Raw genomic sequence first — 144,179 nt, 5'->3', positions numbered from 1 at the left:
TGGAGTTTCATAAAGTCACTACTTTCAAGATCAGAGGACACAGCTAACTTTCTTAACACATAGATACCGACACAGAGAGTCAGACAAAATTGGGAAATAGAAAAATTTATCTAAAATGAAAGAAAAGGACAAGGCCATGGCCAGAGATCTAAGTGAAAGAGGTATAAGTGACATGGTTGATTGAGAATTTAAAGCAATGATCACAAGGATACTCACTGGACTTGAGAAAAGAGTGGAAGGCATGAATGAGACCCTTAGGACAGAGATAAGGAATAACATAGCAGAGATAAATGGAGATAAAGGGCTTAATAAATGAAATGAGCAATCTGCTTGAAGGCATGAATAACAGAATAGAAGAATCAGAGAAACAAACTAGTGACCTAAAAACAGAGAATGAAAAGAAATCTGCTGAAAAGAGAACAAAGAATTACACAAAAATGAGAATAGACATAGAGAACTCAGTGATTCCATCAAACATAAAAACTCATATTATGGGAGTCCCAGAAGAATAAGAGAGAGACAAGGGGGCAAAAGTCTTATTTGAAGAAATAATAGCTGAATACTTTCCTACTCTGGAGAAGGAAACAGATACCCAGATCCAGGAGGCACAGAGAACTAGGATCAAAATCAACATAAGCAGACACACACTAAGATATTTTCTTTTTCAAAAAATTTTAATGTTTTATTTATTTCTGAGACACACACACACACAGACAGTGTGAGCAGGGAGGGTCTGAGAGAGAGGGAGACACAGAATCTGAAGCAGGCTCCAGGCTCTGAGCAAGCCATCAGCACAGATTCCGATGCGAGGCTTGAACCCACGAACTGTGACATCATGACCTGAGCCGAAGTTGGACCCTTAACTAACAGAACCACCCAGGTGCCCCTATTTCTTAATTAACTTGGCAAAATATAGTGATAAAGAAAAAAACTTTAAAAGCAGAAAGACAAAAGAAGAGAGTAACTTAACAAAGGAAAATCCCAAGGTTAGAGAGAAGATTTTTTAACAGATACTTAGCAAGCCAGAAGGGAATGATAGCCAAAGTGCTAAATGGGAAAAATCTGTAGCTAAGAATGAACTCTATCCAGAAAGATGTCATTCAGAATAGAAGGAGAGATAAAGAGTTTCCCAGACTACTTAATCAGCCCTGCAAGTAACATTAAAGAGGACTCTTTCAGTGGAAAATAGAGATCAAAAGTGATAGTATAAAGTTGGGAAAAATAAAAGCAATAAAAATAAATATTTCTGTAAAATGTTAGTCAAGGAACTCACAGGAAAGTGGATGTAAAATATGACACCATGTACCTATAATATGGTCAAGAGCAAAAAGAAAAAATGGGTTCAAAGTTAAACAATCATCAACTTAATATAGACTGCTATATGCAGAAGAGCTTACACACAAACCTAATAGTAATCATATATAAAAAACACTAATAAACACATAAATAATAAAGAGAAAAATGTAAATATAGCACTAAACAAAATCAGCAAACCATGAAAGAAAGAAATACAAGAAAGGATCAGAGAAAATCTTCAGAAATAACAAGAAAACAAGTAATAAAATGGCACTAAATATGTATTTATCAACAATTTTGAACAAAAATGGATTAAATGCTCCAATCAAAAGACAAAGTTTGAAAGAATGGATTTTAAAAAAACAAGACTCATCTATATACTGCCTACAAGACACTCAGTTTAGCCTAAAGATATCTGAAGATCGAAAGGGAGGGTTTGGAGAAAAAATTATCATGCAAATAAATGGATGTCAAAAAGAGTAGCAATACTTATATCAGACAAAATACACATTAAAACAAGGACTGTAACAAGAGACAAAGAAGGACACTATATAATAATAAAGGGGGCAATTCAACATGGAGATATAATAATTGTAAATATGTATGCACGCAACATAGGAGCACTTAAATACATAACATAATAACAAACAAAAGTAACCAATCAATAGCAGTAAAATAATTGTAAGGGACTTTAACATCACACTTACATCAATGAACAGATTATCCAAACAGAAAATCAACAAAGAAAGAGAGGCTTTGAATGACACACTGGAACAGATGGATTTTACAGCTATATTCAGAACATTCCATCCTAAAGCAGCAGAATATGATTATTTTCAACATTCTCCAGAATAGATCACATATTAGGCAACAAAATAAGCCTCAAAAAATACAAAAAGATGGAAGTCATGGCATACATCTCTTCTGACCAAAATATTATTAAACTAAAAGTCAACCAACAACAACAAAAAATATCTGGAAAGAGCTCAAATAAACGGAGGCTAAATAACATGCTACGAAACAATGAATGGGTCAACAGGAAATAAAAGAAGAAATTAAAAAGCACATGGAAACAAATAAAAATAAAACACAATGATTCAAAACATCTGGAACACAGAAGAAGCCTTTCTAAGGAAATTTATAGCGATACAGGTCTCCTTCTAGAAGCAAGAAAAATCTCAAATTGAAAAATAAACCTTACAATGAGAAGAGCTAAAAAGAACAACAAAACAAACACAAGAGCAGAAGAATGAAGGAAATCATAAAGATTAGAGCAGAAATAAATGATATAGAAACTAAAATAATAATAGAACAGCTCAATGAAACCAGGAGCTGTTTCTTTGAAAAAATCAATAAAATTGATAAGCCCCTAGCCAGAAAAAAAGAGAAGAGAATCAAATAAATAAAGTCACAAATGAGACAGGAGAAATAACAACCAACACTACAGAAATACAAACAATAAGAAATACAATACATTACAAACAATACAAACAATAAAAAAATATTAAAAAACTATGTGTCAACAAATTGGGTAATGTAGAAGAAACAGATAAATTCGTAGAAACATAAACTGACAAAACTGAAACAGAAAATTTGAATAGTCCAATAACCAGCATTGAAATTGAATCAGTAATTCAAAAACTCTCAACAAACAGAAGTCCAGGACCAGATGGCCTCACAGACAAATTCTGCCAAACATTTAAAGAATAGTTAATACCTATTCTTCTCAAACTATTCCAATAAATATAAAAGGAAAGAAAACCTCCAAATTCAGTCTATGAGGTCAGCATTACCCTGATAGCAAATTCAGGTAAAGACATTACCAAAGAAAAGAACTACAGGCCATCCCTTATGAATATAGATGCAAATATCCTCAACAAAATACTAGCGAACTGAATCCAGCAATACATTTTTAAAAATCCCACAATCAAGCGGGATTTATTCCAAGCTTCCAAGTGTGGTTCAATATTTGCAAATCAGTCAATGTGATACATCACATCAGTAAGAGAAATGATAAGAACCATATGATCATTTCAATAGACACAGAAAAGCATTTGACAAAGTACATCTATTCATGATCAAAACCCTCAACAAAATAGGTTTAGAGGGAAAATAACATAATAATATGTTAAGTCCATAGCAGATATCATCCTCAATGGTGAAAATCTGAGAGCTTTTCGTCTATGGTCAGGAACAAGAAAAGGATGTTTACTCTCACCACAGCTATTCAACATAGTCCTGGAAGTCCTAGCCATAGCAATTGGACAACAAAAAGAAACAAAAAGGCATCCAAATCAGTAATATGTCAAACTATAACTATTTGCAGATGACATGATACTGTATATAGAAAGATGAACAGTCCACCAAAAAACTGCTAGAACTGATTAACCAATTCAGGAAATTCATAAGATATAAAATCACTGTACGGGAATCTGTTGTATTTCTACACACTAATAATGAAGCAGCAGAAAGAGACAAAAAAAAAAAAAAGGAAACAATCCCATTTACACTGGCACCCTAAATAATAGGATAGCTAAGAATAAACCTAACCAAAGTGGTGAAAAACCTGTACTCTGAAATGTATAGAATACTGATGAAAGAAATTGAGTATGACACAAAGAAATAGGAAGACCTTCCATGTTCATGGATTGGAAGAACAAATGTTGTTTAAAGGTGTATATTGCTTAAAGCAATATATAGACTGAATGTAATCCCTATCAAAATACCAATTCTTCACAGAACTAGAACAAACAATCCTAAAATTTTTATGGAACTACAAAAGACCTTGAACAGCCAAAGCAATTTTGAAAAAGAAAAACCAAAACTGGAGGCATCTCAGTTCTAGACTTCAAGTTATATTACCTCCAGACTTCAAGTTATATTACCAAGTTGCAATAATTAAATCAGTATGTTACTGGCACAAAAATAGACACATAAGTCAATAGAACAGACCAGAAAACCCAGAAATGAACCCACAACTATAGGGTCAATTAAACTTTAACAAAGCAGGAAAGAATGTGCAATGGGAAAAAGACAGTGTCTTTAATAAATGATGTTGGGAAAACAGGACAGCAACATGCAAAAGAATGAAACTGGACCACTTTCTTACACCATACACACAAATAAATTCAAAATAGATTAAAGATCTAAGTGTGAGACCTGAAACCCTAAAAATCTTAGAAGAGAACACAGGCAGTAATTTCTTTGACATAAACAGTAACATTTGTTTTTCGAGATATGTCTCCTGAGGCAAGGAAAACAAAAACAAAAGTGAACTACATCAAAATAAAAAGCTTTTGCAGAATGAAGGGAACAGTCATCAAAATAAAAGGCAACTTACAGAATAGGAAAAGATATTTGCAAATGATGTATCTGATAAAGGGTTAGTATCCAAAATACATAAAGAAATTTTACACCTCAACATCCAAAAAACAAATAATCCAATTAAAAAATGGACAGGAAACATGAACAGACATTTCTCCAAGGAAGACAAATTGCCACCAGACACGTGAAAAGATGCTTAACTTCCCTTATCATCAAGGAAATACAAATCAACTACAGTGAGCTCTCACCTCACACATGTCAGAATGGCTTAATTCACCATGATAAGAAACAACAGGTGTTGGGAAGAATGTGAGGAAAAAGGAACCCTCGTGTACTGTTGGTGGGAATGAAAACTCATGCAGACACCAGTTGTTTTCTACCAGTTTCCATATTGTGAAAAACAATATAGAGTTTCCTCAAAAAGTTAAAAATATAACTACCTATGGTTCAGCAAATGCACTCTGGGTATTTACCCAAAGAATACAAAAACATTACATCAAAGGGATATAGGCACTCCTATGTTTATAGCTGCATTATTTACAATAGCTGAGATATGGAAGCATCCCAAGTATCCATCAATAGATTAATAGATAAAGAAGCGGCACATATATACAATGGAATATTATTCACGCATAAGAAAAGAATGAAATCTTGTCATTTGCAACAACAAAGATGGAACTACAGAGTATATGCTGAGGAATAAGTTAGTCAACAAAAGACAAATACACCATATAATTTCACTCATATGTAGAAGTTAAGAAACAAAACAAACAAGCAAAAGTAAAAAAAAAAAAAATTCAGAAGAGAGAGAGGGAGGATGAGAGCAACAAATCAAGAAACAAACACTTAATTATAGAGAATGAACTGATAGTTACCAGAAGGGAAATAGTTGGTGGATGGGTGAAATAAGGTGATGGGGATTAAGGAGTGCACTTGTGATGAGCACAGAGTTAAGTATGTAAGAGTTGAATCACTAAATTTTATACCCAAAACTAATATAACACTGTATATTAACTAATTGGAATTAAAATTAAAATAAAAATTAAATAAAAAAAATAAAAGGGTTTAGAATTGCAGCTACCCTATACTGAATTGGAAAGTGATCTCCAATCAGAATCAAAAGATTACTACTAACTCCTAGATAATTCATTAGATAGAATTTTCATTCCATGGCTGAGAACAACCTCTAATAAAATGTTGGTTTGTATGCAAAATAGAAACATAGTTATTGGGTTTTTTTGACTTGATGTTTTTCTATCTTAAATTGGCATTGTGGGTTAATAAGAAACAAACTTTATCTGTGTGCTGTCTGCTGTCAGGCCATCGACAGTGAGAGAACTGTCATATGTTTGGGCACAAGATGGATTGGACACATGAGAGCAATTCTATAATGTGACAGCAGAAGAATCCAGATGATCAGTGTTCCTCACAGAGGGTCCATTTTGGGTCTTCTCTTTGGTTGTTAAGTGACTGTGGCTTTTGGTAATTAGACAACACTCAGACTACAAAAAAAAAAATCATAAATAAATGGAGTACACTATTGATGACCAGTGGTCTAAATTCACAAATATATTTCATAACTTTGAATACTAAAACAAGTTATTAGTTATGAAAGTCACTAAATAATACAAGATAAAATGGGTCTGTGAACATGAATGGTGACCTGAATTTGATAACAATGTCTTCACATTTATGGTTTGCCTTATATCTGTCAAAGGGCTTACATGCACAACATGTGGTCATCTAGGAACTTCTGTAGAACAAGTATGTCTTTAATAGAAAGAATGCCTTAGTATATATTATTGATATATATTGAATGCCTTCATATTTAATGTGTTAATACAGAGAAATTAAGTGATATGTTTAAGATTTTGAGGTAAATTACAGGGAAAAGTCCACACTAAAACTTAGGTTTTTCTTTGCAAATCAAGTGATTTTTTTAGTGCTTCATTTTAAAGGACTTCTTTAGACTGGGTATAATAGAAATACTACCTTAATTAGTTTATTATTCAACATTCTGAATTCACAAAATATGCTTTTTATTTCTAGGCCCTTCATATAAGCCACGAAAAATAAATATTATACATTTTATATAATTAAATGAAGATTGTCAAAAATTCTGTATTTCCCCCAGCATATCTAGGTGATATCAGAGGTGAGTCCAATTCAGCACTGAGCAAATATTTATAAATTTTTATCAGATTAATTAAAAGGTCACCCCCAATCCATAGGCATGTATGTAGACTTTTAACTTTATTTTTTTGATGAGCCAGTTTGTCTTAAGGATTAAACAATAAACTTAGAGGTCACCAGATGTATTTTCACTATGTACAATAGAAAAAAAGTTTCCCTTTTTCTTTTTTTAATAAAAATTTTTAACATTTATTTATTAATTTTGAAAGAGAGACAGAGCATGAGCAGGGGAGGGGCAGAAAGAGAGGGCGGACACAGAATCTGAAGGAGGCTCCAGGCTCTGAGCAGTCAGAACAGGGCTTGATGCAGGGCTCGAACCCACGAGCTGTGAGATCATGACCTGAGCCAAAGTCAGGTGCTTAATCGACTGAGCCACCCAGGCGCCCCTCCTTTTCATTTTTCTATAGCATAGAATCACAAATGTAGTCCCTGCACGTGAAATTGCAGACTTCCCTGGCCTTTCAAGGCAATTCTGATAATGGATTATTTTAGTTTCCCACACATATCACACTCATATGGGGAATTTTCAAATTTGGCATTCTGCCAAAAACTCTTTTATAGTCAAAATTTAAACTTCAAGTGTTAAGAGAAAAAGTTAGAATTTATCTAGTGTCTAAATCAGACATAAATGCATTTCATCCTTTCAATCACCTTATGATAAAATATTATTAATTCAATTTAACAAAGTGAGTAAAAAAAATCTGAAGGGGGTAAGGCCACTTTGCCCCAAGGCTCATATCTTGCCACTGGCCTTGGAGTCCTTCCTTCTCGTGCTTCACTCTAGTCCATGCTCCTGTGTGAACAGACTCACAGTCCCTATGGCAGATTTAGGCTCTGAAAGAAGTGTGCTGGTTTTAGATCATAAATTGGAGACATTGGGGAAACAGAAGGAAACAGCAACCTATCAGGTCAGAGTAGATGCTGACTTAAAATCAGGCCAGTACACATATCCAAGAGCAATCACTGCCTGGCTGGATGCTGATACTCCCAAAACGACTTCTTGAGCCAAAATTTTAGCAAGCCTATTCTCCACCACTTTTCTTTTTATGTCTTCATATTTATCTGATTTTTAATATGTAATTGAAAAATCCAATGAGGAATTCAGCAGGAAAGCTAACTTCCAATAACAACCTCTACAATGTCATGGGCTTGTACTGAAGAGAATCACACCAGAGTAGGCCTTTATAAATGTGCATAAATATCCTTCTGAATCTCAAATGTGGAAGTCTAATATTTTTAAATATTCAAATAGGTTTATAATCATAAGAGAGAAAAGTGCATAAATCATAAGCATATAGGATGATAATATCACTAAATTAAAAAAAAAACCTATAACCACCATCTAGACAGATAAGGAATGAACATTCCACAAAGTCCTCATCTGCCTTTCCCAATCACTAAACCTTCTACCTCTCCAAAGGAAACTACTGTGGATGACTTCTAAAATTATGTATTATATTTCCATGTTTTTGAACTTTATATAAATGAGATAACACAATAAATATTGTTTTGTGCCTGACATGTGTTTAGAAGAATTTTGCATGCTGTTACATGGAGCTGTTATTTATTGATATATGGTATTTGATCCCATGAATATACCATAATTATTTACTCAGCCCATTATAGATGGATATTTGTTTCAAGATTTGTCTATTATAAGTAATGCTGCTAGGAAATTTTTGTACCTGACATTTGGGGCACAGGTGTACCTCTTTATACTAATTATTGAAAGTATTGGGTCACAAAGGGATACAGAAATGCCTATGCATAGGAGCACATGTACCCCAATGTTCATAGCAGCACTCTCAACAATAGCTAAAACATGGAAAGAGCCTTTGTGTCCATCAACGGATGAATGGATCAAGAAGATGTGGTTTATCTATACCATGGAATACTACATGGCAATGAGAAACAATGAAATCTGGCCATGTGTAGCAACATGGATGGACCTTAAGGGTGTTATGCTGAGCGAAATAAGTCAGGCAGAGAAGGACAAATATCACATGTTTGCACATATAGGAGGATTAGGAGGAACTTAACTGAGGACCATGGAGGAGAAGAAGGGGGGAAATGGTGAGGGAAAGGGAGAGAGGCAAACCATGAGAGACTCTTGAATGCTGAGAAACAAACTGAGGACTGATGGATGTGGGGGGGAGGGAGGAGATGGGCATGGAGGAGGGCACTTGTGGGGATGAGCACTGGGTGTTATATGGAAACCAATTTGACAATAAACTATTTGTAAAAAAAAAAAAAAAGACTTAGGTTATACAGATTTAAAAAGATACTCTCAAGACCAAATACTACACATTTTATCAAACCCTTAATAATGCTGCTTAACTGTCTAGAATGTATAGGTTTTGTTGTTTTTCTTAAAAATGCAAATTGTCTAATGGAATCTAATAATATTAAGTTGGAAATAAAAATAGGAAGGATTACAGAATGCCAAATAAAGACTTATGAATTCTTTGTTCTGATGTAGTAAGAATGTTTTAAGAATTTGAGAGCAAAGGTATTCAAAGATAGGAAATAGAAAGTATGAACTGATCGTCATATCTTAAAATGAAAAGAATGGAGAAATATTAAAAGCAGGACTAATTTTAGTATGATTGCAATATGTTTAAACATTTCATAAAGCAATCACTGATATACTTAAAAAAAAAAAGAAAGTATTGGGTCACAGAATATATGGATATTCAATTTTAGTAAATAATGCCAAGTAGTTTCCCAAAGTAATTATAGGAATTTACATTTCAATTAGTATATAAGAGTTTCAACTGAGCTACATCTTTGTTGATGCTTAAGATTACCAGTGTTTCTAATTTAAGTCATTCTATGGCTATAGAATGGTCTCTCACTGTCATTTTATGTGTATTTTCCTGGTGACTATGTTGCAAAGCATCTTATCAGATCTTTACTGACCATTCGGATTCCATCTGTGGTAAATAAAAAAATGTTAAAACAGTTAACTGATTTTTTCTAGTAATTTTAGGAATCTTTAATATATTTTTCACATAATGTCTTTGATAGATAAAACTGTTTCAAATGTTTTCCCACTCCTTGACTTTTCATAAACAAGAGTTTTAAATTTTAATATAGTCCAGTTTATTGGTATTTTGTGCCTTTGATGTACAACTTACTTGGAGTTGATTTTTGTGAGTAGTATGAAGTTGGGAGCAAGTTTCTTTCAATGTGTATGTAAAATTGAACCAGCAACATTTATTGAAAAAGACCATCTTTTCTATACTGCACTACAGTGCCCCTTTGTTCTATACCAGGTGATTGTATATCCCTGTTCCCATTTTTCTGTTTCTCTGTTCTTGTGTCAATACCTAATGTATAAATCACTATACTCTTAGGGGTTCTGGTTCAAGATGGTGAGGTAGGAAGATTCTGAATTTACCACCCAGAACACATAAAATCTACAGCTATATAAAGAACAATTTCCTCTGGAAACAAACAAACAACAACCAAAACCCAAAAACTAAAATCTGGCAGAACAACCTCCTTACATCAGGTAAAAAGAGAAGGAAACCACACTAAAGTGGGTAGGAAAGGCTGAGACACGATCTTGCCAAACAACCCCACCCCATAACATGGTGACCCACAGTCTGGATGGAACTCACAAAACCAGAGCTTTTGTGTGAGGAGTTAAAGGTTCATACACCACATCAGCCAACACAGCTTTTAAGACCAGTATCTGAAAAATGAGCCCATAAAACATCTGTCTTTAAAGACCAATGGAGTGGGGCGCCTGGGTGGCTCAGTTGGTTACACATCTGGCTTCAGCTCAGGTATGATCTCGTAGTTAGTGGGTTCGAGCCCCGCGTCGGGCTCTGTGCTGACAGCTAGTTCAGAGCCTGGAGCCAGTTTCCGATTCTGTGTCTCCCTCTCTCTCTGACCCTCCCTTGCACACGCTGTCTCTCTCTCTCTCAGAAATAAATAAAACATTAAAAACATCAAAGACCAATGGAGCTATCATTGAAGGCTGTGGGGTTGTGCTGAACTGAGCAAAGGCTCTTAAAGAACCCATCTGTAGACTCACCTGCCCAAGCCATAGTGCAGAAGCAGCCCTTTGGAAAGTACCCAGACTCCTTGTAAAAGAGAGTCATTTGCTAATTTTAAAGTATTGGCCTAATGGGCAGGGGCCTGCTGGGATATTCTCTGGGATCTGGGGAAATGTGCACCATTTTCTTGCTCTCCTTATGACTTGCTAAAATTAGTGGGCATCCTTGATTTTCTTCCTGTTCTTTCTTTTTAACTTCTCCCTTTCCTTTTTTTTTCTTTTTTTCCTCCTTTCTTTGGCAGTTGCCATCTTTGTACTTTTCCTCTGGCTCACTCTAGCCACTGAGCATCACCTTTGCACTTTCCCTCTGTTGCACTCCAGAGCTGAAGTATCTCCCAGAGGGGAGCTTCAACACATGCCTGCACCCCTGGTTTTTATGTCTGGTGATCCAGTTCATGTGTCTGCCACCAAAGGGACACCTCTTGATTGTCTGGCTCTGGTGGCCAGGGTGTCTTCCAGTCCTGGTCCCAGGACTATAAGAATCAAAGAGATAGTTCTTGGTAAACTCCCACTTCCAGGGCACTGAACAGACAGCAGACTGAAATACACACCAGTCTTTCATAAAAAAAAAAAGAAAGAAAGAAAAAGAAAAAAAAAAAGAGAGCCTAATTATCTGTATAGGAGATTTGACATGAGGGGTAAGTTTGGCAAACTTATAGGAGTCTATGAAGGGGCTCTAACAGAATGGAGACCAGGGGACACAGTCTTTGCCCTGTCCTTCTGCTTCATTTCAGTTCAGACAACTTCCAGGAAGGAGCTTATTTCCTTGACGGGTGACATGATTTTTGTGGTTATTGTCAAGGTACATCTCCACATCGTCTAGCTCTTGTGGTCAGTGGGGTTTATGTTTGTGGGTCCATAAGACTATAACTGACAGAAAAAGAGTTCTATAAATGGCTACTAAGCCAGGGAGTAGTAGCTCCCATAGTAAGTAGCTCAATCTTTCTGTGAAAGAGGCCTATTTGCTTACCATCATACCTGCAGCCTGAGGGGCAGGTTTCTAATTAAACACTCATCTAAGGGTTGCCTATAATGGTGGGCATTATCTTCACTATCTCCTTCTGCATGCTCCAAAGTACTACTATCTCCTGAGGAAGAGCTCTTATATATTAAGCTTGGTACTCCAGCTTTTATATGTGGTGCCCTGGTTTTTATGGCTATTGCCCAGGGAATAACCCTTTGATCACCTGACTCTGGTGGCCAGGACAGCTGGCACTCCTGGGTCCCATAAGACTGTAACAATTAGAGAGAGGTTCTTGGCAGGCTACCACAGAGAATTGCACAGACTGCAGACTAAAACACACCTCTAGCATTTCTGTGAAAGAGGCCCACTCACTGGACCTAGAGTTTTGGGATTAAGAGCAGGCTTCAGTTTTGGCACAAATCTAGAGGTTATATGGATCCTCGCAGGAAATGTAGGCTGGGGATGCCATCTTTGTATTCTCCCTCCACCTCACCACACCTCACTGGTATCTGTTAAAAAAGGGGGGGCTGGTATACTCATCTGGATGCCCAAATTTTATGACTGTCACACAGAGGACACATCCAGATTGCCTGGTCTGGAGTCTAGTGGGATTTACGCCCGTGGTCCCAAAGGTCTGTATATATTTTTGCCTTCTTTAAAAACTATTGCCTGAGGGTTGAGGTTCAAGTCAGCTTGTATATAGGCGCTGACTGAGATCTTTCCCTTTTAGACGCTGACTGGCCTGGGCACACTTCAACCACTGGGAGATATTAAAAATAAAATAGGTTACTTGGACAAGCACAAAAATTTGAAAGACAATCAAGAGCTAGGGCAGGGTTGAACCCAAAGTTTCATCTCCTACACAAGAGTAATGCTTCAAGAGGGTTGGTTGTTTCATCTAATGCATAAAAACCAATACAGGGAGCTATGTAAAATGAAGAAATAGAGGAATCTGCTACAAATGAAAGAACAAGATAAAACCTCAGGAAAAAACAAGAAATGGAGATAAGCAATTTTTCTAATAAAGAGTTCAATGTAATGATCACACAGATGCTCACTGAACTCAGGAGAGGAATAGATGAACACTGAGAATTTCAACGAAGAGATAGAAAATATAAGAAAGTTCCAAATAGAAACCACAGAATGAAGGAGTACAGTAACTGAAATTATACATATACGTGTGTGTGTGTGTGTGTGTGTGTGTGTGTGTATTACAGGGATTCTACAGCAGACTAAACAAAGCATAGAAAAGAATCACTGAACCAAATACAGAGACTCACCCAATCATAGTAGCAAAGAAAAAAAATGGAAAAAGTAAGGACATTAATTAGCAAGAAGAAAACATATGAAAGTATAAAGCGTACTGTTAAAGGTAAATATAGTAAAGGTAGTGGAATGTTATAAAGCTAAGTGTGAATGTTAAAAGACAAAAGTAGCAAAAGTTAACTGTAACTATAATAATTAGTTAAGGGATACTCACAAGATAAAAATAAGTAAAATGTGACATCAAAAATGCAAAATATGGAGCAGAAAGAGTGAAATGTAGGGCTTTGGAATGTATTCAAATTTAAGTTGTTATCAATTTAAAACAGACTGTTGTATATTCAAGTTGTTATATGTAAGCTTCATTGTAGCCATCAAGCAAAAACTTAGAGATGACACACACAAAAAGTAATGAGGAAGAAATCTAAACATATCACTAAAAGAAGTCATTTAGCCAGAGAGAGATCAAGAGAAGAAAGGAACAGAGGAACTGTAAAACAGCCTAAAAATAGCCTTAACAAAGTGGCTCTAAGTATATACCTACCAATAATTATCTTAAATGTAAATGGACTAGATTTTCCAGTCAAAAGACACAGGTAGCTGGTATATTAAAACAAACACACAAACATCAAAATCTATCTTTATGCTCCCTGCAAGAGACACATTTGAGACATATGGACATACACAGACTGAAATGGAAGGGATAGTAAGAGATGTTAGAAAGCTGGGATAGCTATACTTATATCAGACACAATTGACCTGAAAACCTGACACAAAGGAAGGCATCACATAATGATAAAGGGTTTATTCAATAGAAGATATAACATTTGTAAATATTTATGTATGCAAAAAGGGAGCATCTAAATTTATAAACTAAATACAAACATATGTAAAGGGAAAAAATGCCAGCAATGCAACAATAGCAGGGGAACATTAACATCTCACTTCAAGGGACAAATACTCAGACAGAAAGTCATTAAGGAAACCCTGGCTTTAAATAACAGGTTAGACCAAATGGAGTACATTCTATTCAAGTACACATCAAATACTCACCAGGACAGATTATATGTTGGACAAAAAAAAAGCGTTAAGAAATTTAAGGCTGAAATCATAAAGAATTTTTTCCAACCACAACAGTATAAAACTAGCAACCAATTACAAGAAGAAAATTGGAATATCCATAAATATGAGGAGGTAAACAATATGCTACTGAACAACAAATGGGTCAGTGAAGAAATCAAAAAAAGAAATAAAATATTACCTTGAGACAAATGAAAATGGAAATACAACATGCCGAAACTTCTGGGATATAGCAAAAGCAGTTTTTTAAGAGGGAAGATCATAACCATAAATACCTACACTAAGAAACAAGAAGAATCTCAAATAAGCAATCCAACCACACCTAAAGGAACAACAATAACAAGAACAACAAAGAAAAATAAATTGCCAAGTTAGTAGAAGAAAGGAAATAATAAAGATGAGACCAGAAATTAATGAAATACAGACTAAGAAGGCAATAGACTAAGACGATCAATAAAACCAGAGTTTGTTCTTTAAGAAGATAAACCACATTAACAAAACTTTAGCCAAAGTCACTGAGAGAGAGAGAAAGAGAGATAGACAGAGACAGAGAGACACAGAAAGGGAGAGACAGAGACAGAGATTAAGACAGAGACAGAGAGAGGCTCAAATAAATAAAATCAGAAATGAAAGCAGAGACTTTACAACTTATAGCACAGGAATGCAAAGAATATAAGAGACTACTATGAACAATTATACACCAACACATTGGAAAACCTAGGAGAAACTGTTAAATACCAAGAAACATATAACTTTCCAAAACTGAATCATGAAGAAATAAAATACCTGATCAGACCCATTACTAATAAGGATATTGGATCAGTGTCCAATTTAAATTTAAGTTTTTTAATTTAAAACCTTTAATAATAGAAGTTCAGGACCAAACACTTCATTTGATTTCTCCTAAACATTGAAAGAAGAGTTAGTACCAATCCTTCTTAAACTCTTCTGAAAAATAAAAAAAAAGAGAGAATATATCCCAACTTATTTTTTAGGCCAGCATTACCCCGAAAACCAAAACCAGATGAGGACACATAAAAAAGGAAAATTACCGATCAATATCCCTAATGAACATCAGTGGAAAAATCATCAACAAAATATTAAAACATCAAATTTAACAATACATTAAAAGGATCATACACATTGATCAAGTGAGATTTATTTCAGGTTTGCAAGAATGGTTGAAAATCTGCAAATCAGGGTGCCTGGGTGGCCCAGTTGGTTAAGCCCTCTACTTTGGCTCAGGTCATGAACTCGCAATTCATGATTTCGAGCTCTGCATCAGACTGTGCTGACAGCTCGGAGCCTGCAGCCTGCTTCAGATTCTGTGTCTTGCTCTTTCTCTATGTCTTTCCCACTCACACTCTGTCTCTCTCAAAAATAAAGATTAAAAAAATTTTTTAAAAATCTGCAAATCAGTCAAGGTGATATACCACATTAACAAAATGAGAAGTAAAAACATACATATCTCAATAGATGCATAAATAACATTTGAAAAAATTCAAAATTCATTTATGATACAAACTCTCAACAGAGTGGATATAAGGAGAACATGCCTAACATAATAAAAATCATGTGTCAAGACCACAGCTAACATAATACTCAACAATGAAAAACTAAAATCTTTTACTCTATGATCAGGAAAAAGACACAGATGCCCACCCTTACCAATTTTATTCAACATAGTATTGGAAGTCCTAGCCACAGCCAATATGGCAGAAAAATAAATAAAAGGCCTCCAAATTAGAAAAGAAGTAAAACTGTCACTAACTGCACATAACATAATATTATAGATAGAAAACCCTGAAGACTTAATAAATAACACTGTTAGAGTTAATAAATAAATTTAGCAGTTACAGGATGCAAAATCAATATACAGAGATCAGTTGCATTTCTATACACTAATAATGAGCTATCAGAGACTGAAATATTTCTCTTGTTTTGTTTTGTTTTGTTTATTTTTGAGAGAGAGATAGAGACAGTGTGATCAGGGGAGGATCAGAGAGAGAGGGAGATACAGAATCTGAAGACAGCCTCCAGGTTCTGAGTTAGCTGTCAGCACAGAGCCTGACGCGGGGCTCAAACCAACGAACCGTGAGATCATGACCTGAGCCAAAGTCGGAAACCTAACCGACTGAGCTACCCAGGCGCCCCAGAAAAGGAAATAATTCTAAGTCCCACCTACTATCACATCAAAAAGTATAAAACATCTGGGTATAAATTTAACCAAAGAGATTAAAAACCTGTTCATTGAAAACTGTAAGACACTAATGAAGGTAATTGAAGACACGAATAAATGAAAAGATATTCTATGCTTATGGATTGGAAGAATTAATATTTTTAAAATTTCCAACCTACCCAAAGTAATCTTGAGTATAGATTCGATGCAATCCCTATCAAAATTCCAATGGCATTTTTCACAGAACTAAAGGAAACAATTCTACAATTTGTGTGGAACCACAAAATACTTAAAGTATCCAAAGCAATCTTGAAAAAGAAAAAACCTGGAGGTATCAAACACCCTGACTTCAAACTACATTACAGAACTATGCATTCAAAATAGTATGGTGCTAGAATAAAAACAGACATATAGATGAGTGGAACAGAATAGAAAACTCAGAAATAAGCCATATGTCTATGATCAACTAATTTATGACTAAGTATCATAGGAATCCAAGAAGACGAAGAGAGAGGGAAAGGTGCGGAAGGAGTCCTGGAACAAATTATAGCAGAGAACTTCCCCGACCTGGGGAAGGAAGTAAATGTGGAAATACAAGAGGCTCAGAGGACTCCACTCAGACGTAACTTGAATCGATCTTCTGCACGACATATCATAGTAAAAATGGCAAAATACAAGGACAAAGAGAGAATTTTGAAAGCAGCTAGGGAGAAAAGGGCCCTAACATATAAAGGGAAACCTACCAGAGTGGTGACAGACCTATCTACTGAAACGTGGCAGGCCAGAAAAGAATGGCAGGAGATCTTCAGTGTGATGAACAGTAAAAATATGCAGCCAAGAATCCTCTATCCAGCAAGCCTGTCATTCAAAATAGAAGGAGAGATAAAAACCTTTCCAAATAAACAGAAATTGAAAGAATTTGTCACCACGAAGCCAGCCCTACAAGAAATCCTGAGGGGGATGCTCTGAAGGAAAGGTTGCAAGGAACAAAGATACCAGAGACACCACCACAAACATGAACCCTACAAAAGATACAAAGACTCTAAACCCACATATTTCAATAATAACACTGAATGTAAATGGGCTGAATGCTCCAATCAAAAGACATAGGGTAGCAGAATGGATTAAAAAACAAAATCCATCAATATGCTGTCTACAAGAAACTCATTTTAGACGGGAAGATACCTTCAGATTAAAAGTAAGGGGATGGAGAAATATATATCATGCTACAGGAAATCAAAAGAAAGCCGGAGTAGCGATACTTATATCAGACAAACTGGACTTTAAATTAAAGACAATCACAAGAGATGAAGAAGGGCACTACATAATAATTACAGGGTCCATCCATCAGGAAGAACTAACAATCATAAATGTCTACGCACCGAATATGGGAGCACCTAAATATCTAAAACAATTAATCACAAACAGAAACAAGCTTATAGATAAGAATGTGCTAATAGCAGGGGACTTTAATACTCCGCTTACAGCAATGGATAGGTCAACCAGACAGAAAATCACTAAAGAAATAATGGACTTGAAAGACACATTGGACCAGATGGATCTGACGGATATATTTAGAACTTTACATCCTGAGGCCAGGGAATTTACTTTCTTCTCAAGTGCGCATGGCACATTCTCCAAGATAGATCACATACTGGGACATAAAGCAGCCCTCAATAAATATAAAAGAATAGAGATCATACCATGCACACTGTCAGATCACAATGCTTTGAAACTTGAAATCAATTACAGGAAGAAGTCTGGAAAACCGCCAAAAACATGGAGGTTAAAGAACACCCTTCTAAAGAATGAATGGGCCAATCAGGCAATTAGAGAGGAAATTAAAAAATATATGGAAACAAATGAAAATGAAAACACAACAATTCAAAATCTATGGGATGCGGCCAAGGCAGTCCTAAGAGGAAAGTACATTGCTCTCCAGGCCTATTTCAAGAGATTAGAAAAAGCACAAGTCCAAAATCTAACAGCTCACCTAAAGGAGCTAGAGGCAGAGCAACAAGAACGCCCTAAACCCAGTAGAAGAAGAGAAATAGTAAAAATTAGAGCAGAAATAAACAACATAGAGACCAAAGAAACAATTGAACAGATCAATGAAACCAAGAGTTGGTTTTTTGAAAAAGTAAACAAAATTGACAAACCTCTAGCCAGGCTTATCAAAAAGAAAAGAGAGAGCACCCAAATAGACAAAATTATGAATGAAAATGGACTTATTACAACCAACCCCTCAGAAATACAAGCAATTATCAGGGAATACTATGAAAAATTATATGCCAACAAATTGGACAACTTAGAAGAAATGGACAAATTCCTAAACACACACTCACTACCAAAATTCACACGGGAAGAAATAGAAAACCTGAACAGACCCATAACGAGTGAAGAAATCGAATCAGTGATCAAAAATCTCCCAACAAATAAGAGCCCTGGACCTGATGGTTTCCCTGGGGAATTCTACCAGACATTTAAAACAGAATTAATCCCAATTCTTCTCAAGCTATTCCAAAAAATAGAAGTCGAAGGAAAACTCCCGGACTCATTTTATGAAGCCAGCATCACTCTGATTCCCAAGCCAGACAGAGATCCAGCAAAAAAAGAGAACTATAGGCCAATATCCTTGATGAATACGGATGCAAAAATTCTCAACAAGATCCTTGCAAATCGAATCCAGCAGCATATCAAAAGAATCATCCACCAAGATCAAGTGGGATTCATTCCTGGGTTACAGGGCTGGTTCAACATTCGCAAATCAATCAATGTGATCCATCATATCAATAAAAGAAAAGATAAAAACCATATGATCCTGTCAATAGATGCAGAAAAAGCATTTGACAAAATACAGCATCCCTTCTTAATAAAGACTCTCGAGAAAGTTGGGATAGAAGGAACCTACTTAAACATCATCAAAGCCATCTATGAGAAGCCTTCAGCTAACATCATCCTCAACGGGGAAAAACTGAGAGCTTTCCCCCTGAGATCAGGAACACGACAGGGATGTCCACTCTCACCACTGTTGTTTAACATAGTGCTGGAAGTCCTAGCATCAGCCATCAGACAACAAAAGGAAATCAAAGGCATCAGAATTGGCAAAGAGGAAGTCAAACTTTCACTCTTCGCAGATGACATGATACTCTACATAGAAAACCCGACAGACTCCACCAGAAGCCTACTAGAACTGATCCAAGAATTCAGCCAAGTTGCAGGGTACAAAATCAACGTACAGAAATCGGTTGCATTTTTATACACCAATAATGAAGCAACAGAAAGAGAAATCAAGAAACTGATCCCATTCACAATTGCACAAAAAACCATAAAATACCTCGGAATAAACCTAACCAAGGATACAAGAGATCTGTATGATGAAAACTATAGAAAACTTATGAAGGAAATTGAAGAAGACACAAAGAAATGGAAAAACATTCCATGCTCATGGATAGGAAGAATAAATATAGTTAAGATGTCATTACTACCTAAAGCACTCTACACATTCAATGCAATTCCAATCAAAATTGCACCAGCATACTTCTCAAAACTAGAACAAACTATCCAAAAATTTGTATGGAACCACAAAAGACCCCGAATAGCCAAAGTAATACTGAAAAATAAAACCAAAACGGGAGGTATCACCATCCCAGACTTCAGCCTCTACTACAAAGCTGTCATCCTCAAGACAGTATGGTATTGGCACAAAAACAGACACATAGACCAATGGAACAGAATTGAGAACTCAGAAGTGGACCCAAAAGTATACAGCCAACTGATCTTTGACAAAGCAGGAAAGAATATCCAATGGAAAAAAGACAGCCTTTTTAACAGATGGTGTTGGGAGAACTGGACAGCAACATGCAGAAGAATGAAACTAGATCATTTTCTCACACCATGCACAAAAATCAACTCAAAATGGATAAAGGACCTGAACGTGAGACAGGAAACTATCAACACCCTAGAGGAGAAAGCAGGAAACAACCTCCTTGACCTCCACCGCAGCAACTTCTTACTTGACACATCCCCAAAAGCAAGGGAATCAAGAGCAAAAATAAACTGTTGGGACCTCATCAAGATTAAAAGCTTCTGCACAGCCAAGGAAACAACCCAGAAAATTAATAGGCAACCAACGGAATGGGAAAAGATAGTTGCAAATGACATATCAGATAAAGGGTTAATATCCAGAATCTATAAGGAACTCACCAAACTACACGCCCGAAAAACAAACAACCCAGTGAAGAAATGGGCAGAAGACATGAACAGACACTTCTCCAAAGAGGACATCCAGATGGCCAACAGACACATGAAACGATGCTCAGCATCCCTCCTCATCAGGGAAATACAAATCAAAACCACACTGAGATACCACCTCACGCCAGTCAGAGTGGCTAAAATGAGCAAATCAGAGAACTCTAGATGCTGGCGAGGATGTGGAGAAACGGGCACCCTCCTACACTGTTGGTGGGAATGTAAACTGGTACAGCCCCTCTGGAAAACAGTGTGGAGGTTCCTAAGGAAACTAACAATAGAACTCCCCTATGACCCAGCAATAGCACTGCTAGGAATTTACCCAAGGGATACAGAAGTGCTGATGCATAAGAGCACATGTACCCCAATGTTCATAGCAGCACTCTCCACAATAGCTAAAACATGGAAAGAGCCTAAGTGTCCACCAACAGATGAATGGATCAAGAAGATGTGGTTTATCTATACCATGGACTACTACATGGCAATGAGAAACAATGAAATCTGGCCATGTGTAGTAACATGGATGGACCTTGAGGGTGTTATGCTGAGCGAAATAAGTCAGGCAGAGAAGGACAAATATCATATGTTTGCACGTATAGGAGGATTAGGAGGAACTTGACGGAGGAACAAGGGGGAGAAGAAGGGCGGAAATGGTGGGGGAAAGGGAGAGAAGCAAACCATGAGAGACTCTTGAATGCTGACAGAAACTGAAGACTGATGGATGTGTGGGGGGAGAGGAATGGGCATGGAGGAGGACACTTGTGGGGATGAGCACTGAGTGTTATGTGGAAACTAACTTGACAATAAACTATTTGTAAAAATAAATAAATAAATAAAATAAAATAAAATAAAATAAAATAAAAATAAATAAAACAGTGCTGGCTAATTATAACATGACCATAGTCTACTTGTAGCCTTCAGATCACTAATATGAGAGTTCTAACTTAAATAAGGTGAAAACAAAATTAATACATTGATTAATTGATCAATGTAATCAATGTAATTAATACATTGATTGAAAACACAGAATATGTTTTTTGTGATTTATTACTCAGTGCATCCTATACCTTCTACCCTTGTTCCTACTCTTGTTTTTTTCTATATTTTCTGTCCAAATTCTTTTTCTGAGTTCAAATCAATTGTCATCTTTTCCTAGGAATTTTCCTTCTTCTCATCAGACTTGACCTTTCTGTTTCCTTAACTATCAAGACTCTTGTTTCTGTTTGGGTATAGAACTTAAAAATGTGCTTTGAATACCCGAGAATCAAATGAGTTTATCATTCCATTAATGAAGTAACTCAGGTATTTATTACATTCCCACCATGGGCTGGCATTGTGATATTCTTATCTGTTTTAGCCTGGTTTTGTCTCCTCCCAACAGTTTCCCCCCCCCTTTAATCTCTTCTAGAATTCTGTCCTTCGGCTGACCAACAAAACTATTCAGTAGTTCCTTCTTGTTTAAAAGAGGAAGTTAACTCCTTAGCTCCACATTTTCTGTCTTCTTTTACCTGGCTTCTGCATATCTGCTTCATCTTACCTCTTGCTTTCTTTACCCTCATTTTTCATAAATACAAAATTACATGCAGTTCCACAAAAATGCCTTATTCTATTAAATAGGATCTTGGCTTATAACATCCTCCACTAAACTTCTTGTCAAGCTCTGCTTCTTCATGGTGACATTGCTTCTCATGTGTTAGCCATCTGTGCTACATCTACTCACACAAAGCCTCTCTTCCCTGTCTCTGATTTGGATGGCATCGAGTGGATGTTATTGGGGCAAGTGCTCCACCCGTTGCCCAGCATCCCCAAGTTCAGCTATTTTAGGCTATCACATTCGAAACCAAATTTTTATTGAGACTGGTTAACCCTAAGGTTATGTGAAACTGGGGTGCCCTCTACTGCTTTGCAGAAGCGTAACTATTTTGCTTTATGTCGTTCAATAAAAGGGAAAATACTAATAGAACAAATGAGAATTCAACTGATAGACCCTCATTCCTCAGGGCAAACATTGAATTGTATATTACAATAAACATTACTAAAATGGTAATAAATACACTCCTAAATGTTGATATGTGACTATTTCAGTATCCCCTCAGGTCCATCTGACCTAAGGCTCTGTTATATATTCATAAATATTAAGATGAGAGACTGGATTATATTTTATCACAGGGAGGAGGTAAGTATCCAAGCCCCAGGCTTAAATACAATTTTTAAAGATTAGGTTTTTCTTAATATAATTTCCATATATTCAATAATATGTACTGAAATTAAAACTGACAAAAAATTTACCCAAAACATGGAAATTTTTAAAATAATTATCAAAAGAACAAATTCACTTATAATTGAGATTTAAGTATTTGCCTATGATACCTCGAAAAGATATTGTGAAGAATTAATGCCTATAACTCCTACTAATCCAAAAGTAATCCCTGGCATATCCATAATTTTTTGCATAAATTTCTGAATGACTTTGTTTCAAAATCTGTAAATCTTTGAATTCACTAGTTATTTGAACTCTTTCATTTGCCTAATGCTGTTTAAATCTGAAAGAAGAGCAGTTATCACTGGTATCTCTAAACCTAGAAGTCTAATGCCTAATAGGTGAAAATTATATTGTCGATTCTGATTGTTTTTAATTTAATTATTTTGACTATCAACAAACTTATCTCAGTGATATGTCTTTTAAAAAATTAGAAAATGGAGAAATGTATGTGTTCAAGTTAACCGGTTTAGAACCAGAATTTCAAATGAGCCTTTCATCTAATTTGTATTTCATGCAGAATAACTAGAATCAGAATTATTTAATACTGTGCCTAAATGCATATTCAGAGTAACACCGCCTGTATATTTGCAGTATTCATACCTTGTTATGTTCTGTTCAGGAATATAGTTACAATTACTCATTTTTGGAGAAACTCAGAATTTTTGAAATGTGTAAAAGTAGCAGGTAGCTTAGATTTGGAATACATAGTATTAGGCATAACTGAAAAATAGAGTGATTTCACACACTGAAAGGTTAGAAATTTGCATTTTCTCACAATTATTCTCTTAAAAGTGACTGTAAACAATGCAGTGCCACAAGAGATACAGAACAATAGTATAAATACCATCATGTTTTTGGCGGTTTGACTTATTTATTTATTTAAATGTTTATTTTTGAGACAGAGACAGAGAGTGAGTGGGCCTAAGGGCCAGAGAGAGAGAGAGAGAGGAAGACAGAGAATCCAAAGACAGCCGTTGCACAGAGCCTGTCGCAGGGCTCAGACTCACACACTGTGAGATCATGACCTGAGTCAAAGTCGGAGGCTTAACCGACTGAGCCACCCAGGCGCCCCAATTTAACTTTAAGTCTTGAACATTTTCTCCTGTAGGTTTTCATAGTCCAGAGGCATCCATCTCCTGGGTGAACAAGATGCTTCAATCCTAAATTTAAGGAATGCTCTTCCTTTTGCATCCATCTTGTTAGTGCTGCTTGATGGAGACCCTATTTCCTTCCAGTTGTCATTAGTGTCACTGTCTGCTCTGCACCACTGAGACAAAGACAAACATACTCTCACAAACCCCAGTATTGAAACCCATGTGTGCATGGGTGCAGTGCGCTGGTGTCTGGGTCCTAGGAGTGCGCCTTGGCGAGCTTCCGCAGCTCGAACTCCAGGCCTGCTCCAGGGCTTCAGACCCACAGCCGCTTGCTATTGATAAGCGGCTTCTAGTCAAGAAATAGCACTTTAGGAAAAAAACCAAATGTGTGCAGCAAGTAGGTAAGGGCTTAATTCTAATTTAATCCAGTTTTACTCTGGCTTTCTCTCCCGTACCAATGAATTTCAGATAAAAACGAAAAAAAGAAAAAAGAAAGAAGCCTCATAAAGGACTTTCTTTCTGAAGAGAAGATGAGGACACGGAGGAGTGTATTGAAGACTGAGGAAGGACCCCAGGTTGTGAAGGTGCTCAGCGTTGGACCTGAAGAGAAGAACTCACAGCCTTGCTTACACTCCCCTCCCAGCTCTTCTGTAAAAACGGGAAAACAGTGGTTATTACAGAAGATACCCAGTATGTTCCTGAAAGCCATCAAGAAACTTCAGAAATACGGCCTATCCCAAACCAGGCCAAGCCGCTGGCGCTGACCCTCCCCCTTCCGCTGAGCCGGCCCGAGGGCGCATTTGGTGAGAGTCTGGCGGCCTCTACCGGAGCGCCTCTGCAGAGGAACGTTCTTCAAACCCGGAGACGACATGTGGCGCTCGGGAGAGGTGAGAGCTAGCGCGAGCGCGCTGGGGGCGCGGGGCGATCTGCGGCAGGGCAGCGCGGCCTCGGGCGCGGCGCAGAGCCGAGCCGCAGGGCGGCGGCGGGAGTGCGGGGCGGCGTGTCTGCTCGGCCGGGGAGAACTGGGCAAGTTCGCGCTGGCAGCATGGGGCGGTGACGCCGCACCGGCCTTCCGCTCCTGCCAGCCGGGCGAGAGCAGGCGGAGGAGGAGGCGGAGGAGGAGGACGATGCACCCTCGCCGACGGCTTGCCTTCCTGGCAGTGGGGTAAGAAGATGCGGTCGAGGGTGAGAGGAAGGGCGGCCCCGGCCCGGCACGCATCCCTCTCCTCCGGGCTCTCGAGCCTCGAACTGCACGGCCCGAGAGGGGAGGTGGAGAGCAGGCGGGGCACCTGGGGCAGCCTGGAGCGCAAACTTTCCCCCGGCGACTGCGGGGGCAAAACCAGCGCGGGAGGGCAGTGGCGGCCTGAGCGGTGCGGCTTGGCCGGACGGGGCACCAGACCGCAGCTACCGCGGGCCCGCTGGTAGGACTTGGGGTGTGGGGACACCCGCAGCCGTTCCTGGAGCCGAAGGGGAGAAATTGCCCACCTGGTGGGCCCCGCCAGCCTCGGAGCTCTAAGGCGCGCGGTGTCCCGGCGCTGCTGGCGGGGTGGGCGCGGACTCCTCGGGGGTGTCGCGGGTGGGTCGCGCGAGCTGCTTGAGGCCGGGGGTCTCAGAGCCGCCGCTGCAGCACACGCTCCTCGCCGAGGAGGCTTAGACCTGAGGCTGGAGCAGGGGAGTGCGCGAGGGACAGCAACGAGCCGGGAACGGTCCGCGAGACCGAGGCGCCCAGCGCGCTACTGCGGACAGGGCGGGAGGCCGACGCTGCCTGGCCGCCGGCGCCAGGGTGGCCAGGCTGCGGCTCCGCAATGCTGCCCCTGCGCCCACCTGAGCCTGCAAGCCCCGCCGTGGTCAGGGGACCGTGGGAGCAGAGCCTCTCTTTGGGGGTCCTGGATCAGAGCTGAGGGCATTAGGAGGCGCCGCCCGGGCTTTCCGCATGCAGCGCCGAGTGCTCGCCGCCCAGACTCTGGCCCGGGTCCGGCGACAAGCCTCAGGATGCGCCCAGGCGACCACCGCATGGCACCCTGCCCTTCTTGACACGAGGGCCCTCGTTTCTGAGGTGGAAGTACCTGTTGTGTGTTTCCCAGTTCCAGAGTCTGCCTGGGGTCTCCTTGGGAAAATGTTCCTTCTGAACACGCTGTGTTCCTCTATCGTGTGCACCTATTTGCGTTATGCGCATATTGAGAAATATGTGTTTCGCTAAGGTTAGTTGCAAAGCCCAGGGACTGTGCTTGCCTGGACTTCAGATGCATTAATTAGGGCCCTGCACAGAGCCGAAAGACTTCTCCAAATGCAGGGATTATTAAGTTATTTAGTTATGGGGACAGAATGCTGAGAATGTGGCAATCCTCTTTTAAAAGCAGTTCTTATATTATCATGATCCTGTAGAAGCTTTGTTTCTTAAATGTGCCTTTTTTCCCCTCTTTCCATATACTTTCTCTCAGCACCTTGCAGAACAAGGAGTAGCTTGCTGGCTTTGAACGCGTGGCAAATATTTCAGAAAGGTAAAATGATTCCACTTGTGGATTTGACAGATGCAAAATACAGTTGATCAGATAACTTCAAATATTTATTCTAATAATAGGACTAATGGGTCATTTGATAATATGCTGAAAAGTAAAACAAAGTAAAACCTGGAAAAAATAAATTAGGAGAATGAGTCTGCACTCTGAGTAAAAGTGGAAATTAAGACATACTCCTTTCCATGTCCCAACTTATTGCCCAGTGGACATAGGTAACAACCTGCTGTGGAGCTGTGCTGGGGAAGGACAGTCTGGTTCCTTTCTTTGTATATTGTGCGTGCTAGCAGTAGGATATGATTTCAGGAGCTGACACAAAAACATTCTTATTATATGCTTTTCCCCTTTGTATACCTTTCAGCTTCAAGATCAAGTTGAAGAAAGGAACCACCATTCTTCCAAATTCATCTGCTTCAACTATTATTCTCATTGGGAATGGACAATGGAATGTTTTCTAGCTTTATCATGATCAAAAACCTTCTTCTCTTTTGTATTTCCATGAACTTAGCCAGTCACTTTGGGTAAGTTATCATCTATGCTTTTATTTTATGGGTTTCAGTGCCTTTCAGAAACTTTGCTGAGTAGTACATCAACAAACCCTCACTTGCCATCTTTGCAGTCCCCTGCCCTTCAGTTTGTTGTAAATAAATAGAGTCCTTGTACTACACCACGCTCTCATTGTGAGTAAGGCTGTGCCACGTTTGGGGTCTCTGAAGTGAGTCGAAGAAAAGAGGCAGATTATGTTAACAGAAATGGAAGCAGCGGTGGTTTCAGATTCAGCTGTGTTTTTTCCTACTCAGGTTAAAACAAACTCATAAGCTCACAGGCATAAAGGACACTTACTGCTTGTATGTTCAATGTTTTGATTGCCCGCCTTCGTTCCATTATGCAAAAGAATTGTCTTTAAAGCCAAGCCCATGCTATGTGGCATTGACAGAACTTGCAGTGGTTCTGGCCTGAGCCAAAAGTCTTGAACTGTAGCCACCTGAATGCAGGTGCAGATACTAGAAACTACACGGGTCTGAAGGTCTGCAAGACACTCCTGCAAGACACTTAATTCCTTTAAGCTCTTTCATTTCGGCCTTTAGTATCAGGGTACTGTTTCTAATTTTTTTTTTTTTTGCATCCAACTAGCGATAACCAATATTCCAGGTAAATGTTCATATACGTGCTGATATTCCTCCACTCCTCTCTCCTCCCCAAAATTGTTCCAGCTAATCAAAAGGATTGTAACTTGAAGTTGATGGACTATAATTAATAAATTTAATTTAATGACACAAGTTGCCAAGCACTTGTTCTGTAAAAATCAGTTCCAAAAATTCCACAGTGTACTCTGCACTCATGTAAACCAGGGAGGGATCTTGAGCACACAGTGGCCCTGCTACCACCCGGAGACCTTTCTGGGCCAGACCTCTCTGGCCATAAGGAAAACCCTCTTATGGTACATGACATTCTCTGTCTTCTGGACATTTTCTGCTCTTCTGACCTTTCCAGGTCTCTACGGAGAAGTGAGGCTTGTGACCATTCCTAGTTGCCATGTCTGGTAAATGACCACATGGGGACTGTAATCCAGGCCAGTCAGGGGCTTGCCTGTCCCTCAGCATGAGACATGCCTGCGTTGCAGACCTTTCAGCCATTCAGAATATTCCCTTGGAACAGAACATTCATTGTTATTCATGCTTTGCTGCTCCTTTTGAGAGGACACCTTGCCTACCCTGCCTTCAGTTTCCTTATCTTTTCAATGAAAATTTTCCTTTCCAAAGTCTTTCCCAGCTGTTAAATCCTATAAAGTATGTTGTCCCTAATGTTCTCCTGAATGAAAGCTGTGTAAGTAAAATCATACACAGTGTTTACATTTCCAAGTTAATTCATTTGGGTAGTTAGTATGTTTACTGACATATTGCATATATTTAGCAATATTTCAGAGGTAAGGAATATGCCAGGATTGGAAACATATTTTCTTTTTAAGATTTTGGTCAAATGTATTATTGTGCATTGCATAGTCATGAAGTTTCTACACTTCCTGGTGGATGCAGACCTGAAATATGAAGTAATATGCTTATGGAAGTTAGCCATTAGACACAGCTATATTTTATTTCTTATTTAATTTGCTGGTTTTCTGAAGTCAACTTCAAAATAGAGAGCTAATTGTTAGTTTCTGGAAGGTAACACCGAACAAGTGGTATAAGACCCTTCAACTACCCTAGAGAATTCGCTACAGGAGAAGTTTTGAATTTTTAAGACATATGTTCAGTAGTCCATCCTAAAACAATGCTTGCTAACTGCAGGAAATACATGAGATACAAAATATCAGTTTTAAAAATCCTTAATTCCACCACACAGAAACAATCATCCTTTATATTTTGGTGCCTTCTTCCCCTTGTTTCTATGCATATTTTTATACAGTTGGGATCATATTGCATCTTCAATTTTGTATTGTTCTTTTTTTATGCCTTTTTGTTATTACAGACTCTTTAAAATATATGATTTAAAAATGGATGAGTATTATTACAGTGCATGAATCTATGCATGCATCATCTAATATTTTGCTAATTTGGGATGCTTACATTCTTTCTGACAATGGTGTTATAAATTGTCCTATAGAGAACATACTTGGCTTATAACTATTTTAAGTATTTGAGACCATTAGAAGATATTACTGTAAGTGGAATTATTCATCAAGTTTCCTGAGTGCTTCTAACTCTTGACCCTGTGGGTTTAGTTGCATTTAGTGAAGTAGGGTCTGTAACAAAGTGGGAACAGGGTTTCAAAAGCCTGGCTAGCAGGGTGTGACTTTCAACAACCAGCCACAAAAGATATTTTAACATCTGGAAGCACAGGTTTCTTTTTCTTTTTTTTTTTTTTAATAGATTATTGTCAAGTTGGTTTCCATGTAACACCCAGTGCTCATCCCCACAGGTGCCTTCCTCCATGAAGTACAGGTTTCTATTGATTTCCTTTCTTATACAAGGCTCCTCTTACTTGCTTATTACTTTAAATGTACTTAAGAATGATCTTGTTAAATTGCAAAGAAAGTTTCTTAACACTCATTTGACTTAAAATCTTGACAAAACAATAGCTATCACAATATGGAACACCTATTACTATGTTATCTAATCTATATTATGTTAGGTAAATCCTAGGAGGAATCTTATGAGCTAAGCATCCTTAGCCCAGTCTTAGAGTTAGGGAAAGGAAGGGCTAACTCTGTCAGCGATTGCTAGGATTTGTTACTTAGCATTCTTCAGTGATTCAACTCTAGTGGTCCTTGGATACACAGAGCTTGCTGGGTAGGTCTGAGTCAAATAAATCTATAAAGGAAGACAGTGTAATTCTGAAAGCTATTCTCTGCATTGGGGTAGAGAGCTTTTTCTTTTCGGAGGTTAGGAGGGGAAAGGAGTGGTGGTAAGCTCTGTCTTTCCTCTCTAAAGAGTTTGTGTGATTGGGTTCCAAATAAAGATGAAAGGGGAAGCATGCAAAGCCCTAATTTGAACATTTTGGGACAAGAAAAATACTGACTCCTGCAATTACATTAAAGAAACCAGACAACTGGTGGAGGGTAAAGAGGGTTACACGTGACTGGTCAGTGAGCCGAAGGGAAGGAAAGAGACAAGGGTGCACTTTTATGCATATGCAAAGTTATACTCAGTGTTTGTGACAGATATGTGGATTTGGCAATCAGAAAATTTATAAATGTGATAAGTAAAATATATTTAGTAATTATATGATAATTAATGTGAAATTGCTTGGAAGTATAAGAGTATTGTTTCTTTTGCTTCTATTTGATTAGTCATCAGCAGCTCATTTTTTTCAATAGCCTTTATAATTCTTTTATTAGTTTTAAGTTATATAACAGAGCATGAGTCAAACATATAATGGAACAGAGGCCTTGTTTGACTGTCAGCCTTATGCTATGTCACATTTGGAGACATGGTATTATTTGAATCATTATAATTATTTTAATAAGATCAGTAATCAGAAGTATGTGCTATAGAAAAACTAGCACAGAAATAAAATTTGAATCAATGTAATATCAAAATATATAATATTAAATTTAAACTGGAATTAATGTATCATCATTTGAAAAATCACACTTTATCAGACTCAGTTGACCAATGATAATTATAAGATAAATTTGAGTATTATCAATCTAATAATAAAAAAATCTGTTTCCATTCATTTATTTGTATTAAATGTATTTTAGGGGTTTATCTATTGAAAAAAAAGTGCATTAGAATTTCATTACAAGGGAGCTACCATTCAAATATACTTGAGGAAACATTTTATAATTAGCAATTAAAAGCGGACTTTTGTAGAAGTAACTTATGAACATGAATAGATAAAGTTATTCTTTATTTGTCTACATGTATGTGCTAACCTATACCTTTGGTTTCATGAAGAGAGCTTTTTGATACACATTCTCAAGGACAGTTCTTTTCTTTTAACTAGAGCAGAAAGTACGTTCGTTCTTTCTGAATCATTCAGCTACTCACAATGCCTTTTTAAATGGCAAGTTCTCTCTTGTGAATCCCCAGATGGCAAGTTCTTCCTGCACTGTGGCTGCAGGTTCACTAGGCCCAGGACAAATGGTCACTGTAACAATTATAAAAAAGCACACAGAAGCACCGCCTAAGCAGTTAGGATACTGGCAGGTGGTGGGACATGTTAAGTGGAGGCTGCAGGGAGGGCCAGAGATCAGAAAGGTAGATGTCGCATATAGCAAAAATTTTAGGTGACTAAGACCTTGCTACAGAGTAATGCCGAAAAATTTTTTAAGGTATCAAAAGAAAATACTTCCAATTACATGCTTTATAGAGGAAACTTTTAGCATGTTCCTCATGCCAACAGGCAGTGAGCTAAGCAAAGCTTAGAAGGACAGTCGGCCTAGCCGACCCGGTCTGGCGATCAGCCCCGAGATGAATCACTGGCTTAGTTCAAGGGGAGAAGGAGAATGTGGGCTTTTGGATTTTTACAAAGGTGCGATTGCATAACATGTATATTTTAATTGGTGTGAAATTTGAGAGGAAAATATTAGAATCAAAAATAAAAAGAAATTTTATCATAGAACTCTGTTGGTAGCAGCAATAATTATCAGTGCTTATATGGATTTATATTTCCTTCATTTCTAGAAAGCATTTTCAAAAATTTACTATTTAATTTCTTTTCCACTTCAAAAACACTCCTTTTGTAAGTGAAGACTTCAGGCTGTAGAACATAGGGAAATGTGTCTAAGTTTCAGAATCAGGATCCATATCAGGGCTCAGGGCTTGGACCAGTTCTCTCCATTGTAAGACCTTTTCCAGAATGTCTTAATATTTAAGGTGCAGTCAAAAGGTAAAGAATGAGGGTGGAAATCTATAGATTGGGAACAAAAGAATATCCTAATCTAGAATTCAAATAACACTGTTCTAAAGATAGTGTGTCTGCCACAGCTCAAATAAAATCAAACACAAAATATGTCCTATGAAATAAAATATTATAGAGAAGGGATCATATGTTAGTAAAAGTAAGATATGCTAGGAAACAGACTTTAGAAATTCATTGAAAACTCTCTTTCATTTGTGTGAAATAACAAGTTATTTCAAAATCAAAAAGCAAACTTAAAAATAAATGAAATCCAGGACCACATCATTTTCAATTTTAACAAATAAAAAAATTGGGCCATCATTCTATAATCAAATCAGTTCCTGTGTCAGGACCCCTGTCAAGTGTATAGGGATAGCATTAGATATCACTTTGACAGAGAGCAGTCAGGCCACTCTGATCTCTCTTGCTGCACACTCGCTGTGTGGCTGCAGAAGAATTTCTAAAAGTGCCTGGATTTCAGTTTCCTAATCTCAAAGTGGAGTTAATAATGGATCCTACGTCACAGGGCTGATGTGAAGGATACGTTGCTGAATGTATGTTAAATGCTGAAACAAGGCCAGATAGGGAGGGGTTGCTAAGTATAGGCTAGCTATCTTTCTGGATATTGTGACCAGAAGACACCCAAGGTTTGCTAGATCTACAGTATGAGCATGGTGCTGGGCCAGAGCCTGAACACAGCAAAGTCGATAACCTTAATTATGTCTGCATAATGTAAAGTAGCACATCCATAGTCACAAACCGGTGTTACAATGTGAGCATCATGGGGTACATCGCCCTGTTGCTGCATCAATGTGTATTGAGTCCTCACTATGTGCCAGGCACTGTTCTACATGCAGAGATTCTCCAGTGGGCAGAGTAGAGCCTGCCGTCAAGGATGGTGCATTCTGGTTTTTACATGTCAGTTGGGTCATAATTGCTATAAAGAATTGTTTAGAGTAGGAGATACTGAGTGTGCTAAAGACAGATGCATGAACAAACATCTGAGGGATGTGACGACAAAAGCAGTGCTGTACATGGAGAAGGACAAACAAGTGAGAGAAGGAGCAAATGCATTGGCATGCTTGAATGGTAGGGACAGTGAGGAGGCCAGGGCACAGATGGGAAAGATTGATAGGAGGCATAATCAGAGGGGCTGTGGGGAGGGGGAAGGGGCCATATGGTGAAACACTTTGTAGGCCATGCTAGGTAGTACCATTCTTCATACTAATAAGAGCAGTTGGCTCTTATTTTGTAGGTTAAAGAGAGTCTTTGATTGGTTTTAAGTAAGAGTGAAGTATGATCCAATTGAGGTGTGACAGTAATGTGACTTAAACTTTAAAGCTTGCTCTGGCTGCTGAGTGGAGGATACAACAGAATCTGGGGCAGGGGTGGTTAGTAAAGGAAGGAGCAGTGAGGGCAGTTAAGGGGTGAATGCAGTGATCCAGGGGAGGGAGGATTTTTAGGTACTGGAGTTTGTTAGTGGATTGATATGGGCATAAAAGAAAGAAGTCCAGGGTGAACCCTCAACCCCCACTGGTATTTGACCTGAAAACATGACAAATTCAATTGCTTATTACTGAGCTGGAGAAGACAGTAGGAGAAAAGGTTTTAGTGAAAACCCTCAGTGCAGTTACAGATATGTAAAGCCCTCTTGGATATCCAAATGGCCAGAGAGCCATTGGATACAGAGGTCGAGAGGCCAAAACAAGATTGGGGCTAGAGACATGAACTTCAAGTTTTTCATCTACGGGAGATATTTAAAGCCATTAGATTGGATGAGATCATTTAAAGATTGAGTATATACCAAAAAAATAGGTCCCTGGACTGTGTCCTGTGTAAGTTTAGGAAGGCAAGGGAGTGGGGGCCAGTGAGAGGAGGAGGCCAGTGAAGATAGGAAGAACAAAGAGGGAAGCATCCTGAGGCAAGTGGAGGAAGTGTTGTAAGAGGAGAGATGTGGTCAGACAAGGACTGAGAGCTGTTGGATTTGGCATTGTGCAGTAGCATCCAGAAGAAAGGCTTCACTGGGATGCAGGAAGTGAAAGCCATACTGGAGTGGGTCCAAGGGAAAGAAGGAGAAGCAGTAGAGATTTCTAGTGTAGACAACTCTTCAGTGAGTTTTGAGAAGAGGGGCAAAGAATGAAACAATACTGGAAGGGAATAGAAGGTGAATGAAAGACATGTTAAAGACCTACTATGTTACAGCAAATGTAATTGCTGATAGGAATGATTAAGGATGGAAGGAAAACCATGTGTGATAAACACCAGGATGGTTCACGTGCAGCATAATCACACACAGGGGGCATCCTGTGTGGTTGGGGAGAGTCTAGGGAAGTGGGTAGATTTAGGTGAAGGGGGTGTGGCCTATGAGATGGGAGACCCACCTTTTACTTTGTAGGCAGTAAGATTCTGAGCTGGACTGCAGTGATACTAACAAGAGTAAAGAGGCTACATGAAGGGTACTAGCACGGGTAAGCCCGAGCACTATTTAGTGAGCTGACAGGCAGAGCTGGGGACACTTTTGATGTGAGTCCCATAGAAGTGAAAACAATCTAAGAGTTCTGGTATAATGTTTCACGTCCACATGAGACACGTTTTAAGTCCATGTTTCCACCATAAGAGGGGACAACTCTTATTTGGAAACTTAGGATTGACTTTCATTGTCTTGCTAGTGTCCACCATGTTTGTTATGTTCTTTTATATAGTTTTTTAAATGGTTAGTTAAAGTGGTGTGCAGTGGATTTCAGGGAAATATCACAAAATGGTGCCACTTAGAGGTACTCATTTAATGAGCTTAAAGTGACAAGCAAATAAACCTAAGATATATTTCTTAGAAATAATTAAATACTGGGGAAAGAATGCAGAAATAAATGCAATTTAAGAAGACAGAGAAGCTGCCACCTAAAAGCAACTTAGTTCAGTTCCCAAAGTAAGTTCATTGCCATTATGGATCCCATTTTATATAAATCACAAATGGCTGTCAATACAAGCAGAGATAATATCACAAAGAAATGTGTCACACCTAGCCTTCAATAGCACCATTTGTGGTATATTACTCAACAGATTTTTCTAAACCCCAGAAAGGATGACACAACTCTTGAACTTGTACCCTTTTAAATGCCAAAATAAGACATCATCAGGCATCATTTGGTAAAATGAAATACCTTTAAAGATGGAACCTGCAACATATTGTTGTCATTATTATTATTATCATTAGAAATTATAATACTGAGATAAAGTTATATTGGAGTAAGGCCCTTCACAGTTCCTCAAAAACAAAATTACTCTGAGATTGAATTAATAACACAACTCCCATTTCAGAACAATGCATAGATTCTACTACAGGGTTAACTCTGTGTGGTAACTGGCTGATTTGGGGGATAGCTTGCTTGGGATTCCCTATCCTGCTGTACTCAGACTCCTCCCTACATCCTCCCTAAGAAACCTTGCCGGTGGCCCCATCCACCTCATCTCTATCACCATTGCAATTGCCTGAATTACTGGCCTCCATGCCTCTAGCCTTGCCCCTGCCATGTCCATCATCTGCTAAGAGTCACAGTGAAAGAAAGTGCCCCCTGTTTAAATGCTTTGAAGCTCCCACTACCTTCAAGACTGACCCTAGGAGTGCAACATGGCATGTGAAGTCCTTTATCATTTGAAATGTGCTGTATTTTACTCACCAAAGTCCTTTCTTACCCTCTGCAAACATCATTTCCTTACCTGAGGCCATTGCTCACAACATTTCCTTCTTTAAGCTTGAGACGAGATCCTCAAGTTTAAAAGCTCAGCCAGTTCTCCTCTCCTCCTCTAGCTCTATACAGACTGCCTTCTCTTTCCTTTGTTTTCCTAGAATGTATTATGTATCCCATAAATTCATACATCTACCATGTTCTATTTAAATCCTCTATGAACAAGACTGATTCCCTTAGAACACAGCTCTGTCTGGAAGGTTGGGGATACCATCTTTGTCATTTTCCAATCCTTAGTACTCACTACAATACCAGGTACATGCAATGGTTAATATCCAAAATACATTTGTTGGCCTGAGCTATTGGAATAAGCACTGAGCCCATCATATAGCCTCTTGAAGATGTAATGGAGGAGAGAAGCTCTCTGAGGTCATTTAAAGTCACTCTGACACTCAGCTTACAAACCATCCTTTCCATTTCCAATCTAGTTAGGCCTAGAGCAGTCACTCTCCACCATGGTTGCACATGAGAATTACTTGGGAATATTAAAAAAAAAATTACTAGTACCTATTTCTCAGGGACCATATAAAGCCAAATCTCTAGGGCCTAGAAATCAGAATGAAGCTAATGCAGGAGTCCAGAATCACATGTCTTGAAGAAGTCAGATGTAAGACAACCAGGAAAAGTGGGAAATTTGCACAATTCCAAGAGTTTACCCTTTCTGAAGACATTCATGTTTATTTTTCTTAAACACTGTGTTAAATTCATTAGTGGACCAAATTTATTGAGGTTCCCATTCTCCATTTCACCTAAGTCTCTGAATGGCCCAGAACTTCATCTGATGGGATGCCATTGCGTAGCTTTTTGAGAAGATCTTCCACACTTCTGAGCTTCACTCTGCTGTCCTACTGTGCCCACCCATGTCCCTACCCATTTAAAATCACCATATCCCTTTCTCAGGCTAGAACATGGGGCTCAGTGACCCAATTTCCTTATTTTTCAGGCTAAAATCATTGGAAAAGAGTTAAAGTTTAGAGATCAAGTCCTTGTGTCTTTTGTATGAACCAATATTTGAGCAAGGAAATGGGATGTTGTTTTCTTAAATAGTTTATTGTCAAATGGTATCCATATAACACCCAGTGCTCATCCCAACAAGTTCCCTTCCCCATGCCCGTCACTCCCCTTCCCCACTCCCTTTCCCCCATCAGCCCTCAGTTTTTTCTCAGCATTCAAGAGTCTCTCATGGTTTGCCTCCCTCCCTCTCCCCAACTATTTTTCCCCTTCTTCTCCTGCATGGTCCTCCGTTAGCTTCCTCCTAATCCACCTATATTTGCAAACATATGGTATTTGTCCTTCTTTACCTGACTTATTTCACTCAGCATAACATGCTCAAGTTCCATCCATGTTGCTACAAATGGCCAGATTTCATTCTTTCTCATTGCTGTGTATTCTTCCATTGTATAGATAAACCACATCTTCTTGATCCATTCATCAGTTGATGGACACTTAGGCTCTTTCCATGATTTAGCTATTGTTGAGAGTGCTGCTGTGAACATTGGGGTACATGTGCCCCTATGCATCAGCATTTCTGTATCCCTTGGGTAAATTCCTAGCAGTGCTACTGCTGGGTCATCGAGGAGTACTATTTGTTTTTTGAGGGATCTCCAAACTGTTTTCCAGAGGGGCTGCACCTGTTTACATTCCCACCAACAGTGTAGGAGGGTGCCTGGAAATGGGGTGTTTTAATAAGGATGGTTGGTTCTCTATTTCCTTTATGATCCCCTTTCTGGAACATCAATAATTTGGCAGTGTAGGAACTATTCATATGGACTAAATGTGACATGTTTTTATAGACAATATGCACTAAATATAAGGAAATAATTCATATTTTAAGAAAACCTAAGTATCATAACAGCAAAGGGTCAGCATCCAAAATTTTCAAGTATTTCTATTATGTCCAAGGCTATTGTCAGTAATAATGGTTTTGGTTTCTGCTTACAAAAATCCATTCCCCCAGAGAGCTGAGCTTATCTTTGAAGCAACTGTGTATTTACAGTTGACATAAGGATCAGCAGAGCTCCTTGGTTATACTCAATACAGTTCTGAAATGGAATGTCAGCAAGCTCAAGCCTGCCTTCTGAACCTAAATAGAGTGAGTGTTCAAAGATATGAAGGCATCTTGTGTTTTTACCTGGAGACCTCATAGATATAACTGTGCATCATTGCTCATTGAAGGTATAGCCCAGTGTTTTTGTATTATTTTGGTTTCAAATTGGTTTAAACTAATCAAAATGGAACAAAGCAAGCTAATGTTACTCTGTACCTTAGAAGCAGCCATGGAAGATTATCCACCTTGAGAGAGGCACAGGTAAGTTTGCCAGACATTTGTGAGATTCTCCTGTGATACAGGAAAGGGCCTTGGTCTACATGGTTGTGGAGAGAACCACATGCTGCAAATTAGTCATTTTTGAGGATGACCTATGACCCGAGAAGGGCTTCCCAGTTGGTTCTGAGAGAAAACCTTGACTTCTGCCCTGACAAGCACTTTCAGACAGTCTTTTAGAATTTGTTTCTTACTTCCTAGGTCCTATCTTCAATATATACAGAGAAGTCACAGCAAATCCCCAGCCATGGCTTCTATCATAAATAGGCCCACAAATAAGTACAAGAAGCAGTCATGTCTGAATAGGGCACATATTGAAGGTTTTAAAAAAAAAAAAGTGTAATGATATATGAAGGGGTATAAATATATCACCTTCCACCATTAAAAAATCATGGCCAATAAGTAGAAGGTGATATGAGGATTCTTAAGCATTGCATCCTATTGGATTGATATTGGCCATGATTTGGGTATTTGTGAAGTAGGATTCAGAGCCAAATGGGATGGTGTTTCTTTGAAACTGTGGTGAAGCGGTGCATCAGAGGGCCAAGGGAAGCAGTGGTCATGGAGATGACCCCTACAAGTGCACGGTGTTGGGAACATCTCAAATGGTCAGTGATGTAGTTAAGTGTTTGTCTCCTAATACTGCTCAGACTGTTCAGATCAAATGTAACTTAAGAACATTGTACAACAGATAATAAATAGCTTACAAAATATATTTGAGGGGCGCCTGGGTGGCTTAGTCGGTTAGGCGTCCGACTTTCGCTTAGGTCATGATCTCGCGGTTTGTGGGTTCGAGCCCCGCGTCGGGCTCTGTGCTGACTGCCAGCTCAGAGCCTGGAGCCTGTTTCAGTCTGTGACTCCCTCTCTCTCTGACCCTCCCCTGCTCACGCTGTCTCTCTCTCTCTCTCCTAGAAATAAATAAAAACATTTAAAAAAAAAAACAAAAAAAAAACAAAATATATTTGAAACATTGATATGCTTCTTTTCTTTTTTTCTGATAGTTTTATTTTTTAATCAAAAATTTTGAGATGTAAGTGATTGTATAATGTGTTGATTTAATACATTTATGTATTGCAGTAAGTAGCCTTAGTTTATACCTCCATCATGTCACATAATTATCATTTCTTTTTTGTGGTGAGAACATTTAAGATCTAATCTTTTAGAAATTTTGAAGCTTTAATACAGTATTGTTGACTATAATCACTGTGCTGTACATTAGATCTCCAGAATGTATTCATCTTCTAGTTGCAAGTTTGTACCATTTGAACAACATCTCATTTCCCCCACCCTTAGTGGTTTAAACACCTGGTAACACCTGGTAAACTACAAGTTTGTCTTTTGTAGATTGCACATGGAAGTGATATGCTTTTTCAGCTAGTGTGTGTGCTCTCTCCTCTATTCTAAGTTAGAGAGCCAGCAAAGACTGCCCCTCCCCAAGACCAGACATTTAGACCTAGCTTAGAGTTGAATAACCAAACTTATTGATAAAAGTTATGAAAGTCATAAGAGATGGGCAGTGAGGCTAGATGTAGTTTGAGCAGTTTTCACAACTGGACAAATACAAAAATCACTGTTTCTCTCTCACACAAACATGGAGGACAGTGTTAAGGCATTTTGTCTGGGTATTAGATCTGTGAGACTGAATGCTTCATCATTCTAAAGTATGAAACTACAGTGGATAGTGGGTGTCAGAGAAAAGGGAATTTAATATTTTCAAATGCTAAGTCCCAGAGCATTTGTCTGTGTGCTACATACAAATGGGACTGAATTTTAGCTTGTTAGATATTCAACTATATGCAGTTTAATGATGATGTGAAAATTAGATCAGTAAAGAATTGATCTGTTTAGATGCAATCGATAAAAATGACTCAAGTTTCAAGAACTGGGAGGGGCAAGCAAACATTGATTCTAGTCTCAGCAGCCAACCGCTGATGGTCAGTCTCACTCTCATTTCAGACAATTTGTGGAAAAGAAATTGCCATATGGAGAGCTGGGGCACCACAGCAGGCACTTCAGGGAAGTTCCAGGGGTCGTCGTCGTCGTCGTCTTCTTCTTCTTCATCTTCTTCTTCTTCGTCTTCTTCTTCTTCGTCGTCGTCTTCTTCTTCTTCTTCTTCTTCTTCTTCTTCTTCTTCTTCTTCTTCTTCTTCTTCTTCTTCTCCTCCCAAGTGCCAAGGATGCTAACTTCTTGGCTTTCAGCTGCATAAGTTCCCCCTTGAATCCTAGCCAAATGTATAGATTGAGTTCTTGATAATTCCAAACATCTCACTTTTTGCAATATTTGAAAGCAGCTTTAGAATCCTGTGGTGTGATTCATGTTCTTGAGGTGTATTACCATCTTCTAGACCTGTGACTTTCTTTCCCTCCCAAGTAACTTCTTCATTTTACCCATATCTTCACAGAACAGTTTCTCATTTCCATTTGGCTCATCTACGTAAACTTTTGGAGCCTGGATAACTTCACTGAATTGGACAAACCAGGATTGTTCTTGGTTTTTCTTTGAAGGTTCAGCCTGCTTTTCTTGGGGTTTTACTGTAATTCTGACATACTGGGTCATTCAGAATACTGTGCTTCTCAAGTCCCTTATCTGAAGTGATACTGAGTAAACTCTAATAAAGGCTTTCAGACTGGTCTTTACAATTAATGACTTCTGGGTCATGTGCTTTGCTTTGGCTAGACCTGAATGTGCCAGCAACAGTCAGTGTTGATGGCTAGGAAAGCCCAGAGAGATTTCACAAACTTGATTGCTTCTATCACCATATGATTGTTTCTGTCACCATATTCTGGCATATTTCTCACAGCACAAATGCTCCCAATTATCAATGCTGTGAAATTTGGGCCCACCAATCTTATCTTTCAGATTGCATAGATTTTGAATATCCTCTCCACACCCTACTGCTCACCACAGGTGATTCACTAACAATATGAAGACTCAGTTTTTCAGTATTTAAACCAAACTTCTGAAATCCCCTAAGAGTCTATGGTTAGTAGCTAATGTTTTAAAAATGGCTGCAATCTTAATATAAACTGTGCCTCGGAATCAGGGAAGGACAGATTTTTGAACATTGTGTCAGGATGAACAGCCCAGAGCCAGCACACTCTCTGGAAATTCAAGAATTAAGGCTTATTTATGAAAAACAATATCCTGGATTAGTAGAAGAGATTGTTTTCATGTGCCCTGCCTCCAAAACAAGTCACTGTATTACTTTTTTATTTCTATATTTTGAGAAGAATTTTTAAGTACTTAATGCAAGTTTGAACTCTTGTTTCTCTGTTAAAAAGCTTTTCACAAATGCCAACCAGTTCAGTAAAAGATGAGACCAATGACAACATCACAATATTTACCAGGATCTTGGATGGGCTCTTGGATGGCTATGACAATAGACTGCGGCCTGGCCTTGGAGGTGAGTGGGTTCTCTTCAACTGCAGCCTCCTAGACCCCAGGAAAAGCTTAAACTCAGTCTCAAGCTCACATCTGCTGTGATTCAACCAATTCATTAAGGAGCTTCCTTGCCATAGTTTGAACTGATGGTTGCCAAGGCTCTTGCATCCTTTATTGTCATTACCTAGGTACGAGAAGCTGGGAGATGTGATCTCCATGCAAACTCCCTTTTCCTCAGATAGTCCTATCATCCATTCTGCTTCACTTAGGGAGGAATCAGTTCCTAGGTGTTACTAAAGCCAAGACTACCTAAATTAAGAAATAATTTATAATCAACTTCCTACTCTTGTACTTATGCAAGTCCTTTTCACATCTACTGTTTAATGCAAGTATTCTTTACATCTTTATATATTATGTTTATTTATTTTACTAATCATTGTATTTACTTTAACCCCATGGAAGTGATAAAAATAAGTGGATAGCAAAATATGATTTCTGGGTTCAATTTAGCACAGTTTAATTTTGTGCTGAGAATTGTGTTTCCAGGCATTTGCAATGCCGTTGGCTCTAGTCCATTTAGATGTGGTGCATTTGAACTTGCTCCATTAGGTAAGTTTGAGACTCTCTAACAACTATATTCTTAGGAGAAAAAGTAGTTCTTTTCCATTATTATATTTTTAACAGGGGGATTCACTTAAAGCATGAATTGCTGTTCTCTACCTCTTTGGCAAAGAAAAGTCCACAAAGCCTCCTTGACACCACCTTACTCCACCCTCTGAGTGATGTCCCTGGGTCTCCTATGTCCAGGAACCTCTGTACCTTTGAACACATCCACAAGGATCAAAACATGTAGAGAATCAATGAGTTGTTGCTATACAATATTCTCTCATTGACCCAGTATGTGTCACACTCCTGTGCGGCAGGATCCTGAGGATACCACACAGAGCCAAAGGGGCTGCCTGCTGGGACTGGCATCTCAGTGGGAAGACAGGCACTAAAGCACACAGCATCATACTAACACCTGCACACATATAAATACACACCATGTACGTATATGATTACCATGCAATGAGATGCAAGGAGAAAAAGCCCTGCCCCCTGAAGCTCTGAGTTAGTGGTGATATGATCTAGTGGTTTGGGGTTATTTATGTTGGACTGTAGTATAGTCTATTGCCCTCATTTATGACCATGGGGGTTACAGGGTGCCCAGGGAACACACACAAACACACACACACACACACACACACACACACACACACACACACTTTCCCCCAATATTATTAGCTACTTTTATTGCTATATATATTTTAATTGTTATATAGTCTCATGATAGAAATTTCTAACAATTCAAAATGACATATAAGGTGAAGTGGATCTTACTTTTCAAGTGGTCCTGTCCCAAGTCACACATCCTTTCCCCAGAACACACCCAATGCTGCAGTTTTGATTAGAGATTCTTTTAAATCTTATCCCCTCATCAAATTGCCTAACCTTTTGAAGAACAACTGTTTGTGGGAGAGTGGGGTTAGGCACTGTGAGGTTGGAATTACTGTTCCAGGTTTACCGGGGAGGAAACTAAAAACCAACCACGGCCAAACAAGCAAGACCCCTCTGCTCTGTTCATGACTACCCCCCAAGGGGCAAGAAATGGAATGAGAGCCAAGATCCTTTCCTTACACGATGGGTGTTTTAGTTCCTGTTATAATTTGGAGCAGCTTGGTTTCATTTGGTATTTGTCAAGTCCTCCAAATTTAACGAACACAGTATAAAAGCCCTCTGAGTGCCAACAGTGGAATTGGTTACTGGACTAAAGACATTCATACACTATGCCGGTGGTTCCATGTGAGCTTGGAGCCTAGGCAGGAACCTGTGTCTGTGTTTCAGAGCGAATCACTCAGGTGCGGACGGACATCTACGTCACCAGCTTTGGCCCAGTATCCGACACGGAAATGGTAGGTCTCAGGGCCTGGCCCCGCCCTATTTATAGGCACCCAACCAACTCCCCTAAGGGCCTTCTCTACTGAGGCATCACCTGGTTGCCTTCTTTTGCATTAGGAATATACCATAGATGTGTTTTTCCGACAAAGCTGGAAAGATGAAAGGCTTCGGTTTAAAGGGCCCATGCAACGCCTCCCTCTCAACAATCTTCTCGCCAGCAAAATCTGGACCCCAGACACATTCTTTCACAACGGAAAGAAGTCCATCGCCCACAACATGACCACACCCAACAAGCTGCTGAGGCTGGAGGACGACGGCACGCTGCTCTACACCATGCGGTGAGCTGGCACAGGATGGGGAGAGGGCACAGCACTGGGGCGGTGGCGCAGCCCAGAAGCAGGCACAGCGCTTGAGGTGGGGAGTGACAGTTTGTCTGGTCAGAGGCGCAGTGCAGGGCAGACGAAGCCTCCAGTTGGGCGCCAAGGGTCCTGAAGCCTATCTAGTTCAAAGATTGCTTTGTGTGTGCGCTCGCGTATGCGTGCTTTGGGTCGATGTTACCTTTTGACCTGCCCATACTGATGTTCATGTAGATTATTTCCCTGAACTCCTATAGGTCCATGTGTTTGCAATAGGTCCACTTGTTTCTTTGGTTCACGATCGAAAACATCTTTGAGAGAGTGAAATTTTTATTTAAAAAATTCTAAGGGGGTTGCATTTTTATTGCAGTTGTGCACCCTTGTAAGTTTTAAAAGCCCATTTCTCATATGCTTTGATACCATTCCAATGCTGAGGTTAAATTTTAGTATTTCTAGTTTAAAATTATCAGTAGTTATTTTTTTAAAATTCTGAATTATTTATTGCATGTTAGTAAATCAATAAATTGGCTGTTGAGAAAGGCTGCTTTATAGCTTTTCGGTTTCCATGGTGGGCCTAAGTATTTTTCAAAAAAGATTATTTTAAGTTAGAAGAATTAAAAAGCACTAAAGCTAAGTAAAATTTAAAAAACAACATGTATTTATATGTTCCAAATTATTGGAATTTCTTACTTAGAATTCTTCACAATAAAGTTCATATTTAAAAGAAGTCATCATAGTGGAAATAACATTGAGGCTGTCATCTTCTGAGGCTGCATGTCCTAACATATGTCCTGAGGAATGTTTGATACATTGTGTCCCAAACCAATTGATAGCAGGGCGCAAATTTTTTTTTTTTAGAACAACCCAATAGGGATTTTGATAAATGAGCTTGTAATACATATTATAGCATTTTGTTCCATTTTTCATTCTTTCCTTTTCCCTACATTGATCTTGAACATGTTTGCACATGGATGGAAACATGAGTTGTGAGCATCAGTGCCCCAGGACAGTGCCTTCTCCATGCAGAGAAGTATGTTGAAAAGCTACAAAATATCTCAAGTGGTGAAAATTAGTCCTTGGTTATCATTCTTGTAAAAGGGAGTCTGTGCACTGAATCCAAGGGTACTTGTTTAAACTTGTGAACAGAGGGCAGGTGTGAAGAGTCCCAGGTCTTGGAAGATGCTGGTTGGGATGAATGATTAGATGCCATTAATGTGGGGGTACCATGTTAGGCTTCTGTGTGCCTTCACTCTGTTCATAGAATAGAAATATCCCTAGTCCCCACAGGTTATTGTCCTTGATTCACATCTGGTTTGTATCACTAAAAGATTGTATTTGGGCCCAAGACAACGGGAAGCTTTAAACTTGGTGCATAATTGCTCAAACAAGGTGGTGAGGTGGGCCCTTGTTTAGAGGGAGAAGAGGTAGCAGAGGGGCCTCTTCCTGAGTGTCTGTGTACCTGGCAAATTCACACATCCTTCAGTCCTCAGACAGCATGGCCACTAGGTGACACTATTTCCATTAACCAAAAAAGAGAACAAGGTTCAGAGAGGTTTGGTAGTCAGCCCAAGGTCACATAGCTAGGGAGAAAGGCAGTAGGAATTTGAATCCAGGTCTTAACAATTTCCTTGTTTAATCCACCACATCTGAAAATTGGAGGGATGAAGCATTACTAAACATAAAATAGCCTGTTTCTTACTCTTGTCAAATGTCATCCCCAGAAGGAGGGCAGTGAGAATCAGAGCACCTTGTCAGCAGTAAAATTTTCCCGTTATATAGAGGAAGTCTGATAATGATTTGCAAGGTTATTAATGCATTTTCTCTTCCTGTCATACACATGTGGAGTGTGTAAATAGTTCCACTTGAAGATGTTATGAAGTTTATTTTATTTTATTTTTTTTGGTATGAATTTTTTTTTTACAAATAGTTTACTGTCAAATTAGTTTCCACATAACACTCAGTGCTCATCCCCACAAGTGTCCTCCTCCATGCCCATCCCCCCTCCCCCCGCATCAAAGATGTTATGAATTTTAATGTGATAGAACTATTATTAGCTATAATTTGATAGTATTTTACATATTGATTTGGCAAAGATGGTGTGATGTGACTAATCAAACGGCCAGTGGCATCTCAGAGCCCCTACCCCTTCATTGTTACAGCTTTTCTGGTTAACACTTGGGTCACACCTGTCAAGCCTTGTAAAACCAAAGATATTCTTAGATCCAGGATTCCCATGTAATGTCCATCTTAAGGAAATAATTAGAAATATAGAATAAGCTGGGGAGCCTGGGTGGCTCAGTCGGTTAGCATCCGACTTCGGCTCAGGTCATGATCTCACGGTTCGTGGGTTTGAGACCCATGTCGAGCTCTGTGCTGACAGCTAACTCAGAGCCTGGAGCCTGTTTCAGATTCTGTATCTCCGTCTCTCTCTGACCCTCCCCTGCTCATGCTGTCTCTCTCCCAGAAATAAATAAGAACATTAAAAAAATTTTTTAAAAAGAAATATAGAATAAGCTTTATGGGCAAAGATTTCTATTTATTATGTTATTTAGGATACCAAACACTGAAGGAATACAAAAAAATTAGCATATTTTCTGGCTAAAACTGTTTTTACATTTTTATTCAGACTTGGGACCTAATGGAAAAGATGAAATATGAAAGTGTAGAACAAACTAGGGTTCATGTGATGCACTGAGACAAATGTCTGCTAAAGTACTGTTACCAACTTCTAAAAATAACTCCATACAGATTATGTTTTTTTTTTTTTTTTTTTTTGGTAAAATCCCCTCAATGGTCCAGATATCATTCAAATCATAAAGCAGTGCTTAGAGATACACACTCCCCAAATGTCTGCCAGAAAGCCTTAGATGTTTGTCTGGAAGTCATTGTCAATTTTGGTTCTGAAGAACTTTCTACCACCAATGAGTCATCTGTTTATAGGATATAAAGGTAAAAATCATCAGCTGCTCAGGATAATTCCATAGAGTACAAAGAAACATTTCCTGTTGGACCCTCAAGGAAAAGACACTTAATAGAGTACTAAACAATTTGTTTGAGGACAGTCTTTTGGCAAACAGAGTGATACATTTCATAGAACCATCCCTAGAGCTGTACTTCAGACATTAGACAAGTGGCCAGGAAACCTCAAACGGAACCTCAATCCAGCAATTTCCCGGGGCCTTCCCTTGCAGGGCTAGAGAAAGAGGTGCAGAGCCCAGAGCTTGACGTCAGTCCATCGAGGGACTGAATGGCTTGTCATTCTGGCCAGTCTTGCTAATTGTTCTTTTTCCTGGGTAGAACTTGTGGTTGTCTTCACATTGCGGCAAGTTCTAATTCCATGCCTCAGCAAGCCCATGCGGTATAGATCGACCCCATCTCTCAGGGATCATGCCAAATCTGATGACCCATTATCTTTTATTAGTACGTGAATTGGAAGACAGTGACCTCTTCTTATCTTCCTGTCCCCCACATATTTTTTTATTAATTTAATGTTTTTTTTTTACATTTGAGAGAGGGAGAGAGAGAAAGAGAGAGTGAGAGAGAGAGAGAGAATATGAACAGGGGAGAGGCAGAGAGATGGAGGCAGAAACTGAAGCAGGTGCCAGGCTCTGAGCTGTGAGCATAGAGCCGGAGGCAAGGCTCGAACCCACTAACCCTGAGATCCTGACAAGCTGAGGTCGGACACTCAGCCCCAGTTGAGCCACCCAGACACCTCTCCCCCACATCTTCTAATAGTTCAACTCTTTTGAGAGGCACAGGGAGGACCACTTTAGGGCATATTCTCCTAGTCTTTGGGCTCTGGCAGAAGAGCAAGTATCTCTTAGTTTCTTACGTAAGAAACCATAAGCAAGGAAGAACATACTAGAAGGCAGAATCTGCTAGTACCACAAACTTCTGCCTGTCTCTGAAAACCTGGCTGCCATTCCACCCAAGATCACCTTGCCTCTGCCTGTAATAAGAGATATCAGGGCAGACATTTTTACAGTGCTGACTATTGTGCCATTGGGAGGTCATAGAATGCAGTGACATGGTGAAAGCACTGGACATAGTCATGCATTACATGCCACTCCACATGTTCTCTTTTACACAATACGTATTTGCCTTTGCTATTTTTATTTTGAGAAAATCATATTTTTTACCACTTTTATAAGAATATTTATTACACGTGTTTTAAAACACTACCCTAAATGCATTTAAAAATGGCAAACACATGTCTTCACTTAAAAAACAAAACACACACACTAGGGCACCTGGGTGGCTCAGTTGGTTGACCATCCAACTTTGGCTCAGGTCATGGTTTCTCAGTGTCTGTGGGTTCTACCCCTATGTCTGGCTCTCTGCTGGCAGCTCAGAGCCTGGAGCTTGCTTTAGATTCTGTTTCCATCTGTCTCTGCTCCTCCCCAGCTCATGCACTGTCTCTCTCTCTCAAAAATAAACATAAATTTTTTTAAAAAAGCACACTGATCTTTTCCTACCATGTGAGTGCAGAACTTTTAAATTTAGTTGTTACAATCATTTTAAAACACTTCTTACATGCATCATGGAAGATTATCATCCATTCCCTGAAATAATAAACTCTTCTCAAAGTTTCTTGCACATACAGATCTCATAAGCATTTTTATTACATGTGCTTTTAAACACTTCTCTTAATAGAAAGGCATATTTTTATGAATGCTTACACTCCATTCAGATTTTAATCAGTAGAAAACATTGCTTTGAATTGAGGGACTATCATGTAGTGAAAAGAGCATGCATCTTAGGGTTAGACTGACTTAAGTCCTGACTATCACTTAGTAGTCATGAATCCAATATCTCTTAGAGCGATTTTTGTTGTCGTTTTTTCATTTCTTTTCTTTCCTAAGTTGTGTAGCTGTGAGGTCTGAGAATGTTTGAAAATTGATAGTATATACACTTATTCCTTGAATGGCCACTGGGAGGCAGCATAGCCATATTTTTGCATAGTAATTGGCAGCATTCATTGATAGTATAACTTGAACAAGTTATATGTATATAACTATGTATGTTATACATGTTTGACTTATGGAAAATGTATTTAAAGGAAATTATACCTTTATATGTATAGGTTTATAACAAGGCACTGATAATGTATATGTGCATCTGTATACACATACAAGCATCTATACATTTTATACATACACAGAAACACACACAGCAGTGCCTAGCTAAAAATGTCTTTCATGATACTAACAGATGTATTGGCTAAATCATGCTATTCTTAAATTAATATTTATTTTAGTGACAAAGATAAATATGAATTACAAATGTGTGAAACAGAAAATCACCAGGTATGGAATACAGTTCTGATAACATTCAGACCAAAGAGAATCAATGGTAATGGTTTGATGAGTATCATGTACATGTGTTTATGTATGTGAGCACACAGGTACACCTCTGTATATCTGCGTGCATCTGGACAAACTTATAGTTTTTGTGTGTCTCATTCTCTGAAAACTGTTTTGTAAGTAGCTTTTATAATTTGAAATATATTGAAAACTTCTCCCCTGCCCTGTCATTAAACATCATTCTCAAACTTCATGGTCCATCACGTTCCATCATGTGGATATCCTGTCATTACAGTTATTTTCCTATAATAAACAACATTGTCATGCACGCTCATAATTATATCTTTGGGATAAATTCCAAGAATTTGCCAACAGATAAGGCTTTTGATACCCACTTGCAAGCTGTTCTCTAGAAAACCTGCAGCAATTTCCCTTTCACCAGCAGTGGGAGTGGAGATCATCTCTATCCCTATTACTTCCTCCCTGACATTTTAAGAAAATGGAGTACTTCCCCTCTTTGCTACAGGAGATGTAATTAAAAACCAGTGTCTAAAAGTTGACTCATCCTGAGGTTTCTAGTCACATTGAGTTTCTTCTTTCCCTTTGGGAAATTATTCTCATGCAGCAGCTCCTGCACTGACTTGGCCGAGAATAATCTTTGTTTCTGAATTTGGGGATGTGCAACCTGACCTGCACACCACCACTCTGATTTCCATCACCCACCAGGAACACACCCATACCCTTACTCAGTATCTTCAGTCATAGAAACCTGAGACTTCTCCAAAACTTGTTCCTGAAGCCTCCTGTTCTTCATCAGCCTGTTGTCACCCTGACTCACCTTGCAGATCTTCTGTGATTTACGGCACCCTGAGTGATCTTCGTCCCTGCAGCTGGCACCTGGGCTGGCTCTTGGAGGAGCTTCCTGCATGTTTATGCAAGAACAATGATAATGGGATGCATGAGATTGCCTTCTCTCAATTTGGCCATCTCACTTCTCAGAACTGACTTTGAGAGATTGAAAAGGGAGACCTACAGAATTTCTCTTTCACAAACATGCTCAGTGCTTAGGTTTCTGCCAGTTTGTAAGGCTCAAGTTTATGTTTGGCTAACAATTTGTACTTGTGGGATTCAAATGAGGACATAATACATATTTCCTGCATGTTTGGTTTGAAAACATGACTGGAATTATCCTGGATGAATTCAATCTAGTCAGTCCAGACTTTTGGACTGATAGGCACACATTTCATGAAGGACCACCTCATCCTTTGCAAATGGGCCAACTCCAGCACATTTTTGTCTTCTAAGGTCCTGATCTCACAAAGACTGTCAGACACTCTCTCCTAGTGAGAGAGAAGCTAGGCTTCTGGTGCAGCTTTTGGCTTCCTTATCTAGGCAGGGATCTTCTTTGAAATGAGCCATCTGCAAGCTAAGGGCCACATCTTTACAAGATTTCCAGGAATCTCTAGCAACAACTCTTTGGAGTTGGTATTTGGTAAACTCTGGGTAGAAAGCCCCAGGCAGCTGCTGAGTAGGGTCTTGGCTCCAAGCCCCCACCTCCAAGCTCCCAGCCTCACAAAGGTAATGTTCAGTCTTCAGTAATGTCTGAAAAGAAAAAAAAACTACTTACACTTGTCTGCTAATTACTTTTCAGAAACATATGTGGCCTTTATTATGTGCTAGGTGCTTCAGAAATGTAAATTCATGGTGCCCTACAAACTTAATACCATCATTTTACCTGTTGATAGATGAGGAATTAGACTATCACCAGAGATCAAATGCCAAATCCACCTGCCTATACCTATTTTAATATACAACTTAAGAAGTACATTGCTTCTATGCACTCCTTTTGGCCAACATGTGTGAAAATAATGTCTACCAGATGGTGCCATGCCAATGTAGGATAGAGTTCCTGAGTACCCTGCTACTTTATCAGATTCGAATAAAGCACTGATTTTACTGAAACATTTATAGGGAAAATTGACTGTTGCATTTCTTGAATGTGTTCCCATGGAAATGCAGCTGGCACATCTGCAACAGACCTGAGGTTGCTCAGGGCCAAAAAATTCATCCTTAGCCCCACTCTTTCTCTAGAGTTTAATCAGCTTGCATCTACCACCAAGTCACTGGGTCACTTGGTGATGATAAGTCAGCACTCTGACTTATCATCAAGGGGATGCTAAAAAAGTTCTTCCTTCCCTTCACCTGGAGAAAGGTGAATAACAGCCCTCCTATTGTCAACTAAGATCATGGTCCTTCAGTATACTATAATTGATTATCTCATCCCATGCATATTCTCTCCATGCTTTGAATTTGAGATGATCCATAAATGTTAGCCAAGTACCTTGGGTAGTGTTAAGTTCAAGGGGATCATGGTCTCTGTAATATGGCCAATGCAGGGAAGATTTTTGTATTTACCCTGCAAATAATTAGGAATTTGCATGATGCTCATAGAGAAGGAAAAAGTGGCAGCGTCCTCCATGCTGAAAAATTTTTCCCAAGTGGCCTGGGGGTAATCAGTTTTTTGTGTTTTTTTTTTTCCTATAATCCGTTGTGTCCAATATAGTAGCCAAAAGACATAAAGGAAATGTTAAACTAAATAAAATGTAAAATTCAGTTCCTTAGTCATACCAGCCTATGTCAAGAGGCCAATGGCTGTATGTGGAGCGGCTTCAGTATGGGACAGAACAGATGTTGGACATTTAGGTCATCATGGAAAGTTCCACTGAAAATCAGCCTGGTTTCAGAGAAGCAGAAACATTTTTTTAGTGCTCATCTTTACCCACTGTCCCTGATCATAGTTACACATACAGCACATAAGCCAATAAGAACAAAGAAAAGATGATGGTCTGAGGATGCCAGGAATCCTCAGACTTTAATAACATTTTAAGATAGTTTGAGGATAGTTAAAACATTTTTGCTACAATATTTTACTTATATATTTATTTTACAGCTTTTCTGAGATATAATTAACATGTAACACTGTGTAAACTTAAGTGTACAACATGTTGATTTGGTACACTTATGTATGTAAAATGATTATTACCTTTACATTAACTAACACCTCCATCATATCACATAATCGATGCCCTTTTTTGTTAATAATACAGTATTATGAACTGTAATCACTATGCTGTAGATTAGATTCCTAGAACTTATTCATCTTATAACTATAAGTTTATACTCTTGACCAAATCTTCTCATTTCCTGCACCAGCCATCCCCTGGTATCCACCAGTCTACTCTTTATTTCTATGAGTTCATATCTTTTAGATTCCACATCTAAGTACTATCATATAGTATTTGTGTTTTCTGACTTATTTCATTTAGTTTATCTCTCAAAGTTTATCTATGATTATCACAAATTTTGGGATTTCCGTGTTTCTCATGGTTGAATAATATTCCATTTTATATATATGTATACCACATTTTCTTTATCCATTTATCCATTGAAAGACACTTAGATTGTTTCCATGTCTTGGCGAATGTGAATAATGCTGCACTGAATTGGGAATGCAGACACCTCTTTGAGATCTGAGTTTTATTTCCTTAGGATATGTACTGAGAAGTGGGATTACTGGACCATAGGTTAGTTCTATTTTTAATTTTTTGAGGAACCCCCATGCTGTTTCCATAGTGGCTGTACCAATTTGTGTTCCCACTAACAGTGTATAAGGGTTCATTTTTCTATACATCCTTGTCAACACTTTTAATCTTTTGTCTGTCTGCTGATAGCCATTCTGACAGCTGTGAGGTGATATCTCATTATGATTTTGATTTGCATTTCCCTGAATGATAGTGATAATTGAATACCTTTTCATGTATCTGTTAACCATTTGTGTCTGGTTTGGAAAATCATCCTTTCAGTGCCTCTGCACATTTTTATTTATTTATTTATTTTTAACATTTTTATTTATATTTATTTATTTATTTATTTTTACAAATAGTTTATTGTCAAGTTGGTTTCCATATAACACCCAGTGCTCATCCCCACAAATGCCCTCGTCCATGCCCATCTCCTCCCTCCTCCCCACACCCATCAGTCCTCAGTTTATTCTCATCATTCAAGAGTCTCTCATGGTTTGCCTCTCTCCCTCTCCCCCACCATTTCCCTCCTTCTTCTCCCCCATGGTCCTCCATTAACTTCCTCCTAATCCTCCTATACGCCTCTGCACATTTTTAAATATTTTATTTTTGGTATTAAATTATGAGTTCTTTATATATTTTGGAAACTAATCCCTTTATCACATATGTGATTTGCAGATTTTTTCCTAAATTCCAGATTTGCCTTTTCATACTGATGATTATTTATTTTGATTTCCAGAAGATTTTGGGGGAGCTTTTCCCATATGTGTTCTTCTAGGAGTTTATACTTAAATCTTTACTCCATTTCAAGTTATTTTTTGTAAGTGGTACAAGATAGGGGTTCCAACTTCATTCTTCTGCATGTTGTTGTCCAGTTTTCCCATAAGTATTGAACAGACTGTTTATTCCCAATAGTTTATTTGGTTCCCTTGTCAAACATTAATTGGTTGTATACATGACAGTTTATTTCTGGGTTCCTGATATTGTTCTATGGGTTCTTGATACTGTTCTATGGGTCCAAGTGTTTGTGTTTAAGAAAACACCATGCTGCTTTGGTTACTGCAGCTTCATAGTATAGTTGAAATCTAAAAGTGTGATGTCTCATCTCTCTTCTTCTTTCTTAGAACTACTTTGGCTATTTTGTGGTTTCATATGAAGTTTAGGATTGTTGTTTCTACTTCTGTGACCAATTACATTAGAATTCTGACAAGGGTTGCACTGAATCTATAGATGGCTTTGGGTAATATGGATATTTTAACAATGTTGATTCTTCTGATTCGTGAACACAGGATTTGTGTTTCTACTTTTTTCATTCAGTTTCTTTCATCAGAATCATGCAGTTTTAAGCACACAGAACTTTCATCTCCTTGGTTAAATTTATGCTTAAGTTTTTTTTTTTTTTGAATGCCATTGTAAATGGAATGGTTTTCTTTTCTTTTTTCCTTTTAAAAAATTTTTAAAAATTTATTTATTATTGAGAGATAGAGACAGAACATGACCTGGGGAGGGGCAGAGAGAAGGGGAGACACAGAATCTGAAGCAGGCTCAAGGCTCTGAGCTGTTAGCACAGAGCCCAATACAGTGCTTAAGCTCCCAAACTGTGAGATCATGACCTGTGAGCTGAAGTCAATCGCTCAACTGACTGAGCCACCTAGGTGCCCCTGGAATGGTTTTCTTTATTTTATTATCAGATGTCTCATTGTTAGTGTAGAGAAACACAACTAGTTGCTATGTGTTGGTGTTGAATCCTGCAGCTTTACTGAATTTGTTAGTTATTTCTAATAGTGCCTTTGTTGTGACTTTTAAGATTCTTTCAATATAAGATCATATAATCAGCAAAGAAAGACAGTTTTACTTCTTCACTTCCAATTTAGATGCCTTTTATTTCTTTTTTTTCACTGATTTCTCTGGCCAGTACATCCATTGCTACATTGGAGAGGTCAGAGTGGGCACTATTGCCTTTTTCCTGACCTTAGAGGAAAAACTTTCAAACTTTCATCATTGAGTATAATGTTAGCTATGGGCTTGTCATATGGCCTCTTTTGTTGTTATATTTCTTTTATAGTCAATTTGTTCAGTTTTTTTTTAATCAAGAAAGGATGTTGTATTTTGTCAAATACTTTTTCTGCATCTATTGAAATGATCATATCATTTTAATCTTTGATACTATTAATATGGTGTTTCAAATTTATTGATTGGTGTACGTTGAAACATCCTTGAATCCCAGGAATAAATCCTGCTTGATCATGGTGTATGGTACTTTTTTTAGTTTTTACTTAAACTCTAGTTAGTTAAAATACAGTGTAATATTAGTTTCAGGTGTACAATATAGTGATTGAACATTTCCATACATCACCTAGTGCTCATCACAATAAGTGCACTCCTTAATCCCCATCACCTATTTAACTCATATCCCTACCGAACTCCTTTCTAGTAATCATCAGTTTGTTCTCTAAGAGACTGTTTCTTGGTTTTATTCTCCCTCTCTTTTTCTCTCTTTGCTCATTTATTTCTTGACTTCCACATATAAGTGAAATCATATGGTTTTTGTCCTTTGACTGACTTATTTCACTTAGCATAATACTCTCTAGCTCCTTCCATGTCATGGGAAATGGCAAATGTTTGTTCTTTTATTCCATTGTATGTGTACCACATATTCTTTATCAATTCATCAGCTGATGGACACTTGGGTTGCTTCCATAATTTGGCTTTTGTAGATAATGCTGCTATAAACATTAGAGTACATGCACACCTTTGAATTAGTATTTTTGTATTCTTTGAGTAAATACCCAGTAGCGCAATTGTTGGATCATAGGGTAGTTCTATTTTTAAGTTTTTGAGGAGCCTCCATACTGTTTTGTACAGTGGTTGCACCAATTTGCATTCCCACCAACAGTGCAAGAAGGTTCCCCTTTCTCCACATCCTCACCAACACCTGTTGTTTCTTGTGTTGTTGATTATTGTCATGCTGACAGGTGCGAGGTGATTCTCACTGTTGTTTTGATTTGCATTTCCCTGATGAGTGATGTTGAGCATCTTCTCATGTGTCTGCTGGCCATCTGTATGTCTTCTTTGGGAAAATGTCTATCCATGTCTTCTGCTATTTTTAAATTGGATTATTCATTTTTGGGCGTTGAGCTCTGTAAGTTATTTATAGATTTTGGGTACTAACTCTTAATCACATATGTCATTTGCAAATATCTTCTCCCATTATGTAGGTTTCCTTTTAGTTTTGTTTATTGTTTTCTTCACTGTGCAGAAGCTTTTTATTTACTCCCAATAATTTATTTTTGGTTTTGTTTCCCTTGCTTCAGGAGACATATCTAGAAAGAAGTTGCTATGGCCAATGTCAAAGAAATTACTGCCTGTATTCTTCTCTACGATTTTATGGTTTCAGGTCCCACATTTATGTCTTTAATCCACTTTGAATTTATTCATGTGCATAATATAAGAAGATGGTTTCATTCTTTTGCATGGAGCTGTCCAGTTTTCTTAACACCATTTGTTAAAGAGATAGTCTTTTTCCCATTAGATATTCTTTCCTACTTCATTGAATATTAATTGAGCATATGTCTGTAGGTTTATCTGGATTTTATAACTGTTCCATTGATCTATGTGTCTACTTTTGTGCCAGTACCACACTATTTTGATTGTTAAAGGTTTGTAATATAACTTGAGGTCTGGAATTGTGATGCCTCCAGCTTTGCTTTCCTTTTTTAAGTTTGTTTTGGCTATTCAGGTCTTCTGTGGTTCCATACAGTGGTCCTTTAAATATAATGTTGAATTCAAGTTGCTAATATTTTATTGTGAATTTTTGCATCTGTGTTTATCAGGGACATTTATCTTTAGTTTTCTTTTCTTATGGTGTCATTGTCCAGCCTTGGTATCAGGGTTATGCTGGCTTTGTAAAATGAATTTTGGAGTCTTCTCTCCTCTTCATTATTTGGAAGAGTTTGAGAAGAAATGGTGTTAAGTCTTTAAATGTTGGCAGGTTTTACCACTGAAATCATAAGGTCCTGGGCTTTTCTTTTTTGGAAGTTTTTTAATTGCTGATCCAATCTCCTTACTCATTATTCATCTGTTTACATTTTCTTTTCTTTCTGATTCAGTCCTGGTAGGTTGTATGTTCCTAGGAATTTATTTATCTCTTCCAGATAATCCAATTTGTCGGCAAATAGCTATTTATGTCTGTCAGGTCCATTTGGTCTGAAGTATGGTTCAAGTTCAATGTTTCCTTATTGATTTTTCTGTCTGAATGATCTACCCATTGTTAAAAGTGAGGTATTTTATTGTGTGTTTCTCCTTTCAGAGATGTTAGTATTCAATTTGGGTTTTACATTTAGTATTACATGTAAGTTTTCCATGTTGAGTGCATATATATTTCTGATTGTTATCCACTTGAAGAATTGACCTCTTTAAAATTATATAATAACCTACTTTATCTATTGCTATCTTTTTTTGGCTTAAGGTCTATTTTGTCTTATATAAGTGTAGCTACTCCTGCTCTCTTTTCATATCCATTTGCATGGAATATCTTTAGAGTTAGTATCTATAGAGTTAACCCTCTATTAACTTGGAACTCATGTATGTCCTTAAGGCTAAATTGAATCTCTTGTAGGCTATATGTAATTTGATCTAGTTTTGTTATCCATCAGGCCACTCTATGTCTTGTGATTAGAAATTTTAATCTATTTACATTGACAGGTAAGAAATTACTAATGCTATTCTATTAATTGTTTCTTTGCTGTTTGGTAATTCCCTTGTTCCTTTCTTCCTCTCTTGTTGTCTTCCTTTGTGAATTGATATTTACATGAGGCTTTCATAAAACATCTTGGGGCACCTGGGTGGCTCAGTTGGTTAAACGTCCGACTTCGGCTCAGGTCATGATTTCGTGGTTGGTGGGTTCGAGCCCCATGTCGGGCTCTGTGCTGACAGCTAGCTCAGAGCCTGGAGCCTGCTTCGGATTCTGTATCCCTCTCTCTCTCTGACCCTCCCCTGATCATGCTGTCTCTCTCTTTCTCAGAAATAAATAAAACATTTTTTAAAAATCTTATAAATATCACAGTCTATTTTATGTTGGTAACAATTTATCCTCAATCACATGCAAAATCTCTACCCTCTAATTTGTTTTTAATGTCAAAATTTATCTCTTTTTATATTGTATATCCTTTTTTTTAAAATTTTTAAATGTTTTATTTATTTCAAGGAGAGAGAGAGAGACAGCGTGAGCAGGGGAGGGTCAGAGAGAGAGGGAGTCACAGACTGAAATAGGCTCCAGGCTCTGAGCCGGCAGTCAGCACAGAGCCCGACGCGGGGCTCGAGCCCATGAACAGTGAGATCATGACCTGAGCGAAAGTCGGACGCTTAGCCGACTAAGCCACCCAGGCGCCCCTCTTTTAACTTTTTATTTTATTTATTTATTTTTTTAAATATTTTTATTTATTTCTAGGAGAGAGAGAGAGAGAGAGAGTTGAGCAGGGGAGGGTCAGAGAGAGAGGGAGTCACAGACTGAAACAGGCTCCAGGCTCTGAGCTGGCAGTCAGCACAGAGCCCGACGCGGGGCTTGAACCCACGAACCGCGAGATCAAGACCTAAGCGAAAGTCGGACGCTTAACCGACTAAGCCACCCAGGCGCCCCTATATTGTATATCCTTAATGAATTATTGTAACTATAGTTATTTTTAATACTTTTTCCTTTATTTTTTTAAAGTTTATTTCTTAGGGCGCCTGGTGACTGGCTCAGTTGGTTAAGTGTCTGATTTCAGCTCAGGTCATGATCTCGCAGTTTGTGAGTTCAAGCCCCGCATCAGGTTCTGTACTGACGGCTCAGAGCCTGGAGCCTGTTTCAGATTCCGTGTCTCCCTCTCTCTCTGCCCTTCCCCCACACATACTCTGTCTCTGTCTCAAAAATAAATAAACAAAATTTTAAAAAGTCCATTTCTTTATTTTGAGAAAGAGCAAGCGAGAGAGAGAGAGAGCGCGCGCATACAAGCATGAGCAGGGGAGTGGCAGAGAGAGAGAGACGGAATACCAAGCAGGCTTCACACTGTCAGTGCAGAGCCTGACATGGTGTTGAACTCTCGAACCTGAGCCACAATCAAGAGTAGCATTCTTAACTGACTGAGCCACTCAGGTGCCCCAATACTTTTTTCCCTTTAATCCTTATACTAGTATTGATGGTTAACATAGCACATATAAGAGTATTACAGAGTATTCTGAATTTGGCTATATACTTATCTTTACCAGTGTGTTACATATTTCATATGTTTTCATGTTACTAATTAGTGTCCCTTAATTTCAGCTTGAAGAATTCTTTTGTTTTCTTTTCTTTTCATTGTTTTATTTATTTCTGAGAGAGAGATAGAGAGACTGTGAGCAGGGAAGGGTCAGAAAGAGAGGGAGACACAGAATCTGAAGCAGGCTCCAGGCTCTGAGCTAGCTGTCAGCACAGAGTCTGATGTAGGGCTTGAACCCTCATCCACAAACCATGAGATCATGACCTGAGCTGAAGTTGGACACTAAACTGACTTAGCCACCCAGGAGCCCCTGAAGAACTCTTTCAGCACTTATTATAAGATAGGACTAGTGGTGATGAACTCCCTCACATTTTGTTTACTAGGGAAAGTCTTTATGACACCTTCATTTCTGAAGGACAACTTTACCAGGTGAAGTATTCTTTGTTGGCATTTTTTTTTCTTTTGCTTTAGTACCTTAGGTGTATTATCTGATTCTCTCCTAGCCTGAAAGGTCTTTGCTGAAAAATCCACTATAGCCTTGTGGGGGTTCCCTTGTATGATATAATTTTTTTTCTCTTACTGCTTTTAAAATTCTGTGTGTCTTTGATATGAGACAATTTGGTCACAATTTGTCTTGGAGAAGATTGTTTTGGGTTGAAATTTTTGGGTGACCTACTAGCTTCATGGACTTGGGTATCCAAATCTCTTCCCAGGTTTAGGACATTCGTATTTATTTCTTTAAATAAGCTTTCTACTTCCTTCTCCCTCTCTTCTCTCTTCTGATGATGGTACATTTGTTCCTTTGGTGGTGTCCTATAAATTCCATAGGTTTTTTTCATTCCTTTTCATTCTCTTTTAACCTCTCTGATTGGATACTTTCAATTGACCTATCTTCTAACTCAGTGATACTCTCTTTTGCTTTCTCAAGTCTGCTGTTGAAGCTCTCCATTGAGTTCTTCAGTGTAGTCATTGCCTTTTTCAGCTCCAGTGGTTGTTTTTAGTTCTTTGTTTCTTTACATTTTTTGATGATCTTATTATGATCTTGATTATTTCCCTGACATTGTTAAGTTATTTGTGTTCTCTGGTAGCTCTCAGAACATCTTGAGAACAATTATTTTGAATTCTTTGTTGGACAACTCCTAGATCTCCATTTCTTCTGAGTCATTTACATGAGGTTTACTGTGTTCCTTCAGTAGAGTCATGTTTTTCTGATTCTTTATGAACTCTGCAGCTTTGAATGGTTGTCTGCACATTTGAAAAAGTAGTCACCTCTTTCAGACATTGTAGACTGACTTCTGGAAGAGAATCCTTTCACCTATTCGTGGGAGCACACTGGATAATGCTATTACCCTGGGTCTAGTGGTATGGGGAACCAAATGTAGAGCATGTAGTGGCCCTGGTCCAGGAAGCATGATATCTCTTCATCTCAGGTATTGGTTTCCATGACACTAACAACTGTGTGGTCCTTGGCAAGCACTGCACTGGGTGGTGGCAATGGCTGGTTCCTCAGCACCATCTCCATGGTCTGTGCCTAGGAGCCAAGGCAGGTGGCTGTGGTGGCCAGAACCAGTGGTGTGCATACACTTGGCTATAGGAGCCAGCTGCAGGTAACTGTGTAGTGGCAGAGCGGGTTACATGTAGTGGTGGAGGGCCAGCATCAACAGAAAAACCTGGGCCCAACTGTGGCCTCATTGGCAACACAGGGACCTTGGATATCTATGTGCACTACTGTAGTTGCTGGGTTATATCACAGGTACATGGTGGTGGAGACTGGTGATCAGGCTGGAGCATGATTATGCACAGCTGGAGGGGCTAGCTGTAGTTCTTGGGCTCTGGCAGAGGCACAATGGGGAGGAACTCAGCCAGCTGGCATCAATGAATGTGAATACTTGAGGGGGAAAAGCTGTGAGAATCTTCAGGGGTTCCACTTTGGCTGTGCTACCTTGGTTTCTTTGGTAGTGAGACCTACTGGTTTATCTGCAGAGCAGATTACTATAAACAACTCTTGCTTCTGCTGTGTGGCTACTACTGGCAGCTCCTGTGTTTATTCCTTATTCTTCACCATCTTTAAATGTCTCACCCTTGCCAATCTTGGTTGAGTGTAACTGAAGTGGGAACTTTATGTAGTGCCTCAAAAACCCAGGGAAGCTGGTCATTCTCTCAGCTCTTCCTTCCCTGGTGGGGGTACTCTTTTTACCTGGGGACTGTCCTCTTGGCTCTGAATAATGCCAGATGTGGTGAGGAGTGCGATGATGCAGCAAAGTAAAGCTGTTTTCCTATCCTTTCTGTGTGGTAATCCATAGGTATTTGGTCCACTGTATTGCTAAAGTTTCTTAAGTGGACTTCAGGTCTCTAACAGAGCTGTTTTTGTTTGTGGATAGCTCATTGTTGATCTTTGTGGGTCTATAGATACCAGACTCTTAAGTTGCCATTTTGATGATGTCCCTTCCCTGCAATCTTTTAACTAGGGTGATTTTTAAAAAAGCATTGCAAAAGTGTGAATAACCAAATAGACTATAAATATTTTAATAGACATCCAATAAGAAAATATTACACATTGCTAATCTAATTATTGTTATTGAAATTAGTTTTGTTTATAATTGAACCTATTTTTTTCCATAATGCTTTAGGTAATATTAATAAGGTCAATAAATACACACTATTAAATATAAACATAGGAAATGTTATTATCTGTTAGCATTCAGAGACAGAGAAGAAAAAGAACATGGGAAAATAATCAGAGGGACCCTCTAGGCTGGGAGTAGTGCCAGAGTGTCTTCTTTAAATCATTTGCAAATGAGACAGCATTGGGTGGGTAAGAAAAGGGATATGAGTAGATGTGCAGAGCTCAGTATTTTAAAGGAAATAAGCTGAGGCTGATGTGGGGAGTGAGGTGCATTCTAAAGCATTGGGGACCTATACTGTGATTTAAGCTTAGGAATCTGCTGCCTTGTGAAAAATATAGCTTAAAGAAATCAGGCTTCCAAGTAGAACTAAGGAGATTTTATGTGATGCTTTCCATATCTTAGCAGGAGATAAGGACAACTCTGCCAGAAGCAAAGCCATAGGGAAAAAAATGGACAATAATTTTGGAGTGAGGATTGACAGGATTTGCTGATAGAATTGAAATGGAGTGATGTATGAGAAATGTCAAAAATGATTCCCAGATCTGTCTTGCAGAAGTTGTGCTATTCCTCAAATATTCCTTAAATCAAGATAGTGACTTGAAGGAATGAATTAATGGGAACACTTGAAGGGCACCAGGGTTTCTTAAGAAGGTCAGAGAAAGGTTGAATTTTGTTTTAAATAAATTGACTTTATGTAGTCTCTGAAACTGCTAAGTGAAGATATGTAGCACATACAAAATGCAACCAAACTAGGTGTTTTATGTTTGACTCTCAGCATATTACTAAACCCTTTCCCTGCATGTGGAGCAGCAGAGACCAAGCTGTGGACAGCAGGTCAATGCACCAGAGTTCATTCTTAGGGGTTGCCAGACAGACATGAGCCTTTCCTGATGGTCTCTGGGTGTCCACTGGGCTGGTGTTTACCTGTATCTCTTGTGTTCTGTCAGGCCTCAAGCATACAAGCTATGCTTTGTTTACACGGATAACCAAAAATTTCAAATGCTTCTGAAGGACCTATTCCTTTGCCCCTCCCCACTCTGCTTTCTTGGTGCACAACTGAGTTAGTGAGAATATCCTTCATGAAGGTGTCCGTACCAGAGTTGGAACAATATGTGGGGCATGTGTGTGTGTGTCGAGGAGAGGGAGTGAGGGCATAGGCTTTAATCTCCCTACTGAGAGTATATTATTAAACAGGGAGAGGAGAAGCAAGATGGATCTGTTTGGACTAATATTCCTGAGTGTTCATTTAAATAACTAAGCAATGATCCCAGGAGCTGATCCATAGTCTGACTGCTTCCCTCCCTTTACTCAGCCCTTCACTTAATCATCATTTTCTCTCCACTTGCTCTATCCCTTCATCAATTTAAGATTACTTGAAAAACTGTGTGTTGAACACCATCCATGGAACCTGTATATCACAGAGATGGAGGCTGGCATATTTGGGAATACAACAGTGAGTGAGGGACAGGGGCCTGGCTTTGTGGGTTGGGTAGGGTCAGGGTGGGTTCACAGAAGTGATATCTGAGCTGAGTCTTGAGGAGGTGCAGTAGTTGGGGTGAGGGGTGAAGTTGTAAGGGTGTTATAGACGTAGGGACAAACATGTAGAAATGTGAAAGTATCATTCAGAATGAAGTAAAGTTTTTTTTTTTAATGTTTTTATTTATTTTTGAGAGAGAGAGAAATAGAGAGAAAGATAGCATGAATTGGGGAGGAACAGAGAGAGAGGATGAGACACAGAATCTAAAGCAGGCCCCAGGCTCTGAGATGTCAGCACAGAGCCTGATGCGGGGCTCAAACTCATGAACCATGAGATCATGACCTGAGCTGAAGTCAAATGCTTATCTGACTGAGTCACTCAGGCTCCCCCGAAGTAGTTAGTTTAAAAGCGTGTGCTGCATCAGTAATAAGACCTAAATGGTGGACAGGGGCTGACTCAAATAATCCCTATATTTGAGGCTAGTTACTTTTACTTTGGGTTGTGGGAAACTTTAGGGCAAGGATTAGACACTTTTCTGACCATCACCCGCACAGGCCACACATCTCCTTTCCTCCTCAGATATCTGTGTAGGACTAGAAACCACCATTACCATTTAATAGGAAAGGAAGTCATGAGGTCAGAAAACATGTCAAAGTCACCAGCTGATAAATTCTTGCCCCAGACAACAGGGTGCAGGAGGCCTGGACCTATGGCATGGGGACCACCATGCACAGCAGCTACAGCATTCACTTGAGGAAAACACACACACACACAGACACACACACACACACACACACACACACACACACACATCAAAATACAGCCCTTCTGGAAGAGATCTATGTTTCCATGTAATGACTACAATTCTCTGAACACTTGGACTACTTAAGGGGAAAGAGACTAGTCATGTGCCTGGACCATAAACCTTATTCATCAAACAGGCTGGCAGTAGTCTGGCTCTGCCACTTCACCAGGCAACATCATCTCTCAGTCTCAGTTCCCACTCAGAAGATTAGAACAGTCACTATAACATCTCCTTGAGTCAGGGTCACCAATGAGATGGTGCAAGCAAGTTTCCTGACACAACATCCACATGGGCTGGAGCCTCACATGGGAGGTGCTTCTGTTTACAGCCCAAATTATGCACATGACAACAAGTGTTTACTCGCAGCTTTGGTCTGTAACACTTTCTTTGTCACCTGTTTATAATATTAGTTCTATGGTGGGCAAGTATCTTCTTCCAGTCACATCCAGTTTCCCCTCAGTTTTCCTTCATCTTCATCTCTTGGCCTTCAGAACACTGTGGTGCTAAAACATTTATTGTTCTTCACTGCCTGTATTTTCCTATAATTTCCAGTCCCCAGGACTATTCTTTGCCTTGCTCACTGGCAAGGATGCTACAACCTGTTTTTCATAGCCATTCGAGATGTGTTGTGTGCACTCTTGAAAGGAGGTTGGGTATATTTTTTGCCCTATGTGGTACATAATTGAACTGAGACTTGGCTACATGGACCTAAAGACGTAGCTGGGGCTAACAGAGAGTAGGGTTCTTCCAGTGTTTTGTCTTCTAGTGTCACTGTTGGGTTTCTTCTCTGAAAACTGATCTGCTTCTATGGGTCCAATTACTGTCTATCTACCTATATGCATTAAATACAGTTAAGCCCTGATTAATGGCCCGCAAGACACCATATCTTCATGCCTATCCTGCCAAGGTCTGAAACTCATCCCAGAGTTTTCAAATAGTGACTGCTTCCCTAGTTTTTTTTATTAACCAGCTGTATTTTTATATCACTGCTGCTTTTTATTATTTCTCTACCATACTGAACTGGCCTTTAGGGGGGCCACCATCTACCTAGCTAGCATCCATCTACCTAGCAATGAATGCCACTTGTAGGGCATGCACCGTGTACTGAGGACATGGCTGATCCATGGAGGAATTTTGTAGTGTTTGTTTTACCACACTGTTTTCTAAAAATAGTGCATCTTTTAGAAGTTGATGATCCTTGAGTATCAGTAGCCTTAGGTTAGTAATTTAAAGAATAGAGAGAGAAACCTGAAACTTTCCTTGATTCAAAGAAACTCCAGATAATATAGAATATTTGCCTGCCTTTGTGGGAATGACAGACTGTCACAATATGAGTTGCTATCGATTCCACATATAAGTGAAGTCATATAGTATTTGTCCTTCTCTGTCTAACTTATTTCACTTAGCACAGTTCCCTCTACGTCCATCCACATTGTTACAAATGGCAAGGTTTAATTTTTATTTTATGGCAGAATAATATTCCATTGTGTGAGTATACATATTTATAGCACATACTCCTTATCCATTCATAAAACAAATGAACAAACAAAACAGAAAACAGTCTCATAAATACAGAGAACAAACTGGTGGTTGCCAGTGGGGAGATGCCTGGGGGGATAGATGAAATAGATAAAGAGGATTAAGAGATATGGACTTCCAGTTATAAAATAAATAAGTCTTGGAGATGAAAAGTACAGCATTGGGAATGTAATGTAAAATATTTTAATAGCTATATGGTAACAAATGGTAACTATATTCATCCTGGTGAGCATTTCATGAGGTACAGAATTGTTGAATCATTATGTATACACTTGAAACTAATAAAATATTAGATGTCACCTATACCTCAATAAAACGAGGAGTCTGTCATAGTAGAAAATAGAGCATTTTAAAATGTGAATTATAAAGAAGAGATTGAGGGACAAACCACAGTGATGAAAATTGAAAGAAATGATTGACAGGTAGAAAGTCACTATCAAGTTTCTGAGTGTGGAAAAGGAAATCCTCTATGCTTAGTAAATAAAGGCCAACAGAAAACTCAGCCCAAGCCCTAGCATCATGGAGGATGCAGGCTACCACTCTGATGTGGCCACTCTTGGGCTCAGTCTTCTTAGCATCATTTAGTACCTCATGTGTCTGTCTTTGCACTCACATGCTGCAACACTATCCTTTCTATTAGCTCCCCAAAAGAAGGATGTGGTGTCATTGTTTAAAAGACTCTAGGTTATAACCAAGGATACAAGGGATCTGTATGATGAAAACTATAGAAAACTTATGAAGGAAATTGAAGAAGACACAAAGAAATGGAAAAACATTCCATGCTCATGGATAGGAAGAATAAATATAGTTAAGATGTCATTACTACCTAAAGCACTCTACACATTCAATGCAATTCCAATCAAAATTGCACCAGCATACTTCTCAAAACTAGAACAAACTATCCAAAAATTTGTATGGAACCACAAAAGACCCTGAATAGCCAAAGTAATACTGAAAAATAAAACCAAAACGGGAGGTATCACCATCCTAGACTTTAGCCTCTACTACAAAGCTGTCTTCATCAAGACAGTATGTTATTGGCACAAAAACAGACACATATACCAATGGAACAGAATTGAGAACTCAGAAGTGGACCCAAAAGTATACAGCCAACTGATCTTTGACAAAGCAGGAAAGAATATCCAATGGAAAAAAGACAGCCTTTTTAACAGATGGTGTTGGGAGAATTGGACAGCAACATGCAGAAGAATGAAACTAGATCATTTTCTCACACCATGCACAAAAATCAACTCAAAATGGATAAAGGACCTGAACGTGAGACAGGAAACTGTCAACACCGTAGAGGAGAAAGCAGGAAACAACCTCCTTGACCTCCACCGCAGCAACTTCTTACTTGACACATCCCCAAAAGCAAGGGAATGAAGAGCAAAAATAAACTGTTGGGACCTCATCAAGATTAAAAGCTTCTGCACAGCCAGGGAAACAACCCAGAAAATTAATAGGCAACCAACGGAATGGGAAAAGATAGTTGCAAATGACATATCAGATAAAGGGTTAATATCCAGAATCTATAAGGAACTCACCAAACTACACGCACGAAAAACAAACAACCCAGTGAAGAAATGGGCAGAAGACATGAACAGACACTTCTCCAAAGAGGACATCCAGATGGCCAACAGACACATGAAACGATGCTCAGCATCCCTCCTCATCAGGGAAATACAAATCAAAACCACACTGAGATACCACCTCACGCCAGTCAGAGTGGCTAAAATGAGCAAATCAGAGAACTCTAGATGCTGGCGAGGATGTGGAGAAACGGGCACCCTCCTACACTGTTGGTGGGAATGTAAACTGGTACAGCCCTTCTGGAAAACAGTGTGGAGGTTCCTCAGGAAACTAACAATAGAACTCCCCTATGACCCAGCAATTGCACTGCTAGGAATTTACCCAAGGGATACAGAAATGCTGAGGCATAGGAGCACATGGACCCCAATGTTCATAGCAGCACTCTCCACAATAGCTAAAACATGGAAAGAGCCTAAGTGTCCATCAACAGATGAATGGATCAAGAAGATGTGGTTTATCTATACCATGGAATACTACATGGCAATGAGAAACAATGAAATCTGGCCATGTGTAGCAACATGGATGGACCTTGAGGGTGTTATGCTGAGCGAAATAAGTCAGGCAGAGAAGGACAAATATCATATGTTTGCACATATAGGAGGATTAGGAGGAACTTGACGGAGGACCAAGGGGGAGAAGAAGGGGAAAAATAGTGGGGGAAAGGGAGAGAGGCAAACCATGAGAGACTCTTGAATGATGACAAAAACTGAGGACTGATGGATGTGGGGGGGAGGGGGGGATGGGCATGGAGGAGGACACTTGTGGGGATGAGCACTGAGTGTTATGTGGAAACTAATTTGACAATAAACTATTTAAAAAAAATAAATAAAAGAATCTAGGTTATTAAAACATATTATACAACATTCTAAAATTAGCTAAAATTTCCCAATCATTATCTATAGCATTCAGAAATCTGGAAGAAGAGATTCAGGAATTGAAAACAGCCACATCTTTAGTGTGGAAGATTGGCACTGGTGTTGGGGTCCCTGAAGGCTTTCCCATCACTACTTAGCATGTGCTATTCCCTATGCCCTAAGACTTCTTTGTGAGCCCAGTAGTCTGTTGTTTTTCTGCTCTTTATATAGTTTATCCTGTCTTTAATATTTCCTTCCTTAAATTAGCTTTGGGTTTAATTTGCTTTTCTTTTTCTAGTTTCTTAATATATGAAAGTAGGTTGTTGGTATGAGATTTTTTCTTTTTTTTTTTTAATTTAGGCATCTGCAGTTCTAAATTTCATTTTGAGGACTGCTTTTGTTGCATGCCATAAGTTTTGGTATGCTGTGTTTTTCATTTCCATTCATCTCAATGATGTGTTCTACTTTCACTTGTGATTTAGTTTAGATTCATTTGTTATTTAGGAATGTGTTGTTTACCTTCCACATGTTTGTGAAGTTTTCAGTTTTCCTTCTCTTACTGATTTTTAGTTTTCTCTGTTATTATCAGAGGAAATGCTTTGTACGATTTCAATATTTTTAAATTTATTGAAACTTGTTTTGTGACTGAACACATGGTTTGTCCTGAATCATGTTCCATGTGCCCTTTAAAAAAAGTATATTCTGCTGTTGTTGGATGGAGTTCTGTTCTGTTCTGTATATGGCTGTTTTGTCTCATTGGTTTCTAGTGTCTTAGGTTTTAATCTTCTGTTTTCTAGCCAATACTCTGTCCAGTGTTCCTAGCCATTATTGAAAGTGATGTATTGAAGTGAGGTTCATATATATATGTATAATTTCTATATATTCTTGATAGCTTAAGCCTTTTATCATTGTATAGTGTCTTTCTTTGTCTTTTATAACAAATTTGGTCTGAATGCTCTCTTCTGGTTATAGTTTGAATACAATGTCCTTTTCTATCTGTTCAGTTTTAATTTATCATATTTATCTGTTGTAGAGAGTATAGTTCATATTTCTTTATTGACTCTACCAGTCTCTGCCTGTTAATAGAAGTTTTTATTTCATTTATATTTAATATAATTACTGACAAGAAAGGACTTTGCCTTTTTTTTCTATTTGCTTTCTATATGGCTTATTTCTTTTTTATTTCTTAATTCTTCTATTATTACCTTCTTTTGTATTCAATTGATTTTTTCCCTAGTGTACCATTTCATTTCCCTTAATGTATATATATTTAATTATTTTCTTAGTAGTTACTCTAGGGATTTAAATTAACATTCAAATTCATGACAATCAAGTTTGAATTAATACCAACTTAGTTTCAGTAGTATATAAAAACTTTGGTCATATAGTTCTGTTTCTTTATATTGCTACTATCACAAATTAGATATTTTAATATAATGTGATCACATAGATTTATAATTCTCATGTTATGAATTTGCCTTTTAAATCACATAGGATAAGAAGGGGTTTATAAACTAAATATATAATAATCCTGGCATTTATATCTATGTATGTCATTAAAACCTGGAACAGTGCCCCAAAAATGAAAAGTCTCTCAGTCTTTGCAGATAAGTTCTTGGTGTGTTGGGCACTCCTCTATTACTTAGTCAGGAAGTTTACAACTTTCATAGCTTTCATGTCTTGCCTGTGCAGTGCCTTTAGGTCAGCTGGAGATGAGAACTTAGTTTTCTTGGGTCTTTTCTGAGCATGCATCCAGTTCTGGACATGCACACATTTTTCTAGATTCTCTGGAATATGTGGAGCTTTTCAACCATTATTTCCCTAGCTTCTCCTTCCTAGACTTTTCAGTCTATCTTTTGCTTGTTCCACCTGTATATATTGCTCCATGTCTGTGGTGAATATATTTGCATTTAAATGTTTTGAAAAAATGGTCCCTTAGAGGACACCCCAGCCCTGGAAATCTGAGTCAGTTGAAACAAAAGTTTCAACCGTGAGTCAATCTTTCCATAACCCACCTTCAGCTCCTGTTACCAGAAACCTGAAACAGGAATGTGCGCTGCCATTTTCAAGGCCACTTCAGAGATAGAGAATGAGGGGTGGTAACAGAATAAGTTCAAGTGTCACTCACAGAGCTTGCTCACTGAAATTCAGGTATTATTTTTCTTCATTAAGCATTCTCCTGGCATTTGTAAGTTCCTTACGAGATTCCAGTTTTCTTTAAAAAAATGATGCTGACAGTTTTTGTCATCTTACTCATTGCATTTGTGGATGTTCCCTAATTCAGTACTTTTGCTGATATCACCTTTACTTATCTAGCATTTTTAAAACATCTATCATGTGCTAGGCATTGTATTACATATTTATATGAAGGACTTGAAACAGCACTGTATAATAAACTTTATAATCCCTTATATTTTTTTAATTTTTAAAAAAATGTAATATTTTATTTATTTCTGAGAGAGAGAGAGAGAGGCAGCATGATCAGGGGAGAGTCAGAGAGAGAGGGAGATACAGAATCCAAAGCAGGCTCCAAGCTCTGAGCTAGCTGTCAGCACAGAGCCCACCACAGGGCTCCAACCCACGAACCGTGAGATCATGACCTTCACCAAAGTTGGATGCTTAACCAACTGAGCCACCCAGACACCCCTATAATCCCTTTTAGATGACAGTTTGGGTCTAGAATAGTTGAGTAATACAGCAAGTACATGGAAACTGAGATGAGAGTTGAAATGGGATCTGTTTGATTCCACTGCCTCTTTTATCTGCTTTCTCCTCATTGTTGGCCTTGTGCTTTATGATTAAAGACATACTTTAGTTTTATTTTGAGAAAGAAACTTCTTTGCATATTTGTGCTCCTCCTTTTTTGCAGCATGTTTTCATTGTGCAGGCTTGTCTATATTTTCCTGTATTTGATCTAGTAAGAACGATTATTGGGGCACCTTGGTGGCTCAGTCAGTTGGGCGACTGAATTTGGCTTAGGTCATGATCTCTTAGCCCCGTGGGTTCAAGCCCTGCATCTGGCTCTTTGCTGACAGCTCAGAGCCTGGAGCCTGCTTCAGATTCTGTATCTCCCTCTCTCTCTGACCCTCCCCTTTTCGTGCTCTGTGTCTCTCTCAAAAATAAATAAAACATTTAAAACTATAAAAAAAAGAAAGATTGTTGCTGGTCATGTGAACACATATAAAACTTTAAACAGAATATTTCCATGCTCACTTTAATTATTACAGAACCTTCCTGAGGAAAAAAAAAACGAGTATTAAGAATAGATACCAGCCATGTTAATCAGAATAGATCAGTAAAGTTTATGTCCTCATTTGATTAAAAAAAATGATAACTTTGCAAAATTATCTCACAGATGCTAGTATTCCCAACATGAGAATTGCTGACATCTTCTTTCCAACAGTTGAAGAGGAATGCACAATTCAGAGAGAATTTTTAGCCCAGTATACTTCTGATGGTTGATCTCATGGATGTTCCCTTTACATTAAGACCACAGAATAAGGGACACCTTGGTAGCTCAGTTGGGTAAGTGTCCAGCTCTTGATTTCAGCTCAGGTCATGATCTCGTGGTTCATGAGTTTAAGCCCTGCATTGAGCTCTGCGCTGACATTATGGAGCCCGCTTGGGCTTCTCCATCTACTTCTCTCTGCCACTCCTCACTTGGGCTTTCTCTATCTCTCAAAAATAGATAAACATGAAAAAAACAGAGTGCAAAATGAATAAATTAGCCTTCAACTAACTAATGGAATCTGTAACTCAAGCTTGAAGTAAGTTGTAGAATTTGGCTCCATTGCTAAAAAGAAAACATGCATTATATTATCTCATTAACAAATTTTTTTAAGAATGAAACTCTACAGTTGTATAAACCAGAACATTAATCATTTTAGTGTATTCTTATTTGACCATTCAGGTAATTCCCTAAATTTTGCTTTTTACAAGGTTACCCTTCACTAAATTTAAATTCTATTACATTTTTTGTAGGTCACTTTTAGCTCTCTACTAGCTACTTCCCATTCCTAAACTTCACCAACCACTCGTGGGTTTGATATCTCATATATTTTTTTGTCACAAGCAAAAACACTTCCTGTGATTTGAGTAGGGCAGGGTTAGTGCTAAGGTGAAGATCCCTTAGGAGTTTAATAACCAGGACAAGCACAATGTCCAGACTATGAAAGCAACTAGGCTTGCAGTTGTTGTCTAGACCAAATCCAATTGCAGTAGATCTACAACTATCACAGAAGGGACCAGTACACAATATACAGTTAGTAAAAAGGCAGGGAAATGGACATGCCTGGCAATCACCTTTGGCTTCCAAAAATACATTGTTCTCAACTTGACAATGTTTAGGTTTTAAAAGTTCAGTTTTTATATAGTTGACTGAGCTTTAGAATACATTTGTCCTTACAAGAGTATATTATGCTAAGTGAAATAAGTCAGTCAGGGAAAGATAAATATCTTATTATTTCACTCATATGTGGAATTTAATAAAATAGATGAACATAAGAGAAGGGAAAGAAAAATAAAATAAAAACACAGATGGAGGGAAAACATAAGGGAATCTTAAATTCAGAGAACAAACAGGGTTGTTGGAGGGGAGGAAGGTGGGAGAAGGGCTAAATGGGTGATGAGCATTAAAGAGAGCAATTGTTGGGATGAACAGTGGGTGTCATATGTAAGTGAAGACTCACTGGGCTCTACTCCTGAAACAATACCACACTGTATGTTAACATGTGAACTAATTTGAATTTAAATAAATTCTAAAAAAAGGAAAGGGAAGTGGAAGATACCAATATGTCAGTTATCAATGTCTTGCCTCTTCACTCCAAGTATGCACTTCATTGCCTGCTCTGGTAGTAGAGATGGATCCTGTTTAGCTTTGTTAATAAAAGGCGCTGAAGGGGGGGTGCCTGGGTGGCTTAGTCGGTTAAGCGTCTGACTTTCGCTTAGGTCATGATCTCACGGTTCGTGGGTTCGAGCCCCGCGTCGGGCTCTGTGCTGACTGCCAGCTCAGAGCCTGGAGCCTGTTTCAGAGTCTGTGACTCCCTCTCTCTCTGACCCTCCCTGCTCACGCGGTCTCTCTCTCTCCTAGAAATAAATAAAACATTAAAAAAATTTTTAAAAAAAGGTGCTGAAGGGGAGGGAAAAAAAAGAATACATTTTTCCTCAACACATTACTGTAAATTGTAGTTAGGGTCCCAAGAACTGGTAATTCCTAACTAACCAATACTCTGCAGGGTACATCATGTTAGTGGTTGCTTATAAGAAGACTGATGCTTTCTTGCCTTCTTTTACTCAGTGAAAAAGTTTGCAGGTTTTTTTTTTCCTGAATACAGGCATACAAGGGAGAAAGCTCTCGTGGGGCTAGGTTTTGGCATCAGGAAGATATCAAAGGAATATTTCTGAAGGAGAGACAGTGCTATCTGTATTCCTAGCACTAGTGACTTATTAAGTATATATAATTTATATCTATATATATGTTTGTATTAATATACCAATTTTCTGTAATTGAATGAATGAACAGACCTCTCTTCATTTGCCAGTCTAAAGATGAGTCAAATATAGGAAGAAGAGGCATATACTCCTCAAAATTGGGCTTCCATTCAGATACCCCCTCACTGCAGAAAAGATGCTTTTTACATGCAGTGTAAATCTATAGTTCCATCAACTTTGAGGATGTAACTTAGCTATAGAGCAGGAAGAACTCTCTAGCAGCATCCCTACTATAGAGTTGAAGGGTCCTTCACAGCCCCATGCCAGAGACAGCACAGTGAGGCTATAGTACAAGATGTAAAGATGCTGCCTGCAGGTATGCCAAGTAAGTAGCATAAGCTTTGCTCCATCTCCAAACCCTGAAGCCTTTCAGAAGAGAACAGCTATGGTAAATAGAAAGTTATCTACAGTAAGCATTCATATGTTCTTTACAAAGACTCATTGGGCTAGAAAAGTATCACAACCAAATTAAGCCTTACTTCTTTTTCATAACACCAATCATTAGATGCTATGTTACTATTTAATTCTAAGAGTCCCCAAATAAATTTCATATATTGCCTGAGAATCATCAAAACATCTTTACAGAGAGATTATGTTTCCACTGAGTGAATCTAACTGACGTACATGGTATACAGTTCAAAAAATTACCAAGCCAGGACACTTTGCATGAGATGCTGTTTCATTATCAAGGTCTGAATTTTCATTGTAGTGAATACTTTGTGAGTTGTGTATAAACTGGCTAATATTGCCAAATTTCTTTCTTAACATTGGAAAATCATTTTAAGATATACACGGGAGGACACCAGGGTGGCTTAGTTGGTCAGCATCTGACTCTTAATTTCACCTCAAGTCATGATCTCACAGCGTGGGAGATTGAGCCCTACGTCAGGCTTTGTGTGCTGACATTGCAGAGACTGTTTGGGATTTTTTTTTTTTTAATTTTTTTAAAATGTTTTATTTATTTCTAGGAGAGAGAGAGAGACAGCGTGAGCAGGGGAGGGTCAGAGAGAGAGGGAGTCACAGACTGAAACAGGCTCCAGGCTCTGAGCTGGCAGTCAGCACAGAGCCCAACGCGGGGCTCGAACCCACGAACCGCGAGATCATGACCTAAGCGAAAGTCAGACGCTTAACCGACTAAGCCACCCAGGCTCCCCTGTTTGGGATTTTCTATCTCTGTCTCCCTCTACCCCTCCCCTGCTTGTGTGGGCTCTCTCTCTCTCTCTCTCTTTCATTTTCTCTGTCTCTCTCTCTGTCTGTCTCTCTCTCTCAAAATAAATAGTTTTTAAAAAGCAAAAATACATGCGTTGGTGTTCAGCACACTAATAACTGGTTATTACTAAATTTGTTTCCTATTGCCACTGTAACAAATTTCACTGCTCTAGAAACCAAAAGTATAAAACAGGTTTTAAATGGCTAAAATCAAGCTTTTGGCAAGATTTTGTTTCTTTCAGATTCTCTAGGAAGAATGTATTTCCTTGCCTTTTCCAGATTCTAGAGGATGTGTGCATTCCTTGGCCCATGGCACTTCACTCCTTTCATCATCAAAAATAGTCTCTGATTCTGTTTCCTTCTTATAAGTATCCCTGTGATTACATTGGGCTCACCAGATAACCCAGGATAATCTCCTCATCTCAAGAGCTTTAATACCAACCATCTGAAAAGTTCCTTTGGCTGTGGTAGGTAGGAATGATTAGGACATGACCACCTTTGGAGGGGTTTTTATTTTGCCTACCACAATCTGTGTTCTGGTCCCCTTCAAAACTCACGTCTGTCAGACATGCAAAATAATTAACCCCATCCCAGTATATCCAAAAGTCACAATTTATTACAGCATTAAATTAAAATCCATAATCTCAACTAAATCTCATCAGTTTAAAAGTTCCAAACCTCATTATTTGAGCTATCTAAATCAGCTATACAAGAGGATCTGGGTATGATTTACCCTGAGGCACAATTCCTTCCCATCCATGAATATGTGGAACCCAAGAAACAAATTTTTGCTCCCCAAATCAAATGGTTGGACAGGCACATTATAACAATTACAGATATTCCCATTTGATAGAGGAGAAAATGTCAGGAAAAAATGAAGCACTACTCCCTCTCTCTGTCCTTTTCAGTACAAATTGGCAGTGTTTCTGCTGGTATATAGTTCTCAGAAGTCTTGTAGGTTTCCTATGTGTGTCTCAAGAATTCATACCATGAGACAAGAGGTTTCTACTAAATCTTTCATGAATAATCCAGTTTTTGTTTCTGGCTTTTGCTTGCATGGTTAAGGGGACCCATGAGTCACATGCCTAATTTCAAAGAGTCTATTGTGTAACTGAATACTTTGACCTTTTGATACTTTTGAGTCTTTAGCAAAAGGTTGTTCAGCCACACCCTGGTCTTTATTTTAAGAGCCTTTTTTTTTTTTTTTTCCACTGGCAGTGAATTTCCTAATTATAGCATCTTTTGCAACCTGGATAGACTAAGAACTTCCCAAATCATCAAGTCCTGGTCCCTTTTTTGTTGGCAGTTCTTCCCTCAACCTATCTTTTCATTCTCACATTTTACTATAAGCAGCAGGAGGAAAACAGGGCAAAATTTCAACACTGTGCTTGGAAATTTCATCTAAGTATCCAAATTCATCATTGCTTCAGTTTCCTAAGACTGCTGTAATAAATTACCACTAACTTGGTGGCTTAAAACAGCACACATTTATTCTCTTATGCTTCTGGAGGCCATAAATCTGAAATCTGTGTCATAAGGCAAAATCAAGGTGTCAGAGCCATATTTCCTCTAGAGGTTCTAGGGAAGAATCCATTTTCTTACCATTTCTAGTTTGTAGAGATGTATACCTTGCATTCCTTGGCTCAGAGCATCTTCCTAGATCATCAAAGCCAGCAGCAAATAGCATCTTTAAACCACCCTCTGCTTTCATTACATCACCCATATTTTTCTATGTATGTTGTAATTTCCTTTTGCTTCTCTCTTATAAGAATCCTTGTGACTGCATTTAGTGCCCACCTGGATAATCTCCCTCCTCCAGACCCTTAACTTAATCACATCTACAAAGATCTTTTTTCCATACAAGGTAGTGTTTACAGCTTCCCAGAATTAGGATCTGATATCTTTGGGGGCCATTATTTAGCTGACTACAACTGCTTATAAGTTTTGCTTTCCACATAATTATAAACATAAATCAGCTAATTTTTTGTCACTATATAAGAAAGATCTCATTTCTTCCAGTTAGTTTCCAATAACATGTTCCTCATTTCCTTTTGAGCCCTCATCAGCAAGGTCTTTGATGTCTGTATTCCTATCAACAGTGTCTTTATGACCATGTAATTTCAGCTTTGTCTGCCATGCACCTCACTTCCTTGTAGGTTCTCAACACAGAATCATTAATATCCATATTTCAATTAGCAGTTTGTTCAAGGAACAGACTGTTTTATCTATTATAAATTTCTATTATGAATTTCAGCATCTGCCACTGCCCAATTCCAAACTCATTTTCATACTTTTAGGTATTTGTTACAGTTTACACCTCATAAGTACAAAACTTCATATTATTTTTCTATTGATGCTGTAACACATTATCACAAATTTATTGGCTAAAACACAAGCAATTCATTGCCTTATAGTTTTGGAAGTCAGAAATCCAAAAAGGGTCTTATAAGGTTAAAACAAGTTGTAGATAGGATTGCATTCTTTATGGATTCTGTAGGTGAGAATCTGTTTTTTGCCTCTTCCAGCTTCTATAAGCCACCTGCATTCCTGAGTTCATGGCCACAGACACTGACCTCTGCTCCTGCCATCATATCTTTTTTTCTGATCCTGATACTCCTGGCTCCCTCTCAAAATAACCCTTGTGATTATACTTGGCCCATCTGGATAAACCAGGGTAATCTGTCCTGTCCCAAAGGCCTTAATTTAATCACATCTGCAAAATTCCTTTGCCATTTAAAGTAACATATCTATAGGTTTGGGAGTTTGGGGGGTTAGGGTCTGGGCATCTTTGTAGGACCATTTTTCTGCCTGCCACTGCCACACCTTCTACTGCACTGATGCAGTGTTTTCATACGAATGAAAAAGTCTCAAATCTGAAGAGAATATTGGGTAGAAATCTAGAGACTAACCTCCTTTTCACATTTAACTTTTTTTTTCAGAGAATAAAATAACTGTTATTATCTCTCTTTTTCAAATGGGAAGACTGGCCCAGAGAAGTTAGGCAGTTTTACAAAGGTAACAGAGTTACTTCATGACAGTGCAACTCTAGAATTCCACTGTTTTAATCATTTTAAAGTTCTCTCTACTGTGAGCTGCACCTGGTCAAGCAGAGAACTCTCTAGTGAGTTCAGCACCCTAAACCCTTGATTAGAATGATATAAATCCAAGTTGAAGCAAATATTTTAACTCACAAAATGTCCTTTCTTGACCCTAAAATTAAAATGTTGTTGAAAATTGGGATGTTTGTTTCAATAAGTTAATGTTTGAATGTATTAACAGAGATTAGGAGCAAAATAGAAATTTGAGCTCTGTGGGGAGAGGGAGGGGAAATGCTGGATTCTTGGATCCACGAGTAGTTTAGAGAAGTTTTTCTACCAGACCTATTTCTTAACCCTTTGGGATTCATTTCCTATATCTGGAGAATCCATTATTCCATAGCGTTCTTTGTTCTCAATTCTACATGAAGGAGGTTGGTTATACATCAAGGCACTCTATATTTCAGGGACCCCATCAATGGAAGGCTCCCTCTTATCTAGAGATATTTTTTTAGTATTATGAAAGCATAGGATATTTTGAAATGTTTAAAGGGATAAAAAATTTAAATGCTTGTTCCCTTACTGAGGATGAAACATTTGCTTAGGGGATTTAGCTGAATAATACATTCATCCTTTAGAAGAAAGACACTATCATATATTTTTCCCGGGTTTAGAACTCTAATTCTAAGGAGGTCTGTTAAAATGGGGAACAATCCATGGGACTTTAATGATAGCATTTATTGAGATGGCAATTGTAGATTTACTATCTTTTTTATGCTTTATGGTTTTTATGCTTTTATTATTTCTTCTTTAACATATTCTTCTTTTTAGATTCAGCTAAATTCTGTCCACATGTCTCTGCCCACCATCACTACACCCTCCACTTTTCCAGCTATATGCTGAAAGCAGACTCCTTGGTGTACAACCCTTATCATCTTTAAATGTCATTGCAGTAGTTTTCAGAAGGTAGCCTGCTCGCAGGGCCAAGGAACTAGAATAAAGCAGGACACAAGATGCTGTCTTTTTTTTTTTTTTGATGTTTATTTATTTTTGAGAAGCAGAGAGAGACAGAGCACAAGTACGGGAGGGGTAAGAGAGAGGGAGACACAGAATCAGAAGCAGGCTCCAGGCTCTGAGCTGTCAGCACAGAGCCGGACGCGGGGCTCTACCACACAGACCATGAGATCATGACCTGAGCTGAAGTCAGATGCTCAACCAACTGAGCCACCCAGGCGACCCACAAGATGCTGTCTTTAGTAAGAGTTGAGACCACCAGAAAGACAGTCTTATCATACCTCTTATAATAAATGGTGTTGGCCAAGAATGAAGGAGGATATGAGGAAAAGGGAAAAATCCAAGAGTGGGCAGTGTTTCCAAGGTAGGGGGTCAGGTCTCTCTAAGGGATCTTCTCTGAGAAGTAGGGGCAAACAATAGAAATGCCAGGTGGTGGTACCTCCAATGGCCATGGAGATAGAAACAAAGTACTACCACAGAGCATAGAAGGAAGAGGAATTAACCATGATTCACCACACTGCCAAGAACTCAACCAACAGATCTGGCTTCAAGTCAGCTCCAGACCCAGTGAGCAATAGAGTGTTTCTTGGGGAACAGAAGTTAAGTTATGTGAGCTGACAGACATGGCACTATCTAAGGAGAAGATTCTGCTATGGAGAGATCATGTCCACAACAACCTGATGATGGGAGTGGAGCCCATAAAGTTGTCAACATTGTGTGTGCAACTTGAGAACTGCAGAACTGGGTCTGCTGGTTCAAATCTGCAGTACATGTGGCTAGGTTAAGACAGTCAGGATCACCTGAAGCATTCCTGTATTCACTCCACCCCATACTACTCCAACCATCTGAGCCCAGGGTCTTCCTTACACCTAAACTGTTTGAACAGAGGCTGTAGACCAGCACAGAATCTCCAAATCAAAGCTGTTCTCCAAGCTCCTACAGCACTGTTATTTTTTTGTGCTTATTTTTGCATTCGTTGCTTTCTACCAGGCATTGCAGCTTTATATACACTTCCGACCTTCCTACTAAAATTTTCTTCTGAAGAAAATTCTAGATTTTCAAAGTTTAATGTGAATTTATTCTCTAAAACACATTTGAATCATTTAAGTTCTGTCTTTCTATTTGTTTTACAGTAAAAATTTCTTAAATTTGCTGACAATCGGATGAAGCTAACATTATTTTCTTTGTGTGGACTGAAAGCTCTCCTCACAGGCTGTGATTTTTAAGTCATAAATTTCTTAATTCTAAAAGTAAATGCTTACTTTATCCACTTCATAGTCTCTAATAATAGTCCTTATACTTTATGCTTGAAAAAGTCCATTGTAGATTATTTATCATGTAAAACAACCTAAAAATCTAACAATAGCTAATTGGTTTAATATATATGCAGTATTATTTATTATTGTACATGATTGATTTTATAGGATACACACACACACACACACTGTCCAGACATCTGCACCCTAGAGTAAAATAGTTTATCTTTCAAAGTCATGGTTATGTAGAAATTTTCATGTGAGAAATATACTGTTCTAATGTTAGGTATACAAAAGACAAGAACAAAAAGAAAATTCATGTACATATCAAAATTATCTGTGCAGGGGCGCCTGAGTGGCTTAGTAGGTTAAGCATCTGACTTCAGCTCAGGTCATGATCTCACTGTTTGTGAGTTTGAGCCCCACATTGGGCTCTGCACTGACAGCATGGAGCCTGCCTGGGATTTCCTTTCTCCCTCTCTTTACCACTACTATCACCCCTCAAAATAAATAAATTAAAAATTTTTTAAAAATATGTGGACAAAATGTACCAAGTGAAATTATAAGTGAAATGATACCTACTTGTAGTTTTCTCCTTTACAATTCTTTAATATATTCCACATATCATTTTAAATACCATCTCCCTGCCTGAATATCATACTTTGATGATGTACTCTCAGCCATGTGCACTCACACACTCTGAAAAATCACTCCATCCTTAGGGTAATGGCCCCTCAAACCAGAGACAGCAGAGGATTTCTTCTCTTTGATCAGCACAGACCTTTCTTACACTAACTTAAATTTGTCTCATTCACAGAATACATACATTGACTTCTCTGTCTATAATCATCAAGTATAAATTAGGTGCTCAATTTAGTAGCAGAAGGTTAATCTATTTTAACAGGAGGAAATAGTGAAGGCAAAAATGAATATGCTTACATTTTTATTCTCACTCTGGGCACAAAGGCAAGATCTCGACTCAATATAAGAGGAAAGGACCAATAGTGCTATATCATGTTGAATTATTATTTGTCTAAAAATATAATTATAACATCCATTTAAAGGTGAATATTTTATATTTTGATTTCATTCTGTATAATTTCATTTCATTTTAAATAGTAGAATAGGAAACTTAAGAAACAGAAGATTAATTCATTAATGAAATTTAGATCTAATTAGTAAAGTCTGTAGGGAAATAAAAACACAGCAATGTGGCAACTTTGGAATTGTACAGGACCCATTTCCACTTAGTGTGTGGTGGACATGCTGTTAGGAAGCCACTGGATTCAGGGGCTTGGGTTCAAATCATTACTCCATGACTTCATAGCTCTGCATCCTTGTCCTGATCCTTTAATGTCTATGCATCACTTTCCTTTCTAATAAACTTGAATGTTAATAGCAACAGATCTCATAATGCCATTCTGATTAGACATGTTAGTACAGGTAAAGCACTTATCACAATGCCTGGCATGGATCTAGTGGATATGATGTTCATTGCTGTTTGAGTCATTGGTAGCAGTGGTAGCAGATGGTGATATTATTATCTGGAAGACCAGACATGGATTAAAAACAATTAGGTTGTACTGGAAGATTGCTGTCATGACACAATTTCACCCACTCTACAGTTTCATGTCATCAGTCCAGTGCATAATAATTGTTGCCAGCTTCTGGTCAGAATTTGGACTGAGAATTTATTATACATTTATATTTTTGAGCTTATAAACTATTTTAAAAATACATATATTTCAGCCTTTTCAAAGGAAATGTTTTGATTATTCTAGGTTAGGGATGGGAAACAAACAATAAATTATTTTTAAAGACATCTGGAATTACTTTACAAGTGGTAATGTATGTATAGACACACACACGAAGCCACAGAACTGACTAGTTTTTATTTAAGGCATATTTCTAAATAATATCCATCTTCTTCAGTGCAAACCTATATAGTTTGGTGGGGCAGATTAGACAATTTCATAAAAGATGGTAATTAAAATAATGAGTGAAGTACTTAATATGGCTCTATGGAATATGATGGTTGCTCAGTAAATAGCAGAATTGTTGAGTCATTTAAAAAGTCTTCATCTCTTATTTTTCAGCTTGACTATTTCTGCAGAATGCCCAATGCAACTTGAGGACTTCCCGATGGATGCCCATGCTTGCCCTCTGAAATTTGGCAGCTGTAAGTTATTTTCACAAGTAAGAACCATGGATCTTCCGGGGTTATTTCCACATTCATTCAGAACTTACATTCTATATGTGAATAAGCACAATATGGGTGGCAGTCTGCTTGAGAAGACTGGAATGCTGTGGAGTACTTATACCTTTGTCCTCACAGACTAGTTTCCTTGTCTCTAACAGAGAATATGTGTCAAGGCATATACCATAAAGAATATGATCCTGGAGAACTGTTTCCAGCCTTCAATTGGCAATTCTTTCCTTTTTTTTTTCTTTTTCTTTTTTTAATATTTGTTTATTTTTGAGAGAGAGACACAGAGCACAAGCAGAGGAGGGGCAGAGAGAGAGAGGGAGACACAGAATCCAAAGCAGGCTCCAGGCTCTGAGCTATTAGCATTGAGCCCAATGTGGGGCTTGAACCCATGAGACACAAGATCATGACCAGAGCCAAAGTCAGACACTCAACTGACTGAGCCACTCAGGCGCCCCTGGCAGTTCTTTCCTATTTTTACTTCTCAGATTGCAGGTCATCTCCTCCAAGGAGCCAACATTCAAGACCCAATATCCAGTACCCAGCCAGCATTTTCTAAAAAATTTTATTCATTGCTGTCTTAACTCACTTCTTGTAGAATATTCCATAAGAGAAATGACATTGTCATGTTCACCCTCACTGCTAACCCTATACACATATTAAGAAACATGTGTTCTTTGAACAAATAACTATTCATTAGGTAAACACCCCTCTGATTCTAGTAGAAAGTCTTGAATTCCAGACATTCCAGACAGTGCAGTGATGACACTGTCCTCAAAGGTATGCCTGTAGCCTCATCCTCCCTTCTAAGATGTTGGGAGTTAGGGTTACAACCAAAGTCTTTCCTTCCTTCTTTATGTTATCCATTTGTCCTCATGCTATGTGAAGTTTTCATTTTTAAAAGCAAAAGAATGTGCTCTTGGAAACTGATCAGGACATTTGTATTAATGTATTACATTTTTAATGATTGATGAACCAACATTGTTACATTATTATTAATTAAGGTCCGTAGTTTATGTTAGAGTTCACTCTTTTTTTTTTTTTAAATTTATTTTATCTCTGAGAGACAGCATTTTTTTTTTACAAATAGTTTATTGTCAAGTTGGTTTCCATATAACACCCAGTGCTCATTTCCACAAGTGCCCTCCTCCATGCCCATTTCCCCCTCCCCCCCACACCCATCAGTCCTCAGTTTGTTCTCAGTATTCAAGAGTCTTTCATGGTTTGCCTCTCTCCCTCTCCCCCACTATTTTTCCCCTTCTTCTCCCCCTTGGTCCTCCGTTAAGTTCCTCCTAATCCTCCTATATGTACAAACATATGGTATTTGTCCTTCTCTGCCTGACTTATTTCGTTCAGCAGAACACCCTCAAGGTCCATCCATGTTGCTACACATGGCCAGATTTCATTGTTTCTCATTGCCATGTAGTATTCCATGGTATAGATAAACCACATCTTCTTGATCCATTCGTCCGTTGATGGGCACTTAGGCTCTTTCCATGTTTTGGCTATTGTGGAGAGTGCTGCTATGAACATTGGGGTACACGTGCTCCTATGCATCAGCACTCCTGTATCCCTTGGGTAGATTCCTAGCAGTGCTATTGCTGGGTCCTAGGGGAGTTCTATTGTTAACTTTTTGAGGAAACTCCACACTGTTTTCCAGAGGGGCTGCACCAATTTACATTCCCACCAACAGTGTAGTAGGGTGCCCATTTCTCCACATCCTCGCCAGCATCTAGAATCTTCTGATTTGCTCATTTTAGCCACTCTGACTGGTATGAGGTGGTATCTCAGTGTGGTTTTTATGTGTATTTCCCTGATGAGGAAGGATGATGAGCATCGTTTCATGTCTGTTGGCTATCTGGAAGTCCTCTTTGGAGAAGTTTCTGTTCATGTCTTCTGTCCATTTCTTTGCTGGGTTGTTTGTTATTCAGGTGTGGAGTTTGGTGAGTTCCTTATAGATTTAGGATATTAACCCTTTATATGATATGTCATTTGCAACTATCTTTTCCCATTCCATTGGTTGCCACAAATAGCTTACTCTTGATGGAAAGTTTTACCAATAACCTAAACAGTCGACTAACACATATTTTGTATATTATAAGTATTATATAATATATTCTTAATAAATTAAGCCAGAGAAAAGAAAATGTTATTAAGAAAATCATACAAAAGAGAAAATACATTCACAGTATTGTACTGTAATTATATTAAAAGCCTGTATATTAGTGGACCTGCATGTTCAAATCCATGTTGTTCAGGAGTTAACTATATTCATAACTTATCACAGTCTACTGCTGTCTTAATTTAACCAGATCAAATGAAAAATGAAAGCTTTCCTCTCTTTACATGTGCTTACCTTCCCACAATTATAAATACAGTTGCCTTAAAGATATTGTCTATATACATCTAGAACCATATCAGAGAGAGTTGTAATTTTTATTTGAACAATCATACTTAATTTTACAAACAAGACAAGGAGGAAATCCTATTGTATTTACTCATATTTTTACTTACTGTGTTCTTGTTTATTCTCAGTGTTCCAAGATTTCTTCTTTATAACTAAGCTATTTATAATAAAATAATAACACAAAGTATTTTTTTAATGTTTTATTTATTTCTAAGAGAGAGAGAGAGAGACAGCATAAGCAGGGGAGGGTCAGACAGAGAGGGAGTCACAGACTGAAACAGGCTCCAGGCTCTGAGCTGGCAGTCAGCACAGAGCCCGACGCGGGGCTTGAACCCATGAGCCGCGAGATCATGACCTAAGTGAAAGTCGGATGCTTAACCGACTAAGCCACCCAGGCGCCCCAAACACAAAGTATTTTATAATAAAACTTATTTTATAACTAGCAAAATTTCTTTAGCTATATTTTTAGTGGGGTATAGACTCCTGGCAATAAATTATCCTTGTTTTTCTTCATCTGAAGATGTTTTGATTATTCTCTTCATACCTAATGGATATTTCCATTGGATTCTGTACTGATAGTTCTTTGGCATTTGAAAGATGTGCTCCTTTATACTTGCTTCCTGGTTTTCTGATGAGAAATCCGATGCCATTCAAATCATTTTCCCTTATAGGTAGGATGTTATTTTTCTCTGGTTGCTTTCCATATTTTTTTCTTTGTCTTTAGTTTTCAAAAATTTAAACATGATATGTATTGGTGTAGATTTCTTTGAGTTTATCCTGTTTGAGCCTTGCTAAGCTTCTTCAATCTATAGATTTTTACAAAATTTAGAAGTCTGAGCAATTATTTCTTTGAATACTTTTTATGTACCATCTTCTTTCTCTTCTCTTTTCCTGATTCCAATAACATGTATATTAGATCTTCTTTTATATCCCGCATAAGTTTTGAGGCTCTTTTCATTTTCTCCTATTTTCTCCCTGTTTTTCATGTTATTTAATTTTTGTTGTTTTATCTTTGAGTTTACTAATTCTTTCCTTTCTTTCCTCCATCCTGCTTATCAACTCATGTATTTAGCATTTTATTAAAGTTATTATATTTTTCACTTCTGTGAAGGTTGATTTGTGTGTCAACTTGGCTAGGCGATGACATGCCGAGATTTTTGGTCAAACATTATTCTGGGAGAGGCGCCTGGGTGGCTCAGTTGGTTAAGTGTCTGACTTCAGCTTAGGTCATGATCTCACGGTTTGTGAATTCGAGCCCCGTGTCCGGCTCTGTGCTGACAGCTCAGAGCCTAGAGCCTGCTTCGGATTCTGTGTCTCCCTCTCTTTGTGACCCTCCCCTGCTCATGCTGTCTCTTTCTCTCTATCTCTCTCTCTCTCTCAGAAATAAGTAAAACATTAAAAAATTAAAAAAAAAACATTATTCTGGGAGATGTCTGTTAGGATGCATTTGGAAATGATTAATATTTAAATTAATAGACTGAGTGAAGCAGATTGCCTTTGCTAATGTGGGTAGATCTCATTCAACTAGTTGAAGTCTTGAACAGAACAAAAAGGTTGGCCTTCTAATGATAAGGGAAATTCCTCTGCCTTATTGCCTTAATCAGGACCATTGGCCTTTTCCTGCCCTTGTACTCCAATTGAAACATCAGCTCTTGGGCCTCTGGCCAGCTAGTTCTCAGAATGGAAGTACACCATCTGCTTTGCCAGGGCTCCAGCTTGCTGACTTGATCTTGGGACTTCTCAGCCTCCATTTTCACATGAGGAATTCTCGTAATACATTTTTATTTATCTATGTCTTATTGTCTCTGTTTTTCTGAAGACTGATATAGATATTGGTTCTGAGAAGTGGAGTCCTGCTGTAACAAATACTTAAAAATGTGGATATGTCTTTAGAACTGGATAAGGGATAGAGGTTGGAGAATATTGTGGTGCATGATAGAAAAAGCCAATATTACTGTGAAGAAAGGACGTGGTAATTCTGGTGAGCATTCAGAAAGAAAAAAGGAGAGCTGGAGAGAATACTTTCATCTTCTTAGAGAATACAAAATAATCACAAACAGAATGCTGGTAGAATATGGATGCTAAAGGTCTTCTAGTAGGGTCTACGCAGAGATGAGGGACAAGTTATAGAAAGCTTGAAGAAAGGTAATTCTTGTTATAAGGTAACTAAATTGTGGTCAAAGCAGTTGACTAAATTGTGTTCTCGTGTTTTATGGAAGGTAAAACTTGTGCTCAATGAAATTTGGTATTTAGTTGAGATTTCTAAGCACAGTGATGAGTTCCTTGTCACTGCTTATAGTAAAATATGAGAAGCAAGAGATGAATTGGAGAAGGAATTATTAAGCAAAAAGAACTACAACTTAAAGATTTGGAAAAATCTTTAGTCTGCCCATACTATGAAAAAGAGGCTTGTGGAGAGAAGACCAATGGTGTGACTGGACAATTACTTCATAAAATTGGCACCTGTGATGTTTATCAGCCATCTCAACAGAAACCAGAAAGAATGACTGAAGGCAGTTTAGAGATCATAGCGCTGCCAGTACCACCACAGGTTTCAATTTCAAAGGGCAGAACTGCCAACCAGCAGAGCAGGATCCTTGCATACAGCCTTGGAAGCAGCACCCCACAGAGCAATAGGAGTGATACTGCCACCCCACTCTGGAGGGCAGAGCATTGAATCAAAGAGGGTTATTCTCAGGCCTTAAGAATGCCTTGCTAGGTCTAGCACCTGCTTGGGACTCATCTCCCCTTTCCTTTCAATTTCTCTTTTGGAATGTCTATCCTCTCTGTCTGTTCCACCATTGTATTTTGGAATCACATAATATGTTTTGTTTCACAAGTTTACAGCTGAAGAGGAATTTTGCCTCAGGATGAATTGAATCTCATCCACATCTGATTTAGATGATCTTTGGATGAGACTTTGGACTTTAGATGTTAGAGTTGATGCTGGAATAAGTTAAGATTGTGTTGCTATTGGGGTGGAGTGGATATATTTTGCATGCAAGAAGGCCATGAATTTGAGGGAGGCAGTAGTGCTATGCACTGAATTATGTTCCCACAAATTCATATGTTGAAACCCTAATCCCCAGTGTTACTGTGTTTGGAGACAGCACTTCTATAATTAAGTGAAGTCATAAGGGTGGAACCCTAATCCAATAGGATTGGTGCCTTCAAATGAAGAGGAAGAGAGAGAAATCTCTTTCCCTCCAAACACATGCAATGAGGGAAAGCAATGAGGGAAAGCATAAAGGTAGCCATTTGCAAGCCATGAAGAGAGCTCTCACCAAAACCTGAAATCTGTAAGCACCTTGGTCCTAGGCTTCCTAGCCTCTAGATGTGAGAAAATAAATAATCTCCCATATTATGGTATTTTGTTATGGTAGCCCAAGCAGACCAACATAACTTCTGAAACTTCTGTTTGGTCTTTTGTTACCATTCCTTTTTCTTTGCAGAGACTATAATTTTTCATTTGTTTCAAGCATGTTTGTAATTGGTCATTGCAGTATTTTATGATGGCTGCTTCAAGAATTTTTTGTCAGGTAATTCTAATATGTCTGTCATATCTGTTTTGATATGTATTGATTTTCTTTGATTCAGCTTGATCTTCATTCATATGACAGATAATTTTCTGTTGGAATCTGGACATTTTGTGTATTGTGTTATGAGGCTTTAGATTTTATTCAAGTCTTCTGTTTTAGCTGGCTTAAAAAAAAAACACTGCTCTGGCAGGGAAAGATGCAACATAGCTTTATTACTGCCAGGTGGGAGTAGAAGTTCAAGTTTCCCACTCAGCATCCATTGACACAGGGTGCCTGGACTCCTTATTCTTGCTGCCTTCTAACTTCATACTAGGTCTCCACTGACATCAAATAAGAGTAGTGGCCCACTAGTGCTGAGCGATGGCAGAAGTCTCAATTTTTACTAATTTTCTGCTAACACAGCTCCAGCAAGGAGCAGGAGGAGGTACCTGCTACTGCTGGATTAGTGTGGACCTCCAGGCTCCCCACATGACCTTCCCCACACTGTGGTGAATGGGTGTCATTATTGCCTAGCAGGAATGAAGTTCCTGGTTTCCTCTTCTCTGATGCCACTACATTGGTGGGTTGGGCATCTGGTGAGAGTAGAAGTCTGGGCTTTCCACTTTCTTTGCTGGCCTGCGGTCAGGCATGGCTCTAAATTCTTCTGTGGTGTTTGATTTGACTTCTCCAGTTATTGCCTGAAAGTTTTCTATCTTGTTAGGCTGACCGTTTCTTAGTTCTTGGGGTAGAGTGAGCACAGACTTATCATGCTGTGTTACTGTTTTGTTTTGTTGTTATTGTTGTTGTTTTTGTCTATGCCCATTGGTGTTTCTGGTTTGCTAAGCTTCTTGGATTCCTAGCCTGGGATGCATAAGGCAAGAATAAAACCACAGAACTCACTTAGTGGGTCATCTCTTAGGTACCAAGATCCCAAGACCTGTCTGCCTTATTCTTTCTACCTTTTAGATTCTTCCTATATTTTATGTCATATTCAGGTTTTCTAGTTAAATTTAGTGGGTGGAATAGGGGGAAACACATCTGCATTCTCCTGGAAGCAGAAGTCCCCTGCATGTGTTTTATTATTATTTATATTTCCTAGAGTTTATCTGTCACCAAATTTGAGGACTTTGGGCCATTATCTCTTCTAATATTTTTTCTCTGTCCCATCCTTCATCTTACATCTGGAGTCTAATCTAATTAATTTTTAATGTTTATTTGCTTATTTATTTTGAGATAGAGAGCACAAGCAGGGTAGGAGGTGGAGAGGGAGAGGAAGAATCCCAAGCAGGCTCTGTGCTGACATCACAGTTGAAATCAAGAGTTGACTTGGGGCCTCTGGGTGGCTCAGTGGGTTAAATGTCTGACTTTTGCTTAGGTCCTGATCTCAGGGTTCATGAGTATGAGCCCTGCTTGGGCTCTGTTCTGACAGCTTGGAGCCTGGAGCCTGCTTGGGATTCTGTGTCTTCTTCTCTCTCTGCCCCTCCCCCACTCTGTCTCTGTCTCTGTCTCAGTTTCTCTCTCTCTCAAAAATAAATACAAGAAAAAAAAAAGAGTCAAATGCTTAACTGACTGAGCCACCGAGGCACCCCTCTTTATTTTTTATATTGGATAATTTCTATCACTCTGTCTTCAAGTCCACTGACTTTTATGCCATTTAATCTGTAGCTAAATCCATACAGTAAATGTTTTATTTAGTGTATTTGTCAGATTTAGAGTTTGTATATGGTTCTTTAAAAACTTTCAATGTTAGAAACACTTACTCTTAGTTTTTCATTACATTTTTTTCCTTTACACTCTTAAGCATTGTTATATAAGTGGCTTTAAAATCCTTGTATGCTGGGGCGCCTGGGTGGCTCAGTTGGTTAAGCGTCTGGCTTCGGCTCAGGTCATGATCCCATGGTTTGTGGGTTTGAGCCCCACGTAAGGCTCTGTGCTGACAGCTAGCTCAGAGCCTGGAGCCTGCCTCAGATTCTGTGTCTCCCTCTCTCTCTGACCCTCCCCTGATCATGCTGTCTCTCTCTCTCTCAGTAATTAATAAAACATTAAAAAATTAAAAATAAATAAAAATAAAATCCTTGTATGCTAAATCCAAGATCTGCATCCTCTTGGGAACATTCCACATTGATTGCATTTTCTCTTGAGTATGGGTCACTTTTTTGTGTTTCTTTTACATTTAATATATTTTTAAAATTCTTTCCTGGATATCTCAGTGTTGTATTGCAGAGACTGGATTCTGTTAAGTTTAGAATGTTAATTTTTTTTTTTTTGTTTAGTTAATTAACTTGACCAAAGAAAAACTCGAAACACTATCTTTCCTGTAGTAGGCTACAGCTGAAATGTCAGGTGGTTCCTCTACCTTAGTTGGGCTGGTAGGATTATGCTCTATATATGTACAATTTAGGGGTAAGTATAGATATCTGGATAGAATTTACATACATCTATTACATCTATTACTTCTACTCTGCAACTCTTTCCTTTCTAGGATTTTACACCTCATTTTTCAGATGTGCTATTTTGATAGCTCTATGCTTCCTTTTGGTTCTTCAAGCCAGTAAGACCAAAACGATCCATCTAAGCTTTAGCCACTTCAGAGCTCTGACTCAAAGCTTTTTAAGTAGAAATGTATTCCCCTATTCTGAGTGCCAGCTCCCTCCAGTCTTTTCCTCTATTTGTTCACTCTCTAGTGCCTTCAGGGAGTTCTCTTTTACAGGGTGTCCAGACTTAATAATTGTTACCTGATAACAACCACTTTGCTGTTACTGGCAGGGGAAGTTCTTTTGACTCCAGGGGTTTCCTTTTGTATTACTTCTCTCATTTTGAATAGATTTTTGGAATTAGGAGAGGTGTATGTGTGATGAGCCAAAAGTTAGGTTGAATGGAAATAATTTTCTTTTCAAACTATTACCTTTAAATGCAAGGAGAGATTCAACATACATTTATTTGGGAGAAGCAGTATAATAGAAATGGACTTTCACCAGGATTTATTTAAATAATGTGTTGCCATGTGGTGGCTGTGCACATCAGTACTTGAGACGAAACCTTCAAAAGATCCTGAGGCATCTTATTTGGGAATCACTGATTCATGTCCCTGAAGGAAAATGAATTGTTCATATCCCTGAGAGGAAAATGAGTTGTATAATATAAAATTATACTCCTCTTTGCATATGAAAATTATGCTGTTGATTTGATTAAAGGCAAAACACTACAAGTGAAATTGTCATTTTTTCCATCATTTTTAAATAAGATCAAGTTAATGGGATGTAATGACAATGGTTTACAGGACAGGCATCACAAGAACAATTTTTGGTGAAAGAAAATATGTGACCCTCTTAATCTTTCTTCCCTAAATCTCATATTCAACAGCCAACTAACTGTAGTTAAGTAATTTATTACATTCAGAGATAAAATACAGAGATAGGATCTCATCACTTCTACAATGAGTCATACTAAATGAGCTCACTTAGTGTTTGTGTATATGTATATGTGTGTTTGTGTGTGGTGTGTGAATGTATTTTGAACTCAGTAAAGATCCCCAAATATAAAGATTCTTGAGATTTTGAACTCTCACACTAAATTTGTTTTTTATCTGCCTGATATTTTGAAGATTGGTTTGACTTAGATGTTGATTGTTTCTGTATATCTGCTATTAATTTCATTACTATGATACTCAAAGTGATTTAAAGGATTTTCTTCATATATCATGTTTATATACAGTTGCCCAGGAGCTGAAAAACTGCACTAACTTTACCTTTCATCAGCTTATATGGTTTCAGCTCAGGGTATAATAATTTTAACAGAAGGAATGTTATTTAATTAAGTGTGTCTCTTACTTGTCTTTCATCTTTTTGATTTACTAAAAATAGCTGCTTGGCCAAGTAGTTCCCTTATACCACAGTCATCTGAGCACAGTGCAGAGGCTAAATGTGATAGTATAATGAGTTTCAAATTACCCAGTCCAACAGTTCTCTGCTATTAGGAGACAAAGGAATGCAAATAGGTGTCATTATTCTAATGAGCCACATGCTATGGCTTCTCTAATGCAGCACTGAATTAACAGATATTTCTGTTATTGCTATCTCTACTCTCAGGAATTCAAACAAATGTTGAAATTAGCCCTAGTTTACAGAGGGAGCTTTCCTAGTCCATAAAGAAATTCCTTAAAGATAGTGGCATGGATTATATTTGGAAGCAAGTGCTTAAATCAATATTTTTTAGAAAGTAAAAAAAAAACTTTATTTTTTTAAATTATTTTGTGGAATGATGCATTAACTAGTAAATTAAGTCATGAAACAACATCTGGATTCATGAAAATATATGCTAAATTAGATATGGATGCCTCTTTGGTAAACATCCAGTGGAGAGAATATAAAAAAATCAGGATAAATCTCAGGATAGTGAGCTATTAGTTCATTCAAACATGTGGAATTATGAGACTATTAACTGTGTTCATCATGCCCAGCATGTAGCAACTCAGCATGAGTCTAGGTGATATAGAACACAAGTTTCAGAGTGCCTAATGTGGATTTTAGTCTGTGAGGTCTTAGGAACACATTGAAATTCTGCCTGTGTTGTGTCTAAATGCACTAGTAACCTTGATTACTATTTAACAGATACATTGGGTGTGTTCTCCTTACTGCTAGATGCAGTGAGTATCACAGAAGCATAAGTTCTGCTCCCAAGGAGTTGATGAACACATTACATAATAAGGTTAAATACCCTTGTACAGCTGAAAGCCACTGGAATTCAGATGGGGAAACATGGGGATGATATTTTAAACTGAACCTGGAAGGATTTGAATAGAAAGATAACAGAAATAAGTGCAAAGCACAATGACTGGGGGTCACTTAGTGTAGGTGATGAACACCTATTTTAGGGAAATGACAGAATGGCATAAGCATTCAAATGTGAAAGTGTAAAAGTAGTAGACAGAGTGGGAGAGTTTTGTGGAGCAAAGGGAGGATGTGCTGGGCTCACTACTAGGGAGGTACACTGAGAGCTAGGAATTGCCCTAAAGCACTAGAAACACTGAGAGTTGAGAATAGGGTGGTAGCCAGATGTGACAAGGGTGGTGGTCAGATGTGTTCCTGTATCCTTTGATACAGGATCAAAGGGGGACATGAATCAAGGATAGCATCACAATTTTAAGACTATGTGACTTGGGAAATCTATTTTCCCTAAGGAAATTGAAAGGAACTGCTGGTTTTATGTAAAAAAAGCTGATTCATTTATGAAGTGGTGGGAAATTACATGAAGGGATTTCCTCCTAATGTTACTTCTAGGCTTGTGCTCTGCTTCTCACTCCTTTCCACAAGGAGAGGGTCTTTTCTGCTAAGAGGACAGGTCTTAGCCCTTTCCTGATTTGTTTCCATGGACACAGAGAGTGCAGTCTTTTTGACTCTGTCTGTTAAACTAGGCAGCACAGTGACCCTACATAATTTTACAGGCTGTATTGTGGCATGGTTACGGGCCATTTGATTAGCAAATCTCAACTGTCACCTGTAATTTCTTTGGTAACAGGGAAGAAATGTTGTTCGTTCATCTCCAACTGCAGATAGTTGCCCTTATGTCTCAACTGATTCCAGGCAAGGAAAAAGGCATGGGTAACTTTTACCTACTGAATTCAAAGCAGAGATATTGAGTATCCAGTAGGCCATCAGAGATAATGTATCTACATACATTTATATCTTATGAAGTTTGTAATATAAATTATGCAATTGATGGGTTAAGTGTTGACTTGGATTTCAGCACAGAATACTGAGGCTCAGGGAGTTGAGGACCCTGCAGCAGATCATACAAGTGATGGGTAGTGAGGTCTTCTGAGGTAGTTATCCTTATCATTTCCACCTTCCATTTTAGAAGAGAGAGGAAGGCTGAGGACATGGCTGTCAGAGAAGTTCAATTCTGTATGTTTTCAGGTTACAAAAATTCTGCTCAGTGGGTACATCTTAATCTGCATTTCTTCTAACATCATAGGCAATGAATGCACAAGGTAAAATGGATTTCTTATCTCGTTATTGGCAGTTCTTGAGTTCCCAAGTATCCATGCGGCCTATCAGATGAAGCTAACCAACAGTCTTCACACATTGGGTTTGCTTTTCACTGACGGTTAGCAAGTCAACTTAGGTTTAAAGATCTTTTCAAGGCTTGAAGTTTGGAGCTAACACAAACCAAAAATCCATCCCAATATATGGGTACATTCCTAATATTTTATTAAGCAACCTCCTGTGTCAGGAATATGCTAAATATCTAACACTGATGAATATACTTTGCCCTCACAGTGCCCCTAGGAGATGGGAGTTATTTTCCCTAAACTACAGATGGGGAAATAGAGGCTTAGAGTATATATTGGTTGTTGAAGTTCAGAGTCACACCACCATATTTCTCTAATAGCTTGGCAAACACTCACTGCTTTTGAAAGGCCTTGTAAATAAGGGTTAATAGTGTCGTCTCTACCTTCTAATATGGATTTTCAAAGCTAGACTTGGAAAAACAGAAAGTGTCAACTCAGGAAAAGAAGCCATTCAGAAAGCAGTGATGAATTCCCAAGTCAGTTAAGAATGAAAACATTTCCTATCTTGCTCTGCTGATATATGGTTGACAGGAGGCGAGTATTCTGTTTCTGGAGCTCTAAATCATGACAAATGATAGCACAACAAACCTGATGTTTTGTGTGGCTAAGAGATGAAATGCCACACAGCTGACACAAAGAGAAGAATTTAGTGCTGCTAAATACCTGGGCCGAAATGCACATGAGTGTCATTTATTCCCACCCTTAATTTGATGAAGAGAGCAGAACTCAGCAATGCTGAACTGACATGCCAAAGGCCTTGCTGCCTCTTGTTGTTGTTATTATTAATGCTATTAACATTATCAATATCAATAGGCTATTTAATACTTATTAACTGTTTGAAAAGCAAGATGATCTGAATTATTAGTATGCATCATAAGATACACTCATATATAATTTTGTGATTTCAAGTAACTTTTATCTAGTTACAATTATTATTTTATTGGATATTTATTACAAGTATTATTATACACACATGCACATACACACACACACACACACACTCACCAACAATGGAGAAAGAGGCTTAGAATTTGTATGCTCAATGAGCCTGCAAATATCAGTCCGGCTTGTCCCCAGCCAGTGATCCTTGCAGCATGTATCCCTGGTCAACATGCCACTTAGCTTCAGAGTCCAAGGAGAGCCATCTGTAACTGTGTGCCATCTCCAATCTCACTGTAGAAGGTAATGCCCAACACTGCAGTCAGGAGTGCAGATGGGGTGGGGGTCAGTGCCTTCCATTGGTCTGTCCCAGTCTCTACACCTATCTCAGTGCCTCCTCCATCACCTCAGGACTCCTATCTGTGGCCGACATCCAGGCCAGAGAGGGCACTTAAACCTCTAGACCTCCACCACTTCCCAGAATGCTACATGTGTCCTGATGTCCTCTCTCTCCTGCTTCTTATATGCTCTTTGCCTTCTTTCCCTTCTTTCTTGAACAGACTTGGCACCAAGTAGGTAGCTCCATGGGGGAAGCATTGTTTCCTGTGTTCTGTACTCTCTTTAGACATCTCTGTGTTCCCAGATGTTCCTAACTCTCAGAACTGACCGTGGTCACTCCAACCTGTTGCCTTGAGATTTGACTTCCCTTATGCACTTTAGGATTAACATTTTATGATCTACTTACATTTCCCAAGGGTTGTGAGGGGCCCCCTTCTCTTGACCAGAGGTCAGACTTAAAACTCCTTTGTGGATTCAAAATGGAATAAGGAGGTGTTAATGGGACATCTGCAGCCCTCCTCACTAGAGTTGTAGACAGAGGAGAGGCCTTCTTCACAAGGCAGCAGTTCTCCCCATTATGAGGTAGATGAGCTAAGAAGAAGATACATGGCAGGTGTACAGGACAATAGAAACAGAATCTGCCTGAGCCAGTCTGTGGACAATAAGAAGCCAGGGGTATGGTCTCATACCTTCTACTGTCTGCCCCACACTCAGCTTGACCAGAATCCAGTGGGGCTGCTCTGCTCAGGTCCATGTCTGAGCACCACAGCTCTTTAAGGCTTTTATAGCATTTACACAGTAGGAGGGAGATAGAATTCTCACCGTCATTTATGTGGAATACAGGGAGCCCTCACAACCTTATTAGTGCATGCCCAGTGGTGCCTGACCAGACATTTGGAAAGCAGCTTGCCAATTTAGAGGCATCATCAGCACCCACATACATCCTTATCACCCAGAGCCACCCATCTCCCCAGTAGAGAAGGGAAATTACAACAGAATGTACTTGGGTCAGGGGAGCTTTAATGCTGCCCATGTGAAAAATATATATTACCTAAAACTTGAAGGTATGTTAATTAAACAAACAAATAAACAAACAAATAAGACAAGAATACCACTCAACATTTACCTGCAATGTGAGTGAAGTCTAGCATCCATAATATTTCATCAATTGTTATAATGGAGTCTACTCTATTTACTTCCATTTCAAATCATTAATATACAGATAAATCTCAGACTCATATCACTCATTCTCACACTTCTGACCCCACCCTTGCTTAGCAACTTTCTGATAAGTTGGCCTATTACTTGTCCTTTTCTCAGGGACCGACTACACTGGTTATTGGAAAAGAATATTTAGTACCAAACACCTAGGGGGAGACATCTAGCAAAAAGAGAATGAGGGGCACCTGGGTGGCTCAGTCAGTTAAGCGTCCAGCTCTTGATTTTGGCTCAGATCATGATCACATGGGGTCATTGAGTTTGAGCTGCATGTTGGGCTCTGTGCTGACAACATGGAGTCTGCATGGGATTCTCTCTCTCCTTCTCTCCCACTCTGTCCCTCCCCTGCACATGTGTGCATGTGCTTTCTCTCACTCTCTCAAAATAAATAAATTTTGAAAACAAGAGAATGATACAACCTTATTAAAAATATTTCAATATAGAAAACTCTTTTGGGTAGGCCTCAGGCTATCAGTAGTGATGCCATCATCTAGGAATGTATAGGCACTTGCCTGGCCATATTACTCATCATGAATCCCTATAGACGTTTATCTTAGTGGGGCCATTGCTGTGGTGGGACCAACTCTTGTGATTCTCATTGTGATTGCAAGATGCATCTCAGCAACAAACATCAGGGAACTCTGAAAAGACATTTATTACTCACAAGTCCTAGAAGGTACACAGCACACCTGGGGCCACATGGAGAGGTCACAGGTAGAGAGAGGGAAAGAGAGAACGCAGACCCAGGGTTTTCCTTTATTCAAGTCTAGATTGGGGTGCCTAGGGTTTGGCAGGTTCATTCTTTATTGTCACTCTTAAACCATAAGAGCAAGAATTAGTGCACAGGAAGAGAAAAGTGGGGTGACTCAAGTGGTCAGCTATTTAGGTCACCCTGGGCTTTAAAAGGGGAATCTCGATGGGGCGCCTGGGTGGCTTAGTTGGTTAAGTGTCCAGCTTTCGCTTAGGTCATGATCTCGCGGTTCGCGGGTTCGAGCCCCGCCTCCGGCGCTGTGCTGACTGCCAGCTCAGAGCCTGGAGCCTGTTTCAGAGTCTGTCACTCCCTCTCTCTCTGACCCTCCCCTGCTTACGCTGTCTCTCTCTTTCCTAGAAATAAATAAAATATTAAAAAAAAATAAAAGGGGAATCTCATGGATAGGGTGGCCTGGCTCTTTATTTAGTTGTGTATCTGGTAGTGTATTCCAGATGAATGTCTTTGAAGTGGATGCCTCAGCAATCAAAAGCTTAACATCAGGTGCTTGTATTACAAAAAAAAGAAAAAAGAACTTATTGTCAGGGACTTTCACTACAAAGAACTAAATACATGGAGAGACACATCGTGTCCATAATTAAAAAGATAAAATACCAAAAGATGTCAATTCCCCCAAGTCTATAATATATAGATCCAGTTCAGTTTCAGTATGAATCTCATCAGAGTATTTTTATGGAAGTCTGTTAAGCTGATTCCAACATGTATATGGGTGAGCAGAGGACCAAGAATAGCCAGGATCCCTGAAGAAAAAAAAAGATGTACCTTACCCTTCTAGCTATTGGTGTCTTCCAAAGCAGGACATGAAAAGGGAACTTAACAGAGGACCCAACAAAGAGAAAACCAGTGCATAATGGAAACCTTACTTGGCAGACCAAACCTGCAAGTGAATGGGTGGGAGAGATGGCTTAATGACTTTGGTGGCAACACAGAATATCACATGGAGAACATGCCATTGGATACTTCCATGTGGAAAATATATACAGAAGTCAATTCCCAGTAATTAAGGTCCTAAGGTTGAAAGACAATGTGTTAAAACTGTGATATGCACTTGTCATATAGTGTGACCCCAGAACAGGGAGGGCCTCTGAAATAAGATGCAAAAAAATGAAAAGAGCGATAAATTTGACTAAAATTAAACTTTATCAAAAAAGAAAGAAAAAACATGAACACAGTGAAATAGCCCCAAATTTGAAGATATTTGTAACACAGAACAAAAATTATCAGAATGTATAAGGGAAGGGTAAACACATGCACGGATTTCACAAAGAAGACATATGCAAAGCCAAAATAAACAAAAAGAAACCAACAACTTTGTTTAGTGACTTCTTCCCAGAACGTAAAACTACAGAGCAAACAGTGCAAGGTTATCATAAAATTCAGAATACCACTTTTTAGGGAAGAGGTGAGCTTTCAGTGAGTTATGTACAGAGAGCCTTGAACCTTCTTCTGTTTTCCTCTGTATTAAGCTCAGTGTTAGCAACATACATGCTAATTTCAACTGTAATGGACACTCTTTTGCACATTAAGGAAGAATAAAGGTAGCGATGTGCATTAGCAAAGAAACTTCTACACTTTTTAGTAGAACTCTTGATCACTCCAGAGACCATTCTTCTCACTTCTACCTGTTAAGATCTCTGACCCAAATGCATAGTTTTGCTGGCCCAACCTAATAGAATTGCTACTCCAGGGGCTCGCGGCCTGGAATAGAGTCGCAGAGCATGCTGTCCTACTGAGGGATGCCTCCCTTGCCAGCAGTGGCATCAGACCTCTGCAGCTCATCACTCATCTGCTGAGGTATCTACAGATTTCTCACCTCTAAGGGTGCATGGTTTTCTTCAAATGTGCTTGAGGGTCACGCTCTGCTTAAATAGCTGAGAGCAAAGCACACAGCTTTGTTCAAAAGGTATCAAAGTGGTTGGATGTGGCATCTGTTCAGATTCATGGGATTGATCATGGGACAGGTGTGCTGGCTTAACTTCAGGGGCCTCAAAAGACAACTGGAACAAATAAGCCTGTCCATTCTTCAAAGCCAGCTGCTCTTGCCACAGTGGCCAGATACTGCTAGGTCTTGTGGCCACTCCTGACCCATCATCTGAAGCCTGTGATACATGTCTCCCTGACAGCACATTCCCTGCACCCTCCCACCACAATGCCTGCTGCTCTGGTGGCTTTGCTGTTCCCCCCTTACCTCCTCAAGTTCTAGACACTGCAGCACCCTAGGAAGTCATTCACTGCCCTCTTCTTTTCTCCACCAACACTCCTCAGATGATTTCACTAGCCAGTGCTTCAGTTGACATCCATATGATGGCAACTGGAGAGGTCACATCTTCATCCATTCCCATGAACTAACTTGTATAGCCAACTGTCCGTTCAGCGTTCTCAAGTAAACCCCTTGTAGATCTCACTTCGGACACATTGAACCTGGACCGCTGCTATTTTACCAGAAGCAAGGTCCTTCCAGAATCTTTGCCATCCTCCTAAGTGCAAATGACCTGTCTCCATGTCCAGCCTGGTCCCCTTCTTCCTCTCACAGGCTACATGATTCATCAGCGACTGGACAGCCCTTCACTTTAACATGTATCCTAATTTCTCCTCTTTTTGCCACTGACCACCACTGTCATCTTCCACATGGATTTTTTTAAAGTTTATTTATTTTTTGGATGAGGAAGAGAGAGAGCAGGGAGGAGCAGAAAGAGAGAGAGAGCGATGCAGAGGATTGTAAGCAGGCTCAATGCTGTTAGCAGAAAGCCTGATATGGGGCTTGATCTCACAAACCATGAGATCATGACTGAGCTGAAATTAAGAGTCAACACTTAACTGACTGAACCATCCAGGCGCCCTTCCACTTGGATTATTTTAATGTTGCCCTAGGAAGTCTCCCATTTCTATCTGCTTCCCACATATTTTCTATTCTCCCATCTCAGCCAGACAGATCCTTTTAAAACATAAGTTAGAATATGTCATTTATTTGCCTAATCCTCCAGCCCCACCTCCATGTCTTCTGACTAGCTCAGAACAAAAGCTATAAAATATCCTTGAGACGCTGTTTTATCTGTGTTTTCTTCTGCCTTATGCCCTCTTCCCTGTCCAGCCACATTGCCTGCCTGGCTTCTCCTCAGGCCTTGCAGGCATGCTCCTGCCTCAGGACCTTTGTAGTACCTATTCCAGGGATGCTCTTCTTCCTGACAGCCTGTAACAAACTCCTGCCAGACAACCTCACTTAAAATTGTACCTCTTTCCTCTTCATAGCTTGTAGCTCTCTATAGCAATTACTCACCTGTTACATATTTTATCTGTATTTGTTTCCCTCCTCTGGGAGAGGGTCTTTGTCCTCAGTCTAACTGTTCTAGTTTTCCATGGCTGCATGACAAGTTATCACAAAATTAGCAGTTTAAAGCAATACATGTGTAACTAGCCTTACTGTGGTAATCATTTCACAAATTATACATATATCAAATCATTACAATGTATACCTTAAATTTACATGATGATACATGTCAATTATATGTCAATAAAGTTGAAAAAAAGAAAAAAACACCTTTATTGTCTTATAGTTTCATAGGTCAGAATACAGTATGTTTGCCTGATGTCTCTGTGCTGGATCCCATAGGCTAGAATTATAGTGTTGGCGGGGTTGCTTTCCTTTCCGGAGTGGGGGGACGAATCTACTTCCAGCTTCATTCAGGTTGTTGGAAGGATTCAATTCTGTTTGGCTGTAGGAAACAGTCCCTGTTTCCTGCTTGCTGTTACCTGGGGGTCATTCTTACCCTTTAGAACCTGCCCACTCACCATGGCCCCTTCATCCATCTTCAAAGCCAACAATGAAGGTTGAGTGCCTTCTTCATGCTTCAGATCTCTCTGAGATGGGTTTCTGACTGGCCCCAGCTAGAGAAAGTTCTCTATTTTTAAGGGCTCAAGTGATTATATTGGGTGCACTGGGTTAATCCAGGATAATCTTCTGATTTAAAGGCCCATAGCCTTAACTCTATCTGCACAATGCTATTTGCCATATAAGGTAACATTCGTAGGCATGACACCAATGGTGGTCTTGCCTACTATCCTTCCACCAGGACAGTGTCAGACAATAAGACAATAAGTTCTACCAGTTGCGGAGTAGAACCTTTACCATAGCTGATGCACTCAGGTACTGCTCCATGTCCTCTATGCATTAGGTCATTATGGAGCTTGTATCATGATAGCAGGAGCCCTAAGAAGTAGCTGCTGTTACTGCCCCATTTTACAGATGGAAGAACTGAGGCACAGACCATAAGTTACTTGCCCAACACCACAGGACTGGGAGAGCCCCGGCACTGTGGTCTCAGCCCATGTGATAGTGTACCCTAAAGAGAAAATACATACTGGGAATCACCAGGCACTGAGTGCTGACCACTCAGATCTCTAGAAATGAGAAGGATCTGAACAGTGGTGGTGTCTGCCTTGGTCTGACCACCCTGTGTGTTCTTCAGGTCCTTTGACTTTCCAACCATCTCTCTTGCTACTTTTATAAACATCTTTGGTTCTGCGAGGCTGAATATAATTCCATATTTATACCACTTTCTGCACCCCAATGCAGATGCATATCCTAATTCCGAAGTTGTCTATGTCTGGACTAATGGAACCACTAAGTCAGTGGTGGTGGCAGAAGATGGCTCCAGGTTGAACCAGTACCACCTGATGGGGCAGACGGTGGGCACTGAGAACATCAGCACCAGCACAGGTGAGACCAGTGCACACAGAATGTCACACCCTGGGAGAGCTCAGTGTTCCTGTACCATGATGGAGGGCAGGATTACCCCCTCGGGACATCTGAATTTTACTTAGCAAGCTGGGGCACAGCTGTGGTTGTGTGGTGCTATCCACAAGGAGCCCTCAAATTCAGGTCCCGGTGCCTACAGCTGCACATGGAGGCACCAGCTGCAGTGGTTGGTTAGCAGCATGAAAACCGTGAGAGGCATTAATCTGAGGTGCATTTGCCCACATGTGAGCAGGTTGCTGTAATTGTAGGCCCTGCCTGGAGGTGACATAGACCTCCTTATATAACGCAGGCCCTGCTCCAAGCATTGAGACATAGAGGCAGCAGTCTCTTCAGGAAAGGTAGACAGCTTCCTACAAATACTCCTATTTACCAGCTCCCTTACCTGCTGTTTTGAACATTTCTAAGATTTCCCAGGGGCTGAATTTTGGGAAGCACAAACAGCATAGAAATAGCTGAAACCTCACCAAGAAGGAAACGGGCTCTCACTCTCACATACATTGGGCTGGGTTGAGTATCACAGAAGCAGTACAAGCCTGGCTTGGGTGAGGTGTCCAAAGGAACAGAATGTGTTCCAGTTTCTACACCTGTAGGGTGCATCCTTGGCCATCTTCTGGCCATGGGCAGCCCAGACCCAACAGTCAGGAAGCTTCACTATTAGCAGGGGAGGAGACCCCAGGGCATGAGAGAATCTCCACATGGCAGAGAAGAAAAGGATAATAGGGATGGAGTGGACTCTGTCACGGGGATGAGTTCTGAGCTCCAAATGATACCCTGGTCAGTACTGACAAAGCTAAGAGCTAGCAGGAAGCTCATGGGCATTGAGTGCATGCCTCCTCTATATACTGGCTCCCAGAGCCTACCCACTGGCTTGGTGCTGGGTATCTTCAGAAGGGAGAGAGCCTGGCAGAACGATGAGGATGGTGACACTGTGTGGATGCCTAAAGAGAAAGGAAGAAGAGGCAGGCCTAATTTTATGGGAACAAGTGAAAAGGTGGCATGGCAGATGTTTGGGGTAAAGAATTGCCACGCTGTTGGAGGATGCCACAGTTTGGAATTGTTTCAAAATGTATAAATGTGTTTCTGCTTCTATTTGCACTCCAAAAAGATGGTCTTTTTAAAAAACTTTATCTGATATTGCTACCATGAACCCAAAAATAAAACAAATGAAAGAGGGGGTGAAGCAATGGGCATAATGGGTAAAGGAGAGTGGAAGATACAGGCTTCCAGTTATGGAATGAATAAGTCACAGAAATACAAGACACAGCATAAGGGATATTGTCCCTGATATTGTAATAGGGATGTATTGGAACAGATGGTAGATACACTTGTGGTGAACACAGCATAATGTATAAACCTGTTAAATCATTATGTTGTATGCCTGAAACTAGTGTAACATTGTGTGTAAACTATACTCAAATTAAAAAAAAAATGAAAAGAACAATAAAAGCTTTATAAGTAGGAGAGTAATGTCAAACCCTACTACAGAGAAATAGAATGGCATTTCGCCTCTTCTCAAGTGTTAAGAAGAGTAAAAGTGGATCATTATAAAGATTCAGTCCTTGCTATTAAACATAGCTCATTCTCTTTCTCTTTGTTGCTGTTTCCTTCTGCTGTGATCTAGCCTGTTCAGCCCCTCTCTGCTGCTCTAACCTGCCTTAGAGCTATGGGGAAAGTGTGGCCTGCCAATGCTGGCAAGTCGCAGGCACTGCTGAGAATTTTGGTTTTCTTTTCTGTAAGGGGGCAGATTTTGCCACATGTGATCTTAATGGTTTCCTCTGCCTCTGACATCTGGCATGCTGTGAAAAAAGGCATGTAGGGACACATCCAGAGCTGGCCATGCTGAGCTCTGGGCCTTGATTCCAATAGCAAGCATCAGAGATGTGCTATGGGACTCAAAGGTCCCAATGCTCCACATTGGTCTCTGGCAGACCCCCCCCCCCCAAACAGATGGCTCCCACCCGGGTCTGCATTAGTGGCAGCCTCAAGCCTTTTCTCCCCACTTTGCAGTTCTATTCAGCTCCCTGGCCACACCATCTACCCCTTGCAATTCAGAGAAAGAACTCTTGTCCTCAGATCAGCTTAACTCTGCCTCCACTTCTCAAAGCAACCTCCCCATCTCCCTAGGGAGGTGCAAATTCAGGTAGCAGTCACAGAGATGAAAGGTACAGCACAAAGAATACAGACAATAGTAATTGTTATTATGTTGTATGGTGAATGATGGCGACTATACTTACGATGAACATTAAGTAATTTACAGAATTGTTGAATCACTATGTGGTACCCTGAAACTAATACAACATTGTATATTAACTATAGTAAAAACAAAAAACAAAACAAAACAAAAAAACCCAAAACCCTAGCATTAGAGACTTTCCAGCTGACATCCATTTATTCAACTGTCTGAGCAACACAAGTGCCCCAAGCTGGCATCCATTTACATACCCTCTAGCCACACCCAATCTCAGCTCCTTACCAGTTCACCATCAAGGCAGCATCATTCTCAGCAATGAAGGGGAGGTCTCCGCTGGCCTCCCACACAGCCAGGCAGATCCAGAGAAGGCACTGAGGCATCACCAAGGAAATGCTCCAGTCTCCCTGGTGGGTAGCTGGAGGGAGAGGCTGCCAGACCAGCGGCCTCCTCAAGCTGTTGGTCTTCACCCTCCACCTGGGTCTGTCACAGAAAACAGAGCCTGTGGGGAGTGCTTCCCCCAGCTCCTGCCAGCTTTCCCTGTCTGGGAAATAGGGAGAACAATTCTCCACCTGCAACAGGGCTCTGTGATGTCCTGAGTTATATCTGGAGAGGCTAAATCCTAAAATCCCTGATGACAGTAGCAATGAGGGGGTGGGCAGAGAGTGGTACAGATTGTGATCAGAGATTAGGAAAACACACAAATCTGATTTTCCCTAGGAAAAACATCTATCAGCAAAGGCTCTTCAGAGGCTGGGGCTCAAAAGACTTACTTACAAAATGATGGCTAAGAAATCTATGCATCTTCTTTCCTCTCCTTCATCCCAACAATACAAATAAATGGTTGTCCAATGGGAAGGTGGAGAGAAGGTGGCTCCTGGACTGCCTCTGGTTCAGGGGCAGGAACCAGAGGCAGGATTGTAGGACTGTGGTTGCCCAGAGTTAATTTGCTTATTTGCAGGTGAATATACAATCATGACGGCTCATTTCCATCTGAAGAGGAAGATCGGGTACTTTGTCATCCAGACCTACCTTCCCTGCATAATGACAGTGATATTGTCACAAGTGTCCTTTTGGCTGAACAGAGAATCAGTCCCTGCCAGGACAGTGTTTGGTATGTGTTCTCAAGCCAGGCCTTCACTGGTGTTTGGTGACTGCTTCTAACTACCCCCAAACAACAACAGCCTCTGAAGAGCACCAGTTGGTGCTGGTTCTCTGACCTGGAAAACAAACAGACCAATTAGTTAAGAATTCAATGTTAAGGATGAGGATTTAGAATTGCGCTCTAACAAGGGTTTAGGAAATGACACTTGGTCTATTTGATCACTGTTTCTATTTTGTAAAGCTTTTGCTGGTAGGTTTTTCTTTTGGTTAGGTTTGAAACTGGCAGCAATCTGTCTTATGTGAGATTTGCTACAGTATTTTCATACTTCTCCTAAAGTACTGCTTTTTATGTTATCAAGCAGTTTTCTTTGAAACGTGATGCCACTTTAAAATTAACTCCCAAGGGGCATTCAGTATACCATATGTGATATGGTAATAATAATCACATATCTATATATGATATATACCATCATATGGTGTATATGATATGAATATACAGGTATTTGCATGGATACATAATACGCATATTATGTAAACATAGATATATACATGTATATATACATATACACAAATACATGAATATATAAAGATACACATATACATATACACATATATATACACACACACATATAAGGTATGGATTTAATAGAATAACATCATTTGACATCCCTACGACATAAATGAGGTTTAGCAAGATCTAGCTCAAGAGGTACCTCAGCATAGCAGACATAGTTGAGCATTTGGCTCTTACTTCACATTTCAGTAAGTAATACTGAATTCAGTGATACTAAAGGTAGTTTTGCAGGTCAGTTGTGGTAATGGATATTTACATATTTCTAAACAGTAAGGTACACTTCGTGCTTCAGCTATTGCACTTTCCCTTGAAAAGAAGGTAATGGTGACCAACATTTTATGTTAACACTCCCATAGTCTGTAGGAAGCTTAAGAGCCCAAGGAGTTTCTAAGTGAGTGGTCCAGGAGTGTTCCTGTCAGACCATCTCTCTACCTCCACCTGAGTGGCCAGCTTCACTTGCCTTGCTTCACTAGCTTCAGGAATGTTTCAGAGAGGTATGGAGGTTGGTTCATGGCTAGGCAGTGCTTCCCCAGCTCTTTAGGGGAACGTTAGTAGGTGGCTAAGAAAAGAAAATAGTTTGGATAATGTTGCATATTAGCATCTGTTTATTGTTGGAGATTCCAGATGCACATTAGAGTATTAAGGGACCCAAGAAGTTGCAATAAGCCTGTTAAAGGCCATGCACAGAACACTTTCTCCAAGCACAATGATTAAGTGGATTAAGAAAAATTAAAGATGTCTACTGATTTCTCACTATTAATTCTACATGTTACCATATTCAATGAGTACATATAAATACTTTTGAAGGATGACACTGGATGAAAACTAAGCTGCTGTGACCGTCAGTGACATTATGTACTTGGTGCTGTACTGGCTTCCTAAGGTTATATTACAGAGTACCATGCCCTGAGTGGCTTAAACAACAGAAATTAATTATCTCAGATCTGGAGGCTAAAAGTCAAAAATCAAGAGGTCAGCAAAGCTGGTTCCTTCTGAGGACTGTGATGAATGGGTCTGTTTCAGGCCTCTCTCCTAGCTTCTGGCAGTTTCTTGGCTTGTGGCAGAGAATTCCAGTCTTCACTTGGTATTCTTCTGTGTTCATGTCCTTGGCACCTTTCATATTGCATCAGGGCCTGCCCTAACAATCTCATTTTATCCTGATTACTTCTGTAAAGGCTATATTTCCAAGTAAAGTTACATTCTGAAGTTCTGGATGTGAGGACTTTAATATATGAATTTTGGACAAACAGAATCCAACCCATAACAGGTGCATTGTACCCACACCTCATGCACACAGGTGCACCTTTTTGCAGACAAAACTGTGGTGAGGAGGAAGGCACAGAGCATGTGGAAGCTATGTGGGCTGTAAAGGTCCTGCAGACCTGGGTCTGAATATGGGTTCTCAGTTGTTAGCTAGCAATGGGGTATATTGCTAATTATTTTTATATTTTTAAGCATGTCACCTGTGAATGGAGATGATGGCACCCATCCAGAATGTAACTTAAATCAGTCTGGCACTTAGTAGATCCTAGATAGATGGGTTATAATCTGCCAGTCTTGAATGTTCCTGTCCAAGGATATGACCTTGCTTCATGGTCACCGCAGTGTTTCCACAGAAGCCAAGGCAGACTGGCCACAGACACCCTGCACAGTGGCTTTTAAGGGAAATTGATCCCTCTTGGATGGAGGAAAGTACTGAGACTCAGATTCAGACAGGGTGCTTCTACTGCACTCAGCTTCTCAGTTCCTCGAGGTCTGCAAGTTGGTTTAATACATGTAAAAGCAGGTTTGTCTCTTCAGGTTGCCTTGAGCCCACTACTCATAGGGTACCTAGCAAATTTTTTGTGAAACACTTCACTAGATGCTATGTGAATATCATTGCCTGTTCTCAATTGGGTATTGCCCCCATGGCACAGAGGAATACCACCTATTCAACACATCTTTGTTGAATATGAGCTATTTGCTATTTGCTTGGTTCAAGAGAATGGGAACACAGGGTATGTGTATAGATCAGACCCAATCCTTATCCTCCTCAGCTTATATTCTCAAGGAAGGAGCCAATTAATAAGGTAAATAGAATAAGCAATAAAATAGCAAATAAATGCTATGAGTCTGTTAAATGTTATGAAACTATAGAGAGGGAGGTAAAGTTAAAGATCTGGTAAAGACAACTAGTTTATTGATAAAGGTAATTAGTTCCTTTCCTGTCTTTGTTATGGTTAGGGGTGTTATACTGGGGTCTCGGGGCCAGTACTGATTACTGTTTCCATTCTCTCTACCCATGCCCCCACCCCGTCACTAACAACCACAGGGGTGACCACGGTGCTGACCATGACGACCCTCAGCATCAGTGCTCGGAACTCTCTACCCAAAGTGGCTTATGCGACAGCCATGGACTGGTTCATAGCTGTGTGCTATGCTTTCGTGTTCTCTGCGCTGATTGAGTTTGCCACTGTCAACTATTTCACAAAGAGAGGCTGGGCCTGGGATGGCAAAAAAGCCTCAGAAGCAGCCAAGGTTAAGGTACTGACTTCATTTTCCTCCCTTCCTCCAGAGAAAATATGCCTGATACAAAATATCAAATATAAGACAAATGTTTCTCCTCTCTATTGCCTACCATCCCCCCAACAAAAAAATGAATCCTTCCCTTGTGTTCAGGGTCCCTACCAAGTCTTACTTAATTCAGGTCCTATTTCAAATTTGTTTTGAATCATCAGCTTTGATCAAGCAAAAGGTCTGATATCATGTGAATGGCTTAGGTTTGTTTAAACATAGTCCTATTATTTTTGCTAAAGTATCTTCTGTCTGTTCTGTGACTACTTGTCCGGTTCTGAATTGTACATTGTCTGTCACTCTCTTTTTCCACTACACCATGCAGTAGATCTTCTGCAAGGTGGCTTTAAGAGCACGAGGTGAGCATGCAGCTTATTGGAGGCAGCAAAGCCTACCTGAGGAGGAGATGATTTGGTTTGCTTAATGATGTAGTTATTGTGGAAAGCATTATTCTGTTCAAAGCAGTTAATCGTGAGGTATTTACAGGGTGATTTGTGACTAAATCTAGGGAATATTTGAAGAATATTGCACAGAATTCCAAGCTCAACCATGTCCTAGGGGAGGTGAGAATAATCTAGTTGGAACAGAAAATGAAACAGCATTTGATAAACTGCTAATTACACCGTGCATTAAACACATAAGCAAAGCCTTTGCTCTGAAGAAGAGCAGATCAAAGTTATCAAGGTAGACTTGAAATAAAAATCTGTCCTTTGAAAACTCAACATGAAGGGAGCCCTGGAAGGTATTATAGAAGACTGGAATTGTCTGACCTGACCTCCCAGCCAGGGCCACAAACCAGGAACAGCCACCCAGCACTCTCTTTTTGTTGAGGACACTCATCAGTGTCTCATCAAATGCCTAATGCTTGCTTTTTGCATTTAACACTATACTTCTTTCCAGTAAAAAGTCAGAGGTTCTGACTTAAGCTGACATATCTGATTCTTCCCACTTCCAGGGGCCAGGTAGTTCCACTCATGTCAGAATTCCAGTCATGGAAAACCCATTTCAAAATCCAGATTGTCTGGTTGGAGGAAGACCTGGTGGGGTCTGTGCTGGGCCCTCTCAAAGAAGATAGGATGGGAGGAGGGCCCTGACAAGTAGCAACCTCAAGAGTAGATGTTTTGGGGGCTGTGGATGGAGTGGGGACACAGGAGTGAGCTGACCATAGTGGATTGGTGGTGACACGGGAAACCATTTGTAGAGACAGACTGGAGATTTTTGACCCAAGTGTCTGGACTTGATAGTAAAGACAAAAGGAGCCATGGAGGATGTTTGTTGGGAGAGGAGCATGAATGGAATTAGGAGAAAGGGGTTCCCAGTGCCCACCCCTGTGTTGCCGAAGTGAAATGATTGCTAACAGCCTGGGTCTTGATGGCTATGTGACAGTGGACTGGAGATACTCAAGTATGAGTAGGAGAGCAGATGGGAGTTTTTTGGAGGAATTGAGGCCTTCAGGCACATATCTGTGAGTCTAAGAGGAAGGAAGGAATGGAGAGCCCTAAAATGTTCTCAGGCAGGCTCACCATCCTTGTCAGCCTCCACTATTGTACGTGGTCCCACTCTTGCTACTACTTGCCATAGATCTGGATGGTAAGACCATTGGAGAGGGAGGAATGAAGCTAACATGGATTGTCTAGTCCTAGATTAGCATGATCTTTTAGAAAAAGCAGCATACTTCACTGTCTTGTGGAACTTCAAGGCTATATGTTGTTTTCTGACTGTAGTGCTGGTGAATCTCATCCCTTAGGCCTGAAAGGTTCTGTGCAGTTGAAACATCAGGTCAACTAAAGGCATTCAGGTGGGCAAGTCATACTGTTAGACATGGATAGTGTACATGAGTTAGTAAACATGTTAGCCTACTCATATAAATTGACTTTTACTTAGAAGTAGACATCTTGAAAACTAGACTGTGTTGACCATTGTCACATGTTGGGATCTCTAGAGGCAAATGCCAGGTAAGAGTTTGGGGTGCAAGGTAGTTTTTAAGGATGAAGACAGATGAAAGAACAGAGAGGAAATGGTATTCAGCAGATGAAGAAGTTGAAGTCAGCCCTGAAGGAGTTGGAGCTGGAGGCTGTTTCCTGACTGCTCTGTCTGCAGCTGGGCAGCAGGTGGTCCTAGAAGGGGGGCTGGGGCACATTTCCATGAACACCACAGCCCTTATGATTGTACTGAATTTTGTACTACTGCTCATTCCCCCAAGTAAAACACATGTTACCAAGATAGATTAGTATCTTCTAAAGCATCTGTTCTTTTCTTGGCTACACCAAGAATTGTGAGCCATTCAAGGCAGTGAATTCATAGTCATGCTTATCAGTTTCTTCTGGCAGACCAGTGTGGGTGTGCACACTATCACTGATATATCAAAGAACTGTAGTATTTCTGAAGAGTAGCTGAGAGGGTCCCTACTGTAGCCGAGGACTGGCATAGCCTCTCTCACCATGTCTCCATGCTCTCTGGATCTGGTTCCATATTGATTCTACCTCTCTTTTCACTTGCTTCCTCTTACTCCTTGCTCTATGTGTTTCCTTACTACTTGTTATCTTTTTCATAGTTTTAATGGTTGATATATTTCCTTTACTTTCCTGTGTTTCCTCAATTAAATTTTATTTAATGACATTATATTGAAGGAACAGTTTTTGCAGCATTTTATTATATACATTTGCAAACAGATAATGATGTTTAAAGAATTTTACAATGAAAATCTGTTATTACAGTCTACTTATTATCTATCATCTATCTATCTATCTATCTATCTATCTATCTATCTATCTATTTATCCATTTACTCATCCTCAATCCATCTTCATACCCTTATGCACTCCAAAGTAAATTTTAGAGGACAGTACATTTCCCACTAAATATATTTGTATAAATGTAAATATATGTGTATTATTAACTAGAGTTCAATATTTGTTTACCATTTGATTCTTTCAAAGAAAAATTTGCATAGTGTAAAATGCACAGATATCAAGGGTACATTTGATGAGCTCATCTGTGTAACCCAAATCCCTATCGAGATAGAAAACATCACCAGTTCTCCAAAAAGCTCACCATGCCACTTCCCAGTCAACAAAGCCTTTTCTAGTCTCCATCTCAACAAAGATAACTACTATTCTGATTTTTTCCACCAAAATCATTTTGTCATTCTAGAATTTCATATTCAAGACTAGCCATGTGGGGTTGTAGGCTTAGAAGTCTGTGGAGAACTGCCCTCCCCTAGAGCTAAGCTGATGTTTTTCTATCTCTCTTTTGAGAGATATACCTTTAGAACCTCCAGAAATAAGTTGACAATTAACTGAAAATCACATGCCTTTACAGTCTTATTATATATTTTGCAGAAAAAGGAGCGAGAACTCATAATAAATAAGTCAAAAAATGCTTATACTACTGGGAAGATGACCCACCCCCCCAACATCCCAAAGGAACAGACCCCTGCAGGGACCTCAAATGCATCTTCAGCCTCAGTAAAGCCTTCCGAAGAGAAGACTTCTGAAAACAAAAAGACTTACAACAGTATCAGCAAGATTGACAAAATGTCCCGAATTGTATTCCCAGTCTTGTTTGGCACTTTCAACTTAGTTTACTGGGCAACATATTTGAATAGGGAACCGGTGATTAAAGGGGCTGCCTCTCCAAAATAACTCACTGTACTCCCAAACTCCAAGAGAGCCATACTTCCAGCAGAATGGTTACCAAGGAGAGGTTGAGCTCAGAGGAACCCTCCATATTCGGGCACTGTCTTTCAGGAAATTTTTGCATGTTTAATAATATGTACAAATAATATTGCCTTGATGTTTCTATATATAATGTCAGATGTTTCAAAGATGTCACATTGATAAACAAAGCAAACAACTTTCTAGAAAAACAGGAGACAATGGCTCTGACACTCAGATACTCAGTATCTTACTCTGATAGTTTACAAACAAGATAAGTATATTTTTAACTGTTCCAAGTGTTACCTAACAATGTTTTTTATACTTCAAATGTCATTTCATACAAATTTTCCCAGCAAATAAATATTTTAGGAAATGCTCCATGATTACTACTTGACCAACTCTCTTGCAAGAAACAAAGATCACAAAGAGCACATTTTTCATTAAAAAGGAACCTGTGGGCATTTATGTACAAAACTAATTGCCTTTGATAATTCTTACTGTTCTGAAATTAGGAAGTACTGCATGATATTACATTAAGAAATAGATTAAGCAAATATTTATGCAGATAAATTTAATAACAGAAATATATGATATGTTAGATTAACAGGTAAAATATTTCCCCAAGGAAAAAAAATTAACTGCTTAAAAAATCTTTATTAAATTTTTTTGGAAAAGAAACATTTCTCTCCAACACCCACCTCCCCACCCAACTGAATACTGATCAGTGAAAGTAAAGGAAATGTTAAAACAAAAAGTGATGTGATGACAGTCTTGGCATTTGGCCCATGCATTCACTGGCTGAAACATTGACCACCTCTTCCTGCAGCCAGCGTGTAGTGCTTCAGTGGTGAGAAATTGTAATTGAGTTATTTTCCATTTTATTTCCTTGTATTTATTTCATGATTGACTTATTGCTCTGTTAGCTTTTGTATATGAACCTTAAATGTTCATTAAAAAATAAAAAAATTAACTGATCTTGTGGATAATGTCATTGTTTGAAAAAAAAAATCCATATTTTGATGGGCTCATTTCCTAAAAATGACATAAAGAAAACCAATCATGAAATTCCTTGCAAAAAAAACTCTTGGTGATTCATGTCTGTTTCAATCTAAGTCTCTAGAGTAGAGTACTAAAAAGAAAGTGATTGACCTGTGGTTGACCACAGGGTAAATAGGTAAAAGCAGACGTTTTTTTCCATCACAAACATCATATGGCTCTCTCCTTGATAGAAGCTTCCCTGACGGTGTTCCCAAGGTGGGTGCTTGCTTTGGGCAAAGTAACTGCTCAGTTCTTGCTCCTTCCTTTTGCTGTTTGTGAACAGTGATGCCAAGTACTGCATTTGGACCATTTACTTACTGTTGGAGGAAGTATATAAAATGAACACTTCCTGCCTCCTCTGTGACTCAGTTGGAATTATAAAAGGGAAGTTATGATGGGGCCTTTGGGTGGCTTAGTAGGTTAAGCATCCTACTCTTGATTTTGGCTTAGGTCATGATCTCATAGTTAGTGAGTCTGAGCTCCGTGTTGGGCCCTGTAGTGACAGTGCATTGCTTGGGACACCCTGCTTGGGATTCCTTCTCTCCATCTCTCTCTCTGCCTCTCCTCTGCACTCTCTCTCTCTCTCAAAATAAATAAAGAAACTTTAAAAAAATATGGGGGGTTATCTGCCATCTGGGTGGCCTTGTCAGTTAAGCCTCTGACTTCGGCTCAAGTCATGATATCATGGTTCATGGGTTTGAGCCCCGCATAGGGATCTGTGCTGACCACTCAGAGCCTAGAGCCTGCTTCAAATTCTGTGTTCCCCTCTCTCTCTGCCTTGCCCCTTGTCTCTTTGTCTCTCTCTCATTAATAATTTTTTTTAAAAATTTAAAATAAATAATAAATTTAAAAGGGGGGTTATGTGTAATGGTTAGCAAGCAATATCAAAATTAGGCCTGCCTATATTGACTACATAATAACACATAGTTGTTATTTTTCTTAAGTTTACTTGTTTTGAGAGAGAGAGGAGAGAGCAAGTAGGGGAGGGTAGAGAGAGAGGGAGAGAGGGAGAATCCCAAGCAGGCTCCCAACTCTCAGTGTTGAACTCAACGATGTGGGGCTTGAACTCATGAACCATGAAATCATGGCTTGAGCCAAAACCAAGAGTTGGATGCTTAACTGACTGAGCCACTCAGGTGCCCAGGTACATTGTTCTTCAATACTAATTTACCTGACTGTGTTTGGTAGACATAGACATGGCAGATATTCAGCAGCACCTTTCATCTTGAATAGCCATGTAAATGCCACTAATATCCATTCATTGAGAACTCAAAGGATTTATCCTGTAAAGGCTTTTCATAGGATTCAAGGTCAGTGATCATATTTTATCAGAATAGAATGAGAGATCGTTTTATTCTTCCAAAATATGGGTGCTCATTTTCCGCTATCTCTGCCTGATTTCAGGATATCACACATAGAAAGGTAAAGGTCAATAAAAAGGTGCTATTGAATCTTCAAGAAGGAAGCATTTCTCTATTACAAGTGGTGCTATATTTGTAGAATAATGTATGCGGTTTTCTTATACCACAGCATAAAATCTGCCATAACAAAGGGCAAACCTGAGGCTCACTCTGAAGCTTCTATTTTATCTATTATTTAGTTAGTCTTCCCTATAGTCTTTACTGTTTAGCATCACATTGTAGTTGGAGAAAAATATACTATGTTAGGTCTAAATGGCTATAAATAGAAATACTTTAAACATCCAATGGAAAATGATATCTTCCATATCAAGTTGCAGTAATTTTCTTTTTTTTTTAATTTTTAATGTTTTATTTATTTCTGAGAGAGAGAGAGAGCGAGCAGGGGAGGGTCAGAGAGAGAGGGAGTGACAGACTCTGAAACAGGCTCCAGGCTCTGTGCATAGCTATCAGCACAGAGCCCAACGCGGGGCTCGAACCCACAAACCATGAGATCATGACCTGAGCCGAAGTCGGAAGCTTATCATAACCTGAGCCAAAGTCGGACACTTAACCAACTGAGCCACTCAGGCACCCCACATTGCAGTAATTTTCTTGACAAGTCCTAGTCTTTATTACAGAACACTGTAGGAGCTCTGCTGGGTAAATTCCAGTTTGAAGATAGCCTACTACATTTACATGTGCTCAGTCTTAAAAATGATTAATATTTATTGAAAAGGATCACACTTGATTTCTGCTCACTGATTTTGTATTGTAGATATTTCAGTGTTTGTTATTTTTAGTGAGGATATAATGAAGAATCACCTTGGGAAGAATGATAACAAGGTAAGAAATAATTTTTTTGGAAATAATTATAAATTACAGTGTCCTACTTTTAGAATGAGGGTATGTATTTAAATGTATCTCTTTTGACATTACCATAAATAGAAAGAAAAAATATTCTAATAAGTCAGCAATCAGTACTACTTCTGTATTTCTCAGGAATCTATGGACCTATATAGGGCAGGCTTTGGCTAAAGTTGGCCTAAATGCTTGTATACAATAATTAGGATCAAATGCTTCTAGAGTAACTATCAAAGTTAAAATGGTTTAGCAAACACTACCCCACCCCTTGAAGGTTGACAAAGAAGTTGTAAATCTTCTAACCTATTGGGATGTGAATGCCTTACAAATATTGTTTTATGTCTCCTATGAAACAAGCTATGGGAAATAGGTACAGTAAATGAGAAATCTATTTTATAAATAAGGATATTGAAACCCAAAGAGGTTAATCCATCAGCTCAAATCGTCACATGTTAGAAAAAATACATGCCTAGATTTTTTTTTTAATTTTCTCAATATTTGTTTTATTTTGAGAGAGAGAGAGAGACAGACAGACAGAGCACTGGTAGGGGAGGGACATACAGAGAGGGGGACACAGAATCTGAAGCAGGATCTAGGCTCTGAGCTGTCAGCACAGAGTCTGACATGGAGCCCGAACTCAGAAACTGTGAGATCATGACCTGAGCCAAAGTCGGACGCTTAACCAACTGAGCCACCCAGGTGCCCAATACATGCCTAGTTCTCATAGTTTCTAACTCTGAGTTCACAACATCATGTGATTGCTTCCATATGGAAGTAGATTTAGAACAAAAGTATAACCTAAAATGAAAAATTGTGCTTCATGCTCTGGTTGAATGATTATCTATTAAGAACACCTTAGGGTTTTTTGGTATTTTTTTTTTGGTGTTGTTTTGTTTTGTTGTTGTTATTTGTTTTGTTTTGTTTGTGTTTTTTTGGCACTGAAAGCATGATCTTTAAGTCTGTTCCTTCCTTTATAAAAGTTCTGTGATCTTAAAAAAATTCCTCTTGAAGGGCACCTGGGTGGATCAGTCAGTTATACATCCGACTTTGGCTCGGGTCATGATCTCACGGTTCGTGGGTTCAAGCCCCATGTAGGGCTCTGTGCTGACAGCTCAGAGCCAGGAGCCTGATTTGGATTCTCTGTCTCCCTCTCTCTTTGACCCTTCCCTACTCATGCTCTGTTTCTCTCTGTCTCATAATAAGTAACCATTAAAAATATTAAAAAAAGAAATTCCTCTTGATAGAATGGACTTGTCAGGGTAGCACTCTCTATCACACCTCCTGCATCAAAATGAGAAACAGAGAAGAGGGGAAGTGGTAGAGAAGGAAGAAGCAGGGAGCAAGAATGGGCAGAGGGAGGAAAGGAGGGGAGAGAGAAGCACTGACTGACTGGAGCCAAGTATATAGATGTGATTGCTCCTTCCAGAGGACTGATATAAATGATTATTGTTACTGCATTGGGTGAAGTTTACCTCAAGGAGAAAGCAAAACTATGATGTGACATCGAGTCTTCAATCAACATTAGCTTCCATTGTAAGAACTAGCTTCAAATCAAAAAGAACTATTTTTTTGAAAATTGGAAATGCCATAGTTCTCTCAGTGAAAACAGTGTTTTAAATATTTAAAAATTAGTCTTAATGTCTTTTTTACAACACTAGCACATCTGGGACAATCAATGCCATGAGTAAGTGTGGTGAGAATTTGAATATGAATAACTCTGATCATTGCAACTACTTGCCAGGTTTGCAGGTAATGCTTTTAAAGTGTGCAAAAGGTTCATTTCATCAAAGATTTGCTTGATTATCTGTTTGTCACTGTCATTTTCAATAAACCCTCTCAATCTTACAGATTCTCTGTATCTTATCCTGAAATGAGCATGGGTTCTTTATGGAAAACTGTGATTCAATAATATTTAATGCTTAAAATTTCCCTAATATAAAAGTCTTAAGAAATAAATTAGCTTTTCTGAGTTCAAACTGAAAGACAATTAAAACCAAAGATCAGATACTATATTTTATACTGCATAATTTTAGAAAGCAAATGTTGAAATGAGCTGTAATTGACACAATACTAATTTAAGTCCAATTTATTCTACGTTTTTCATGTTGCCACCACTGTCTCTCTAGCACCTTGCACTATTCCAGGGCAGCATCAGGGGCCCAGTGAGTGATGGAGGGAATGAATACTGGATAGTGCATGGACTGGGTGTCATGAAACCTCTTTGGATAGGGGTAGTTTTATACCAACCAAAGAAAATATTTTCTTAAGAATGTATAAAATAAAAAATGTCAAGATTTTTTACAAACTTATCAGTATTTCATGTAACAACACTGGGAATACATTCCCACATTGTGTCAACTAGCTTGGTCTTAAAGATTGACCCTTTCAGTAAAGTGACCAAAAAATGTATTATTCAGAGGTGAGACTTCCAGATGGTAGAGTGAGTACCTCAGTAAGTTCTCTCTCCTCAGAAAATCACAACACTGGCAAGATTATCAAAAGCAACTATTTCAGAACTCTGGAAGTTTAACCAAAGACATACAACAAATTAAAAGTACTTATTAAAGAAAAACTCCTGAACCTAAGTTAGAATAGTGAAGTCTGTGACATTTTAATTTCGGAATACTCCTATCTCCCTACCAATTCTTTAGTGATAATCTGAAGATCAGCAGCTTTGCTGCCACTAGAGGGGGCTGAGGTGATTTGCAACTCCACATAAAAAAAAAAAAAAAAAAAAAAAAAAAAAAAAAAAAAACCCTGCCCCTAAGGCTTTACTACTAATTGACCTAGAGCTTCATAGAAAAGCTTAAAGCTTTATTCCCAGGGCATAGTTGATAACAGTAGAAACCAGTAGCAGTCAGGGAAGGTAAATATGACTTCCTAAGGCTGTGATATCAGCTGGGCAAGAAGGAGCCCAGCCAAAAATTTAAAAGGAAGATCTAGGTAATTACATGTCCACAGTGGGCTACAAACACCTCTGACATATTCCTGGGGAACTGGAGTTCTGTTCACATGGTCAGGGCTACGTGAACAGTAAAGAAAGAGCAAAAAGAGGCATGCTGATGCAGGAGTGATGCCTAGGAAGCCAGGACTAAAAATTAAACAAGAATTAAAACAAAGACACTTCATACTGCATGGGATACGAACACAGAACTGGTCCTAGGAAGTCACTGAACAAAAAACAAGTCTAATCACTAACAACAAAAATAGTACAACAACAAACAACGGAGAGGTGAGAAGGATGATCAGATTTCAAAGTTACTAAAATATACATGTAGTATGATGAGTTGTCAACAACTATTAGGAGATATGCAAAGAAACATTGAAGTACAGTCTGTATACAGGAAACAAAACAATCCAAAGAAACTGACCCTGAGGGTGCCTAGATGCTTTACTTAGTAAGTAGACTTTAAATAAGCTTTTATAAATATGTTCAGAGAACTAAAGGAAACCAAGCTTAAAGAATTAAATTTGCTTTACCAAATAGATAATAGTAATACAGTGAGAAAGCATTTTTATAAAAAATTAAATAGAAATTTTGTAGTTAAAAAATACAATAAGTGAAATGAAAAATTCACTAGAGGGTCTCAATATCAAATTTGAGCAGACAGAAGAAAAGAACTAGCAAACTTGAAGATACGTTAATAGACATTATTGTCTAAGGAACAGAAAAAAAAGAAAGAAGAAAATTTTTAAAAAGCTTAAGCTATTGAAAGCCAAAGACAGAAATAATCTTGAAAGCAACCAGAGAAGAGACTTCTCATGTACAAGTGGTCTACCATGAACTTAATAGCTGACGACTCATCAGGAACCATGGAGGCCATAAAACAGTGTTGAAAGGAAAGAGGGGGAAAAAACCATTCTGTCAACCAACAGTCTTAAACCAAGGAAATTTATCTTTCAAATAAATTGAAAGTAGAAGGATCAAAAATATATACCATGCTTGCATACAGTACCCAAAGACCACGGGAATGGTTAAACCAATAGCAGAAAAAATAACTTTAATGCAAAAAACATTACTACAGTCAAGGTGGGAAATTTATAATGATAAAACAGTTAATTCTTCAGGAGTGTGTAACAATTAAAGACAGATATATACCTAACATCAGAGCCCCAAAATGTATGAATCAAAAACTGTCAGAATTTAAAGAAGAATAAGTTCACTAATAACAGTTGAAAATATCAATATTCTACTCTCAGTAACTTATAGAACAACAGACAGAACGTAAACAAGGATGAAGAAAAAACAACAGCACTATCAACCAACTTAACTGACATCTGTAGAACTCTATCCAATAACAGCAGAAGATACACAGATTCTTCAAATGCACATGCACTGTTCTCCAGGAGAGTGCATTTTCTGTGCCATGAAACAAGTTTAACAATTTTAAAGAGACTGAAACTGTATAAAGTATGTTTTCAAAACACACTGGAATTAAATTAAATATTTATTGCTCAAACCAGCAATAAATATATTTTATGGTTTTATTTTTAAGTTTATTTATTTTTGAGAGAGAGAGATAGAGAGAGTGAGCAGGGGAGGGCCAGAGAGAGAGAATCCCAAGCAGGCTCCACACTATCATCACGGAGCCCAATGTGGGGCTCGAACTCACAAATCATTAGATGATGACCTGACCGAAGAGTCTCTGAACCAACCAGATGTCACCTAACCAGGACACTTTTAAGAGGGGCTAAATACTGATAATTACACCAAGCCAAAAGGCATAAATGAAAACTAACTTGAGCAAATCAAGGCATGTGTTCATCCTGCCTTTAGTAGGGAATCCACCATACAGCTTCCCATAGTTCCTCTACTCTGCTTCAGTTATGTCCATAGTGAAACCTACCTCACCCTGTAGACTTTCAAGTGTGTAACACATCTTCTGGAACAATTTGAGTTGGGGTATTCAACTTTATTTTCAAATGAATTAATCTTAAATTCACTATGCCCTGTCCTTATTTTAAAAAATACGTAAACACACTGTTAGTGAGAATTTTTGACTTTTGAATTAAACCCACATGACAAAAGATGGGCTTTGGGAAATTTTAAAGAAAAGCTTGGTTTTTCCCTTTGTTACATTTGGCTACTGACTTTGTCTTGGCCTGGGGGATGCTTGGCATTTTAAAATGGTTAATATCTAGTTATAGCGTCTGCCTGGAAATTCCATTCTTTTCTAGAAATATATACTATTCCAAATTTCAAACATCCTAAAATCCTGATATGATAAATAAGAGGTGGAATGGAATATGTTCCACTTTTCTCACCTATTATTTTGCTTACAGGGGTGAATTAATGAAGCCTGCTTGTATGAAGGGGATTTTTAAAGTTTATTTATTTATTTTGAGAGGGAGAGTGCACTCATACACAGGGGAGAGTCAGAGAGAAAGAGAGGGAGAGAGAGAATCCTGAGAAGGCTCCACAATGTGAGTGCCAGAGACTAATATGGTTCTCTATCCCATGAACCATGAGATCTTGACCTGAAATCAAGAGTCAGAAGCTTAACTGACTGAGTCACCCAGGTGCCCCTGGAGGGGATTTTTTTAGCAAAAGTATTCCATCCTAAATGTTTGAGCATAAAAGAGACAAAGGAAATGTGAATATCTGACCATATCTACTCTTCTTCTAAACTCCTGACCATTGTTTGTGAGAGGAAGCAGTCCGAATATTTTTGTGATCCATTTAATGTGCTACTAGAACTAACAGTCTACCTCCAAATGATTTTTGATTTTGTATTCATCAGCAGTAAACCAGAGAAGTAAATCAGCAGGATATATATATATAATTGTTTGCAGTGTGGGGACTGGCTAAGCAAATTCAAAGTCTATAGATCAGGCCACCAGGAAGGGACAGTCAGAAGCAGACTGAAACTCCATGGGCACAGGCCAAAGCTGTTGGGAATCCTCTCTCTTTCTTTCCCTTTTTCTTTCTGTGTCTCTAAAAAGTCTCAATCCTGCTTTCAAGGTTTTTCATCTGATTAGGTCAAGTCCAGTGAGGATAACCTCTCTAACTTAAATTCAACTGATTGGGAACTTTACATCTTCATAACAGCACCTATATTAGTGCTTGATTAAATACTTAGGAACAGTATCCTAACCAAGTTCACACATCAAAATTTCACCACAATCTATCCTTTGTCAACTTAGCACCCATATATATCTCCTTAAACTATATTTAATCTCCAAATAAATATAATAGCAAAGTTATATTTCTGCATAACTTGATACAACTAACCTACCTACAACCAAAAACACACCAACACTTTCCCCAGATGACTACACAAAGTCTTTGGGTGCTATTCATTCATCTTGATACCTTATTACTTAAATAGTGAGATATAAAATTAACTACTATCAGCATATTTTTATTAGATGAGGTGATAATGAGAAAAAATATTTGTATGCACATACAAAAATATTCACACCAAAATAAAGAAGAAATATTCATAACTATTAGTCCTCATTTCTGAAATTGGCCTCATGGTTGATACTGGTATTTACAAATATGCCCTCACGAATCATTTAATGTTTTCTTTACTCCCAGTAAGCATTTCAGCTGATGAGGTGAACCAGATGCTTTCCTGATAGGTGACTGTAATCAGCAGTCCTGCCTGAATTGTGTTGTTGAAGTTTTCTGTTGGCTTTAATCACAGGAGATGAGAGTACTAAAAGATGTATTCCAGATATACTTTTTCTTACCTCCATTGTGGAATAGTAGTCCAGTTTCTCCTCGGTAATCAGGATTAGTCAACCCAGCCAGCACAGTGACTCTTGCCTGTCTCATCTTTCAGTTTTCAACGAAATCATTGTTATGCCCCTTAGTGGAAGCATTCCTTTCTTTGGAACTTATACCTCTAGACCAACACAGTCTAAGGTCAAGAGATGGGAACCAAGATTTTGCTAGGTATTATCAATTAACTGGTGTCATAGCTGAGTCTTTACAGGGTATTTGTCTTATTTGGTCCTGGTTCCTATAAAAAGTTATCAGAGATGGTGGGGGGTGTGGCTGAAACAATAAACATATATTTCTCAAAGTTCTAGATGATGGAAAAGTCCAAGGTTAAGGTGCTGGCAGTGTCTGCTGAGAGCCCACTTACAGGTTTTCAAATGGATGTCTTCTCATTGAATCCTCATTATAGAGGAGAGAAGAAGAAAGGAAGAAAGAAAGAAAGAAAGAAAGAAAGAAAGAAAGAAAGAAAGATCTTTTCTTTACTAACTACACTAATTCCATCATGAAGGCTCCACTCTCATGACCTAATAACTTCCTGAAGTCCTTCCTAATACCATCATAGTGGGGTTAATATTTCAACATATGAATTTTAGGTGAATACATTTAGTCTATACTACTTTCTATCATTCTATTAAGAAAGCTGTTATGGAATAACAAGGAACATAGTAACACCAATAAATTCCATGAGTGTGGGTCCATTGTCATAGTTTATTTGTTGAAGCAATCCAATGTAATCACCCCTTCACCAGGTAGCTGCCTGATCACCATAGGAACTGATGCCATATTGAGGACTCAGTGTAGCTCTCTGCCACTGGAAGATGGGGCTCTCAGCATTGGCTGTGGCCAAATTGGCCTATTTGAGTGAAAGTCCATGTTGCTGAATCTATATACAACCTCTTTTCTTCCCAGCATGGCCTATCGGTCAATGCCATAAGTGGCTGAAGAAAGAGGCTGTCTAGTGTCCCAATCATGGGTCTTATTGTCTACTTACTTACTAAAATTCATCTCTTCTGAGGTCATCTGTTGGTAAGCATTCACATGGGACATATTTGTCTTCCTTCTGTACACATATGGAAAATTCTTTCCACATACATCTTCCTTAGACCACCTTGTTGCCAATATTCCAACTGTATCTCTTCCAGGTCTCAGATCACCCTGTCATACCACTAGCCACAGCCCATGAAATAGAACAGACTCAAAGGTTTGGACATCTTTCCTTCCATGTAAAATGGCCATGGGCATAGAGTACCTTCCCTTTTTTGGATTGGAAAGGTGATCAAGATTTCTGTGGAATAAATATGACATAAGTCTAAAGAGTTTTATACAAGGGGTGGAAGTGGGAGTGAGTAGGTGTAGCTATAAAAAGACAATATAATATATCCTAGTGGTATGGGAACTAATCTATATCTTGATTGTATTAATACTAATACCTTGCCTATATATTGTACCATCATTTTGTAAGTTGTTACCTGTGGAAGAAATTAATTAAAGGATACATGAAATTTATTTCTCTGTATTATTTTTTACAAGTTCATATGAATCTACAGTTATATAAAAATAAAAATTCTTAATTAAAACATCCATGCTTTTCCAATTAAAAAAATGCAGAGAAAAAAGGATCAAATTAAATTGATTTCAAACTGAATTCTATACCCAGGGCAACTATATTTTTAAAGAAGAAAATATAGCGATGACATATTTAGGTTAATAAAATCTGAAATCTAATGCCAAATGATCCTCTTAAAGGAAATTATAGGCGATGGAAAAAGATCCTAGAAGGAAGTTCTGATTTAAAGAAAGAAATGTGAGTAAAAATGTACACATAAAACAATTTAAATATTGCCTAACGTGTGGGTAGAACACAAAAGATAAAAATAAAGTCCTGGACAACTATAGCATAAAATGTAGCAGGAAGAGTGTGCCTAATTTGAGTTAGGATATCCTATGTACTCATGTTATCTTTGATGAAGTAAAGATTTCATTACTTTTAAACCTGAGAAGCCTCAGGAACCTTCATTAAAATAAATGATGGTGAGTATTCAATACATTTAATTTTGGATCTAAAATGAAAAGGGTGTGATTGAGAGTAGGCGAATAGTGTAAAAATCTTAAATACTGTGACAAAAGAGAAAGAATGAAACTAGAAAATGAAAAATGGAAGGAGAGAGGAAGGGGAAATAGAACTACTTCACTGACTATTATAGAGGTAATAGGCAAAGGAGAAGGGCATTCAAAACAGCTAAACCAGAGGGTAAAATGTATTCTAAAATGAAATTAAACAAACAAACAAACAAAAAACAAAGAAGATATACCACATAGAGAAAGTTGGGACCTAGTACCAAAGTGAGTCTTATTATAAAGTTTAAGAAAATATTTTTAAATAGGCTCATAATGCAGAACCCAATTTTATGTTCTATTGAAACTCCCATAAAACCAAGTGATCCAAAAAGGTGAAATATAAAAGTAACCATAAAGATATAGAAGGTAAATGAAAATATAAGAAAGCAGGGTTTGAAATCCTGACATTGGACAAGGTAGCAATCAGCTATCAAGTATCTGAACATGACCAGCCACAACTACAAACAAAAGATATAACAGTTAGAATATCTAGAAATATTCTAAAGCATACAACCATCAGCCATACAAAGCAGAAACTCTAGGAGATGAAAGAAGACAGAGATATAAATATATAAATATGAGAAACTTTAACAAACCAATACTAGGACAAAATAAATCTAGAAAACAAAAAAATAAATAAAGGAAAAATAAAACCCACTTAACAGTAGAATGAGGTAGGTCTTATGGATATATATTGAATATTAATTGCTCATAATTAAAAATATACTTTCTAGGGGTCCCTGGGTAGCTCATTAGGTTAAGTACCCGACTCCTGGTTTTGACGCAGGTCATGACCTCACAATTAGTGGGATTGGGCCCCAAATCAGGCTCTGCGCTGATAGTATGGAGTCTGGTTGGGATTCTCTTTCTCTTCTTGTCTCTCTGCTGCTCCCCCACTTGTGTGCATGCTCTCTCTCTCTCTCTCTCTCTCTCTCTCCAAAAAAAAAATAAAAGAATATACTTTCTTCTCAAATAGACATGGAACAGCAGCAAAATTAACCACTTATTAGGTTACTCATTGATATTAATAATATCAAATTTTTAGAGTAAAAATTTCATGAATAGTACTTTGACCATACGTATAAAACTAGAAAATAAAAAAAAAATTCAAGGTGCAAGGGGTGCCTGGGTGGCACAGTTGCTTAAGTGTCTGACTTCAGCTCAGGTCATGATCTCAGCATCTGAGAGTTCCAGCCCCATCTCGAGCTCTGTGCTGACAGCTCAGAGATCTGGAGCCTGCTTCAGATTCTATGTCTCATTCTCTCTCTACTCTACTGCACTCACACTCTATCTCTCTCTCTCAAAAATAAGTATGCATTAAAAATATTTAAAAAGAAAATTCAAGAGGCACCTGAATGACTCTGTTGGTTAAGCATCCAACTTAAGCATCAGGTCATGAACTCACTATATATATATATAGTATACATAGTATACTATATATACAGGGAAAAGAAAAGAAGTCAAAACAAAAAGAGACTACTTAGCATATCTTTATTCAAAACATGGAAACAGGAGCACTGGTATGGCTCAGTCGATTGAGTATCCAACTCTTGATTTTAGCTCAGGTCATGATCTCAGGGTCCTGGGATTAAGCCCCACACCAGGCTCTGCATTGAGCATAGAGCTTACTATAAGATTCTTTCTCCCTCTTCTCTCCATCCCTTCCCGACTTGAGCATGCACACACATACTCTCTCTCTCAAAATAAATAAGTAAAACATTAAAAAGCACACAGATATAATGGACAATTTCTTGGAGGAAATACAGTTTACTGAAATTAATCTCACTACAGATGGATAGCTTTGGCTTTAAGGAGTTCATTTTCCAGTTTTCCAATCGGGGAAAAAAAGAACTTTATGAAAATACTTCTACACACACACACACACACACACACACACACACACACACACACACACCAGACAGGAGCTAGGTGTCTTCACAGGATAATTCTACTAAACTTTCAAAGACACATAATTCCAATGCACAAAACTTGTTCCACAACATAGAAAATTAAGAAAAACTTCCAACTTTATTTTCAAGTGTGTAAGAATGATTTTGTAATAGGATATTCAGTATTATTATTCACCCTCTCAATAATCTATGAAGAATAATTTGATTATCTCCACTCATACCACAAGTCTGACAAATTTAAACATCCATTACTGATTTAAAACAATGACAACATCAAAAACAACAACTCAAAACATAGTCAGTTATGGGTATCTCCTCATTATCCTTCTATTTCTCTCCCATGAAGATATCCTACAGGCTTTCCATTATGATTTGGGAAAAGAAATTTCTTCCACTATATCGTTTACTTTTCATCATTATAAAGTAGGCAGAAACCACTGCAATTAGACAAACAAAAGCTATTGGAGGCATAAAACTGGGAATGATAAATTTATCTCTATTTGCAAATAATGAGATAAGTGAAACTGGAAGGCACTAGAGAATCAATGATAAAATTAACTGAAACAAACATCAAGAGAATTCAGAAAGCAATTAGGATATAAGAATAATATAAAATATTTAAATATATTAATAATGAACAATTAGAAAAGAAAACACCATTTACAATAGAAATTTAAAAAGATAAAACTTTTATAAACAAACAAAAAATATGCAAATCCTATATGAAGTACAAATGAACAAATAGAAAAAACATTCCCCATTATTGTCTAGGACAACTCAACATCATAAAGATGTCAATTCTTCTTAATTTATCTATTTAATAGAACTCCAATAAAAGATGTAGAAAGCTTTTTTTTTCTGCAGCTACAAAAGTTGAGAGTAGAGTTATTTTGGAAAAATAAATATGTGAGTTGACATGAAAATACTGTACAAGAAGGGTAAGAGCCATTACCAATTCAAACAGGTGTTCAACATAGTATAAAGTGTCCATAATTAAAATGGTGGTACTAGCACATTGGTAGTAAAACAGCCATTGGAAGTTAACGAACATTCAAAATCACATCCAGGTATACATATAAATTAAGTACATAATAATGGTGATATTTCAAAGCAGTGGGGCAAATTTGAACTTGGGGAGATCTGAGTAGGCAATTTGGAAAATGTTAAAATTGCATCCATACCTCAAACAGTACACAAGAATACACTCCAAATAGACCAGAGACAAAGTGTAAAAACAACTCAATCATATAGGTAATGGCATCAATCATGGGTGAATTTTTAAAAATGTTTTATTTATTTTTGAGACCCAGACAGCACACACAAGTTGGGGAGGGGTAGTGAGAGGGTACAGAGGATCCGAAGTGGGTTCAAGCCTGATGTGAGCCTCAAACTCACGACCCCAGGATAATGACCTGAGCCAAGTCAGATGCCCAACTGACTGAGCCACCCAGGTGCCCCATGGGTGAATTATTTTATAACTTGTTTGTAAGGGAAAAGTTTCCAACTACGGTAAAACCTTGGTTTATGAGCATAATTAGTTCCAGAAACATGTTTGTAACAAGCACTTGTATATCAAAGCGAATTTCCTCATAAGAAACAAACGAAACTCAGATGATTCCTTCCAGAACCTTCCTTCATATAAAAATGATTACAATAATGTAATATAATACAAAATAAAAGAGAAAATACAAACTATAAAGAAAAATAAACAAACTGGCATGCACTTATTTTTGAAACTCTTCGTGGCTGGTGTGAGGGAGACAAGAGAAAGGAGGGTTACTGTGCAGGACGACTTTCACTGTCACTAATGGAATCACTGCTATCTATTGGTTCAATGGAATCTTTTTCTGCATGGGGGCCATTGTATATGCTTGCATGGATGTTGACTACAATACAGTATTAATAAACTCGTGTTGTTTACTGTCTTTAATGTAGCTGGCAATAAGGCAGCAGAGGAAAGTGTCTATATCTGCAGGCAGCCTGACCTAGAAGGAAGCAAAGCATTCTAAGCTTATTGTTATATGAAAAAGCAAAAGGCTGTCCATGGATGCTTTCAAGTGACAAAAAATACATTAGTGCCAGTTGTTCTGGCACTAGTTCTGAAAAATCACTGATTTCTGCCAAATACCAAGGTCTGAGACCGAGCATCTGAGCATGGGAGATGATCACTCACAATCCCACAGTGAGAGAGGGAGAGAGAACCATTGGCTCACTTATGATCATGTGATATTAAGCATTACATACTACTAATATTGCAAGACATCACTTGCTTATCAAATTAAAATTTATTAGAATGTTTGCCCATCTTGTGGAACACTCACAGAACAAGTCACTTGCAATTTGCAATCCAAGTTTTACTATATACCCAAATCATGATGCAATAAATCATTGATAAATTTGACTACAGAAATAGTTTTAAATTTTTCACAATGAGAAAGACTTAAGCAAGTCAAATGAAAAATGACAAGTGGGAAGGAATTATTTGTAACATATACTATAGAAAAATAGCTATAATCCATAAAATATTAATTCTTAAAATATAAGGACAAGATATGAAGAAAGCTCATAGAAAAATCTGCAAAAGTCATAATAAGACAATTTGCTAAAAAATAAAATGTCCATAAACATTTTAAAATGTTCAGTTTACCCACAAGAAAAATGCATATATTGAGATATCATTTCTCACCTCTTAGTTTAACATACTTGAAAATGCACTCTATTGTCAAAGCTAAAGAAAAGCACAGTTTTGATGGTTGGAAAGAAAAATGAAGAAAATGGACACATTTCTAAAATTATGAAAATGGCATAAACAAGGGCATAAGGTCCAGCATTACATCCAATTGCAAACAATTGGAAACTACTAAAATTATCCAACAAAGTAGAATAATTAAAAAATGGTAGTATTTACAAAGAATAGTTGTGTAAAATGAATAAGAGCTGCACTAACTGGCATAGAGTGGTTTCCCAGATATATTATTGAAGAAGTTGAAGAAGCAAAAAGTTTTATCTATCATGTAATATTTAAAAAGGGAGTGAAAAAAATAGTTATCCACCTATTTATTTTTGTAAAACAAAAGTGGAAATTCATGGCATAGATTATATACATTTGGAAAGGATGAGGTGGAATGACACTCTTCTGGGTGTTCCTTATTTTTTGTATATTTTTGACTTTGGGGATCATGTTAATATTTTACATATTAAAACTAAATTTAAATCTACCATGAAGGGGAAAAAAAACCTAAAGCTGAATACAAGTAGAAACAAATGAACTCCTTGAACTCAATCTAGGAATCAGTTTTTCATTGTAGTATGATTACAGTAGTTCTGAAACTACCTTGGCTATATTGTAGGGTTGACCAAATTAATAAATACATTAATTTTGTTGAGAATTGGGAGTCTCAATGTGGAAGAAGTGTAATATACATATATATATACACACACCATATAGTATACATATATATTCTAGCTCAGTTCTCTAGAAAGCCACAAAAAATGGCACTTCAGAACAATTTGATCTTGTTTTCTAAATATCATTCATAATTACAAGGAACCAGGAACAAATTGTGGCTTCAAGGGCTGGAAAATGAAATTATGAGTGGGTCTGGAAAATCTTGTACTACAAGGTAAGAATGTGCCCAAAACTATATTGGGGACATAGGGGACAGAGTAAAAGGACTCAGGAGTCAGCTTAAAGAGGCTCTACTCTAAATCTTGGATGATATGAGAATAACAATAAATAATTACAGCAATGGATTAAATGCATTGAATAAGGCAAGTAACCATGAATCTATGCTATAAATAATAAGAGGAAGAGGGAAAATGCTTCCTTTTGATATACCAACTCATAAATGTAGAAAGAACAACAAAATCACCTTGTACAAGTAGCAGGCAAGAACCACCAATGCAAGCTAAAACTAAAATTGTTAAATATTTTCAAAGAATTTGTCCCAAAGAATAGTTAACAATTCAAAAAGAAAACAACAGCAACAACAAAGTAACTTCAGTGGAGAAACAGACAGATAACAATTTAACCACGTGATCAGCGTGATCCATAATAGGACAAACCACATTATGTGCTTCTTATGTGATACAATGAGAAAAGCAACATTATTTATGCTGGATTTTTGCCAAAAATGCATCACTTGAATCTCTACATAAGAAAACAGCATAGAGATCCAAACTGAGGTGCATTCTACAAAATCACCTTCACTACTGAAATCATCGATGCTATAAAAGACCAAGAAAAGACAAGAAATGCTCTAGATCAGGGCACCTGGGTGGCTCAGTCAGTTCAGTGTCCGACTTCAGCTCAGGTCATGATCTCATGGTTGGTAGGTTCAAACCCCATGTCCGGCTCTGTGCTGACAGCTAGCTCAGAGCCTGGAGCCTGCTTTGGATTCTTTGTCTCCCTCTTGCTCTGACCCTCCCTTGCTCACGCTGCCTCTCTCTCTCTCTCTCTCTCTCTCTCTCAGAAATAAATAAAACATTAAAAAATTTTTAAAAGAAATGTTCTAGATTAAAAACAGAATAAAGGGACACAATAACTGATAAGCCATGTGACCCTGAATGCAATCTTAGAGTATATAAGGGTAAATGCTATTGAAGATGTAATTGGAACAATTAGTGAAATTCGACTATGGACTGTAAATTATACGATATGGAATTTTTGTATTATTTTATCAGTTTCTTTTTTAAGCTTGTGAAAAATTTGGAGTAGATAGGTTAAAATTTTTGGGTTAGCTTAGTTCTATGGACATGCAAACAGCCTAGAGCAACCAAAGAAATAAATTCAGAGTACTAAAAATAATACTATTAAGAACAATTTTAAAGCCTTAGTAATTTTAAAAAGTGTGGTAATGGTGCAAGTAAAGACAAAGAGATTAAGAAAATAGAGCCCAGAAAAAAAAAGATACATTCATATATGTTGACCTGATTTATGCAAATGCAAATTTAGTTGTAAAAAGATGGTGTTTTAAGTAAATCACACTAGGTCAGTTAGTTGTCAGCATAAAAATAAATAAACAATGATTCATAAATAAAATCATACACTAAAACAAATAAGAAATGAAATCTAGACCTAAAAGAGGAGTTTTCTTCTAACACTTTTAGAAGAAAACATGGTAGACTATATTTACACTGTCTGAGTGGGTAATGGTTTATTGCTTAAGACACAAAGCAATAATGATAATAAAACACAATTAAGAGAATAGTAAAGTTATATGACTGACTGAGAGAAGATATTCATCAAATGCACATTAAACAACTCATACCAAAATACATAACAAGCTTCTATAGACAAAAAGAAGATGAACAGTCTAGTTTTAAAATGGGTGAAAGATTTGAATGATACTTCATAAAAATATTCCAATGGCTAGTAAAAATCTGAAAGTGCTCAGTGAAATTAAAATTGGAATAAAATATCAGGATGGGTATAATTAAAAAGAATGATAAGGCCACATTTCACTGAAGTTATGTATAGAACTCATTCATAGCTAATGGTGGTAAAATGATACAACTACTTTGAAAATCTATTAGTAATATTTATTATTATTAAACAATTACTTTCCCTGTGATCTGAAAATTCCATTTTTAGTCAGATAACTAAGAGAAATGAGTACATATGTCCATCAAAAAACATATACCAATATGTTCATGTCAGCTAAATATTATGTGGTATATTGAATACCACAGTGAAATGCCATGTGCAGCAATAAAATATAAGGAGTGACTGCTACATGCAACAACATGGATACATGTTGCAGACACTATACTGGGTGAGATAAACCCAGTTAATAAAATAGTTAAATAGAACATACTACATAATTCTATGTGAGCTTAAAGAGTAGCCAAATACAGTCTACAGTGACAGAAGGCAGAATAGTGTTTACTAGGGTCAGTATTGATTGGGAAGATGATCCAGCCACTGGGAGGGAGCACCTGGAAAATATTCTGTATCTTTATCTGGATGATACACACATTCTATTCTTATACATATGGCGCATACATGTGTAAAAAATTCACTGAGCCATAATTTTAAGATGAGTTCATTTTGTTGCATGTGTTCCTTTGTTAATATTTTTAAATGTGGGGAGAAGGGTTTTTTTTTTTTCAACAACTTTGAAACATCAGAATACAATTCAGAAGTATAATCTTGAGAGCAGGAGAGATTTTATTCAAACAAAATCCAGAAGCAATAAATAATAAGGTGTAGAACTGATGCAGCGGTCCAGTTGTATTCAGCACAGTGACTAGCTCTGAGCCTTAGGATGTGAAAGGAGGTGAAGAAAGGAATCCTGAGAGGTATTTCTCTGAGACACCGCAAGAGGATCCCTAACCAAGGCAGCCAATCTGGGCGCTTCCTCGGGTTCCTTCCCGCCTCCTGCTCAACTCACACTCCGCGGGGACCAGCCCAGATCTTTCTCCGGAAACCCTGAGTCTGGATCTGATGCAAACGCCTGGAACAAACAGCATCCACTGCTAGATGTTCGATATTTACAGAAGTGCATGTGCTATTGATCCCCAACCCTTACCTCATTATGTTACATTTTATTTTTCTTTCCTTTCCTGTGATTTGGGATTCAATGCAAGTCCCGCGCGCCTAAGTGGAACTGTTAGTTTCTCTGGTGCTGAAGATGGAGAGAGCTGAGGCAAAACAGAGTGAAAACCGCGCACGCTCTGTAAAGCATCTCTCTCTCTCTCTCTCTCTCTCTCTCTCTCTCTCTCTCTCTCTCTCTCTCTCCTCTCCCTCCCCCTCCCCCTCTCCCTCTCCCTCTCCCTCTCCCTCTCTCTCCCTCCCTTCCCTTCCACTCCTCCCTTCATATCAAACTGGAGAAAAAGAAACATCAAAGACTGAAAGTTTGTCCTTTGGAGATTCTATATTTTAGACCTTGCATTTAGCTTTTATACCTATGCTCAGAAAGCCCGCTTTGGATTTTCCCTCCTCTCAATGCAGGTTACTTATAAGAAAGGAAGGAAGGAAGAAAGAAAAGGGAAGGAAGGAAGGAAGGAAGGAAGAAAGAAAAAAAGGTTGTTTTGTTCCAGACCAGACCACAACATGAGAGGTGGGGAGTTGAAGGTAAAATGTGCGTGTCTACCAAGCTGACCCACTAAGTCTAATAGTGAAGCAAAGCATTCCAAATGTCAGAAGATCTCACACTCCATTCATTCGTAATAATAATACTTTGAATATATTCAAGAAAGAAATACAATAAACAACACAGGGATGTAAAAAGAGCATCACATTTTCTTTTCCACTGGTTGAATTGTAAAAAACTTCACAGGGTATTTCTCATGATACTGATAATTTAAAAAAACACTCAAATATTGGTCTGTTTTTATTATAAACAACTTATAAGCATTTTACTCACGTTCAAATAATAAAGAATACACAAGGACTCTCAAACTTTGCTCAAAGAAGCAAACAACAGTTGTGCACTGAGTTCCTACTTATCTGAGAGGCAGCATGACATAGTGACAAAGACTGGGACATTGGAGGGGCACCTGGGTGGCTCAGTTGGTTGAGCATCTGACTTTTGATTTTGGCTCAGGCCATGATCCCAGGGTCATGGGATGAAGCCCTCTGCACTGAGCACGCAGCCTGCTTGAGAGTCTCCCTCTGTGTGTGTGTGTGTCTCTCTCAAAATATTTTTTAAAACATATTCTGTCTCTCTCCCTCTGCCCCTCTCCCCAGCTTATGTTCTCTAGATAAATAAATAAATAAATAAATAAATAAGACTTTGGAGCTGACTCTCTAGAGTTATACCTCCAGTTTTCAATCTGTGTGATCTTAAGAAAATGACTTAACTTCTCTGTACTTTTCCCTCCATTTTTGAAATAGGAATAGGGGCACCTGGGTGGCTTAGTCAGTTGAGCGTCCGACTTTCGCTTAGGTCATGATCTCGCGGTTCGTCGGTTCGAGCCCCGTGTCAGGCTCTGTGCTGACTGCCAGCTCAGAGCCTGGAGCCTGTTTCAGTCTGTGACTCCCTCTCTCTCTGACCCTCCCCTGCTCACGCTGTCTCCCTCTCTCTCTCTCCTAGAAATAAATAAAAAAGAACATTAAAAAAATTAAAAAAAAAAAAAGAAATAGGAATAATGCCATGAGGGTTAAAAATGAGTTAATTTACATAAAGCCTTCACATCAGCTGGGCCCCTATTACATTGTTAAGGTCTGATGATTACTTTGACATGTGTTCCTTATTGCTATGTTAAAAACTGAGGGTCAGAATTGTTTCTTTACTTGCAGTTTTTCTCATGGCACAAAACCTGTGTGAATATTTGACATATTTTTATAAGCAATTAACAAACGATAAGTGGTTATCTAACTGATTTCTAAAGTGTTCAGTTTTGTGTTAGAGAAAATTAGAGAGCAGAGCATGATAAAGGTTCATAATCCCCCAAAGCTGAAAGACGTTCTGGAGTTGGAGGGATGCAGGAATATTGGGGGTCTTCTTAGAAAATAAGACCTGAATAGGGTCTGTGTATTTGAGTAGGAGAGATGTGGCAGGCAGAGGGGATGTGAGGAGAAGCCCGGAAAAGGAGCAAGCTGGAGTGAGCTCAAGGCCACACAGAGACAGGGAGGTGGAGCAACAGCTCCATCCTTGAAGAAAACCAAAGCTATCATCACCCACAACTGCACTCCACTCCACTTTATGACCACGTTCGTGTTGATGAACTAAAAATAAGGGAGAAAACACCAGATAACTTTCAATTATTCTTCTATACATTTTCTGAACAAAAGTATTTGACAATACTAAAGAAACAGTTATTATACTCTTTCATAATTCTATAATAGTAATTCAAATACGAAATACTTTCTAAGAACTATTTTTTGCAGTGTAAAAGCAAACCTCTTAGTGGATTTAGTCTAAGCTAGCCTAAAACTGTAAACATTGTAATACTTATATGGTGAAAGACTAGCTTTCACCGTGATTCTTACAAATGAAAACATAAATGCAGTCTTTGGTAGTGAAAATACATGGAATGAAGTGCTCGTCACGGTTCAATAAAACAGGACGACTTTTACCTTTTGACTTAGGGTGAGTCTTCCTACGTGTGTGTGTGTTTCACCTACTTATTGTATATGTTAGGATGGTACATACTGGGAATGGTTTTTTTCTAGATATCCCTAGGAAGCCACTTTTTCACACAGACCTTAGTAGTGCAGAGGAGTTCAGTAGACCTAGCAGGGCATGTTCATGGAAAGGGCGCTTTCAGCAAACCGTTTGCTATGGCTACCTAGCTGAAGACGCACGGGGAAGGACGGGCAACAGTGTGTCAGGGAGCGCGGGAGAACCGCCGCGTTTGCTGAGAGGACAAACGGAACGTACTCCGACGGACTCCGGGGCTCGCTCTTAACCTTGAGATGCCAATCCCTGGGATTCTTCTAAAGGCTCCCTACGGGATCCCCAAGCCTCCCCTCCCCCGCTGAGCCCCGCCCCCTTCCCCGGCCTCAAACTCTGAGTCCATTCAGACCTTGCTTTCTTCGCCGAGCGCGATGTCAGGCGTGTAATTGGGGAAACTCCTCCCCGCCGGGGCCGCCTCGCAGGCGCTGCGGGAGGAGCGGCCGCCTCGCTGCCCCCACCTCCGAACGTGCGGCGGCCGCACACAGAGCGCAGAGCCCACCCGCCTGTGCACCCGCGCGCAGCTCGCGGCGGAGGGGGCAGCGCCGCGCGGGGCGGCGGGGCTAGGGACCGCCGGAGCCCACCAGCTCCCGCCACCGGGCGGTGCGGACCCGGCGCCTGGGCGGCGGGCGGGGGCGGCGCGCCGCGGTGGCAGGGCGTCCCGCGTGCGCCCCGCAGAGCTGCGCGCGGACCCGCGGGCCGTCGGGGGCGCGGGGAGCCCGCACCTGTCCGGCCGCGGTGGCCGGGAGCCGGTGTAGCGCCGCAGTCCGTGGCGGCAGAAGCAGCGAGGCAGAGGAGAGCCGGCGGAGGCGAGGCCCGCGCTCCGGAGGAAGCCGCGCCCGGCCGGAGGCCCCAAACCCTGCTCCCCGAGCTGCGCCGCACCATGGCCCCGAAGCTGCTCCTCCTCCTCTGCCTGTTCTCCGGTTTGCACGCGCGGTAAGTGGCACCCGGGCCGCGCGGCCCCGGAGGCTCGGCGCGGGGCGGGAAGGCGGCGGGGGGCGCTGTCTGCCGGCCCGAAGTCCCGGTGCGCCCCGCCGTCGGCTGGGCTGCGGCATAGCCCGCTGGGGCCGGCCGAGGGGGAGACCGAGAGTCGGCCTGCACCTCACCTGTCCCAGTCTCCCCTTGAACAGAGCTATCTGCCTCTCCAGGCTGAGCGGCTGCAGGCTTCTCTGCAACCAGAAATGTGAGACTCAGATTAATGAGGCTCTTCTCATGAAGCTTTTTCGGATATGGTGGTTTTAAGAGGTTTTGAAAAACACTATCATAAATGACCGGCGGTGTCTACCTCCCATTTACTCCTCCCTACAAGTGTTCCAGGGGTTCATACACAAATATTGACTGACGTTCTGTATAATTTCCATCACTCTGAAATTTTCCAGGACTCAGGAGACCTAATTTCCTAGCTGCCTAGTTTAGATCACAGTGGCAAAGAGCATCTAGGCTGGAGGAAGGTGAAAGAGGATTAGAGCAAGGGAAAGAACCCTCCTTCTCAGAAAGGATTCTCCTCCCCAGGTTCTGCAAACACACACTCTACACATGCACACCTTCTTGATGAGCCACTTTTCACACACAGGGACATACACACACTTACCCTCATAAAGCATGTTGATCATTGATAATAGGCTTTGCCTGGTAACTGTGAAACATTGTCTTACCATAAATACCATAACCTGCCTCCTAAACAGCAACCAGATAATGGGAGCTTAGAGACACCCCAGGAAAGAATGAAGATGGCTCATGAGAGTGGAAGGACGATGGGACTAGAAGGGTTAAACCCTGTTGCTGTAAATATAACTGGGTATTCTGGGTTTGGTTTCTTTAATTCTGTCTCCCAGACTAGATCTCTGGCCCAGTGCCTGCAGACTTTGGAAATCAGAGCAGCTCCATGCCTCTCCCCCAGTCCCTATCCCAAGAATCTTGGGATGCCCGTTTCCCCAAAACACTCTTCTTTTGACACCTCTTCATTTTCTGGATCTGGAAGCTAGAGAACTAGAGAGCCTTCCTGTGAGCCTTCCTCCCTGAAGGTGTCAGCAGGCAGTGACAAGCTTACATCTTCATTCATGTAGGGAAGGAAGGTGGAAGGCACATTAACAAATCTTAAAAGACATAAAAGGGGCCCCAATCTCACTCTCTACCTTTGGCAGGGGTGTTTGGTTCTCAAGAAGAAAGCCCTGGCCATCCTCTCCACACCATTATCCCCACTAAGAGGTGAAAGTGTGAAAGGCAGATAGTGTGCCAGAGACAATGTCAACTGGTGACTCACAGGCAGCTCTCTTCACCAGGCATAGTACTCATTGGGTCTTTCAATTCAAGTTTCTTCCTGTCTAAGGAGAGAGCTGGGGAAGGAAATGGAAGCTCACTTTCTGAAGTTGATTTTTCCTGGATGTATCTCTGTCTAGAACCAGAGAGACCAGCAGGTAGCACCAGGCATAATGTAGACATCTGAAGCATATAATCCAGATTTGAAGTTATATCTACTGAATGAAGTGACCTGCATTTCAGAGTTAGATCATTAATTACAGATAGTTTAGATTTATAGATACTTAACATGCTACAAGGAGAACCACTTATTGTCCTCATTAGTTTATGCGCTTAGGAAGTAGGAAGATGTCTTAGGGTCTAATATGAAGCAGTCAGGTTTCTAGGGAATTCCCAGATACATGTGCAATACCTTGGGATTCTTCATACTTCCATTTCACCAAGGCACGTGTAATGATTTCAATATGTTCTATATCTTGGTTCATTCCCTGGATTTCATAATAGAAGTTATATATATATACAAGTTGCAAAAAAATCCAAATTTTAAACTAATGGTATTGTTATATTCCTCTCTTTTGAAAGTGTCTTCATTCTTTGAATGGGTTTTACAGACAAGCAAAATAACCTGGTGACCAGTGTTATCTTTCAAAACTGTTATTAATGCTGAGAAGCTTCCTGTTTGGACTCTCGAATCCCTTTCTGGTATTCAAAATCCCTGGAAAAGGTTCTGACAGTTGTGCTATGTAGTGATGTCTTGGCAACTCCATGGAGAGAAAAGCACCCTGTTCAGACACCCATGGGTGTACTGATGTACTTATTATGCATTAGAACAAACTTAGTCATGCCTGGAGCCCAATGATACCTTGCAGATGCTTAGCTGCTTTCTGAGGTTTAGGAGCTCCTTTTAATGTTTAAAAATACTTCAGACTTTGTCCGTCTAGTCAGAGAGAAGGTGTAAGACGTGAAAATAACATCTGAAAATGACAATACATTGCTGGTTTGCTTTTAAGAAAAAAAAAGCGAATTGCAGTTATAGTATTTAGGATATAACAATCCTGATAACAGAACACTCATAAAGATTATATATAACCCACTTAGAATTTAGAAAAGAAGATCATTCGTATTTTATTCACATTCTAGTGGGTCCTCTGAGATGAGATTTGGTTTTCATCAAAGGGAAGATTTTTCTGTGGGGCTGATGGTCTGACATCAGCCTTGTGAGTCTTCTATTTCATTCTCTGAAGTCCTGCAGGAAACTGATAGAAGATTAGAATTGGGAAAAGCTCACTGTCAAGAGGATGTCTGTCCATGCTTCGCCACTGTGCCATCAAGCTTTAGGTCCTGGTTCATCTCCTAAAGGGGTGGGAGACCCTTTTCTTTCCTTCCTCTCTCCCACTCTCACCTGCCTTGGCCTCTAAGGAAGAAGCTTATGCAATTTCAGAAAAACCCTCTCATCACCACTAGAGGGAGAATTAGGCTCATTATAATACCTGCATTTGAAGTAGTTCAAAGAATTTTTCAGAAATGTCTGTGTTTATACAGAGAACTGATGAAGAGTTAGTGTGCTCAATCTATGTACATATGACAGTTGGGGCAATAGAAAATAGGAGATCATGAAAAGCATAGTTTGGTCTGTGGAGTGAGCTGTCTTTGGGGGTGAACAGGGAGAGGGGTAAGAGAGAAAGGGAGGGGAGGAAAAGAGAGGAGGGAAGAGAGAGAAAGAGGCAAAGAGACAACAGAGGGAAAGAGGAAACCAATGTGGCTGGGTTGAAACATGTCTTGAGAATGTTATATGTGATTCTGCCAAGGTAATCTGTCCCTCTGTCCACAGTCTCCCAAATGGTTTTGCTGTGGAATGAATTGCCAGGTCCTGCGGGCAATGATTGCTTCCAAGCTAGCCATGTTCTACAGGGTCTGCTTCAACCTCTCTCTTTTTTTTTTCCAAGATGATATTCCTGACAATATTTCTGATAAAATATTCTACAATAACATTTTAAATTCTATAGTGTTATTTGTAAAAGTTCAGTTTTACAAATAATGAAACGCAACATGTCACTTCTTGAATGTGTCCCAAATTTTTTCTTATTGATGGTGAATGTTCAATGCAAATAAAAACTCACAGCAACTTATAGTTTCTATGGATGATTTATTTTAGCCTTCTAGTCAATAAATATTCAAGAAATAGAATTATAGTTTAAGATAAGTCTAGGAAAAACTTCAGTGAAATCTATCTGCCAGCCATTTACCATAAACTCGTTTTCAAAATCTCATATAAATGTGTATATTCATCCGAGACTAGATTATGTGACACTGACCCAAATCTAGGTTAAGGCTAGTTAACATTCATAAAAAGACTATAATGTATATAATATGCAACATGTATGCATGGTTACATATTACATAAAATTATGTATACTATTATACTATATAGATATGTAATTATGTGATTGTAATATAATATATACATATGATTGTGAGGATTTAAATAAAATAGAGATAATACATTTTTGAAAGTTTATTCTCTTCATTTCTTTCATGTTCTTTGTGGATAATTTAGTTAATTCCAAAAATTAACTTAAAGAAACTTGTGTCCCAGAGTACCATTGCCCTGGGATAATGTTAACACTTTGGCTCTTCTCTGGGAACCTAAACAGAGATGAGTGCATACCAAGTCAGGACAAATAAACCTTAATACAATTTTCTATTCTACATTTTGGTGGTCTCTTTGGTGAAACGTCACTAAGGCATTTATATTGACAGAGTATAAGCAAATAAGCAAAGTTGTTTGTTGTAAAAAACAAAGTTTTTTTTCCCTAGTAAATGGGAGTCCACCTGGAAATGCTGCTTTAATGCAGAAGGAGACTCTTCTCTTTTAAGTCCAAATGGCTGTGCTGTTGAGATGGCCTCACTCAACTCAGAAAACTAACTTGTCATTTTGATGAGTCTCCATTCAAGTACTCCTGTCAGTGTGTATCACCCAGGAGAGGTGGTTGTCATGCTGCATGAGACAAGCTCAAAGATGCTCAAACATTCATTTTGATCCATTTGTTGAGGGGCCAAATGATTAAGATATATTAGAAAGATTTTAATTTTTAATGTCTGTATTAGCCTGCTCTGTAAGAAGTGAATCAGTTTGTTTTGGAGGAGGCATGTAAAATTGCCAGAGGCTGTTCGCCAAATACCATCTCTGTTCCGTCACCACACATTAGTGCTGGCCAAGCAGACCACTTGATAATGTCCCTGTGTCTACCTAGACCAAAGGTTCCAGTCTCCTTAAGAAGAACAGAAGTCAGACCCAACTATTTTTCAGTGAGTATGATTCTGCAAAACCTATTCTCACCTTTAACTAAAATGAAGCCTTGGCAGTAGGGGGTGGAAACAGCATGATAAAGTCACCATCTGACAAACATCTGGAAGGTTTGTGCTTTGACCTTCAGAGGTTCTCAGAGGTTCTCAAGGTGGATGCAAGCAAGATTGATTGCTGCTTGGCTGATCTTCTGGCATTGATTTACTTATCAATCTATAGTTTAACATAGTCAAGGAATACTTTTGTGACATTTAAATGAAAACATTATGACATTTAAGAGCAGTGGCATTCCTCCTATTGGATTCTTTCTAAAATGTGTTTTGTTTGTTTTTGTTTTAAAAGTAATACATTGATTGGGCTGTGAGTACTGGGTACTTTGTACTTATGTCAATGGTGCTTGAGTGGACCAAGCTTAAGGCACTTCCTGGAGCTATTGCTACAACTTATACTTCACACTTTGTTCCATAATTACAGGTCCAGGAAGGTGGAAGAGGATGAATATGAAGATTCATCATCAAACCAAAAGTGGGTCTTGGCTCCAAAATCCCAAGACACTGATGTGACTCTTATTCTCAACAAGTTGTTAAGAGAATATGATAAAAAGCTGAGGCCGGATATTGGAAGTGAGTGTTGATGTTTGTTATTCCAATAGAAAATATACAGTGATGATATATTCTTTAAGTTTTTATTTTAAATAATGATAAATTCACAGGAATTTGCAAAGATAGTACAGAGTCACATAATTTATGAGTATAGTATAATGTCAAAACCAGGAGATTGACATTGTACAAAGTGTGTACATGGTTTCACGGTGTCTTATCACATGTAGATTTGTGGCAGGACCACTGCAATCAAGATACTGAACTGTTTTGTCATCATAAAGATCCCCCTCTTGCTGCTTCTATTGTCATACGCACTTCCCTCCTCCAAAATTCTTAACCCCTATTAGCCACTATTTGTTATTTATGTATTTTTGTCATCTTTAGAATGTCACATACATGCAGTCATTCAGTATGTGACCTTTTGAGAATGGCTTTTGTTCCCTCAACAAGGTGATTTGGAGACTCATTCAAGTTCTTGTGTGTATTCATAGTAGTGTGTTCTTTCTCACTGCTACATAATTGTCCATAGCAGGGATGTACCATAGTTTGTTTATCCTTTCACGTACTGAGGAACATTTTTGTTGTTTCCAGTTCTTTTCCATTACAAATAAAATGACTATGTGCATTTGTTTACAGGTTTCTGTGTGGAAATAAGATTTTATATTCTGGTATGAATGCCTGGGAATAGGACTGCTAAGTCATATGATAAATGTTTGTTTACTTTTTAAAAAAACTGTCAAACGTTTTCCCCAAAGTTTCTGTACCATTTTCTGTTCCCACACACAATATATGAGAGATTTAATTTCTCTGTCTTCACCAACAATGAGTATTGTCACTATCTTTTATTTTAGCTGCAGTGAGTATTGTCACTATCTTTCATTTTAGCTGCTCTAATAGGTATACATCTAATTGGTTGATACCTGATTGTGTTTTGATTTGCATTTTCCTGATGGTTAGTGATATTGAGCTCCCTTTATGTGTGTATTTGCCAATAGTATATCCTCTTTATTGAAATGTCTCTTCATATTAGTTGCCCTGTAAATATTGGATTATTTTGTTTTATTTTATTTTTTCTGTTCTGTTACTGAGTTCTTCATGTAATCTAGGTGTGATTCCTTTGCCAGATGTAGTTTGCCAATGTTTTTCTATCCGTATGTATCTTGTCTTTTCATCTTCTTAACAAGATCTTTCACAGAGGAAATGTTTTTAATATTGATGAAGTTCAATTTATTGATTTTTAATCTTTTATGGAACATACTTTTGGAGTGATGACTAAGAACTCTTCATGAGGCCCTGGTTCCTGAAGATTTTCTCCTTTGTTTTTTTCTAAAAGTTTTATAATGTTATGTTTTACATTTAATTACTTATCTGTCTTTATATAAAATCAGTGTGTGAGGTTTAGGGCTAGTTCCCTTCACCATTTTTTTTGGAATGGATATCCAGTTCTTCTATCACCATTTATTAAAAAGACTGTCTTTCCTCTGTTGAATTGCATTTACATATTTGCCAAAAATCAACTGGTGTAGACTATTTCTGGGTTCTCTATTTTGTTCTATTCATCTCTGTGTCTATCACTATGTCAATACCCACAGTCCTAATTATAACTATAAGTTATATAGTAAGTCTTGAAATTGGGTAGATTATTTCAGTCTCTTTATTCCTCTTTTTAAAAATTATTTTGACTCTTATAAGCCATTTATTTTCCATATGAATTTTAGAATTATCTTGTCTATATCTAGAAAAACCTTTAAGTCTCTATGATAGTTTTGGGAAAAATTCTGTCATTACTATGTTGAGTATTCAAACCCACAAATATGCATACATACATATATATGTATATTTGTTAGCTATATACATATATAACTATATATACATATATATGTATGTATGTATATATATATACACATGTATATGTATGTATGTATATATATATACATATGTATGTATGTATGTATGTATATGTATATATATAGTTAACCACTTAATATGGTGGGCTAGGTTGAGTGACTTTGAAATAATGAATCAGTCTTGTAGCCCTAGAATAAGCCCCACAAAAATTGTATGTTTGATAATACTCTTTTTAAAAACCTCTTTTCATATGTTGATAAATTCTATTTGCCAATATTTTGTTAACGATGTTTGCCTCTCTATTCATGAGGACCATTGGTCTGTACTTATTTTTCCTTTTTTTTTTTTTCTTGACAGTGTTTGGTTTTGGTATCAGGTAACACTAGTTTCATAAAATAAGTTAGGAAGTGCCTCCTTCTGTTTTCTGGAAAAGATTGTGTAAAAGTTTGTGTTAACTACTTATTTAAATAATTGATAGAATTCTCCAGTGATACTCTCTGGGTCAGGAGATTACTTTTCTGGGAGTTTTGTCATTACGGATTCATTTCCTTAATAGTTATGTCTCTTCAACGTATATTATTAGGTAGGTTGTGATAGTTTGTGCTTTTCAATGAATTGGTCCATTTCCTTTAAGATGTTAATTTATGTGTGTAGAATTGTTTATGATATTCCTTTATGGACCTTTTAATATCCTCAGGGCACCTGGGTGGCTCAGTCAGTTAAGCATCCGGCTTCAACTCAGGTCAAGATCTCATGGTTCGTGGGTTTGAGCCCCGCGTCGGGCTCTGTGCTGACGGCTAGCTCAGAGCCTAGAGCCTATTTCAGATTCTGTATCTCCCTCTCTCTTTGACCCTCCCCTGTTCACACTCTCTCTCTCTCTCTCTCTCTCAGAAATAAATAAAAAAACATTTAAAAATTTAAAAAATAATATATCCTTTGCTTCATTTCTGATAACAGTAAATTGTGTCATTCTTTTTTCTTTGTCATTTTGCTAGAGATTCATTTGATTGACCTTTTCTTATTTATTTATTTATTTCAGTTTATTAGGAATCATTTTTTTGTTTCATTGTTTTTCTCTATTGCTTTTTCTGTTTTAAATTTCATTAAGCTCAGCTTTTATTTTTATTATTTGTTTTTTTCTGCTTGCTTTGGATTTAGT

At 38.7% G+C, this 144,179-nt stretch overlaps 3 protein-coding genes across 4 annotated transcripts in view; 2 read left to right on the top strand and 1 right to left on the bottom strand.

Annotated features, from left to right (window-relative positions):
• The first annotated feature begins 24,802 nt into the window (after window positions 1-24,802).
• On the top strand, window positions 24,803-112,806 carry GABRA5 (gamma-aminobutyric acid type A receptor subunit alpha5). Of its 2 annotated transcripts, none has more exons than XM_039218224.1 (11): window positions 24,803-24,857; window positions 26,412-26,471; window positions 26,848-27,007; window positions 41,183-41,304; window positions 43,167-43,234; window positions 43,338-43,558; window positions 81,689-81,771; window positions 101,572-101,715; window positions 104,904-105,056; window positions 107,932-108,143; window positions 111,514-112,806. In XM_039218224.1, exons 3-11 carry the CDS (start codon window positions 26,922-26,924, stop codon window positions 111,814-111,816), a joined length of 1,392 nt encoding a protein of 463 aa, XP_039074155.1. In that variant the 5' UTR covers window positions 24,803-24,857; window positions 26,412-26,471; window positions 26,848-26,921; the 3' UTR covers window positions 111,817-112,806. The 2 variants fall into 2 exon arrangements, with proteins under 2 accessions (XP_039074155.1, XP_039074154.1); XM_039218223.1 differs by lacking the exon at window positions 24,803-24,857 and adding an exon at window positions 25,083-25,135.
• Window positions 112,807-135,235: 22,429 nt separating this feature from the next.
• Window positions 135,236-135,889, bottom strand: LOC120220992 (translation initiation factor IF-2). Its single transcript, XM_039218221.1, has one exon. The coding sequence runs from the start codon at window positions 135,887-135,889 to the stop codon at window positions 135,236-135,238; it is 654 nt and encodes a 217-aa protein (XP_039074152.1).
• The window catches only part of GABRG3 (gamma-aminobutyric acid type A receptor subunit gamma3), a 729,891-nt gene continuing 721,599 nt past the window's right edge, over window positions 135,888-144,179 (top strand). Inside the window, exons 1-2 of the mRNA XM_039218219.1 lie at window positions 135,888-135,940; window positions 141,045-141,193. Of these exons, the coding sequence (XP_039074150.1) occupies window positions 135,888-135,940; window positions 141,045-141,193 (202 nt within the window). The remainder of the gene's footprint in view (window positions 135,941-141,044; window positions 141,194-144,179) is intronic.

This window comes from Hyaena hyaena, unplaced genomic scaffold (assembly GCF_003009895.1).
Source record: "Hyaena hyaena isolate Hyena2069 unplaced genomic scaffold, ASM300989v1 scaffold_752, whole genome shotgun sequence".
NCBI classification, from domain to species: Eukaryota; Metazoa; Chordata; class Mammalia; order Carnivora; family Hyaenidae; genus Hyaena; species Hyaena hyaena.
The sequence above is the reverse complement of the archived record's forward strand: the minus strand, read 5'-3'. Positions and strand labels throughout refer to the sequence as shown.

Bases quoted from the DNA above. Each gene is read 5' to 3' on its own strand.
- GABRA5 (XM_039218224.1), top strand. From the start codon at position 26,922: ATGGACAATGGAATGTTTTCTAGCTTTATCATGATCAAAAACCTTCTT. The intron at 43,235-43,337 runs GTAGGTCTCAGG...CTTTTGCATTAG, and splicing joins CAGTATCCGACACGGAAATG to GAATATACCATAGATGTGTT. The intron at 81,772-101,571 runs GTAAGTTATTTT...ACCCCAATGCAG, and splicing joins CCCTCTGAAATTTGGCAGCT to ATGCATATCCTAATTCCGAA.
- LOC120220992 (XM_039218221.1), bottom strand. From the start codon at position 135,889: ATGGTGCGGCGCAGCTCGGGGAGCAGGGTTTGGGGCCTCCGGCCGGGC.